General features: G+C 48.2%; 1 protein-coding gene and 1 long non-coding RNA gene across 3 annotated transcripts; one reads left to right on the forward strand and one right to left on the reverse strand.

The window, feature by feature from the left end:
• Window positions 1-25872: 25872 nt before the first annotated feature.
• On the forward strand, window positions 25873-114943 carry Runx1 (RUNX family transcription factor 1). Of its 2 annotated transcripts, XM_057765825.1 has the most exons (6): window positions 25873-26851; window positions 33068-33224; window positions 53038-53142; window positions 75262-75450; window positions 104765-104926; window positions 111232-114943. In XM_057765825.1, the coding sequence occupies exons 1-6, from the start codon at window positions 26582-26584 to the stop codon at window positions 111699-111701; spliced, it is 1353 nt and encodes a 450-aa protein (XP_057621808.1). In that variant the 5' UTR covers window positions 25873-26581; the 3' UTR covers window positions 111702-114943. The 2 variants fall into 2 exon arrangements, with proteins under 2 accessions (XP_057621808.1, XP_057621809.1); XM_057765826.1 differs by lacking the exon at window positions 75262-75450.
• On the reverse strand, window positions 99801-105307 carry LOC130872029 (uncharacterized). Its single transcript, XR_009056881.1, has 3 exons — window positions 105231-105307; window positions 104821-104958; window positions 99801-100208 (listed from the first exon to the last, which is right to left on the reverse strand). It is a non-coding gene; the product is annotated as an uncharacterized LOC130872029 (long non-coding RNA).
• Window positions 114944-143841: the final 28898 nt, after the last annotated feature.

The following is a 143841-nucleotide window of genomic DNA, read 5'->3' on the forward strand; positions in this document are numbered from 1 at the left end:
GTCACCCTCTCCCTAGTGCCCTGAGCAAGCCGTGTTTGGACGGGGAGCCTCCTATGGCCCTCAGCACAGCCTCGGTGATTTTTCCTCTAGATCTCAGAGCATCCGGAGTCACAGTAGGTTATCCCATGCCTCTTGAATGTTCCGAGCCTGAACAGCAGCAAAGACTTGCATGTATACGTCACCCCATTGACAGCCCCAGAAAGAATGTATGATTTAGATTTTTAGACAACACTCCATGTAAAAAGCTTTTCTTTTTATAGAGGCGTATTTTTAGTCTCTCCCAAGCTAAACTCTGAGCTGAATTTAATCCATACAGCACTCTGTTCCAATCAAGAGCTGAAACACAGCTTTGTGTCAGAGTGATACATTGTTAACCGATATGTCAGAAAATCAATTAATTACTTTTAAGAAGCAGTTAAGAGTAGCCCTTCAGTTCTGCCACTTGAATTATTAAAGAATGTGATGTAAAGGGTCCCCACGCCTGCCCCTAACTAAAACCCAGAGGTGGGGGGCTGTACAAAATGTCCATACCGTCATGGGTCCCCGTGGAAAATGTATAAATTTGAATGACAAAAGTAATAATAGTAGTAGTAATAACAAGGGAGAAGCGGCAAGGCTTGAGACGCGGGAGCAGGGGTCAGCAGGCTCTGCTCAGTGCTGCCCCCAGAGAGGCTGCTCTCATCTTCAGGTTGCAAGCGACATAGCTCATCCACAGGCAGTCAGCTTCTCTGTCAATGCTTTCCTTCATTTTCCGGTGGGTGGCCTGCCTCAGAGCCCCCAGGTCTGCTCCTTTCCAGAGAAAAGTTCTGGCCAGACCCGCTGCTGCAATATGAACATTACGAGTCAAGAATTCAGGGACAAGCCTACGCAGGTCTCAGTATGGGCCAGGAGAGTGAGGGCTGAGGATGGCGGCCACTCCACGTGCAGCATCCAGAACTTTCCAAGCATTGCAGCGTGCTCTCCGGGCGCCTTAGGGAAGTGAGCTTCACTCTGTCTGTTCGGGTCAGTGGTAGAGAGGACCCAGGATGAAGCCCCTCCAGGAGGAAGTCCCACCCCCTACACCCTGGTTTGTACTAACATGGACTGCTTACCTGAATCCCACCCCCTACACCCTGGTTTGTACTAACGTGGACTGCTTACCTGAGTTCCACCCTCTACACCCTGGTTTGTACTAACGTGGACTGCTTACCTGAGTTCCACTCACTATGTACATTCTAACTATCTGGGAAGAATTCTGACAGTGACCTGAAGTTTCAGGACTTGCCTTAGACAGGGCTTCCTCAGATACAGAGATGCCAGACCTATCCAGCTCCACCTCCGCGCTGAGGAAGCAGTGATGGGGGTAAGACAAAGTCATCCTTGCTCCTTTCCTTTGGTTTTGGTTTTGCCAGAAATGTTTACCAAAGAGAAAGCTCACATTTTCATAAACCAGGCATGACATGAGTGTGGAAAAGAGGTCACTGCTGGCCATGAGTGGTTACCACACACTGCCTGAAACACAGATGTGGCCTCAGGGTGTTCCTTACACTGCTGGCCTCCCTAACTCCAAGCCCTGCAGGCCCTAGGAGAGGCAGTACACGGGGAACTGGTGGATCCAGTGTCATTCAGCGACAGAAGAACTAGCGGCAGAGACAGGTGTTTGGTTTTCTCCTTTAAATGGCTAAATACCTAAAGACAGCCTTTCCTTCTGTCTGAGGTCTGGATAGACAACAAATCGTAATTTCGTAAGAGGAATGCGATGGAGGGAATGGGACCAGTGACTGGATACCAGGGATAACAAGTGAGATTATTTCAGCTCATACTTTACTAGGTAACAGTTGAGTAGTCATGACAAAAACTGGGAGGTTGGGGAAGTGGCCCTGGCACAAGGAAAGATGTTAAATGGTCCCAAGGCAGGACGAGATCAGTGTATCTGAGGGCAAAATATAGACCACGATGGAGTGAGCTGAGTAGACAGTGGTATCTATGTCAAGTGGAGGCTGGGCCAGCTTTCTAAAGGGTTGGGATGTCTCTGTGCCCAGAAAACCCTGGGAGTCTGGTTTGAAGAGAGACATATCAAGTTTCCTATACTCTGATCATGTGACTGCAATGAAGGTTGGGGCAGAACCTGTCAGGATCATCAAGCAGTCGTTCCACAATGAGGTTGAGAAGACAGCAGCCCTATGGGACTGGTGGGAAAAACAGCATCATCTTCCTCCCAACCATACCCTCCAGCAGGGGCCAATGGCAGGCTAATTCTCTCTCTACACACAGGTCCTTGGCAGGCCTCCCTCTCTGTCTCACGGATGCAGGATTCCTAGGCCTGTCAGGAGCGGGGAAGTCTGGTCCAGGTTCCTCCAGTGATGGACACTGTAGACAGATGCAGGATTCCTAGACCTGTCAGGGGCAGGGCAGTCTGGTCCAGGTTCCTCCAGTGATGGACACTGTAGACAGATGCAGGATTCCTAGACCTGTCAGGGGCAGGGCAGTCTGGTCCAGGTTCCTCCAGTGATGGACACTGTAGACAGATGCGGGATTCCTAGACCTGTCAGGGGCAGGGCAGTCTGGCTCTGTTTCCTCCAGTGATGGACACTGTAGCTATTCTCATTAATATCCCTGTTTCTTATAAGATCCCACAAATGCATTTGAATGCTTGTTGTAAACAGTATTAGTCAGCCAGCATCCGCAGATCCTGCTCTGTTGTGGGGAGCTGTGGACTGCGTTCCTGCCACCCAGCTCCCCGTGGCCTGGCTAGCTTATGCCCCAAAATAACAACACACAAACTATATTCTTTTAAACACTGCTTGGCCCATTATATCTAGCCTCTTCTCGGCTAACTCTCGCACCTGGACTAGCCCATTTCTAATAATGTGTGTAGCACCCCAAGATGCGCTTACCAGGAAGATTCTAGCCTACGTCCATCCTGGGTCGGAGCTTCATCGCATCTGCCCCAGAGAGGAGAGCTATCGACTCTGAGCTCACTTCCTCTTCCTCCCAGCATTCTGTTCTGTTTACTCCACCCACCTATGTTCTAACCTATGAGGGCCAAGCAGTTTCTTTATTTTTTAACCAATGACCTTCCTCCATCACTGCTCCACCATGAGGGCTCATAGACTGGATCAAGATGTGACAGCTCCAACTGTCCCCAAAGAGCCATGATAAAAGCTTTCCGTGCCCTTGTGATAGATCTTGTATTGAAAAATAAGCTGTCTTTATGTAAAACATCAATATGAGCGTTAGGATGAAGGAGGACCAACCCAGAATCAGGTGTAGATTAAAGAGTGAAGGCTGAGGGTGGTGGCCACTCAGCAGGCAGTGTCCAGACTCTGATGGCTACAGGGTGCCATAAGGAAAGGAAGGGATCTGTAATCCTCTCTCTCTCTCTCTCTCTTTCTCTCTCTCTCTCTCTCTCTCTCTCTCTCTCTCTCTCTCACACACACACACACACACACACACACACACACCTAGGGTTGGTCGGGGACCCAGAATAGCAACGCCTTCCACTTCTGCACTTATCCACTCACTGTGAGGTCTTGACTTCCGAAGGCCACTTCATTTGTTCCTGGTCCCCAGAAGCCTAAATGAATTCTCCAAGAGAAGAGTAATTATCATCAAGGTCTGAACTGATCTCCATTGATACAGATTTGATCTGGAAATTGTCATAATAAGAAAACTAAGGTCAGAGAATCCTGAGAGTCCCCAACAGTGTTGGGAAAGGTGGGGACAGCAATGTGCTCCAGGCCAGACAGGGAGCCACCATGTGACTAACACCAGGGTGTCCCTAAGACCGCAGGCCAAGGGCAGAGGAGGGAAGAGCTGAGCCATGGACATGGCTGACTGGGGAAAGAGAACCTCAGAGCAGCTTTTGAAATTCTTGATTTCATTAGGTGTAACTGCATTGGCTTGTTTTGATGGCCAGACTGACCTCCAGCTACCTCACCAAAGCTGCAGGGGCTCGCTTACAGTCGGGCAGGCCATGATGAAGAAAAGAAAAAGAGGAGCATCTGGGAGAGGAAAGGGAATAAATATTGAGGGGGAGGGGGATGGGAGAGAAGGGAGGAGAGGAGGGAAGTAGAGGAAAGATGCAATAGCTGAGACCATTTGATGAGAGGACTCTGAACTCTGAAGGTCACGTCTCTGTCTTGGTGTCAAGCCACCTTTTCCATGGTTGCCCTTAGGCCACCTCTGCTCAGTAGAACATCCTGCTGGAGCCAGATTGGAGGAACTTGGACTCTTGGGGTGGTGAATTCCTTCTGAAGCTCCCTCCAGTCTCAAAGTGGCGCTTTTCCTACTCCTCTCCTCCCCTCTCCCTCCTTACACCCCCCCATATTAGCAGCATCACAGGAGCTTTTGTGCCTCCCCACACACAGGGAAGGCCTCACCCTGAAAATCTGTCCCCACAACACTCTTTTCTAGTTTAATTTTTTTTTTTTTTTTTTGCAATTACAGAGTAGAATTTGATAGAAGAATGAGAAAGAAAGAGGGCGGGAGAAGGAAGGGGAAACTAGAAAAGAGAAGGAAGGGGTGAGGTTCTAAGATGTATGTAACCCTCCTAAAGCTTCCTTCAGTCTGCTCTCTCCTTAATAAAGTACTCGGCATACAAGTGAGATGACTTCTTTCTCAGTTTAGAGATGCCCCGAGCTAAAGCAGGGCAAAGTGGGCCTTATGCAGGGTTCCTTATTGTGTATAAGGTGTCTGGGGACGAGACCTGATCTGGGACCTTGGGAACAATCCAAGACAAGGAGCCCAGGATGCGGAAAACAAAATGCATACGATGTCTGCATAGGTCACTCTTTTGCCCCAAAGATAAGTAACAAAACTATCTGTCTTTCTCTGTCACCCTATGTCCATATACAACTACAAACATGCATGCGTGTGTTTGCACACACACACACACACTAGCCCCCCAAAGAGCTGTTCTAGCAGAGAGATCCAGGGCTCAGTTCCTCTTTCTTCAGAATTAAGACCAGCCTTTATATCTTCACAATCATTGGTCCCAGTTGATAAACGTGCAAAAGTTCAAAGGCTGACTCTAACAGAGGGCTTTTGGAGAGAGGTGATAAAATTGTGTCTGATAAAACACACAAAAGGCTCCATCAATGTAGATCTACGAGTTGGGAAAGTGGGACTTGGGCAGTGAAACTGTGTTATCTACAGAGCGAGCAGTAGAAAGGAGATAGCCAGGGAGCAGAAGGCATTATCTGCCTTCACAAGAAGAGCTGCACCTCCCCCAGCCCCTCTGCAAAGTCCAGGAAACACCTTGCAGGGGGTTGATGCGAAGCTGCCATCCAGGCCCTCCGTGGCAGTTAGGATGGTGTTGTAACCCAACATTGAGCAACACCCTCACTGCAGCGGCCCACTCTGTGCTAAGACACTTCTCCGGGGAAAGACAAAGATATTTTGGGTGTCTTTCTTTCCTCTAGATCAGCTTAGGTCGTTAAAGAAAAGAAAGAATGTCCTTTCCCCTTCCCCTCCAGTACTACTTAAAAAATGTCTAGGAAGATGAACATTTTTCCAAGAAGATGGTTTCTTTGTCCCTTGGTCCAATGTGGACTCATTAAGTAAGCCTCCTTTTTATGCTTTTAATTATTAAAATAAAGAAACGAGAGAAAAAATCCTGTTGAGATCCTAAGGAGAAGGTTAATGTCAATTCCTTTGCCATCTTATTGTACTGTATCTCAAGAATTTCTAGAAGTTCTTCACATGTGTTCTTCTGGAGATGAGACTCTTGGTTCTTGGGACTTCCTGGGACTAGAGTTAATGGGACTGTGGAGTTATGGGATTGCTATTAGGAAACTTCTTTGAAAGAGAAGATTCTCATTTGAACTTTTCAGGAGTGAATTCTAAAATTCTTCTAGATAAAATTTCACAAGCCCCTCCTGACTTTAGGGAAGTTGCAAAATGACTGATGGAAGAGGCCAAGGCTACAAAGGAGGGGTGAAACACCCTTCACGGGGAGAGGGCCCTGGTCTGCAAGGTGAGGGAGCTGGGAAAGGAGGGGTGAGACACCCTTCATGGGGAGAGGGCCCTGGTCTGCAAGGTGAGGGAGCTGGGAAAGGAGGGGTGAGACACCCTTCATGGGGAGAGGGCCCTGGTCTGCAAGGTGAGGGAGCTGGGAAAGGAGGGGTGAGACACCCTTCACGGGGAGAGGGCCCTGGTCTGCAAGGTGAGGGAGCTGGGAAAGATCAACTCATTCGTCGGAGCCCCCTTGCTCTCTTAAAAAAATGCACAAGTTATACCAGTGTCTGTCTCAAGGAAAACGTTGAGCAGTGTCTTCCGCAGGAAGGTGGTCATTGGAGCAGCCCTGTTCTGTTGTATTTCATAAGCGCCCTTTACTTTGGGTGACCAGTGTTGGCATTTGCAGGTGCTCCGGCAGTTACAGCTCAGTTTGGGTCTTCTTTATAATGTTTTGAGAATGGCGTGATTTTAGATTTGGCCATGGAGGAAAGTAAGGTACCAAGACATTAGGGGATCTGCCCAGAGTCACACGCCATGTGACCACACATAGCCATGGAACTCATGTGACAGAGTGGGTTCGCAGACAAACTTCCCTCTGGGTCAGAGGGTTTCAGACTTCTTTGTCTAGTGACCAGCAGCCAAAAGTCATTGGCCTTGATTCTCGATATCAGAGAGATCTTTAGGAAAGCAAAATCGGCCGTGACTCCCTGTGGAGCATGTGGTCATAGCACACAGCTTCTTCCTGCCCCACTTGTCTTCTTTACTAAAACCAACCCTAGGTTGATTTTACAAATCGAAGTCCCCTTCTTCTCCCTGCCTTGGAGCTTTGGAGGCTTGACCTATTCCGGCTTCTCACCCCATCAGGGGCCTCCAAAGGTCACACACTCAGAAGTCCCTGTCCTAAGAGTTGAGGTTTTCACTGAAGGGGCACCTGACCCTCCTGGCTAGTTTTGACTCCACCATCAAAACCTAATAAATAATGAATACTAATGACAGTACCGAGACACCTGTCTGCGCTGTCCTCCCAATAAAGTCAGAGGGAGAGTTGGGGCTACTCCCTAAAAATGGCATATGGCTCTCTAAATAAAGAGCTGTAATGCATTTTATATTTAAACCATAAGGCCATGGGCTCAAACCCAAGTGGAGATGGGCTCTGCTCCTTAAGTACCATTCTGGAAAAGTCATTGAAATATTTATCCAGCTTGCTGGGTTCTGTGCTGCTAAACAGCTCATTTCCTCAGCCACACCTTCAGAGTGGGCCTGTTTGCACAGCCTCAACACCTGGAGGGAGGCTGTCCCTAAGAAGCAAAGTAATCCTTCCAGAAGGTCATCTCTAAGAAGCTTCTGGAATAAGAAATCTGAAGAATGTGGTTTTTAAATTGCACACAATTCAAAGATCATCTGCTGTGTTCACTGAGAGCAAAAGACAAGGTCTGAGTTCAGTCCCCACACCATGTAAAGCAGATGTGTGCTGTGACTGGTTCTGGGGAGGCGGCATGCAGATCCATGGGCTCACTCTGAGTTCTAGGCCACTCGGAAAACCTGTTTCCTTTTGAAAACAATAAGGACATCAACTGAGGGTGGCTCCCTGAGTTATCTCTGGCTTCCACACACAGGCACACATGTACACAGGCACACACATGAGCATGCATGCACATACACACAGGAAAGACAAGCATCCTTCTCCCCTGGCCTTGGGCAAGCCACTTAACATCTTTTGGCCTAGGGGATAATGATTTCAAACTTACCAACTTCAGCAGGGAGATGTGACAAAGGCCCTTGTCACAGCTCTGGAGCTCAGAATAGCCCAGAAAATACTGAAAATCTCTGGTGTTTGATGGCTGAAATTTGCCTGGCTGCCAAAACCACATCAACACAAACAAGGCTTTGATTACTGAGATTCCAGGATTTTCTGTCTTCTTAGAACACTTGATGGATTCCCAAGGTTAAGGTCAAATGGTCCAAACTTTTCTTTATGAACCCCAACCAATCACAGGCCAACATCAGCCATCTAGGACAGGCAGAACCCACTGTCCTGTTAGCCAGGCTCTCTGTGGTGGGAAAGGTAAATTATTTCCTTGGCCTGCTAAGGCAATGGTATATGTACTTACGTATTAATCTTCAAAACACAGAAAATAACCATGGTTACTCTTGAGTATCTTAACATTTACATCAGAGGAGAATTTAGATTTTGAGGGGAGGCTGAATCCCCCTTACTTATTCATAATAACAAAGCACACCTTCCCATAAAGAGAGGGGCTTTGTTCTCTAGCTACCACTGTGGAGTCATTTAAGGTGCACGTACTTAGGACCTGAATGTTTCAAAATCTTAAAAAAAATCAATAAGGACAGGATGTTTTTGCTATAGAAGTTTTATTTTTAGCTTCTGCAGGAGGGGGGTGGATTTTTTTTTTCCCTTTGTGAGCTTCAGGTGACCCAGCACTTTCTAGACATCTCCCAACGCTCTGGGTTCCCCTTGATCCCCACTATTGCAAACTGAGTGAAAGCCGAGAAAAGAGCCCCTGGTTTTGCCCTGTGTTCTCTGTGCTATGGGGAGTCCGTGTACTTCTTGCTGCTGCTTTGATACAACCTCCTAGCTTGTATCTGAATTTCTTAGTGTTACTCATAAATATTCTAGCAGATTCTTTTGTTGCTGTTGTTTGGTTTGGTGAGATGGGGTCTCCCTTTGTAACCAGGGTTGGCCTCAAACTCTATGTCATCCTCTTGCCTCAGCCTCCCAAGCATTGGGATTCCCAGAGCTGGCCACCATGCCCAGCTGAGAACACATCTACATAGAATAAAGACGATAGCAGTGGGCGATGTCCTGACTCACAGGGGCTTCATCTGGTTCCCTCACCTTTGGATCTGTCTTCACTAGAGACAGACATTAAGAAGAGCGTGATCATCAGACCAGTGGGTCAGAAAAATTGGTCACACATAAGCAGATTTATTTCCTTCTTAGAAAGGAGTGGGTTTAACCTGGAGTCTTGGTCTCTTTCCACTCTGCTTGGGCAAGGTGGAAGGAAGGGGCATAGTATCTCAGTCACGGGATGAAAAGTGCCATCCCGTATATGCCTGAGGCCAAAAGAAAAGAGGTGAACTCCCCCGTGATCTCTGTTAGTACAGGGAGGGGATCTGCCCTGTCACTTCATGCCACTGTTCAGGTCTGTCCTTCAGCTAAGAAGGGACCATCCCTCAGTCACAGCTCAGGACCTAAAGTGGAGCACCCACACCCACAGGTGATCAAGAGTCCTCTTCTTTGCTTCTGATAGGACTTGGGTGATGTCCACTGAACGGGAGTGTTGGCTAAACAAGACTACTATGCCATTTTTGTTCTAAGAGAAAAGGCTTGGGAGGCAGAGGCAAGAGGACCAGGAATCCAAAGTCATCCCCAGCCGTGAGGTACCAGCCCAACATGAGCTTCATGGAAACCCTTTAGCAGCAAGCAAAAAGAACAGGGTGACTTTGTCTGTAATATTCCTGATATGTGAGATGCTCCTAAATCAAGAACTTGACAATTGCAGAGCTACTTAGAATTAAATGCTAAAAAAAAATTAAAGAAACTTAAAATCTGCATTTCTACAACTCTCTTGTTTCAACTCCCTCTGAAAACTTGAACAAAAGTGCCGCGCTAAGCAAAGGTGTGCGTGAACACCGCTCAAAGCGGCTGTCTTCATGTGCATTGAGACTGTTAGTAATCAGACAGATTTGGGGGGAAATGGTACCGTGAGACAGCAGCGGAACATCTGGGTTCTGCTTGGCCAATGGTCACACTAGACGTGAGCTTGAATTCAGTTTGGGGTCATTTGTGGTTATGTGTGGGCAAACATCTGTTCCCTGGCTACAGCTATTTTTATAAACCTACCTACTCTGGAAAAAAAAGTGCAAAATTCTTCAAGTGTTATTTTTGGACTTCACCATTTTTAATCGCTTTGAGCTCCTTTCTGTGGATTGTTTTCACTGCGCCTGTACTGTGCGCGAGCATCGGCTCACAGGGCTCCCAGATAATATCTGCTCTCGGAAATGCTTTCTTCGTCATCCCCCACCCCCCACGTCTTGTTTTCTCTGGAGAAGCTGAGCTCCCTAGCATCCGTGCCATGAGCTCATTCAGGGATGGGAGTATATTCACTTGTGTTCTACAAGATAGGTTTAGAGGGCAGCCTTGTTCTAGGCAAACCTGAAGCGATATTTATTTATTTATTTATTTTCTTTTTTTTATTCTTTTTTAATTAATATTTCCACCTGCTCCCCGTTTCCCATTTCCCTCCCCTCCTCCCAAATATTGCCCCCTCCCCCCACTCCCCTCCCCCTATCCCCACTCCTCTTCTCCACCCCCCACACCATTCCCCCTACTTTTAAGTTTAGTACTGACTTGGTCTCTGCTTTGCCAAGAGACAGACGGTTGTGTTCTATAAAAACTTCCTCAGAAACAGTTATTCGCATCAGGGATGGGTGATCAAGCCACAAGAGTGAGATTATCTCCTTAACTTTAAGAATTTGTTATCAGAAATGTGAAAATAGTATATGAAGTAGTTATTCTATGATTTTAAAATGAAAATATATGTATATGTTAGAAATGAGAATTGCCACTTCCACCACCGATGTCTTCCTCGGTCATTTTTTATCTCATAGCTATGAAATTAGAGTTTATACAGGGCATGACAACTCTGTGACCCCACAAGCAAACCGGTAGTGGTGGCTGTGGCTCCTGTTTCTGTGTTTAGGTGGGGTAGACAACTCGGTGGTTAACAGAAACGGCTGCTCCTGCAGAGGCCTCAAGTCCTCATCCCAGCACCTGTGCCTCCAGTTCTGGGGACCCCGTAACCCTCTAACCTCTGGAGGAACTGTACTCACATGTGCGTGCTCACACGCAGGCACCCCCGTATACACATAAAATAAGAATTAAAAATTAAAACCCAAATGTCTGTTTATCGACTGAAAAGCAGAAGCGTTAGCATGAGCACCTCCACCTCCTGTCTGAAGGCTTGGAGAATATTCTAAGGTCAACATGGTCGAAGCAGTGTTTAGCTGAGCAGTGTAGGAGCCCTAGGGCCACTCCACAGCCTCCTCCTCTCTCCTCTTAAGCAGACAGGAATCAGTGACACCTCTGTCTTAGCTGGCCAGTGCCCTTCCTAACAGCCTCTGCTGTCCGTGGGACGATTCCATCTCCGTGACATGAGGTCAGAACAACTTCAAGTCCGTCAAGTCCATGAAAAGGGCACCCATCAGGGGCACTGATGAAATGAATGGCAGCAGAGTTCTCAGTTGACCACCCTGGACTATGTTGCTAATACAGGGTCACTGTGTTTACATTGTCGTTTATGTGTTTGTTTGCTTGTCTGGAGGCATGCACATGCCAACATCACCTGTAGACGCCCAATGATAGCTTGGGGGAGTTGATTCTCTCCCTCCATCCTGTGGGTCCCAGGATCAAACTCAGGCTGTCAAACTTGCTAGCAGTTGCCTTTGCCCACCTCAGTGAGAACCGCTTTCTCTGCCTCAATATTATTACTATTACGTTATTATTTTGAATATGATGCATAGTGAAGCCTTACTATGTCAATTGACATAAGGGAAAAAATTAGTGGAAAAGCTAATTTTAATATGCTAAGTTATAATATATTTAATGTGTTTGTCACTGATAAATTATTATGGTAATTCTATGCGACTCAGTCCCCTGTAGCCCCAATCTATTTGTGACCTATAGAACAGAGCAATGTATTTGTTTCATCTTCCAGAAGACAAAGAACCTGAGTGACTTGCTTGTCACTTAATTGCAGTTATATGTGTATGTGTGTGTACGTGTGTATGTGGTATGAGCATATGTGTATGTGTTCATGTATATGAGAACATATCTGTGCACTGCATGTGTACATGTGTGTGGAAAGGGGTTGACATCAGTTGTCATTATACCTCTTTATTCACTGAGACAGGGTCCCTCAGTTGAGCCCAGTACTCACAGACTCATCAGCTAGATAGCTTGTCCTGTGGACCCCTTGTCTTTACCTCCACAAAGCTGGGATTGCAGTTAGCCTACCACACCCTCCAGGCATCTAAACTCATGCTGGAAATCCAAACTCTCGTCCTTATTCTTGTGGCAGGAAAACTGGGGGGAGAGGGAGAGGAAGGAGGAGGAGAAGAAAGAGAAGGAGAAGGAGGAAGAGGAGAAGGAAGAGGTGAGAAGAAACCAGTTTCCTGCTAGGTCTCATGGAATGAACAGAGCACTATAGAAAAGTCCAGATGCACAAATAAGGCAGGTGCAGGCACCATGGTGCTATGAAGTCTCCACCACACACTACCAAACTACCACACTGGCTTGAGGCATGGATAGATGTGGTGCTTCCTAACAGAGTGGCAGTTTGAAAAACTCTTCATGCTGTATTCCCAGAGCACACTTGTAGGAAATCCTACTTGAAAGAGGACACTGGCAATTTTAAAATCATAACATACGTAAAGCAGAACTTTCCAGTCTTAGCCAGTGTTTAAGAATACAGCCCACGTGCACTGGATACATGGCTCAGTGGTTAAGAGCCCTGGCTGCTCTTGCAGAGACCCCAGATTTGGTTCCCAGTACCCACATGACAGCTCTCAACCATCCATAACTCCAGTCCCAGGAGATCCAACATCCACCTCTGGATTCTTCATGTACTGCACACATGTGGTACACAGACATACATGCAGGCATCATACCTATTCACATAGCATATCTTTTGTTTTAAAAAATATTTCAACCCATCTATGTTACAGAGAGCTAGCTTGGTAATTCCTGTGATGCCAATTCAGTGTGCTAAGGAAGCCAAAGCTTTGTCTTACAGGCTCAGCCATCATAGCTGTGGGTGTTAGAGACAGTGAAGAATGCAGACGATTAACTCATGGCTCACCCGGTCTGCGAGACGCAGGTACATACGGACCCTAGGAACAGGTTTTGGGCGGCCATCGCTGTAGCCATGCGCACACGTTTTTCTGCCCTTGATTCAACCATGCGTTACTGGAGTGAAGATTTCCAGTTCAGCTCTCAGGAGGCTGGAGCAGAACTGCCAGGATGCTGAGGCTAGCTTGGGCTACAATGTAGGAGGATTTAAGAAAACCATTAATAAATAGAACAAAGAAACATAAACTGTGTTTTCAAAAGGAAAACCTAAGTCAGGGAAGCCCCTCAGTCTTCACTTACAGCAGAGGAGAAATGGGCTCCCTGGAGCTTCAACAGAAACTGCCAAAGCTGCTGCTCAGCACTGATTGTGTGTCAAGTGCCCACTACACCACTGCATCAACTAATATAGTTGTCACCAGTCACAAGCAGCCACTGGGCACTGACAGGCACATAAACCAAATCGGGGTGTCTGTAGGCACTAAACTCACATAGACTTTTAAAGATGTGATACAAAAAAGTACCTATTTTGTATTGATAACAAGTTTATTGGATGTTTTGAATAGACCAGGTTAAATAAACCATCGTGAATGTTAACATTGGGCTGGCAGGATGCTTCAGTAGGCAGCAGTGCTCGCTGCCAAGCCTAAAAGCCTGGGGACTTGAACTTGAGCTTCAGGCCTCATGTGGTGGAGGAGGAGAAGGGGAAACAACTCCCATAAGTCACTCTCTGACCTCCACCCAAGCTGGGCACACAGGTGCACACACAAGCTGGGCACACACGCGCACACACAAGCTGGGCACACATGCGCACACACAAGCTGGGCACACACGCGCACACACAAGCTGGGCACACACGCTCACACACAAGCTGGCCACACATGCGCACACCCAAGCTGGGCACACACGCGCACACACAAGCTGGGCACACACGCGCACACACAAGCTGGCAAGCTGGGCACACACGCGTGCACACAAGCTGGGCACACACGCGCACACACAAGCTGGGCACACACGCGCACACACAAGCTGGGCACACATGCGCACACACAAGCTGGACACACACGCTCACACACAAGCTGAGCACACATGCGCACACACATATACATATGCATTGACTGCTTAACCAGCAGGTGTTTCAGTGAATGCCACCTGTTCCTTTACAAAAGTAAAAAATGCCGGCTACCAGAAAATTCTACATGTCATGTGTGCATTATCCTTTGGCAGAATGAGAAGTCATTCCCACCTAGTTTATAGATGGCCACCAGGGGCACAATAGTGCATGTCTGCTAGGTTCCGTGACCCAGGTGGTCAGTTTATGGCTGCAGCTGTGTCCTGGAGGAGTCTTCTGAAGGGTCGAGCTGTGGTGATAAGATCAATTATGTGTACATTGCCGCTTCATCTTCTGGAGCGTGTATACAGTGAGCCGAGGCTGCATGAGACCCTGTCTAAAAGAATGAGAAGAGGAGGAGGACGAGAAGGGGGGAATGGAGTGGAAAGAAGAATAGAGGGGAGAGAGAGAGGCAGAGAGAGAGACAGAGACAGAGAGAGAGAGAGAGAGAGAGAGAGAGAGAGAGAGAGAGAGAGAGAGAGAGAGAGAAGAAAGAGCGAGCATACAACTTGTCAGGATTGTCTTAAGAAATGTGCTTGTCCATATTGCAATATGGGCCATTGTGCAGCTTGGTCTCTGGTTACAACAGCCTCCTCAAAACTGCATGGGTTCAAGACTAGCCTGTTACTGAATCTTACTTTCCTCATTTGAAGGGCGAAGGGGTTACTGTGACTAAGAACATACTCAGTGTGAGCCAGAGAGAGCGGTGTGACTTTGCGGCTTTACGAACAAGGGATGGATGCTAATGTGTGCTATCACAGCTACTGCGGGTAGTTCAGGCTGCTGCAATCAAATTCCATAGATCTGGGGTGAAGACGGGGAAGTTTCTGGAGGCTGGCAAATTAGGGTGTGATGCTAGCAGGATTAGGATTGGGGCTTTATGGCTCAGATGTCTTCATGTGACATAGAGAGGAAGGAAGGGAAGAAAGAAACGAAGAGAGAAAAGAGTGACAGTGTGTGTGTGTGTGTGTGTGTGTGAGAGAGAGAGAGAGAGAGAGAGAGAGAGAGAGAGAGAGAGAGAGAGAGAGAGAGAGAGAGAGAGAAACTTACTTTGGGGACAGAGTCTCACTTTGAACTCCTATCTAGCCTGGACCGTGTAGACCATACTGGCCTCAACTTCAGAGATATGCTTACTTCTGCCTCCCAAGGACAGCTAGGGCTGTTACACAGAGAAAACAAACAAGCAAACAAACAAAAACAAACCATTTCAGTAGTCTGTCAAAAGGGCTATGCCAGACACAGCTTTGGCTGGAGACCCAACAGCTTCCTTGTCAATTCTGGGTATGTGGGTCTTGGGCCACAGGCCACAGTGACGTCACTGGCAGCCTGCTGGAAGTGAAGCCTCAGGTCTCTCCCCGGAGGTGCTATGTCAGAATCTCTAGCTGATGAGAGCCCTTGGGCTTCCCAGAACATTTAGCTTGTGCAGTGGTGCCAAAAAATTCAAATGTGAGTTAGACAGTTTCTCTGGCAAGGTGTCCAGACATGCAGGGGTCAAGTGTACATGCAGAATGACCGAGGAGAGAATGCTATTGTGTGATGGCTTTGGAGGGTCTCAATAAAAGACTCCCACTCCCAGGGACTCAGAATCAACTGTGTGGTAGACAAAGCATGGAGAATCAAAACAGCCAGCTTACCACTGGCTTACTCTTTGGAAATGTAGTTTGGCGCGTGGCTCCCCACTGATGGCGCCCAGAAGTAGGTCCACTTACTCGCCCAGACACAGGTTATAGCTCCTCAGCCTGCCCAGAGAACTGCAGGTCAGTGTGCTCGCTGTCCATTGCTGTCAAAGCACAAGTTTAAAAGCCCAGGTTTAATGAACACCCGGTTATTAGCTCACAGTACGACAAGAACACTTATCTCCCTGGGTTCTCCAGCAAAAGGTTGGCCAAGCTAAGCCTTACTGTGAGGCTTTAGGGGGCAATGTCCCTCCGAGGTCATGCAGGTGATGCAGGTAATGGAGGTGGCTGGTAGAATGCAATTCCACAAGCTTAGAGAGTGACAGACCCTGCTTCCTTGCTGACTGAATGCCAGAGCGAGGCTCTCTCACCTTTACACATAGCCTTCTTCAACTCCGACAGTGACGGCTGGCTTCACTCCAGTAGCGGGCCAAGAAAAAACTCAGCCATTTTTAAGTCTCCGTTGTACCTACTAGGGTAATCTCTGCTGGCCGACTCAAAAGCAGCCAACTAACAGCCTTCACTCCACGTGAAAATCCCTCTCTTCCATGTTCCGTAGACAGCTCACACCCGCTTGTTACTGGAATAGATAATCTCGGGGGTCTGTTTTAGGACTCTCCCATATATCTCACATCTGCTTCCTGAGTTGCTGGCTAGGTAATTGAATCTTTCACGGTAAAGGATGGATGTGGGTGTGGAAAGGGGCCAGGGACTGCACCCTGAGGAATGTTGTTCCGTGTAGAAACCTGAAGCCAGGGGAAGGTGGCCTCTCAGCAGCCCCACCCTCCATCACAGCCAAGACACCAAGTATAGTTCAAAGGTCAGGTGGAAGGCAAGGAGACCATGATGAAGTGTGTGGGTGATCCATGAGAGAGACTCTAGCCTGAGCAAGAGACCTGATGGATCCCCCCATGACGAGGCCTGGGAGGGGCACTGTTAGTCCTGTGGGGGTTGAGCTAAAGAGCTCACAGTGGGTCTAGGGGGTGCAGACAGACAAGGTTAGCAGGAACCCGTGAGGAGGGCTCCTCTGGAGATGCTGTGGGAACCCCTCTTCAGGGGATGTCTGCAAGAAATTAGACAAGAGGTCAGAGGATGAACTCTGAAGCGGGAGCAGTTGAGATAGGGTGGGGAGAGAAATTGTAACAAGCACAGCAAAATGACGCAGAGGAGGACATGGCCACAAAAGGAACGAAACCAAAGGAAAGTCCACAGGTTCGAATCCAGGGACTGGGAGTAGCTACCGTGAAAGAGAGGACAGCAAAGGCTGGCTTGCTGTGCAGGAAACACAGGGCAAGTGTCGGTTTTCTCCTGTGTGCGCTCTCTCTCTCTCTCTCTCTCTCTCTCTCTCTCTCTCTCTCTCTCTCTCTCTCTCTCTCTCTCTCTCTCATACACACACACACACATTCTCTCCTGCCATCCCACCAACTTCCTTCTCTTCTTCCCAAGCCCCGCCTCCCTTCCCTGAGTGACATTCATCCCTATGCTCTCTGCTCTGCTTCTGTGGTCCCTCCCGGTCAAGGTCATGATCATGGGCTTCTCCCTGTAGAAGACACTCTACAGTGTCTTTTGATCCTCATCCGCATGGCCACTTTGGGACCTATGGGATTCAATGTTCTTGTGCAAACACCTGTCTTCCAGCGCGGTGTCTAAGACCTCCTTCACCTTCCTCTTGCTAGCTCCGCCCCTTGTCTTAGCCCCGCCCACTGCTTACTTGACCTGCTTATCCTTTGTGCATGTTCTCTGGGCCTTGGGAAGCTACCTCAGACATTGTATTACTGCTTGTGTGATCCTAACTCAAACACTAAATCCTGGGGTCCAGCCCAGAAACTGGGGTGAATCTGCTCCCCTCCTTTCCCTTCATCCCTTATTCCATTGCTTATATATTAACTACTATTGCCATGATTCCCTGTTCTACAGCTGAGTTAACTCCTGGCTCCATGTCTGTGCTCCCAGTCACTTATACATTTTCAGTGGGTTTACTTTTTCTGAAATACATATTTAGATTGCTCCCCCAGCGTCCATGGCTCTACTAGAACACCCGGCCTTCATGTTGATGTCCAGTCATTTCCAGTTGTGTGGGCTGCCCCACCCTCCAGTAGCTGACCTCAAACCTACACTCCGTCTCTTCTGGAATTGACGCGATGACGGATCCAAAAGTTCCTACCTTTGCTTTCTGCGATTGCCCCCCCCCCCCCCCGAACCTTCTCCCAACTGATCCCTACCTCCCTAGGTGCTTCCTCTATGGTTTGGAAAGTATAAGACGCCACTCATCTTCTAAGAGCCAATCACATATCACCTGAATAAGGAACAAAGTCCCTTGTGAGCCCCCTGGTGGTGCTGGCCCCTTCTCCCCAGGCCCCTTCCCTGACTCTGCTCTTGTGCTTGTCGATAGCCATGATACCCTCTTAGCTGTGTTCTCTGTCACCAGTGAGCCTTGGCTGACACATGGGGGCCCTTACAGGAAGCCTGGAAGGAATAACACCAAATACTCCATACTCTGGAGGAGTCTCAGAGTTGCCATTCGGAAAGACTAGAGGTCAGGAGAGGCTAAAAATCCATTAAGGATTTTAAAACCTCTCAACCAAATAGTCCTTGCCTGTTCAGACTCTCTGGATAGGAAGAGACTTCAAGACAGGATGTTTGAGATTTGGATAGTGAAGAATTTCTGAAATCTTTTCTAATGAAGATAGAAAAGAGGTGAAAGATGAGATGATACAAGTTAAATTTCCCCCCTCTACCGATGGTACCTATGAAGAAACACAGCTGTCCCATACCTGTGGGCACGTGCCTGTGTGTGCCTGTGTGTGCGTGTATGTGTACAAGTGTGTGTTTGTATGTGTGCATAAGTGTAGCTCGTTCACATGTGTTTATGCATGTGCATGAGTATGAGTGTTCATGTGTACGTGTGTGCCTCTGCATGTATGTGTGCACTAGATGTATGTTTGTGTATACATGTGTGTGTAAGCGAGTGTGTGTGTGTGTGCTGGAGTGTGAGTGTGTGTGCATGCAAGTATGAGTATGTATGTGTGTGGATGCATGTGTGTTCGTGTCCAAAGGCAAGTTTCAAAAGCTCCCAAAGGGGAAGCTTCTCGTCTGTAAAATGGGAGTGATGGTGGAATTCCAAGGGTTAACCTGGGCAGCTGTAGAATCACTCCCTGGCATAGGAAGGCATGCAGTGAGAAAGGAAGGAAGAGCATGGTAGACAAAGGCCTTATTCAGCTCTCATCTGTGGGCACACAGCCCCTGCTCTCTCTCCCTGCTCCAGGGTGGGCACACAGCCCCTGATCTCTTTCCCTGCTCCAGGGTGGGCACACAGCATTTACTCTCTCCCCGCTCCAGGGTGGGCACACAGCCCCTGCTCTCTCCCTGCTCCAGGGTAGGCACACAGCCCCTGATCTCTCCCTGCTCTGGGGTAGGCACACAGCCCCTGCTCTGGGGTAGGCACACAGCCCCTGCTCTCTCTCACCTCCAGAGTGGGCAAACAGCCCCTGCAATCTCCTGGGTCCAGAGTAACTCCTGCCTAGCTCCTAGGGTTGGAAGATCCCTCCACAGTTCTTCAGGTCTGCCTTTACTTGTGCACATCAGCTCACTTCTTCCCTGAGGTCAGTTGACTTCCCTCTGTTCTCAAGGCTGATATCACAGAGGCTAAGGAAGTTCTTAGCCATAACACACAGATCTCTCAAAACACAGTCACTTGTGCCTTGGTTGTTAGAATAAGAGAACTATGGCTTTTCTCTAAGAATGTTGAAGTATTGAGTGTATACACAAGCAGCTGCTTTCTAGCCTGCCTTCCCAGCTTCTCAGCCTGACATGGGAAAGTGTCTCCTTCCTCAGGAAAACATCCAGGAGTTGTTCCACTGGGTCTCTGGAATAAATCTACCAGGCCTGCTTGGTCTTGCTGTGTGGATCTCTTGAGCCCAATCCTTGCCTGTTAGAACAGAGCTTGCTTTAACTTCAAGTTTCATTTGTTATTTCTTACCTTATCAATAATAACTAGTGCAAATTATTCTGCCCCTGCTCTGTTTTAAAAAAAATTAAAGAGCTATTTTATGTACTTGTAAACTCTGATCTTTTAAAATCATTTTAAGGATGCTCCTTGGAGGCCATACACATTTAAGTCACTCAATCTTTCATTAGAGGACAGTCCTATGGAAGCCTTTGTTATTTTATTTGCTCTTTTTTGCTTTGGCAGAATTATATGACTAGGGAGGTGGGGATCTTGTCCTTCTGCTTATTTAAACAGCGTCTGGAAATCTGTAATAATTAGCTCTGTTCTTTGCAACATTGTTGCTAAACCATCTTATACTGTTGTGGAGTATGGCTTCTCAGATCCTAAGGCTTTGTAACATCTGCCCCTCTTGTCACTTGGTGCTGACCATTGTCGGTATGCAGGGCTGAGAGGTCATTTCCAGCTCACACTAAGTGTGAATAAGCAAGGGAAAGAGAGCAGGTGTGCAGGACTTTCTCAGTGGGCTTCCCTGTCCCTAGATGCAGCAGGATGCAGGAAATGCTTCATCCTGGGAAATTAGCATATGATAATGATTCACAACAATATTTAAGGCTGTGTCATTTCAAGAACAAATGGTTTCAATGTAAACAAACTTCTCTCCTAACAGCAAAGGGCAGGGAAGCCCGAGAGGGGAGAATGTTGCTGAAAGATCCTTTCACTGGAGGGAAGCAGTTGGAACAGGGAAGCACCAGCTTGCTTCTTTTTTTTTTTTTAATGTATTTCAAATTGTTTATTCGGATAAACACTTGCTTTGAAAAAATCAATTACTTTCAATGATTTTTACCGCTTATGCTTAGCCTCCACCGTGTTACTGATTTTAAAACATTTTTGTATTAAGCTGGGATTTGATTTTAATCTCACCTGGAGTTCTGAGTCATCCCCAAAGCTTTAGTAAATAATTCCCATGTGTTCATGCATACAGCTGAAAAAGGGAGGGTCTACAACACAGAGAGTCAGCATTTTTGAATCCAGCACAGGCAGAAAGCACATAAAACCACGTGCTAGACAGATCACAGTTCGCCTATTTGCTGATTTACTGCTATTTTATCTTTGTTCCAAATATGCTGGATTTATTTGGACCATGATATAAAGTCCCCAATGCTAAAAAACATGGTAAGCAATGAAATAGGAAAAACATTTCAGTAGTCATTCTGCTTTCTAAACTTGGCATGTATTGTAATTAGAATAAAAATTCAGTAACTTTCAATTTATTCGTGGGACCAATTTTATTTTCTTAATTTTTATTATTTCAGAGTGCATACATGCAATGATTCCTTCTAGAGAGGCTCATGGTATGTTAGGTTCCAAAATATACTTTTAAACGACATATATATATTCATATATGTATATATATGATTTTCTATTGATGTGTTTCTATATATAATTTATGATATCATTTTGCCAAATAATTAAAGCTTTTTTGCTGATTCAAATATACTTAAAAGGAGCTATCCATATTGTAGCTGTCATACCACATAAAATACCCCAATGAAATCTTAAATGATACCTTCAGCTCTATGGCGTTCACCATTTACACATTCTGCTGTTATTAAATGACTGTATGACTCTCTGAAAGAATATGGCTTGGCTTCTATCAGTTATGACAGAGTTTATTACATTTGCTAGAGCAGTGGTGATGCAAAACTTTTATGAGGGTAAAATGTTTACTAAGCACCCTGAATTTTGTGGGGGGAAAAGAGATTTTTTCAGTTTGCTCTTTGTAAGGTTCACAAAGGGTTTCCCAAGTTAGAGTTAAGGGGTACCACACTCTCCACAGCACCCCACAGAAACATCCTGAGAGTTTGCGGTGCAAGAATTCAAGGGTTTGTTTGGTCCTCTTAGCAAACCGAAGTAAAAAGTGAACCAACCCCACAGGTGCGTCAGGCTGGAGGAGAGGGTGATGAAGTTCCAGAGTGGAAGCCAGACTATGTGGACAACAGGTCGCGGGTTTATATCAATTGCCAGCCTCCAGAATTGCTCCAAGCCTGTGCAAGTATCAGTGCAGCAAGCAAGTCTGCACAGACACGGTGCTCTCTGATTTTAAAACAAACAAACAAACAAACAAACAAAAAACACGAGAAAGAAAGGGAAGGAGGGAGGCAGGGAAGAAAGGAGGGAGGGAAGGAGAAAGATCTGATTTGGACAATAAAGTATTTAAGAAAATTGTTGTTAAGTACATCTTATTTTGAAGATGATTTTTTTAGAACAAACACGCAAAATCTTAGGTTTTCTGCAACCACTTACAGTTAGCAAATCACGTAAAGATACAGAAAAAAAAAGTCAAAGAACCGCTCTGTTCTCCATTGAAATGGTTGCTTCCCACTAAACCAAATATTACTTTTGAGATTCGCTCTAGAACTTTAAATCCTGTTATGGACACCTTTAAAGTCGCCCGTGCAACAAACCTGTTAGACTGTCGCACAGTAGCAATTTAAACAAATCTGTCCCTTGCCTTTTTTTAGCATGTAAATTTTAGTGTCGCTCTAGGGGGAAGCCTGGAAGTGAAAGTTGTAAGCCTGTCCTTTAGCTCTCGGGGAGGCAAGCTGGGGAAGTGCTCATTGTCGCTGAAAAGGGCGCTCTGGGTGGGAAGGAATTCCTCCTTTCCGTCTCCTGCTGCGGGTCTGCAGAACTTCGTCCCAAGTATTCTAGGCGCCCGGGGGTTGCATCCCAGCTGCGCGCTGGCAGATCGCTGTTCCTCAGTAAGGAGAGGGTTCTGGTTTGGTTTGGTTCTGGTTTTCACGTGCGCGCCCAGTGGCGCAGTGACAGCCTGCACAGGTCCAGGGATGCCCGAGGCCGGGTTTGGAAGTTTTCATTGCTGTATCTGGGTCGTCGGGTTCGAACTTAATTAACTCAGCTGTCCTGACCTTGAAACCTAAACTCGGTGCGTGTGTTCTGTGTTACTCTAAATAAGTACGTAGCCTTGGCTTCTGCCAGGGAGACAACCCGAAACCCCAGACAGGGTTTGGGGATTTGAAGCCGGAGGCCTGACTCTGCCGCGTCTTCTTTAACCCTTTCGAAAGGCAGATTACCCAGAGTGAACTCTTTCCCTGGAGTCAAGGTCTTCTGTCGTTCCCGCCACAGCCACAATCCCTGTCTCTGTCTGTCCCTGGAGATGCGCCTGCCTGTGGTCCCAGGAGCACTAGATCTGAAGTAGCTTCTTAGAAAACGTATTTGGGGGGAGTCTAGCTTCCACTGGCCACAAACTCTCTAGTAGAGGCGGCACCTCCGAGTCTGAACCCTAGAAACCCATGGTCCAGGCAGGCAAGCATGGGCTGCTGAGCGGTGAGAGACTGCAACAGCAAGCATCACGCAGGCAAGGTGGGATGTCAGGGAACATTTAGGGAGTCGACTCCTGCAGTGGAACTTCTTTGAGAATAATTTTAAAAGAAAAGCACAGGGAATGTTTGTCTTCCCAAAGTTCGGGACCCCCGGAAAACCCATGGGAAATACTGAGCTTGCCCGTGCCGGCACGATCCTAGTGCTGAAGAGGAGCCACTTGGGGAAGTGTAGAAGGCTAGGGAATGCGATGCCACTTGCGCTTTTGCCGGTGCTCGCTGCACACCTGGAGAACTCACGGTCCTCTACCAGCGTCAGGCAGAACTCAGGCAAAGTTTCAAAGGGAAGAGACCCTGGGGAAGATTCCCACGCAGGCTGACCCGGCTACCACCTCTGAGCAATGGAGGCGCTCTGGTGTGTTCTGCTGGCCACTTGTTAACGTTTGTCCCCCAAAATCACGCCCCCCCCCCACCTCAGGGTCTCTAAGGTGGGACAGATCCTCGCGCCGCCTCCCGCCGGGGCGTGCCGAGTGCCCAGTTCTGCTTCCCAGGCCGCGGAACAAGGGCCGCTGCTGCCCCCTGGCGTCCACTCTGAGCCCCGCCGTGTCCCCGAAAGGCCTGCCCAGTGTTCCACGCCGCCAGCTTCCACCCGCCTGGGGCAAGAGAAGCGGCCCTAAAGCCCAGACTAGGCCTCTGAGCCACGGCCTCTTCCTCCTCCGCTGAGCCCAGGCCGCGTGGATGCGCGAGGAGGGAGAACACACAGGGACCAGCCAGAGACCTGAGCACAGAAAGGAAGTGAAGGGTTCGGTCAGACGTGGAGAGTAACGGGTTCCATGGACAGGGTGGTGAGAAGTCCCGGTGGAAGCCTGGCCCAGGAGAACTAAGGGACCCACGGAAGGCACAGGCCAGCTGCACCGGCTGGGGACAGCAGTGGGCCGCTCGCCCGGCAGGACCAAGACCCTTAAAGCTCCGCGAAAATACCCTCGGCGCCACGGGGACAGACATGGCGCGCGCGGGGGGGGGGGGATGTTCCCCCACAGTGCGCAGGAGCGCAAGAGGAGTGGGCTCAGCGTCTGGAGGAATGCTCCGACTTTCCCCGGGAGATGGAGGGTGGATGAGGGCTCGGGCGATCTAGGTGCCCCCCACACGCCCCGATGCTTTCAACTTTCTTTGCAGTCTAGGGTTCTTTGAGGCCTTGGTTAGAAAACTAACTCCTCTTTAGCCGCTGCGCACACTCAGAACTCGGCGCGCCGCGTAATCAAGCCGCAGCCCAGCCTCAGAGAAAAGACACTAAATAAAGCAACTCTACCGAGGAGAGGAAGCTTAAAACCCAAAACTCTTGCGGCGAAGCAGCGACTGATACTATTTAAATGACTCGGTGCCACTTCGTCTGAGCTGCTGCCAAGCCGGGGAGGCGCTCAGAGCCTCTCCCACCTGGCCACCAACTCTCCGGCCCTCTTGCGGGCGAATCCCACCCTGTCCTCCCGGGACTGGGAGGCTTGGCCCAAGGACTGCAGTGCCGGGCCGGCTGGGGACCGTTTCGGGACGCCCGCCCTGGTCCCCAGAGCCTCGCGATGGCAGCTAGGAGTCCAAGGCTCGCAGGCCATCTCCTTCCCGCTGGCCTCCAGGCCTCGGACTTCTCCGGGCACGGTTTATGGTTCCCAAGTCCGACCGGCCTTTCGATTACTGTTTCAGGTGTCTCCGGGACCTCGGCCGCCGGTTGCGCCACTGCGCCCTGCAAACCCACCCAGAGCGTGGCTGCCCCGTGCGTGGCTGCCGGGAGTGGGTCTGCACCCGGGCCGGGCTTCGGACAAGCGTGGCAGCGTGTGCTTGTGCGTGCGTGGGTCTGCGTGGGTGCTGAAGCAAGGGGCGGTAGGGGCTGCCACCGAGTCCCGGCCAGGGCTGCGTACAGTAGCGCGCGGGGGCGCGCGGGCCAATTCCAGGAGCGCGGCGGCGGGCCGCGCCCAGCCTGATACCGGAAAGGCCTGTGATTGGGCGCCTCTCGCCCCTATGCAAACGAGCTGAGGGAATGGAATTCCTCCGGCCGGCCTTACAGTAAAAGCACGTTCATTTCCAGGCACTCTCATTCATAGAGCCAGCGGGCGCGGGCGGGCAGGACGGGCGCCCCGCGGCCGGACCCAGCCAGGGCACCACGCTGCCCGGCCCTGTGGCTGCCACTTCCATCCTGAGCTCCCGGGGAAGAAAGGAAGTCCCCCTTTGCGGCTCCTCCTCGATCTGCGTTGGACCTCCTTATTTTCCTTTCCTTTTTCTTTTCTCTTTTTTTTTCTTTTAATTTTATTTTTTTCTTTTTCACTTTTGAATGAACTGGCTTCTGGGGTCGGATGTTTCAACTTCTCTCCTGGTTGTGAACTTTTCTCCGATTGTTTCTTTTGACAACCGCGGACGAAAGTGTTCTGGGGTTCCAGGAGAGCCGTGAAGTTGCGTGTGCGTGGCAGGGTGCGTGGGAGTGAGCGCTAGCGCATGTAACTCGAGCCTCCTGGTCTGCGGCGCTTCCTCCCCGGCCCGCTCCACCTGCTGCGGTTACACGGTGCTCGCTCGTTCGTGGGTATTTGCGCGCCCCAGCAGAAAAACCAGCCAGCCAGCGCCGGGCGACGTTGGAGGAAGATCATCTTGCTACTGCCAGAGTCTGAGCTGACTCACTCAACCAATGTAGACAGTGACTGGCTTCCGAAGAGTGCGCGTCTGCCTGTGTGACCCAACCAACTTCGGCTCAACTCCCACCAAACCACAGGATCAGCCACAAACTTAACCAACGTTCCCAAACCCGAGCCCTCAGATGTGGGAAGTTCCAGCTTGAGCGTCATCGAGTTTGTCTTTTTTTTCCCCTCCCGATTAGATAGATTTCTTTGTAAAACTAAATTTTCTGCACTGACCATTTGTCCAGAATTTATTGAGAGAATAACGACAAGTGATTCCACCCCAGCCTATCAACTACTGAAGCTGATTTTCAAGGCTACTTAAAAAAAAAAAAAGACTTCAGCGAACATTAATGGATTTCTGTTGTGTTTAAATTCTCTACAGATTGAATTGTAAATATTTTATGAAGTAGATCATATGTATATATTTATATATACGAGCACATACATTACTAGCACAATCTTTTAATGTTGCAGCTCCTGCTTTTGAGAACCGAAGTGAGTTTTTTACGATAAGAGGGGCTGCCTGTATGGAAGACACTCCTAAGTTTTGTATTTTGTTGGGACTTTAAACAAAACTGACCTGAAAGAAAGAAAAGCAAACTGAGAGGCAATTACCTGCTGGGACTTGCAAATCTAGTTTTTGCTGGTCATTTTGTTGTTATTGTTGTTGTTCTGCGCATAAATATTTTAGGACGTGTTCGGGAATTTTGCCTCTGGGACCGTTTGTAATAGCCAAAGACTGAACTTCAACTCTGAAAGCGAGGCTCTTTTGGGAGCATCCGTCTTTAGATTCTGGTTGCCCACTCTTTAATGCGCTAATCGGCCAGTTGTTAGCCCTGTTTGGGTGAGACCGATCCGACTAACTAGAACTCAGTCCGGGACTGTTGGTAATTTACACTCCCTCCTCCCCCACCACCCTCCGGTAGTAATAAAGGTTCCTGAACTTGTATGTTGATCTCCCGGGAGCTGCTTGAAGAAGATCCGATCCCGTGTTGCCGCCTAGTAGGAGCTGTTTTCAGGGTCCGTACTCAATCGGCTTGTTGTGATGCGTATCCCCGTAGATGCCAGCACGAGCCGCCGCTTCACGCCGCCTTCCACCGCGCTGAGCCCCGGCAAGATGAGCGAGGCGCTGCCGCTGGGCGCCCCGGACGGCGGCGCCGCCCTGGCCAGCAAACTGAGGAGCGGCGACCGCAGCATGGTAGAGGTACTAGCTGACCACCCGGGAGAGCTGGTGCGCACCGACAGCCCCAACTTCCTCTGTTCCGTGCTACCCACTCACTGGCGCTGCAACAAGACCCTGCCCATCGCTTTCAAGGTACTCCGGCCTGGAGAGGGTGGTGGGAAGCTGGGAGAAGGCAGGCCAATGCTCAGAGTGAGCCTAGAGGGCAGAGGCCAAGCAGCATCTACAGACCTGTGCTGCCTGTGGAAGCCTCTGGTCCTTCTCACTCAGTTTGGGATGTGGGGATGCTGCGTTGCCTTGGCGACCCTTGGGAGGGACCCACCTTAGCCAGCCTCAGAGGCATCCAGGAGGGTTTTGTTATTGGTGGTGGTGTTTGTTTTTTAAAGTCAAGATAATCCCAGAACATCTACCATCTACTTTTGCTATAAACTAAGAAAAGTTAAAACCTTGGAGGGGACAAATCCGTCTTCATTCGTAGGCTTCCCGGACCTCCGGGTGAACACTCAGACAGTTTTGTGTCTCTCAAATTCTCAAATGGAGAGAGAGAGAGAGACAGAGACAGAGACAGAGACAGAGAGACTGAGAGACTTTTTTACCTTCCGGTCAGTAAAAATAAAGCAACAAGGGAAAGCGCCAGGGGAACCCCCTCCCCAGCGCGCCTTTTTTTTTTTAACTGCCCTATAGGAATCAGAATGTCCAAAGTCCACTGCAGGTGTAGTTAAGTTTGCCAAAGTTCCAAGGAGTTTTTCGAGCCTGTAGCCTACTCCTGCCAGAAGCCTCAAGTAGCAAATCCTGTTGCTTTCTCTGAAACCCTCCAGAAAATTAAGCCCGGGGCAAGAAAGGTGCTGGGGTGTCTTCCCGACACCTGTAATGGTCCAATTCGGCGGCTTTTCTGTTAGAGGAGGGGGCAGCGTAGACCTGGCACCTTCAGATGGGCAGCTCACTTCGGTTCGGGTCACTTTTCACTCTGATCTTGCCCTAGCTTTGAGTTGCTTCTAAACCTTGGCCTTCAGAAGCGACGTATAAACAACCCCGGGCGTTTTTAAAACAACTACCCTACTACTCTGGCAGGGTGCTTGAGGAATTTAAATTCTCTTCTTTGGTCTTCTTCGGTGGTGGATTTTAAAGGGTAAAGCTGAAAATCACACCTGCTGTGTCAGGCCCTGTTCTTTTAAAAGGCTGATAAAGGAGGAATAGCCAAGCTGTAGAGCAAGCTGCCGGGTTTGGGGGGGGGGGCGGGTAGATGAAGAACTGACCTCTTTAGGAGGGAAATTAGTTTAATCTTTTCGTAGTTCCAGGCCTCAGCCGGACCTTGATTTAATTACAAGGAATAATGCTAACTTTTTTGAAAAATGCCGTCCAAATTCTTTTTTTTATGCTAAAATCACCATCCGTATTTTCAAAATCACAGAAGCAGATTTCGCAGTCTCCTCTGTCTGTAGAATTGCCGCTTTCACCAGATTTTGAAAGCGACTTTTTAAAGGGTGGGGGTAGGACTGAGGGTCAGAGGGCAGACAGGCACTTGGCTTTCCTGCCTTTCAGTTATTTGGAAATGTTTCAGAAAAACGTTGTTAAATGGTGGTGTCTTCTGCTCACCGTGAGAGGGAACCTGAGTGGGCTCAGCCCTGAGGTCACTGTCAGCAGACAGAGATCAAGCTTTTTGTAGTCCACAAAGGGACCATTTAAGGTAGGTTTCCCTGCGGAGCAGAGTTAAAGGGACTTCCTTGGGGGTGGACTCAGAGTTTTTCTCGAGGTGCTCTTTTTTTAATTTTACTATGAGGGACCCCAGTTTATCAAGACACTAAATGATTGATTTTTAAAAAATTGTCTTCAGAGTTGAAGCAATGAAAACTCCTAAGCTTGCTACCACATGGAAGTGTTTATTTTCTTTCAAAAGAATGAAAGACCATGTATACTGCTTTTAGAAACCGCGGAAAATTCCTTTTAGCAAAAATAATCACAGCCATAGAGGCTCCGTTTTATAAATGATTTTGGAAAACCCACTTCTAAAAGAATCTCGGTGTTTGTTCCTGAGTGACAGCCGGTAGCCATGACAAAGGTCAAGGTGGATACAGCACAGCTCGTGTGGAAGTCAAGTGGGTCTCTTGAGAGAGCATGGGGGGAAGGACAGGGCAGCAGAAAAATCAAACCACTCGGTTAATATCTGTCAGCCCTGGTCCCACAAAGAAGGCCCCTCTCCAGCTCAGCGCCTGCTGGACTGAGCCGGTACATAGGGGTTTCAGAGGCAGAGGAGATGTACAGGTTGGATTTAAGAGGAAGCTGGACTTCAAAACAGAGCAGCATCCTAGCTTCATTTTCTTGGCTTCCCTGGCCCCTGTCTGTACCAGCCCCTACCAAAAGCTCTGAAACAGTTCTCACCCAAAATATTTCTCTACGTTTGGGATTTCAATTACATTTCAGGAGTCTCTTTAGTGGTTAATCCTGTAGGAATTTTCTGATTCCCCATGATAAAACCAGATTATGTGAAGCTGTGATGGAGGCCATCCCCAGAGAATAACAACTTCGGGAAGCTTCTGGAATTTTGTTAAGCCCTCCGCTTTAATCTTCAAGAATTATCAAGAGATTTAAATTCATGAATTCTCTTGAAAATAGATTTAAATTGTCCTAACTGGTTTTCCCACCTATCCTCCGCCCCTCTTTGCTCCTACAGGAGAAACCCTTCACAGATGAGAAATTGTGAAGTCTGCCACATGCTATCCTGTATTGGCAGGAGCAGGAGCAACAAAGTTGTTTAGGTGACTTGCAGCCGCTTTTGCAATACTGTAGCAGAGAGGTGTGTTTAGACTCTGGTAAACAGGGGATAAGCATGCCTTCAACAGGGAGTTCCAAGACCCTGCCTGCCGCAGGATGAAATATGTTTTTTTTTTCTAATTTTTGAGAAAAAAAGGAACAAATAATTTTCTGGCAGGAAGATCATGGTCTCTAGCTACGCATTAAATGCCGTCTCAGGTGAGAATGTTCTACTCGGCAGCCCACTCTGAAACTCTGGAAGATTAGGGAATTTGCACTAAATGAATTGTAGCTGTAATTTCAACCTATGAAGTTGTTGGAAAATGCCATTTCTGATTATGAACAGACTAGCCAAGAACAGGGCTGGGAGGTCCTTAGAGCATAGAGGAGAGCTGATATTTTGCCCAACTTCCTGATACTTGGAGAACAGAGAAGTTCAACAAAGTATGAGCTGTCTTTGGCCAGCCAGTCCCTTCTTGTCTGTTTGGGCTGTGCTAAATGTAAATGTTTGTCTTCCCTTACCTATTGTCTATAACTTTTTATTGCAGACGCTGCTTTTTATTTCTGTTTGGAGTTAGATTTTTTTTTTCTCATTCTTTTTATATCACCTCTCATGGACAAAATCTGTATCAAATTGGAAGACATCTTAGTTTTAAATCTAAAAAGAAAAAAAAGTTAGCTAGTCTAAATCTGCTTGTCATTGGATGAAATAGAATGTTAAATGTTCCTGGATTTAATTTATCTCCTTCCCTTCCCCACCAAAACTCTTGGGAGATAAATCAAAAAGACAAAGTAGTAATAACTGAGTTCCCGGATGCCCCCTTCCCACTTCCTTTAAAAATGGGAGTGATGAAATTTAAACTCCTGATTTTTAGACTTTTGAATTCCAACATCAGCAGCCTTTTCTTAGCCAGGCACCATGGCCCTTTCGTGCCGTCTGCATCTCTCCGTGAGGGCCTCCTGGGTTGACCCACACACACACACTAATGTGGTAGCACTGGAGCAATGATGGTAAACTGAGGCACGCTGAGACACAGCAGGAGGAGGGCCATGACTCAGCATGCCTTTGGGCACTTATGGAACAGGATTATTTATTTTAATTTCTTAAGAGATATGGGCCCCAACAGTAAGGCATTCCGTTTTGAAGCCCAATTGTCTACCCAGTACCCTGATGCCCAGCGGGTGTAGAATTGAACTAAAAAAGCCTACATCTGCACAGTCAGATGAGGCCGAGGAAGTGAAGTGTCTTCATGGAGGACATTTCAACACTGTGAGCTAATTGTGCAGGGAGAAGTGAAAATAGAAAAAAAAAAATAAAGAGAATCAAAACAGCAGACTTGAAAGGAGTAGACTTTTGTAGGAGCAGAAAGGAAGGCTAATAACAATCAAGTAACTGATCAGGGAGATTTATTGCAATAATGTCCTGTGAAACAAAAGAGTTGTCATATTACCAATCTTAATTAAAGGTCATCAAACACTTGCGGTGGGCTATAAACATCTAATTACAGACGGCTTAGAGGATAGGTGTTGTAAAGTCTGCTTGGAGAAAGCATACCCAACAATTGGAATGTAAGGGTTAAAAACAGAGGCAAGCGGTTCCCTCCTGGTCTCACAAAGCAAGCTGGTTAAGACAGATAAAAGTAAAGAGCTAACAAGATACTTACCCAATACCCAGAGCAGAGTGTCTGGTGATGTCCTAGGTTCTGTCCGTCCAGTTCTCCAGCTTGGGTCATTTCCTGGCATGTTCTTTAGAGCCCAGGAGATAGGAGCAGCCATAATGAGTAAAAATCACCCGGATAGTCATCCGCAGGACCGCGGACAGCTAAGGGGGCATGACTAAGCACACAGTGAGGATAGCCAGCAAAGGGACTGGACATTGATCCCAGATTAGCGAATCTGTGGCATCCTTATTTACGTACAGACAGAAATATTCCTCTAATAAATTATGCAGCAACTAGTATGCAGAAAATAACTGGAAAAAAAAGTAACAGCATATTGAGAAATGCTCGCTGTTGCCAGCTTGAGGACCCCTACCTAAGGATGACCGTGTAACCAGGATAAATAACAACACTTTCAGGATGACCATGTAACCAGGATAAATAACGGTTCTACAGACTGACAGCACAGATCAGAAATGATTGGGGGGGAACTGAACTTGAGGTATTTTGATTTGAATTCCATGGACCACTTTGAAATTGGACCACACAAATATGAGCTGTAATCAAGTCAAAACTCAAAGTCACCGCTGAAGCCAAAGGAGGCCAGGCTTGGTGGTATACACCTGTAAGCCCTGGCCTCACAGGTGAAGACAAGAGGATTGTGAGTTCAAGGCCATTCTAGGCCTTCTAGTTGGACCCTCGCTCAAAACAAAATAAAAAGAATCAAATAACAGCCACATGATGGATGATATTTCGTGAAGTATTTTTAAGACAAATACTTCAGAATATTTTTATTTTTATTTAAAATTGGTGCCTTTTTTGGTTTTATGGATATGAAATGTGTTTAACTACCAGTTGTCTTCAAAATATGATAAACCCTTCCCTACTCGGCGACAGTAATGGGATCCCTCGGAATACAGATAGTACGTGTTTGAGGCTCACAGGTGTGAGACGCAGCCTGGTCTCACATTTGGTTCAGGAGGCTGATTAAATTGGGACCCGCTTTGTTCCGAAGTCGTCCCCTTTGTGATCAATAATAAATAAATGGCACATTCTGGATCGTCTCCTAGTCCATGGCTAGTGAGAATCCATTAGAAGCAGGAAGAGATGCCAGACATCAGCCACAAGCTGGCAGGTTAAATCCTTCTGGAGTCCCTGGAAGCTGCCCGTGTGGGGGGCACATCCTGTAACCCAGGCACTCGCAGGGCAGAGACAGGAAGATCAGGGTTCCTGGGCCATCCCTTAGACAAAGAGCTTGAGGTCACTCTGGGAAAAATAGAATAAAATCAGTAGCAAAAGTCAACTTTAAGTTTAACAGAACTAAGTGTGAATTGCTAAGTTCAGATCCTGTTAACACACCAGTGAAGGTCCAAGCAAGTAAATGATGGGGTTGGAGAGACGGCTCAGTAGGTAAGAAGACAGGAAACTGTTGCAGGGGATCGGCTCACCCAGCATCTCTGTCAGGTGACTCACGTCTGCCTACAGTTCCACTCCAGGGTGTGCTGACGCCTCTGCCCTCCAGTGGCACTACATGTATACACACACACAGACATACAATTAATTCAAAATAATAAAATTAATCTTTTTTAAATGAGGATTAGATTATAAACTACAAACATACAAACATGAGGTCTTAAGAGATGACTACATTGACAAGAAGCAGCATCTTCCCAGAGTCCCTGTCCCCTTTTGTCTTGTCCCCGCTATTTTGTGTCCCCTCGATGGCTTTACTCGTTTCAATTCATCGCTGTCTTCCTCATCTCCATCTACGCGTTGTGGAATTAACAGACAGCCTCTGTTATCGCGCAAGTTACAACTTTTCTGGAAACCAGAAAGTGTCATGAAGCATAGGTTTAATTTTCGACCAATTGTCACGCCAATGGCATGGACGTGTGCCTGCGGCAGCTCTGATGTCTGCATTTGTCCCTTGACTGATGTCTAGGTGGTAGCCCTGGGGGACGTTCCGGATGGCACTCTGGTCACCGTCATGGCAGGCAACGATGAAAACTACTCGGCGGAGCTGAGAAATGCTACAGCAGCCATGAAGAACCAAGTGGCGAGATTCAACGACCTCCGGTTTGTCGGTCGGAGTGGCAGAGGTACGTGTCACGAATGAACTGGAAACATATTTACCTGGGAGCGAACCCAGGCTTAACTGGTAGCAGTTTCTTGGTATTGATGCCGCCTCAAACTTTAATATATTTATTTGAAATTTAATACTTCTGCAAGTATCTAATTTTATATTATCATGTTTGATAACTAAATTGCCTTAAGACTGACTTGGAATACACAACACATGAATGAATTACTTTTTTGTTTTGTTTTGCTGGTATTTCAAGACAGCCTTTTTCTATGCAGCCTTGGCTCTCTTGAAACTAGCTCTATAGACCAGGCTGGCCTTGAACTCACAGAGATCCGCCTGCCCCTGCCTCCTGAGTGCTGGGATTAAAGGCGTGCGCCACCAGTCCCGGCATGAATTAGGAAAACACTTCAATTTTTCTAAAACGAGAAAAGTGAACCTCGCCGTAATGAAAACTAAGCCTGTGTGATGAGAGTTCACTGCCGGGCAATGTGAGCATCGTGAGCCTTCAGCATATGGTGCTTGTGGCTTCTACCACAAGCGACAGGGTTTCAACTGGTCACATCGGTGGTTTGGGGACTCCTTACACTAGATGATATGGTTTTAAGCAAGCTTACATTTCTAGGACAAACACGGAATCATATTAATACAACCGAGAACAACATGGCCTTCGTGATGTGTTTATTCCTTTTGTAGCCTATTACAGCTTGGTGGGAGAAAAGGGGCTCACTTAACTTTCAGATGTTAATTTTGTTAGAGACCTGATTATTCAAAGGAGCCTTTACCTTGGCTCAGGTGGACAGGCAGTTTTATTGGCCTTCACCCTTAACCATCTATCAAGCACTGGAGCGGAAAGAGGGAACTTGTTTCACTGTAGATGTCTCTACTTTCCAGTTACCTCTCAAGTATTACATTTTCTCGTTGTTTCTAAGACCTAAATCATATTTTACAAACATCAACAAGTAGTCACAATCTAAGAGCAATGGGACTTGGTTTAAAGTTTCACCTTTGTAATGTAGCGCTCAATAAGCCTGGCCATCAGAGGTATTTCGAGCTTAAAGGACAGGATACATGTCTCAGTAGCTGTAACAGTTCCTGCATTGGAAAGGAAGTAGGAAGGGGTTAGTGATGTCTGCAGGTCAGTGGAGAGCCCTTGCCCACATACACAAGGCCCTCTGTCCAGTCTCCAGTACCAAGCAAACAAAACAAAACAACCAGACTGGCGAATGTAGAGAAGCACAGGCAAAGGAGTCATCATCACTCCTGTCTACAAAGGCGTTCAGAAAACCTAGAAAATCTGTTCTTAGTGGAAGACGGGAGAGTAAGTGTATGCACATCTGGGCTGTTGTGCTGCTAGTCTAGATGTCCGGGCCATTTTCATAATGAAATCACAGCTGGGGAAAAAAACTATAATGTAATTGAAAATTAATGTTCACACTACTATGCTAATAATAGGGTGATTCGGAGAGACGTCTGTCCTCTTACTGAAAGCCGGAGATGCTATGTGCGTGTGTTGTTAAGTGGGTTCACTTGTTATAGCAAAAGTTTGTCTTTGAGCAAATGAAACTCACATTATGGTTCAGGGGCCCGTGCTTAGCAAACATCACAGAGAGGGTGGGAAGCCAAAAAGAAGCAATGACCCCAAAGCCAGGCCCCCACCTGCCTAGCAGTGATCTTCACCTGGCTTAGGAGGTGCCCCTTTTAGAAATGGCTAGCTGGGTATTGTTTGGTTGCCAGAGAAAGTGTGGTTCTACCCATAGGCGCCTAGGTGGGTCTTTGTCCTGCTTGGCTATGGGGGTTTTGAAGACTGTTTCCTGACCCGTCCCAGTGATGTTTCCATAGGGAGCTGCGCGGCGACTCTCCAACACCCATCAGAATAGGTTGATGATGGCGAAGAGTGGGTTTTGAAAGCAGCATGCTTCCTTTTGTGGTGCCGAGGGCTGGCCCCCATCTCTCTTTGGTCATTTCTGTTTTGAGTGGGTGACTAATAGGCGCTGGTGTTTACCTGAGGAACGGTGGACTGTTTCCCCAAGGTGTGGGCTGTTTACATTCTGCTACCTGATTCGTGCCAGTGTGCACTCGAGTTTGCATAACCCCCCAAAAGAAAGCAGCAGCACCTGAGGCCAGGCTGTCTTCTCATACCCTGGAATGAAAAAAAAATAATCAGATGCAAAATTTAAAAAAAAAAAAGAGAGAATTGTAATTGATTTGAACAGGCTCTCCTCGCCATGCCTGATAGTAAATCACTAAAACTCAGGAACACTAATTGACCACTTGACCCAGTTACCGTTACTGTATATAACACTGGTCTTGAGTTTTATGGTTTACATTTTTTTTTATGTCAATAATGTAAGACAAGTGAGCTCTTGGGAGGCTGAACATGGTGTTGCCTTGTAATTTCACTTTGTAGTCACAAAACTTAATTTATTTTCTTTTTTTGTGTCATCATCAAAGCCTGGTAGACAACCCCTGCCTCTTCTCTCTCTCTCTCTCTCTCTCTCTCTCTCTCTCTCTCTCTCTCTCTCCTTTCCAAGCTCTCTCTAATTCTAACATAGTCCTAATCCCCCTGGCTGAGCCTTGCCATAAAAGTTTCATTATGTTTTATTAAGGGATATTAAGACTCGTCTATTTCGTTTTCTGTTTTCTAAAATGTGTCTAAAAATATGCCTTGGCATTCACAGACTGACCCAGAGGTCTGGTTTTCCATCCGTGCACACATCTTAAGGGCAGTTTTGAGTTGTCAATGACGGGTTCTCCAAGGAGCCTGGATGCTCGGTGTGGAATGAAAGGTAGAGAATCTATGTAAGGGTGCTCCCTTTATTTCGCCAGATGCCAGATGTTGGGGGTTGGTGACCCTCACCAAGACTGGCAGAGCTACCCAAGGAAGGGTTTTCCTCTGTTCCAAGAAATGGATCTGTCTGGTGCTGGCTGGTGGCCAGCGCCACAACTCCTAACCTCAGGTTCAGCCGGTGACTGGGAGAACCTGCCTGGCTGGCTCCTAAGGCAAGGCTGATCACAGGCCCCTGTAAGCACTGTTGAAGGCCAAGGCAGCTCCAGATTCTTCCCTGGCCCCTGACTTCCCCCTGCTTCCCCTTGCTGTCCAGGTAGCTGAGATCTAGTATCTCACCCTAAGAATATTTCTCTCTTTGGTTTCCGATCTGCCTGTTGACTTGCAATGACTTTCACAAAGAGAGAGTTGCTCTCAGTCGGGGGTGGGCGTGAGAAAGGGGAGTCCTGGGAGACCCACTGAAGTCCAGAGATTAGGAAGGAACACAAGTGGTTGTCAGAATTATTGTTTTATTCACAGGGCCTGAGACTATCCGTCACCTCCAAGTTCAGGGTCAACAAGAACTCTCCTCCGTGAGGTTGAATACCTGAGCGCTTGTCCCTGTCGAGAACGCTCCCCACAGTGTGAGGTGGAAGACCTTTAAGGAACTTTAGCAGTAATGTCTGCAAATGTGTCTTCCCTCCTAGAGTATTCTATTAGCTGCCAATGAATTGATCCATCGGGGAATATAGCTTCAATGATTTCACTGGGAACCAAAGCACACAACTACCAAATGTATCAACGACTGTGTTGTGAGAAGGGAAACCATGGTCACTTAACATTTGTTCTAGGAATGTGATTTTTAATCTATGAGAGATGTCAGAAATAATTTTGAAAATCCTCCGAAAGACTTTTCCCAAGAGTGAAAGAAGTCCCTGCGTGCATAGATTTTTGTGTGTGGCGCTGAAATTTCCGGAGTTTGTTTGTAGATCTTCTGGGATGTGGAGATGCCGAAATATGCACATCGGGAATGTGGGACACCAGATTAGCACCAAGCTTTATGCTCAACAGATACCCAGAAAATAAATAGACAAGGCAGCCACAAGGTTGACACTTTCCTGTGCCCTTCTGTTATGTTGGTGACAGTGGTAGACCCAGGACCTGGTTGGTAGGGGTTAGGAACGTACAGAATTTAAAAGGCTAATCCAGGCCTTCGGTGAAGCCCTAGGCGTGTGGGTGAAAGTAATCACTTACGCAGGATTTCAGGCCCTCTGTCCTTGACAGTAAGGTCTCTTCCCCAGTGACCATCTGTAGTGGCACTCACCGTGAAACCGAGTGTTCTGTGCTCTGTCGGGAAAGGGTTTCACTTCTCGGTGGGATCTGCTGTTTACCTTGACCTCCCGGCAGCTCGGAACTTGCTCCGTTTTGAAAATAGTCCTTTGCTGAAGTGAAATTCCTTCCTCGACTCTTGCTGTGGACGTCTTCCCAGACATAATATTTATCCTGTCACAACCTAGGCTCTGTCGTATTTGTGTACTGTTGGTTTCTTAAGGCAGTCTCGTTCCCCTTCTGCAGGATTCTGGGTACGCTATGGGGATGTTGTCTCTCAGCTCAGTGGAAGGCTGTGGCGGGGACGCATTTGGGGAAGGATAAATCGTACTTATCCTCCAAACAGGGAGGGGCGTCTATGTGGTGGCTTTTACCGGAGAGCGGGTCTGAGTGACTCACAATGTTATCATAGATCCACATCGTTCTTTATTTGATCACCAATTCATTTACTAGAAGAAGGAAAAAACCAACTGCCAGCCCCAGAGACGTTTCGTGGAGAACATTCTAGGTAAGCAATAGAAACTGGCAGTTAGGTCTCCTAGAGAAAGTAAGTAAAAGGGAATATATGAGCTGCATTCAAATCAAATGTCCATTTTCTCCCTTTTTCTTCCTGGCTTTCCATTTAGAATTTGTAATAGCGCGTGTATTAAGGTCCGTTTCCCTCAGATTTTGCTGTGAACAAATGGGATAAAACAGACCAAAATAAAAATAAAAACAGACAAAACTAAACAAACCCAGGGCCTCTCAGAGAACAAGCCCCAGCTGGCCCCATCAAATACTTCCTTTCCACGGCAAGTCACAAGTTCCACCCGGAACTGAGGCAGACTCTGCCTGTCTGACCAGAATTTTATATTTGACGGTAAAAGAGTTAGCAACACTTTCCTCAAGCGAGCTTGAAAGCCCGGGTTGGTCAGAGCCTTAGCAAGAAGAAGGAGCAGCTCACCATGCGCGCTATCCCTGTGGGAACACAGTAGCGACCTGCTCTACTTCGTCAGACTTTCCTTGCTGGTTTTTAACGAAGTGCCAGGCATCCAGGATGGTGTGTCACGCAGCTTTTCATGGTTGAGGTCATTTGCATGAATAGAATTTTTCAGTTGTGGGGCAGATACTGCCCTTCTATGGAGCCGTCCTCCACCCTTCCTGGGCAGCAGGGCTTCTTAGTGAGCCAGGACTGAAGACTGCCCATCAGAAAGTGCCTCATAGAGAAATAATGGCACAGTGACTTTAGAGCTTCCTGTTATGACAGTGTCATAGACGTAAACAGGGATCCAGCTAGCTACCCAGCGTGGCTCGTTCTAATAAATCAGCTTTCTTCCGTGTGTGTGTGTGTGTGTGTGTGCGCATGTGGGGTGCGTGGGGGGTGTATGGGATGTGTGTGGTATGTGTGTGGGATGTGTGTGCAGTATGTGTGAGTGTATGTGGTGTGTGTGTGTGAGTGTGTGTTGGTGTATGTGTGTGCGTGTGCTAGTTGATGAGGTACAGGGAGGGTGGAGGAGGCTGGTTATGGAAGAATATATTCTGTCTTTCAGGATTTTTTTTTTTTTAAGAAAAATTGCTTTTTGAAGCAGAGATGGTGTAATGTCTGCCGAACCGTCCCTCCCTCCTGGTGACTATACAAACAAGTTGAGGACAGTAAGGGGTGTTTAAGAATGACTGTGTGCAGTCACCCCTGATGTCTATGGCAGGTTGGTCCAGAACCCCTCCCTTAAGTCCAGACATCTGCAGTTGCTCAAGCCATTCATAAGACTGGTGCAGCCTTTGGAAATGACCCTGCACCCTCTCTAATATAATTTACAGCATGCCTAGATTACTTATGGTAGCTAACAGAGTATCACTTACACATAAGTAGTTGCTGTGGCATTGTTTGGGGAATAATAACAAAAAAATAAAGCCCACACGTTTAGTACAAATGGGTTTCCCCCCAAGTGTTTGTCATCTGTGATTGGGGGGATCCACAGCCGTGGGACCTACTCTACTGTAAACTGTGCAGTGGTGTGCACTTTGCAGGTTCGGTTGTTGGCCCTTACCCAGGGGTCTGTATTCGTGTGTTTATACTTTCTTTGGGAGACTTCTTGGATCAGAATGTTCTGGAAGATTGCTTGAGTCTATGCTGATAGTATCTTCTCATATGAAGCCCCAACCAAGCAAATTAGCAAGAATGGATGAGCATGCTGTCTGTGAAAATGTCCCAGTATACAGCTGCCTGGCAGGGAGTGGGGGCCCATAGGCTGCTCACATTTATAAACATGCTGCCTGTGTTTATAAACATGCCTCAGTGAGTTTCAGGCAATGCCTGTCCTCCCCATGACTGGTTCTGCCGTGTATCTCCCAGTCAGGGCCTGTGGAGAATGGAGTTAACGGTTAGTTTCGCATTGAACCGACTCTTTGGGATCCCAGCTCACTGCCCAGACTTTATTAGCCTACTGGGCAGCCCGTCCCATTTAGGAACTCCATTTGCTGTGACATGAGCCTGCATGGGTGCATGGAGCGTAAAGAAATCCCAGCAGCCTCCTATGAGAGGTTCACAGTGTAATTCCGGACTCCCAGTGGGTTTCCTCTGACCTCCTAACAAGGGAGGAAGTAGTCTCTCAGAAGCCACTTAAACTCTGCTTTTCTCATAGACGTTGTGAGCAAATTTGAGCTTATTTTTCTGATGTGAAGTGCTCCCTGCTTTTAGAGTCGTAAGACCTTCCTCGGGAGCACCATGGCCCAGCAGTCCTGCCTCCCCAACACCTGATCCAGGAGGCCCAGGTCCAGTGTCCCCTAGGGAAGTGTGTGTCTCTAATCAAGTCACCTCATGCAAAGGAAGGAGCCATACAGTATTCTGCATCCTCATCGGATCTTCATGGACAAGGCGAGCAGGGAGGGGCCGTTTGGAGGGAGAAAGGCTCCCCTCATGGTAGACCTCATAGTCGTGAGCCCTTAGTATTCGCTCAGAGTTCTGGTCACAGATCTTCACAGACATCTTTCTTTCTATTTGGAATCTTTGTATGGAGTGTGTTCAGCACTGTATGGCGTGTGTTTGGCATTGTGTGGAGTGTGTTTGGCATTTATACAATGCCAGTTCATACGACTGTGTTTGGCATTGTGTGGACTATGCTCAACAATGTATGGGGCGTGTTTGGCGTTGTATGGTGTGTGTTCAGCGTTGTATGGCATGTGTTAGGCATTGCGTGGACTGTGTTTGGCATTGTATGGAATGTGTTTGGCATTTATACAATGCCAGTCCATATGACTGTGTTTGGCATTGTATGGTGTGTGTTCGGCATTGTGTGGAGCATGTTCGGCATTGTGTGGTGTGTGCTCAGCATTGTATGGTGTGTGTTTGGTATTGTATGGAGTGTGTTTGACACTTATACAATGCCAGTCCATATAACTGTGTTCAGCATTGTGTGGATTGTGCTAAGCATTGTATGGTGCGTGTTTGGCATTGTATGGTGTGTGCTCGGCATTGTATGGAGTGTGCTTGGCATTGTATGGACTCTGCTCTACAGTGTATGGACCGTATTCAACTCTCACTTTTCTGTCCACTTGCCTCTTATTAATGAGGAGTTATCTGAACCAGGATCGTTCCTAAGGCTGTTTGTCTTCTTAAATGGCACCTCTAAAACCTATGGTAAAGGCCTTTTGAATGCTGCCCCAGGGGCAGGTCCCTTCACCCTTTTTCCTAGTAGGTGATCAATGCTGATGAGTCTGTTAGTGCTTCACAGCTGGGATGAGCTGCCACCCCTTGGGGCATTTGATGAGGTCAGCGATATGATTGACTGTCACAGACTGAACTAGGGCTCATAGCACCCAAGGGTTGAGGCCAGAGATCTGCTAAACACCCTCCTTTGTGCAGAATCCCCTCCCCAACAGAAACCAACTCTAAAACTTAAGTCATGGCAGTACTGGTGCCACCCCAACCTGGCCCGCCACTCTCCACAGTTGTCAAGGGTCTCTCTTCCTCTCTTCCCTCACACTCTTTACCTTCCTTGAAAATCTATGAAACGTTAAATCTGTGATATCCACATTGAATAAAAAAGTGGAAGCAGGAGGACCAGAAGTTCAAGATCATCCTTGGTTATATATTGAGTTCCAGACCAGCCTGGTCTTGGGGTGGGGTTGGGGAGATAAATCAATCAATCAATCGATCAATCAATCAGTCAATAAGAATGTATTCAGAAGCCCTGAGTGAGCTTCAGTGACTTTCCCCCAAACCAAACATCCAGCTTTGCCCAGTGGTATCTTCAGTGGGCCAATTGCTGGCTGACCAGTAGCCACCCACTCCCTAGATCTCTGCCAGTGAGTCCCTCTTCCAGGGCTGTCTTCCCTCCAGGCAGTGGATTCCACCAACTTCTCACTGAGAGCAGATCATCTGTCCCCCACTGACACTTAGAGCCACCCTAGAGTGGCTGTGCTATGCATTGTTGGATGTTTGACAGCATACCAGTGACCATCCCCCTCACCCCCACCTTCTCAGTAGTGACAGTCAAACCTCCCCTGAGGGCAGGAAAGTTGCAAACAACTTACTTAGAGGTGCATGTCTGTCGGGCTCTATTCCCCTTTTGTCCCTGGAGAGGAGGAGGCACAGAGAGGGTTGATTACTTGAGATAAAATGCAGGTTAAAAACCTTGGTAAAGTTTCACACCTGGGTCAGTCTCTCCAGAGACAGGACCCCTGGGAGAGAGAGTAGTGACCACAGGCAGAGTGCTCAGAGGCTGGCATCAGGAAGGATTCCTGCATAGAGAGCTTCCAGATCCACCCATTCTCCTCAGCCTCCTGGAGCTCCGAGGGCCCTAAAGGGTTATGCCCAGCAGGCACTGAGATTTCAGATTAGCAATGGAAGAGCTGAAATTAAATCTGGACTGTAATTCGAAGCACCACTTTTCATGGGAAAAGACGTTCTTCCAACTTAGCCTGTCCAACTCTTTTGTCCAAACATTAATAGCATGCAAATATTTATGATTCATACAGGCCCCTTTTAATTCCCAAGAGTATTTTAACAATAAATACTGCATTTTGACAATGAAGCAGAATAATCCCTTTGTCCCGTAGCAGAGCTCCACAGGCTGGCACCCAGTAGCATGACATTCTTCCTGGGTGGGAACTGCAGGCTCCACCCAAGCTTTGGGGCATTCTATATCTGCGTGACCTGTGCGTGCTTTGGATGGTGCTCCAGGCCATCCATCCTGCTGTTCCCCAGAAGTCATTCTTATCTCATCGTTTTAATAAATTGCAAGTTAATAGTCACACATGGGTTTTTTTCTGGTGGCCACAGGGAACCCAGAGAGTTGATTCAGTCTGTTGTTTGCAGCCGCCTCTGACTCCACGATTGTCTTGCATTCTGGCCAAATTCCTGGGCTCTGGATTACACTAAAGCCACCCAGTCTCACTTATGGTTCCTCTAATTTATCACACTTCCACAGAAGGACGTATCTATGCAGAATGATTCTGTGGGTCTTGGGAAGACAGTGAGGGAGTCTGAGGAGTGGCCACAACTCCAAGATGTGCAGGCCTTGGTAATAGGCATGGCAATGCCTTGCATCTGGGCTAAGATGATAAAAGTGAGGTGGTGGCCTTTGAGGAGACTGAGAAGACAAGGTGTGGTGGCTCTTGCTCCTGGGGTGGGAATTGTGGGAAGATGGCAGGAGCAACCTGCTGAGTCCGGAAGTCAGGAAGGGTGGTAAACTCTCTCCTACTGCCCCCTCCTGCTATCCCTTCGTTCTGCTGAGGACCTGGTAAAATGAAAGTTCTGGGATACAATAAATCTCCATAAATATTCACTAATAAATGCATGCGTAACTGTAATAAAATAACTAATCCTTTTTGGGGACCTGTGTGTTGGACATATCCTATCCTTTTCTCTTTACTTACCTTGTCCCCTGAAGTCATTTAAGGAGAGCATTTCATTCATTCAGCCATTCATTTCTTTCTCTCTCTCTTTCTCTCTCTCTTTTTTCTGGCACACAATAGCACTGTTAGCCCAGGCTGGCCCTGACCTGAAATTCAGCCATTCTTCCGCATCAGCCTCTATTCATGGACTCATCACCTATGAACTGGGTATCCTATCAGGCACTGGGCTAGCACAGCAGATTCACGGGTCTGCTGAAGAGCAGTTATCCATGTCAGGGGTTCCTGAGGGGTGACAGTGAAGCCAGCCCTCCCTGTTCTGAGTGGACATCTCTGTAACAAAGGACAGGAGTCAAGTTGCGTGCAATCTAGTGAAGGGCAGATGGCTTTCCCCAGGGAATTCACCGTCTCTGTGGATACCTGTGGGAGGCAGCACAGTGTGCCTGTTGGTGGGGGCAGGGCACGTTGCCTGTTGAGGAAGCGACAGTGTGTTTGGGTCAGGGGCCAGTCATGCATTGCCTGTTGAAGAACCAAGAGATACTAGGGTGGCCTGCTCTGGAGGATTTTGAGAAGGGTGAGGTGAGGATGTTATGGGGGCCTTGACTGTGAAACGCCAAGCAGAGAACTGCGTCATCAGGCGTGCATGGCAGACAGACTTTGGGTACAGTGTGAAGAGGAGGGGGTGCTTAGAGGGTGCCGGGGTACCGAGAGACCAACCTGATCGTTTCTCCTCTCAGGCACCCTCAGATCTGTGCAGGGAGAGCTTGCGAGCACCCCCATTTAGGATGTGACACTCCCAGGGGGCCTCAGGTATCCAGCCCACCTGCCCTTCCTCAAAAAGCTGGTCAGCAGGGACTTGGGACCCCGATGCCACCTCTCCTCTGAATGTCAGCACCCAGCCCCCAGCCTTCCTGCTACTTCCACACTGTGCAGGCTGTGCGGGGCTGTGTGTGCGGCTCTAGGCCACAGGTATATGCAGGGTGATGAGTCAGGTAGCCTTGGGAAGCCACTTTGGGCTTCTTCCCTGTGTGGCCCCTGGCTGGACTGCAGCCTGTGCCTTAGCCTAAGGAGAATCTTGTACGCGACTGGGCTGGAAACAGGGTAGTTTTCTGAAGAACGTGTGGCTAGGATCCCAAATGAATAAATAAGACAGAAGGAAACATGCAACTTGGGGAAAGAAAACAGAGTCCCCAGGGACTGTCTTGATGCTTTGGGGTGGTAGGTGTCAAGAGTCAGGAGGTACAGACCCAGTTTTAAGGCCCCTCCTGTAAGACAGCAAAATCTGTAGACATTCGTCCCCATCCTTATTAAAAACGACGCAGACACAGCATTTGTGTGTGATCCACTTGAACTCCTTCCTCAACAATATTCACCTCACACCAGGTGCATTGCCCTGCATGTTTAAACTGCGGCAGGCTGGACCCTCAGACATAGAGGCAGGAGCCATTGTGCTCACAGTGAAGGGAGGCCTTGCCCGTTCGTTTCTTTCCTAAGGCCATACTCAACCCTGCACCCAAAGTACCGCCATGCTTCCCAAGCAGTGACAGCTGCCACACTAGAAGTCAGCAGAGCTCATTGGTCTACCTTTTCAAACGTGTGCGTGCGTGTGTGCGTGCGTGTGCGTGCGTGTGCGCGTGCGTACATGTGTATGCAGGTGTGTGCAGGTGTATCTGGAAGCCAGAGACCGGTACCCAAATTTCTCCACCACTTTTGTTTTTGGGTTAAGGTCTCTTACCGAACCCGAAGCTCGCCAGCCATTTCAGCTGGCAAGCTCCACCCCCAAACCAACTTCTATCAATCCCCAGGAACAAGGTTATAGGTGTCTGTCACCCACTGGCTTTTTTTTTTTCTTTGGTTTTTCGAGACAGGGTTTCTCTATGGCTTTGGAGCCTGTCCTGGAACTAGCTCTGTAGACCAGTCTGGTCTCGAACTCACAGAGATCCGCCTGCCTCTGCTTCCCGAGTGCTGGGATTAAAGGCGTGCGCCACCATCGCCTGGCCACCCACTGGCTTTTACACACATGCTGGAGATCTGAACCCAGGTCTTTATGCTGGTGTGACAAGTATTTTACCTACTAAGCCATCTCTCCTTCCCATTGCCCCCCCCCCTTTTTTTTTTATAACAAAAATACTTTGGAGCAGAAGACAGAAATCTGATTCAAGCACAGACCCTGAATGCACTGACTCACTTCTAGAGAATTTCAGAGTAACATAACATGTGGTGTTCCTGTTCTCCAAGTAGATGGCCTTTTCTCAAGTTTCTGGTTGCTCCATGTAACCAGGCAAAGGTTATTTCTATGGAAAACTAAGTTCTGTATTTCAAGTGTTCAGTTAGGCTCTGGAGGCTTGAACTCGTGCCAAGAATGGGGGAACTCTGGCCTGCATTATGCCTGTATGGACCCAGATGGGGCCGGATCTGGCCAGCTGGACACAGGGGCTCTCTGCACAAGATAAGATATACACACAAACATCTTCCAGTTCAGCTTAGAGGAGCCAGGAGGCTCCAGGCAGGTCGCGTGATTTGTGCCTTGCTCATAAGTCCCTAAATAAATGGATTCTGAAGCCCCATGGTCAACAGATCAAGGTGGAAATAGACAGAGGACAGGAGACAGGCATGAGCACTGACTCTCGGAAGTCTCTGGTGGGAAAGCAAGAGGGAAAATGTTTGGAGCACACTGGGAATGATGCTGCTAACACGGAAATCATCCCTGGAGTCCAAGGGAACCTTCGCTTCCTTAAAAATAAATACCTCGTGTGTGTGTGTGTGTGTGTAGGCATGTGCATCTGTGTACATATGTATGAGGTCAGAGGAGAACATGTGGGAGTCAGGGATTGAACTCAGGTGACTAGGCTTAGGAACAGGTCTTCATTCACTGAACGCTGGCACCGGCCTGGGTGCATCCATTTTAATGCTGTTGTCTGTGGCCAGAATTAGAGATGGCATAGTCTGTAGTCCAAGGGGAACTCTCCCTGCAGCCCTTGAGAATCTTTGGGGATTTCCTGAATTCGCGAAGAGCAGACCTCCCTGGCTGCCTTGGTTTTTCGAAGGCAGCATTTTCTGGGGAGCGTCAGGTAGAGAAGGCCTGCTCCCTGGCAAGAGACACAAGTGGACGGGGTGTTGTGGATGCTGCTTAAGGAAAATGGCTGCCCCCCCCCCCCCGGCAGAAGATCCTTTGCATGTGTAATCTTCTCTTTCGTGACAAAGGGCGAGTTTCACATCCCCAGAAACAGTCCCCAAAAGGAGAAGATGACTCACGCGTCCCACCTCCACCAAGGAGAACGAGAGTTACAGAACCACTGAGCAACAGTGGGTAGAGCAGCCCGCCCACAGCCCAGGAAAGGGCAGTGTGCTCCTAGCAAGAGACAGAGGGCCAGCCCTGGCTGCAGCTGGCCTGGGGTGGGGATGACGGTCTGACCGCAGTGTATGGTGTGTAGAACCAGCCACCTATAGCCTTGCTTGCTCTTCCTCTTCCCGCCTCAGCCCTCCTGAGGAAGGCCGTACACAACATTATAGTATCTTGATCCTGTGGTTTAGTCATCTGCTAGCTATGAGGAGAAGCATAGTGTGTCTCGGGCCTGACAGAGAGACAGCCCAGCCAAGGCTTTATTAGACCTCAGAACTGTCACTGGTCACCGCTGAACCCTTCCCTGAGGCCCTGGAACTTCCTGACCTTGGAAAGCAGGTCACACCACAGCAGCGGGTGTCCAGGAAGGCTCACCCCGTGACCTTCTTTCCGACTAAATAAAGCCGTTTGCATTTTGTTCTGCTCCGTGGATGGACAGACTGGCGTCGAGGGAGACACCACATGTTGCTGCCCTGGCTTGTTTATATAGCGGATCAGCCACTCACACAGCCATGCCTTACAGAACGTTGCCAGCCGGTAACGCAGCCGTGAGCTTCAAGTTGAAGTCAGTCTAAGTACAAGTCTGTCACCTGTTGAACGTTCCCCCTTTTTCAGAAGTCCTACCCACCATCAGGTGTCCGTGACTGTCTTCTCCCTAGCCCCCCTCACAGGATCTCTGGGGCTCTCTTTGTGGAAGGGTTGTCACATCTTTGACATTTTTACCAAGACTTTGCTGGGCAGCCAGCCCACGTAGCCCTTCTTTCCCTTAGCCCACAGGAAGAGACTCCGACAAGGAAGGGGTGTCACTGCCTTCTGTTTTGCAGAAGTGGTGTGGGAAGTCCTTCTGTATATGCGTTGCTTTGTTGGTTAATGAATAACGAAGTTGCTTGGGTCCTGAGAGGTGAAGAAACTCACCCATACTCGCAACAAGTATAATTCAAGCACAGGTCCGCTAAGCCGCTAGCTGGCTGAGTATCCACGCTTAGCCCTCTCCTTGTGCATTTCCTGCAGTGCTACAGCAGGCTTTGTCTTGTGATGCCTGTAGGGAGAGTCCACTGCAGCCCCTTCTCTTGGGCCTTTTTTCTTAGTCTTCCGTCCTCTCTCTCACTTAACCCTCTTGTCCCTCGTGATCACATAGCTGTCCTCCCTGATCACAACCGTCCCCTGGAACTGATGCTGCTGTTGCATCCAGTACCAGGAGCAAAGGGAGGAGTGTAGCTCCTCCTTCTCTCCCGAGCACCTCCCACTGGCTGGGTGACTCACAGTCAGGGCATCCGTGACTTACAGCTTGCCCCTCCAGTGCCAAAAATCTCTGCCTCCAAGCAGTGCCTAAGATCAACCCCAAGGTTATCTATGTCCCAGCCGGTGAGGGCTTCTGGGAAGGCAGCAGACAAAAACATGAGCCCAGTGCCTCCCCTCTGCCTTAGGTCCTGAAGAGACCAGGATGGCTAATGTTATTTTGCTGACCGGCACTGCTCCAGTCCCCTCTAAATCCTTCCTCTTCTGGCTGCAGTTTGCTGAGAAAAACACTTGAAAGTCTTTCACTCTCCACGCCCACACACTTAAAATACCAAGCCCATAGGTCATTTTAATAAGGGAATTTGGCTAATAACACATGTGCGCTCGAGGCTGCAGCTCCCACGTCTGCAGGTGCTGGCCAAGCAGGGCCTTGTCTGAGCAGCCATGGGCCTGGGTGGGTGGAGAGCAGAGCACATGGTTCCTGCAATCCGGCGCATCCTCAGATGTGCGCATGGTTCCTGCAATCCAGCGTATCCCCAGATGTGCCTCTAGCTCCCTGAAGGCCATCGTCGGTGATGGTGCCAAGCTCAGCTGGAAAAGTCAAAAGGAATGGAGGTCAGATTTTCACCGGGGGGGGGGGGGCATCACACTCACCTGTGAGGAAAAAGTTGCCACGGTCTATAGATAAGAAGCAGATGTCTCCGTTGGTGAGGTGCCTGCTTCACAGGCGTGATGCCCCGAGTCTTATTCCCAGAAGGATGTGGAGACACACACATTCCTGGGGCTCACTGATCAGTTAGCCTAGGTGAATCCACAAGTTCCAGGATTCTAAATAACAAGATGGAAGGACTTGAGGAACGACACCCACGATTGACCTGTGACCTTATGTACACAGGTGTGTGTGCGCGCACACATGTGCACACACGTCGGCTGTAACCAGAGAGCCCACTGTGAGGGCAGCCACTAGTTTATCTCCTTCCAGGTAAATCCCATTACTGGTGTGAACTCTCCCTGCTGTAAATCCTATTACTGGTGTGAACTCTCCCTGCTGCAATCGTGGCTAAGTGGAAACTCCTCGTCTCTACTTAAATGATGAGCAGGGACCTTGCCAGCCTCCGCTGCACCTGAATTCCTTTCCTAAGTCAGTCTCTGGTTAACTAGGAATTTCTCACAAGCTTTCACCTTCTAAAAGTCCCAGTCCACTTTAGGAGACTGCCACTGAGCCCTGACCTGGCTTCATAGGCCACTTCCTAGAAGGGTTTGCACATTAGGGTCACAGGGGCAGTTTTCACTTTGGGGGATGGCGGGGGGAGGGGGTGAAAGAAGGCTCCTGAGTTTGGATTTGGCACAGGTGGACCCCTCTGACACCAGCGAGAAGAACTCAGAGGGTGGTGGCTAAAACTTAGGATTCGTTCCTCTGTGTTTAACTTAGTTGATTAATTCATTGTTATATTTGTGTGTGTGTGTGTGTTATTGTTGTTGTTGTTGCATATTTATGGAGGTCAGAGGGTAACCTGTAAGAGTCGCCTCTCTCCTCCCGTTATATGGATCCAAGATGAAAGCCAGGCTGTCCAGGTTGGCAGCAAATACCTTTACCCACTGAGCCATCCCGCCAACCCAAGCTGAGTGATTCTGAGAACGTAACTTCACCTTTCTCCGTCTTAGCCTTGCACCCTGTTGAGGAATAGTGAAACCCGCCTTGCTTGGTTCACGAGTCGGCTGTGGCAGCCAAATGAAGTCAGATATGGGAGCGTACTGGGAACATGGTTAGCTCTACAAACACCTACAGGTGCTGGCATTTTGAATGCAAATTTCCTTGTTGCTCTTTAGGAAATGGCTGAGAGTGGTTTAGGGGGCAGTGAGGGTAGGGCTGTTTCACAGTTTAGAAACCCTTGCAATGACAAGCCTGGGGTGCAGAATGCACCCTGAAAGTCCGCGCCCACCCAGACTCTCAGAATACACTCTGATGTAGAGTAAATTCACCGGTTCAGTGAGGAGAAGGGCATGTGGTATTGAGCCCATGTGTGGTAACCTTCTAAGGATGGGGAGATTCTAGGGCTATCCTATAGGAGGGCACCATAGAGAGATGGAGTCAGAGCGTGGGACACTGAGCAGACAAGGTCCTGCAGAAGGTTGATGCTGCTGACATTCTCAGGGGGTCAGGAGGAGAAGGGAGGAGCCTAGGGGAGCCGTCCTACAGCACTGAATCTGTGTGCACGAAGCCAGAGTACTGTATTGCATCAGCCCCAAGTTTGCTGGAATTCTATGATTATTGAGGTTTTTGCAGTAGAGAAGCTGTAAGCGACAGAGGACATAGGCCACCATGAGTCTGTTCATGGTGATGCCATGCTGGGTAGACACAGGTCTGTAACACTTCCTCAGGGAGCTACAGCATACACTACAGGCGACCCATGGGCTGAAGTCAGGGCTCAGTCACAGGCTCAGACGACAGCATCAGGGAGCTACCACACACACTATAGGCAACCGTGGCTGAACCCACAGAAGACACTATCAGAGAACATTAGATGCTACAGGCGTCCTACAGCCTTGAGCTGAGAAAAAAGCTGTCAGAGAGCTAGCTACCAGCTCCAATGCTGGTATCCCACTGCCTCAGGCTCAGAAGACAGTGTCAGAGAGCTGCGCGCCATACCACAAGTATCCTTGAACTGGGACCAAGGGAAGCAAAACCGTGGAAGAATCCAGATCCTCCAGCTCTCCAGCTCGAGGCTCTGTATTTCATTGCCCCTCACTCTCACTCCCCACAGCACACACACACCCAAGGCCAGCTCAGGACTAAGCCACGCCACCATCAGTCACTGGTATCCCCCTCCCCACTTCATGACCTGCTCTCCTTTGACATCTCTGAAGGATGCTAGTCCTTGGAGAACATAGTCCCCACCCTCAGGCAGACTAAGCTTGGACAACTATAATTGCTGTCAAAGCAGACATCTTAATTAATTCAGGTAAAGAGTGATTTGTGGGGCTATCTGAAATAGTCACAAGCAAACCCTTCCTCAGGGAAGGTCACCTGAGAAGCAGGTCAGCGGCAATTGTCTGACCTCTGAAGATGGGAAAGCCCAAGCAAGGGAATATGGGTGGCTGAGGAAACCGCAGGGTCCCAAGGCCCTAGCTCCAGAGCTGAACTCATGGGGTGCAGGAGGGAGTAAATCCAGGGAGAAGATTCTGGAAACTGACTCTATGTCCCTGATACAAAGGGCAGCCCATCGTGGGTTCTGGCTGAGAAAGGTCGGCCCACTGTGAGCTCTGCCAGAGGCCTACCTTATAGCACAGGACCATGTGACTGTTTATACAGCCAAGGACAACGGAGAGTGATGGGTGACTCCCTCAGGCCTCCACATCAGCACACCGTTCTGGGCGTGTGCAGCTTCGGCTTCTGTTGGCCATCCTCTAGGTCGGCTAGACGCGATCATAGAAAACCACATGGAATATGCCCTGGTGGTATCTGCCGGTATCTGATGACAACAATCTTGGAGCATGGCAGCATCCTTTGTGGGCAGGGGGCTGACTGAGGAGATGGGGGAGTCAGGTACAAAGCCTCATGAGCCATAGAATCCTAGAAACCACTCCTGTCTGGTCCCTTGGGCCACTCAGGGCACAAAATCGACTCCATCACTGGCCTTATCTGCCACTGTTGTTCTTTCTGTCATAGGCTTTAGTGGGCAGATTGCAGACAGACACTCCAGGGTTATTTGGGAACAATTTTTATGATTAGGAGTGCAGCTTGTGGTCATAGATTGTATTCTCAAGAACGTGTATGATATATATATATATATATATATATATATATATATATATATTATATATAAAATATATATATAGATGTTCCATACACATATATTGTTATATATATACATATATATGTGTGTGTGTATATGCATATGTGTATGTGTGTGTGTGTGTGTGTGTGTGTGTGTGTGTGTGTGTGTGTGTATATATATATATATATATATATATATATATATATTGCATGGGTAATTTCTTAGTGGCCTTCATCCATATTAAAACACATACGCCAGCTGGAACAGTGTGTTTCTTCTAAGGAGGGTGGGCAGGTCAGCTGGATTTGAAAATCGCCAATGCCTGTTGAAGCCAATGGGCATGGTTTGTTCCCCTTTCATCTGAGTTTTCTTGCATACTGTGTGAGGAAGATGAGAAATTGTATTACCTGAAGAACTGACATGTAGATAGAAGACTTAAGACCACACTCAACCAAAACCTCAGATTCCGTACGGAGCTGTGAGAGGTGGAGAGGGACACGCAAACTTTGGAGCCTTTGCACGCTGAGGACAGGCACTGTTACAGTGCTTTGCCTCATTTATTCCGCCCTCAGCCCCCAAACTGTTTTGGAAAAATTGCCTGTACCTATTTTTCAGAGAAGAACATTGATCCACAGAGAAGATCTTATGGCTTGTCAGAGTAAAACAGTGAGAATTCAAACCCAGAACCCACTCTCTGAAGTGACGGAGAAGTAGTGTATTTGTTTTAACTCAGAGCTGACCTCTCCTGGAGACATGTGAGGTGTTCAGAAAGAACCAGGCACACTTTTGTGTGAACTACGCGTTTGAATCTCAGTCTGCCGGCTGCATGGCCTTGCTCTGCCCTACCCATTAATGTTTGTACAACATCTAGTCATCTAGTATTTATAAATAGTATTTATCGTCAGCCATCAACGTCTAATATGCACCGAGAATAATTTCTAATTTAGCATGTTTTCACACTTAGAAATTCAATCTTTGCTGATTTGGTTAGTTTGTTCATTTGTTTTGAGACAGGGTCTCCTGTAGTCCAGGCTAACTCGCTATGTATCTGAGGAAGACTTTGAACATCTGATCCTCCTGCCTTCATTTTCTGAGTGCAGGGACTGCAGATGGGCAGCATCATGCCCAGTTTATGCAATGCTGGCATAAAGCCCCGGGATTCATGCTTGCTAGACAATCGCTCTACCCTCTGAGCTACACTCCGCCCAGCCCAAAGAAAGTCTGTATGTGGATAGCTGCTGCTTCTTTTTCTGTGCTTTTTTTATTTTAATTAATTAATTAATTTATTTTTGAGGGGAAACCTGGGTTTTATAACTATCCAGGAATGGGAATGGGAGGACAAAAGGTGGAAGTGGATTGCTGTGTGTCCCAGCTGGCCATTCCCAAAGTCCCCAAAGTCAGAGCCATAGAACCACCAGGAACACAAACCCCCTGTGGTAGTTCTCTTACCTTTCTGGTTTGGGGGTGGCAAGCCTGGATTAACGCAGCAGGTAGATGCCCAGACCACCTCTCACCCTATCCTGTCCTGTTTGTGTCTTCACAGGCAAGAGCTTCACCCTGACCATCACTGTCTTCACAAACCCACCGCAAGTTGCCACCTACCATAGAGCCATCAAAATCACAGTGGACGGCCCGCGAGAACCCCGAAGTAAGTGGGCCCCCTTGGGGCTGGTAACTCTATGGGCTGATGTACTTAAAGACCCACTGGGTCTGACAAACCTATCTGTGCTTTGGCATTTCTCCTAGAGGAATGCCAGGCCCCTGCAGACAGGAGGAGTTTCCTTGCCAACCCTCTCGCTTCTCAAGGGTTGTTTCTGTGTCCTGGACTTTCTAAAGCTTTGTCTTAGATATTAAAGGGAAGTGAGACTGATTCAAATGAGTTAAGAACAGTTTGGGGCTCCATGGGGCTAAGGAAGTGGGCCCTCAAATGTATAGAATACATACATCAGAGTTCAGTGTAGTTAGAAACAGTGAAAAGAAGATCGGCCACATATAGGATAAGCAACAGAGACCTGGGCAGAATGGACCAGAAGAGGCAGCTTACCACCCATGCTAGTGTTAATTTGTTAAGGCCAGAGGTGAAAACTGTGAAAATATCTGTTTCTTCTTCCCTAGTGTAGAATTGTTTAAAATAGAGACTAGACCAGGAGCTGAGTGTTGGGGGGAAGCCTGCAAATATAGAAAGATGGTCGTGAAAAAGAGTTGCCGTGAGGAAGGTGTTTAAAGAGGGAGTGGGGTTGTTTAGTCTGAAGGAAAGACGTCTACTCCGTGACTTAATGACTATCTTTGAGTTAACACAGAAGTGACAGTCTTTCGGGACCACACCCTGGCCCAGGAGCTGAGGCTGGACTAGAGCTCCAAGTCTGTAGGCAGATGAGCCCTGAATAGACACCCTCCAAACCATGCCAGGTGTCCCTGGAAAAGGATACCCTTAGATTCTGGGATGTTGAAAAGTGGGGTCCCTCCTGTCCCCAGAAGCTATGGTGAAATAGGTCAAGAGGCCAGAATAAAACCATTAAGAATGTGGGCCCTAGAACAATGGATTCTTCAGCCTTCAGGAGGTTTCAGAACCTCCCAGAACCCCGGTTCATCTTTGACAAAATGTGTGTTACAATGACGGCATCTTCACAGGACTTAGCTAGATGACGCCATGTGCCTGGTGCAGGGCACGAGCTTAGGAACTTCAGGGGTCCGCAGTGGTGCCTCTTTGCCTCGTCCCCTCCAGGCAACCTTTCTCATATGGTAGTTTCATTGATCCTCTGAGGTCAGCTCTGGGGTGTGGTCCTCAACAGGCAACCTGTGAGCAGGGCAGATCCTCCACACTCTGGGGTAGTAGCCCTTGGCCATGTGACCGACTATGGCTACCCAGTGGTCACTGTGCCTGTGGATCCTTCCCCGCTGTCATGGGAATGGCAACTAGTGTCTGGACTAGCTGTAGAAAACTGGTCATCTCCCTGCTTCCGTTTCTCAGTTTCCCCCAATCAGGGACATGCAGAGACCACCCACACGCACCAGGAATACCCCAGGACACGGTTTTCACAACGACCGCCCTTTCCCCCATTTGCTGTGTTTGTTCGCCCCCTCCTCTCGCTCTTCTTGTTCCTGGTTTACCTCTCGCCAGTTTTCCAGCCATGATCAGACTCAGAGAACTCAGACACTTGATCTCACACCCTGATTCTTCTTTACGTGTGGACAGCAGACCTAGGTGACACACTGCTGTTGCACACTCAGGAATCCTCGCCATACTCCTTGGGTTTCCAGGGTAGAAATGGCTACTGAAGAGAGGACCTACGTTAAGCATGACAGAAACACCTGAGGGCCATGCTCAGTGCAGAGGGCTGGAGAGGAAGCAAACAGAGTGACGGACGGCTCAGTGTGGGGCCAAGGGCAGGAGCAAGGTTTAGCAAGACTGATGCTGAGGGTGACCGAGCTCATAGGATGGCTCCTTTGGGTGTCCGTGGCTCTCTAAAGCTAAAACAGCCACGCCTCTAGGAGAGTTAAGACATTGGCCCTGCATAAGGAAACAGCTTAAAATAGGGGCCCATGATAAGCCTTCTATGTCCCCTATTCTTCCACATGTAAGAAATGCAGGCTTTCACCATAAACATTTTTTTTTCTAGAACATTCAGAACCTAAAAAACAAACGGCAGGGAAAAGGGCAATGGCCCCCATATCAGTACCGCTGCCCGCCATGAGGACCAAGTGTTCACATAAAGTGTTTGCCACCCCTGCTACCCTATAAGCTAGGAGAGCAGCCCCTGGGAGAACCTGACATCAAGGAAGAGTGAGAACAGAGGAATAAGGCTAAGTGTGTCATAAAGAGCCATTGTAGCTCCAGGTAGACAGTCTTCCGTTTCACAACAAGCTAGAACAAGAGTCAAATGCGAATGTAGGTCAACTCTAGAAGCAAGGGAGGGCCATTAGTGGCCCATTTTACCATTTTCTTCCTATTTATCTTTATTTATTCAGTCTTTTGAGTTGAGACAGGCTCTAGCTACGTAGTTGTGGTCGGCCTAGAATCTGCTATGTAGACCAGGCTGGCTTTAAACTCCCGGCTGGTCCTCTGTCTCTGTCCCTTGAGGGCTGGGATTAAAAGGCCTGTGCCATCACAGGATATGATACCCTGTCTCCTTAGCGTCTTGATTCTTCCTGCTAGCGTTCTGCCCACTGTCACCGTTGATGCAATGGCAAGTGAGGGCCCTGTGCATGCATCAGGTAGCTGACGGCTGCAGCCACTCTAGCTAAGGAGCTCTGTCCAGCCCCTCATTAGTGATGGATCTAGAACTCTGGTGAGTCCAGCACAGGAACCCTGGCATTTGCCAAGCTGAGCAATGCTGCAAAGTTTATTCACTTGAGGAAATCAAAGACTCGGAAAAAAAGACCCTTCTGGTTCCTCTGAGAAAAGGAAAAGTATACCCAGAGAAAGGAAGCAACCTGTCCAGATTTAAGCAGGATGACAAAGTCCTAGGGAGAAGGAGGGTTGCTCACCGTTGTTGGATCTTTCACTGTTGCCCACCCACACATCTGTCTGTCCATTTGTCCATCAGTTCCATCCATGCCATGCTGTCTGCACTTCCCATCCCATGATCCCTCTCTCCTGGCTTTGCAAATGCTGTATGTGAAATGTGGGGCTGGCATTTATGACTTCTCCCGTGGGACCCAGCTCTGAGGTAGTAAAGTGAGAACACATGGTAACCATGGTGCTGACATGGTCAGGACTAGAACTGAAGAAGAGTATGTCCCCAGAGTGAGTCCCAGTCTTTCCGTAGTGCAGACGGTCATTCTCTAGTAATCTTCGGCCACTGCTTTTCACATGTTCCCCAGGATGTGTCTGCATCTCCAAGCCATCCATTTTAACGGTGGAGAGGAAGAGTGCCCTCAGGTGTTTGTTTTTGGTGGAAAAGCAGAGCCTCTGATGGCTTGTTAACATGCTGATAGATTAAGAAGAGAAGATACGCTAAAATGATGGTGGTGGCGATATGTGTTGTGGAGGTCAGAGGTCAGCCATCATCCTCTTCTGCTGTCTGCCTTGTTGTTTGAGGCAGGGTCTCTCCTTGAGCCTGCAGCTCATCCACTCAGCTATGCTAACTGGCCAGTAAGCATCGGGGACCTGCACGTCTGTGTCATCCAGCGCTGATGTCACTGCTCCGTGCATACCGCCTCACCAGGCTGTTTACATGGGCAGGAGGGACGGGAATGGAGTCCTTGTATTTGGGTGGCACGTATTTGACTGACTGAGCCATCTCCCCTGCTCATGTGCCCCAGACAAGGATTCTTCACAAAAGGAATTAAGAGTTGTTTCCTGTAGCTTCGATATTTCTAGAAACTTAATGGAAAGCCCCAGCTTTCAACCCCTGTCTATAATTTAGGAAACTATGGGAATGTTGAACTATGAGAATGCGTGTTTCAAGATACATTCTCTACATATACAGTCTGTGCTGCAGCTTAGATATGTGTCTTGGTTTGGTGTGACAGGAGACATCTTGCTGAGGCGGTTAGGAGAGTGGAGGTCAGACATCTGATGTACTGGCTCCATCCTGGAAATGAGCCTGGGACAGTCTGGATTATTGGGTCAGGTACTGGTGGCATGTGGAATAGAGTCCATTAGAATTCAGAAAGGTCAGGAAACTAATGCCGGCAGCGTCTGGAGCAGTTTTTGCCCCCCTGTAAAGCTGCCCTTAGCAGTCACCATTAGAGCGCTGAGATTCAGCTATGAGAGCAAGGTAGAGCCATTCTTGAAACCATCGTGAGGCCAGTCTCACAGACGAGTCTCCTCGATGAAATCACCCTGAGAAGAGGTCAACCGAAGGGCCTCTTGGTCAATCAACTGCTTTTTAAAGAACGCTGTGGAAGTCATCACGTGACTGTAAGTGTGTGTGCATGCTTGTATGTGTGTGCATGCATGTGTGCATGCGTGTGTGTGTGTGTGTATGCGTGAGGTGTGAGGTATGCGTGTTTAAGTAGGTGTTCTCACGTGTGCTCTCCCATAGTGGCCGGAGGTTGACGTCATGTGTCTTCTTCCTCCCCAGCCACCCTTCCCTTTGTCTGAGTCAGGGTCTGTCGCAGAACCCAGAGTCTACTGAGCTTTAAATTCTGGCTAGATTGGCTGATGGTGAGTCTCCAGAATTCCTCCTTCCCCATTCACCAGTGCTGCGGTCAGAGGCGTGCACTGCCAAGGCCAGCTTTTGTACATGGATGCCGGGGATCCACGTTCAGTTCCTGATCCTTGGGCAGCAAACACCTTACTCACTGAACTATATTCCCAACCTTGTGAGCCTATATAGTTTTCTTCTTTTATTTTTTAGGGGAAATGACAAAATATCTGACATACATATGTATGCATTCATATATGTTACATAGAGACTTTATATTTGCCCTGTATTTTCAGGTGAGAAGGGGAAATGCATGAAAGACATATGTAAGCTTATGGTGATAATGGACTTAAAGTCACGATCACCAGAACAGTGGGAGATGAGTGTTTGTAGCTTCTTCTTATGATGGAAAACAATGCAGATCTTTTTCAAGACATCCTTTTCTCTTGGTAAGAAGGGCCAGTGATTGATTATAAGGACAGACATTATGCAGGCACAATCATTTGCCCAGCAGCATTTAAAGTTCTGCAGGCACATTAATTTGTAAAATCTGGGAAGAAAGAGGTAAGGCGGTTGGTGCCAAAGCTAATTAAGAAATGGATCCAAGGTCACCCAGCTAGCCAGCCAGAAGGGAAGCTGAGTAATCCAGGTGTTGGACTCCTTGGACAAGAGGTCTGTTTCTGAGAACAGGGATAGGATTTGAGCTTCATTGTATTGTGATTCCTGTATCTTTGATAAGGAGAGCTTATCAAAGTGGGTGTGACTCGCACGTGGTTTCCTTGGAGATTGGAGCCCAGTAACTTTGCAGCTGTCATTGCCACTTTGACTGGAGGGAGTCGGCTTTCCTCTAAGTAGACATAGTGAGTTCCCCACCTACTTCCCAGGTCGTTCCCAACGCACATGTGCCAACAATTGGTTGTGTGGTCACTGAGGTCTGCTTGAGAACCTGGCATCAATAGAATGTGAACCAAAGATAATACAAAGCCTGTATTTCTCCCAGAGAAAAGATTAGTACAGTGACCAAAGCAACCTCTGGGGCAGGTGTCCTAATGGGGATCCCCCTTTAGCAAAGAATTTTACACAAAGCTTAGGCACTTAGTAGTATTGGTTCTTAGGACAGTCATTGCCAGTCATGGTACTCACGGGGACTTGGTCCAAGTGTGCCTCCTGGGTCACCAACACAATCTATTTCCTCTCAACCTTGGAGTGTTTAAATATCAGACAAGTCTATCAGGTCAAGATAGAATCTTGGTACACAAAGGAACGCGGTAATAGTTTTTCCTTCCTTCCAAACCAGATGGGAAGCGGAAGAAACACAGAGGGTCAAAGGGGTCACTCTGTATCTGCTTTCCCACTCTGAAGGTATTTCAGGCAAGAATCTGGGGTGGGGGTCACCCTCCAACTCTATTAATCTCTCTTACTACCTGGCATGTTAGAGAGGAAGTTCTCATAAGCATTAATAACAACCATGCCTAAGTGTTTCCAACGAATTTTAGAATCGCTTCCTGTTTATTATTTTAGTAATATGATACTAGACCTAGAAGAGTTTTGTGAGCAACAAGGTTTCCCTGACTTTCAAATTCAGACTCAAGGGTCCCCGGGGCACCTGGGATGTGAGAGGGCCCAGAAGGGAACACGCTTCACCTCTGTGGAGAGCAGTGATCCCCCTTGACACTCCCCAGGTGGACGACAGTCTGCCTTGACAGTACCCCAGTGAGCTCTTGGTCAATGTCCTGCTTCTGTGCAGAAGTCCTGAGGTTTAGGGGGCACTTGCCACCTGAAGCAGGTTCTTTTCAGGTATGAGTAGGAGTCCAAAGGCGTGATTGAGACACCTTCTCAGTCTTATGCAGGGAAAAGGGAACCAGTAGAAGCATGTACCGGACGAAAGCGAAGCCATTTGGTTGAATGTGTCTCTCCTCCCATTCAGGTCACTGAGAAAGCAGATCGATACTTAGACTATCACACCAGTGGAGCAGAGGTCTAAGCGAATGTGCAGTCCATGTTAGAATTGATTGTATGAATGCAAAAAAAAAAAAAAACAAAAAAAAAACAAAAAAAAAAACATATAATGCTGTCTACAGTGAGGCTTCCGTTCCTTAATCTTAAAATGTGTGGAAAGATTTTTGAGACCCTTAACTCTGGGACCTGAGCTTTCACCCTGGCGCCATCAGATCTGTGGGTGTGAACTTGGGCAATTATCTTAAGTACTTTAGGCCTTGGTTTCCTCTTGGGTCGGGCTAGGCAATGAGACGAGATAATCTCTAAATTAGTTCCCACTCAAGAGAGGTAACAAAATATTGTCAGCAAAACAGATATATGACTTCCTCACAAATGGGGCCCCTTATCGGCCACCACCACTGAGCCCCCAACATCACCATCCTCCTCAACTATGACTTCTGCATTAGCGCTCTCGCTCTCTCTCTCTCTCTCTCTCTCTCTCTCTCTCTCTCTCTCTCTGTTTTTGAAAGAACTATGTGGTTTCTCTCGAGAGTCTCTAGCTACAGTAACACACTGTCCTGCATCCCACATGTCTCTGCCATTCAGCTTGAGACAATGTGTGAGAACGGAGACTTCCATGTTTGCCCTGGCTAACTTTGGGGTGCTGATACCTGGCTATCTGTCCAACAGGGACAATGATGTATTAGTGTCATGGGGCCAAGAGGCTGAATGATAGACTACCTCCATGGACCCCCAAAAACCTTTCCTGGGCCCCAATGAGCACTTAGAAGATGTCTGATGTTATCTGTATTTAGTCGTTGACTCCTCTGGAAAATGAGGAAACTCTAGACAAAAACAGCAACAACAGAAAGGGGGATTTGTAAATCTTAAATTTAAAAATTCATGAATTTGCCTTAATGTTGCAATTTTTGAGATGTAATTAAACATTTATGCCCTTTGATTTTTTTTTTTATTTCAGCTTTTGTTTTGTATTTAGGCCCAGTAAATTTCTCTTCTAGCATATTATGACCCCTTAAAATACTCTGGGCACTGTTCCTAAGTCCCTTATGCTTCTATCAAACTTATCCCCAAATGTCATACTTTATGAAAAACTTGAGGACAAATTATGCTCCTATAGCATAGAATCTGAGATCTGCCTCACACCCAAGATCTAACACTTGGGTGCTCCTCAGTGTGTGCACAATACAACTGATGAAGAATCTCACATTGTTCTAGAAAATGGCAGAACCTCCACACTGTCTGCCCTTGGTGTTCCTGGGGAACTTGTTCCAGAAACCAACACAGTAGATTCCAGTTGTGCCAGAGGGTGCTCAGCCCCTACTATCAAATGGCAGATTATGTGAAGATAGTTTGTGCGCATCTTCCTGTAGTCTGTCAGTCATCCCTAGGTTACTGAGACACTCGATACAAGACAGCATGAGTAGTCGTTGGGCTGAGTCGTAAGAGAGGTCTATACACGTTCAGACAGGCACAGCTTTCCTTCCTTGAGGATTTGCAGCCTCAAGTTGGTTGAACCCAAGAGTGTGTCAGCCACAGATATGAAGGGCTGAGTGTATTGGGCTCGTCACACTAGGATGACTGTACCGTATAGCCACATCCACGGTCTGCACACACGGGAAGAAGCTAGCCACCCTTTTGACGGTCTGAAGTCAAAACAAGTCTCTGGAGAGCCCCCCACCATATGTGTGTGTGTATGGTGTGTGTGTAGTATGAGTGTGTGGTGTGTGTATGTGTGTGTGGTGTGTGTGTGTGTGTGTGTGTGCAGAGACAGAGAAAACTCTTCTGCTATCTGTGAATCTCCCATCCTATGGGAGACAAGTGGCCCCCAGCTTGTTGAAGGTCTGTGACTGGCAGCCCCTGTTGTCAGAACACATTATAACATGTCTACCTTCTCCATCTTCCAAAAGCAATTGCAGGTTTTTCATGGCCTTACCACTTTCCCTTCCATTTTGAACGAACTCTTGAGTTTTCCCGAGGGCTTAGGTTTTCCTGTAAGCTGTGTATCTGGGAAAGGGCCATTAGTAAAAGGCTGATTCCAGAGCCTCAGAGGACCCTGCCACTGCCACACACGCACATACACTCAAAAGGATTTTCCCCCAAAGCTTTGATTAAATAAGTAAAATCCTATCCATTTTAGATCTGCCTCTGGGTTCTTTGGCGCTAATTTGAATCCGCCTCTTCTTTTCATGTGTTTTGCCTCTGAAAACATTTTGTGAGGCTGCTGGCTTTGGAGCTACAACAGTATTAAATGGTGCCATTAGGAAAGAGGTAAATTAGGTATAATCTATCAGTGTGTGTTGCAAGCGCCATCAGGGCCATGAAAGCACTGACCTTTCCCCAAACGCCTTCCTTACAGCTCCCTTTTCCTCCAGTCCCGTGCGTGCGACTTTCCCCGGGAAAACTTGCTGTAAGGGTATCAGACGTCCTGCATCTATGTCCACAGTGAAAGCCAAGGTCAAAACATACCCAAGTACCCAGAGGGAAGTCTTTTTCCTGTGGGCTCCCCCACCCCCGGCCTCCCTTAAAGTAGCACACTGGAATTAATCTGCAACTCCCCAGACCCTTGTGAAGAAAGTTAATGGCGGTACATTAATTTTGGGCTCCTAGGAATTCCATATGCCCAGGTTCCATTAAAGCAAGTATTGACTAAAGCCTGCACTGTTATTAAGAAAGTTGAGCTGTGCTAGCCTGCCCTGAAATGTCGCACACTGGGTATTTCAATTGCTGGGTCTTGCTTTTAATTTCACTCGCTGTGGCTGGTGAGTCATATCCTGGCCATCTGAAGCACGTGCAGGATGACTTTATGGCCCTTGCTGGGGTTTTTCTCCCACCCAGGTATCTCATTCTCACTCACCTGTCAGTGGTTTCGTGATATTTCTGATCTACTCATTTTACAAAAGCTAGGAGAAACACACAGAGAACATTTTTCTCTTTACCTGACATTGCTCATGGGACATGGCCCAGCGTTTAGAACAGAATCAGAGGTCTCACCAGGGAGTGGCAAAGGGAACCCGAGCCAGATCAGACCGGCTTCAGGTCTTACCTCTGTTACCTCCTGGCTGTGTGCCCCAGCTTCTTCCCTGTAGAAGGAACTTCCAGATGTCCACCTTCCAAAGAGACAGTGAGGAGTAAAGGAGACAGACCAGAGAAGGGAAGGGAGGCTCCCAGCTGAGCTGCCTGACTCCACCTCCCCTGTGATGGCAAGGCTGTTATAACCCCCGCCCCATCATGGGGACCACAACACCACCATGGAGACATGCACGCGAGGGTGGTGCACAAAAGTACCCTTTAAGCAGTAAATGCACACACTCTGCATGCAGGTCGCTCTCCTTCACCCCCCACCCCCATGGTTTATTTAACAAGGAATTGGATGGAATTCTGCTCCAGTGGGTACCAAATATGTATTAAGGCCAAATTATCTTAAAATGGGGTCAGGGGAACCCTAACAAATTGGTTCCTTCGGGTGTAATACCGCAACAGCCCTTTCGCCTCTAAGTCTTCCTGGTGGTCATTTTAAGTACAGACCCACAAGAGCTTCTCAAACCCGAGCCTTATCGAGGGAGGCATCACCGCATGAAGCATGCACTGTCCCCTCTTCAGAGAATAGGAGGGTGTGTCCACACAGAGATTTTATCATAGGTAGCTCCGTTTCTAGCAGGACATTAAGCACTCGTGTTGCTGTGACCTGTCAAAGCTCCTAAGATGTAGAACATTCTACTGGATCCTCTACAAGATGAGTATCAAGTGAGCTCTCTCTACTGTGCAGGACTTTGCTTTATATGAGGCAGCACATATCAAAGTGTGGCTTAGTAATATGTCATCCAAGTAACAGAAATACAACAGATGTGAATGAGATAAAAACTAAACCTGAAAACCTACTGTTTCTGTTTTATAGGTGTTGCACAAGCCCCTTAGGGAGTGTAAGGAAAATATGATTGTTTTCTTAAGATTGGTCTGGTTTGGTTAGAATTACTTGTTTTATATTCTGTGTAGGGGCATTCCGCCTGGGTGTATATATGTGTGCCACATGCATGCCTGACTCCCCGGCGGCCAGAAGAGGCCTCTGGAGCTGGAATTACAGTTACAGATGGTTCTGAGCTGCCCTGTGGGTGCTGGGAACCAAACTCTGAGAGCAACAGGTTCTGGAAGCCACAGAGCCATCGCCAGCCTGAAAGATAGGTTCTGCCTCATCCTGTCTGTTCAGACTGCTGAGAACACAGAGGGAAAGAGGCATTTCATCAGCTGCCATGTAAACCTGTGCTTTTAGAAGCTCCACCCTCTGCCGTTTGCATCCATATGGAAACTCTGATCAACAGTTGAGACTTTTACTCTAATTCATTTTCTTTTCCAAAACCAAAGAGTTTTCTTCTACAGCTCTCATGGAGCAAATCACTGCTTCTGAGTTCATATTCGCGCAAGCGTGTGTGTGTGTGTGTCTGTATCAGTTTGTGTGTGTGTGTGGTGTATGTGTATGTATGTGTGTGTCTGTCTCAGTTTGTGTGAGTTGTGTCTGTGTGTCAGTGTGTGTGGTGCATGTGTATGTATGTGTGTGTCTGTATCAGTTTGTGTGTGTTGTGTCTGTGTGTGTGTCTCTGTGTGGTGCTTGTATATGTACGTGTGTATCCGTATCAGTTTGTGTGTGTGTGGTGCATGTGTGTGTCCTTATCAGTTTGTGTTTGTTGTGTCTGTATGTCTGTGTGTGTGTGTTTCTCTGTGTGTGACTGTGGCTGTGTATGTGGTGCATGTGTATGTATGTACGTGTCTATCAGGTTGTGTGTGTTGTGTCTGTGTATATGTGTGTGTGTGTGTCTGTGTGTGACTGTGGCTGTGGATATGGTGTCTTTCTTTAGATGGCATTTGTCTGAGATTCGGTTTCAGAGAGATGAAATGGTACACCCTACACTCGATGCCTGTTTCAAACCTGCAGCAACTTGATGCTGAGGCCCTGGGGACCACTGGCCCACACTCATCTGCTGACACACTGACTGGGGCAGGATCAGAGAATCTTTTCTATCCGGAGGGTGATTCAGCCATTCTCAAAATAAATAAGTAGCAGAGGGCAGGGAGAAAGAACTGGAAACCGTTGAAATCTGAGTCTGGGGGGCGGGACTGTTCTCTGCACTACTCCTGAGCCCTGGGCAGGGGACACTGCCCAGTAGAAAGCCTTCAGGCCCTGCCGCCTACCTCAGTTTCTGCAGGAACCTCAGTTTTGTCATCTACAGAGTTGGGAGGGAGTGGGGTGAGGGCTAAGACATTTAGGAGCCCCTGAAAGCTGGACTTGAGGTCCCAGGAGCATCTGGATTTGCCAAGCATCCTCTTCCATTTTCTAGCAGGAGACAGGTCAGGATCTGCTCTGTGACTGTGTCCATAAGAGGACATGGAGAAGAGGTGGTCACTGGGAGAGGGGCAAGTGGGGAGCAAGAATGGGTCGGGTCCGAGGGAGGATCTGTCCTCCCACCCCAAGCTGCTGCAAAGAGCCATGAAGAAAGAAAGGCCCATGCAGAGTGGAGGGGCTCGGGGCTTGAGTAGGGAAACCATCCAAACCCTATTTCCCATGACTTCGGCAGCATTAGAAAAAAGAAGAAAGGAGAAAAAAAAATTGTAAACCCACAAAGTGCTCAACTGTCCAAGCCTAATGGCCGACTTCCCAAAGCTGCCCGGTCAAAGGCCTTGGCGTTAATTCCTCAGCCAACTGAAAAAAATTAAAACTGGTGTGAGTTCTGGTGAGTTAATTGCCAGAGTGTTGTTGAACAGAGCTGCCTGCCTCCCGCCTCCTCACATATTCTGGGCTGTTCCTCATTACCTGGCCTACCTATCTTCACAATCTAGCCACAAACAGCTTTGGTTGACCACACCACTTCCCTATTGAAAGTTAATACTGTTTGACTCATTCTGCGCTGCTTAACCTGAAGCCAAAGAAAACAAGGTAGAGAATAGCTGGCTTGTATGGAGTCTGGAAAGGCCTGCGCGGCCCTGCTTTCAAAGTCCTATACAGTAGCCTTACTATATCTCAGCCGCAGCTGCAAAGAAAATGAAGGAAGCAGAAGTAGCTGTGGTGGAGGGGGTGCGGGTGTAGTGGGGGGAGGAGAACAGGAAGGGAGTGGGGCGGAGCCCCATCGGGCTGGGAAAAGACAACAATGTGCTCTGCCCAGTTCTGGGGCTCTCTTGCTAGGCTCCAAGTTTGTCCCCTCCCTGGAGTGCTCAGAAGAGAGGCAGTAAAGAGGAAGGTCCCAAATGCTCGTTTTAAAAGTGGTTTTGTTATTGAAGACAACAGAGAGAGGAGCTGGGTCTCACCAGACCAGCTTCCAACAGGACAGCCCCTAGATGGTCAGGGACAAGGCCCACCACTGTCAAATCTGGGAAAGGCTCAGAGGAAGAATGCTGCCCAGGGTTGCTAGGCAGACAGCCATACTTCCCCCTCGCCCCTTTCCTGCGGTGACCGTAGGACTGAACGGGTCCTTGGGGCTTCTGTTGACTAGAACTGTCCCTTCTCATGTCACCAGGCCAATACAGGACCGCCGTGTTCCTTACGGTGCTGTACAGGTTTGTGGCCTCTTGTTGATGGAGTCTTGTGGTGATTGGTAGGCAGGATTCTGATTACTCCTCCTTCCCTTTCCTCTGCCACAGACCACAGAGGTTGAAAGTTGGGGGCAGCTCCAGACAGCCTGAAGTATGACAGAAAGCTGGTGATTTGTTACACACACACACACACACACACACACACACACGGAGAACTGTTGGTTTTCTTACGAGAGAACTCTGCCTAGCATCTGGCTGTGTGCTGGCTCTTTGGCCCCACTTCCTTGAGGCCAGTCTAGAACCCCAGTTGGCATTTTTCTCTACAGGTCTAGGGACTGAGCAAACCCCGCGTCTTACACATGCTAGCCCAGCACTCACCACAGAGCTACATCCCCAACTTCCCACTGGTATTGATGATCTGAGACAGTCGGAAGTCTCAGCTGGCCATGGAGAGCCCTGGGGCTGGTGGGTAGACCTTGGGCGAACCAGGCGGAATTTCTCTATCCTTTGTCCTAAGCACAGAAGGACAGAAATCATCGTTGATGCTGCTGGCTTAGCATCCCAGAGAAAGGCTCCCACTTCCTCACCTAGCCAGGTTCTACAGACATCACTCAGTCATGAGGGGCCTCGGTTTATGTGGGTTCTGTGCAAACACGCTCAGCACCGGCGCCCATCGCGTGACGCATCCTCTGGGGTAGGAGAAGAAGGACAGCTAACTCAGAGAAGTGAGAGATGCAGAGTTGCTTGGGCCATGCACAAAGTGTCGCGGTAGAGCTTGGGGCCTCTAGGATGTCTCCTCTTTCCTCTCAGGCCTGTGCAGCCTGGGACTTGCCCTGCTGAAGGCCTGAAGTCCAAAGCCAGGTCAGACTCTCGAGGTACATTTTAGGTCCACATTCCTCTCCAGACGCCGCCTTTGCCTGGCCACCCAGACTTAGCCTTCCCTGAAATCTGTCGGGTCAGAACTACTCTGGTAGGCAGATATGGACAGTTATATCAGGTTAGTTTTTAATTATGCTTTATGGAAGGATCCAGGGACAATACATGAAGGAGAGTTGATGACACTTGAGATTATAGGCTGGCCGAGGAGACAGCCTTGCCGTGTGTAAGTTCCATGCACCCCGCCCACAAGGCTCCCCTGCCAGCCACCCCCACAGAAGGCCACTTCTGGTCAAGCGCACAAGATAACCAGACAGCTTCTGGTCACCGGACAGAGCAGGAGGTAATGGCTACAGAGGCAATTGTTCTCAGGAAGGTGCAGGACACCAGGAGCCCACGGGAGCCACCACACTGAAGTCTGTTCCACTGAGCCCAGAATGGAGAGTGGTAGCGTCTGCTTTTTGTCCCCTGAATTCTGGGGGTCCAGAGAGAGAAAGAGGAGACCTGGGGGCTCACGGAGGGAGAGAGGAATCCCGGGGCCTCAGAGAGGAAGAGTGGAATTATTCTGGGGGCTCAGGGAGGGAGAAAGGAGTCCTGGGGCTCAGAAAGGAAGAGAGGAATCCTGGAGGACCAGAAAGGAAGAGTAGAAGACTCTGTCAGCCCGTGGCCTGTGACTGTGTTAGTTGCTGCTCTTGATCTGGCCTCAGCTAGTTTTACTGCTCAATGTATAGGTCACGGGATATTTTGTGTCTGGGAGAAAGCATGTGTATATATACATATGTGTGTGATTTATATATGTATAATATTGCATGTAATATATATAATACATATATAGAACACATATATGTGTGCTGTGTTATGTGTATATGTATGAGTGATATAGACACATAGAATATACATGCATGTGTATATATAGCATTATATTACTATTGTATATATTGTGTGGTAGACAAGTACTACATACATGTGATATACATATATATAAACACATGTATGTTTGTATGTGGCAAATATGTATGGTGTGATAGTAGTATGTACTCTATACAGGCATAGTGAATATATGAGTTGAAAGAAATATGTAGGCTTGCATTGTGCAGATGTGTATATAGATGTATACAATGCACATAGTATAAGTATGTGGTCTGTGTATGTGTGGTGTAAGCATGTTTGTAGTACTCGCTACAGGGCGAAGGCAGCAGCCACGCGTACTGCTGGCTCACACCAGCATGCTGTGCTCCGCTCTGCACAAAGGACTTGTCTTATTCCTCAGGGTGGTGAAAGGAAAAGAGGATGGGTTTTGCTGAGTGATTTACCTCACAGGATGGTTCCTCAGGAAGCTCTACCGTTTGGCTTGACAGTTCGCCTCAACAGGTAGCTCCCTAGTAGTCACTCCGCCGTTACACAATTTAGTGCTTGGTTCCTTTGCCCAAATGGGCTCTGCTTTCCTCAAGTCCAGGGAACGAAGGGTGGGTGGCGCTGACTGCAGAAGCTCTGGGCTTCTTGGTGTTGAGTTAGTTGGTTGTTAGCCAGCATTCACCCTGAGCCGAGAGTGTGCCAGGCACCTTAGGTCCTAAGACGGGAAGCAAGATGGCGTCTCCATGGACTCGGGGATCAATGGACACAGACACGCCGCAGTGACTCAACGAGGGTGTGAGAAAAGCCAAGGCTGAGGGTGGAGCTCAGTGGATAGAGTCCTTGCTTAGCGTACATGGAGACGCTCAGTGTTCAAGTCCCAGCAGGGTGTAAACCTGGTGTGGTGCCATGCACACACCATCCCAGTGCTTGGGGTGATGAAGCAGAACGAACAGAGTTCAAGGTCATCCTCTGCCACGTAGTGAATTCGAGACAAGCCTGAGTCACACGACAATCTGGTGTGCACGTGTGCAAGCACACACATATACACACACGCACACACAGAGAGAGGGAGTCAGTGCTCTAAAGACCATCTTAATTGTCAGACTGGGGACAGGCTCTAAAGACCCGAAAGAAACTAAGAAACCCAAGTCATGGTGTCCCATGCAGTTGTCCTTGGAGTCACCAACACAACCCGGCTGAGTAGAGAGTGGTGGCAGATGTAATGGCCATGGGTGCTTTTAGAGCCTCCAGGAGTAATCCACCTTAGTCCTTTAATTCCAGGCTTGCAGATAAGGAGCCGGAGCAATGAAGAGACTCACTCTACCCGCAGCAGACTCTTCAGGAAGCGCAGACTTAGAGTGGGCAATGGGGCATGCCAGGCAGGCAGCGATGTCTCCTGGTGCCAGGCTGCCTCTCAGGGGGAGAAGGATTATTGTGCTACATTTACACCCTGGTCTTCAGGGGGCATTTGGAAGTCTTACTTGCTGCCCTTCCAGAATAGAATGAGCTCCCCATAGCCATTCCTGTTCTTCCCACATTCTCTCTTATGGCAAGGCTGCTGCTTCCTCAAGAATTCTGAGAAGCGGCTATCCCAGGAGTTCTCAACCTGTGGGTCCTGACTCCCTGGCAACCCTCTATCTCCAAACAATTAATTACATTGCTATTCATAACAGTAGCAAAAATGCAGTTATAAAGGAGAAATAAAAATAATTTTATGTTTGGGGTCACCACAACATGAGGAACCATATTAAGGGGTCTTGGCGTCAGGAAGGCTGAGAGCCACTGCTCTAAGCAAAGCTGTCTAGCCATAGCTGCACGACATTCCCATCATCAGGGAAGAGTTTCTCTGCAAGTACCAAAGAACTTTTAAAGTAAACCGGAGGGCCACCAATTTTCACACCAAACAAGGCCATCACAAAGTGCCCATGACCTTAGACTACCGCAAGCCTTGGTGTCTACACACACTATGTCATGCTACATGGGCTAGTTTATGCTACACATAATAATTCGTGCAAAGGCGGACGAAAAATGTTCTTTAAAAATGCAGCTGTCTTAAGCATGAAGATTTTTCTTCTTGTCATTACCCAAAAGCTACAACATTACAAAGTCTGCCCATCATTTGTGTTTGTTTAGGTATTGGAAATCACCTAGAGAAGATTACAAGAGTAAAGGAAGAATGCATGGGCCATAGATATAGAACGTGAGGCCATTTACATCAGGAGTTTGAATAGCATGAACTTGCAAATCGACTGGAGCCAGGCAGTCAACACCCCACAGACAGAGAGGGCAGATTGTAATTGGTCTTTTATTCGCCAGCCCTCAGCAGATCAGAAGCCTGTCAGAGAAGAGAATGGTCCTGCTCCTGGAAAGTTTACAGGCCAGTCAGGGGAGCCCCTCCTCCCTTCCCTCACGCCCAATACCAGCAACAGCAGCAACACACAGATCTTTCTAGAAACTGGAGCTCTAAGGAACCTTATTTTCCACCCACCTAGCGAGAACCTCAGGGTGGTTCCAAAACCTGCTACAGAAGTGGAGAGCCAGCAGCTGGCGGCAGATGGCCGTGCTGCCCTGGCCCTCCTTATCCTTTGGGCAAACTGGGGAAAAGACAGAGTGTACGAACCCAGCCTTCTCATGGCCAGTCAGCTAGAAGCTGTTGGATTGTGAGCCTCTTTTCTTGATTTACTTGGGCAGGGATGGGATCACCAAAACCAAAATTTTGAACTCTAGGCATTCTGGGTGTGAGCTGGGAGTACTGGGAACCTGGGGATGTTTATGCACCCTCGTTCTTCCTCCATCTGACTGTGTGACATGAGCTAAATGGCATCACCTCTGTGAACTTGGCTTGTCACCTGTCGTTTAAAAATATGACAGATTTCTCTGGCCCATCTCTGGTTCTCCAGTGTGACATCTGTGTCCTGTTATCTTAGCGATATGGCATGAGAGGAAATTAAGGGGGGGAATGAAACTATCTCTGTTCATATGCCATTAGACAATCTATAAAGACACACATACATAAAACGCATTAGGATCTATATTAGCATACATACTACATATTTTATGTATAGTATGTGAATTGATTTCAATGTAAACTAATTTAAATGTTTACTAAACTGGAACATTTTCTTCCTTCTTTTCAATTTTTGCAATGCTAGAGGTAAATTCAGGGTCTTGTGAACGCTAGTAAGTGGTCTCTCACTGAGCTAGACCCCCATGCTCCTATAATATCTGAAGGGTATGGAATATTAGACGATGTTTCTCAACAGCTAAATTAACTGGAAGTTGGCTGGTTTGTTGGACTGAAGGCCTGTTTGCTACCTGCAGGACAGTTCAAGGAAGGGTCACCGCTGCATTCAGTGCCACTGCTTTAAAACCCTAATGACCCTGGAAATCAGCCACCGGCTGCGACACAAAGAAGGGGGAACTGTTGGCTGTGCTTGCTTATCCCCGGTCCTAACACTGCCGCCAATCAAAGGCAGAATAAGCCTTTTATACCCAGATCACGTAGCTAATGTTGGACTGACTGAAAGATATTTTCTAAAATACAGATGTCATCTCAGTGAATGTACAATATTCACCTTTTCTTTTAGGAGAACCACAATTTACAAACACACACACACACACGGAGAGAGAGAGAATCTTCAGTGTGGTCATTTTGCACACACTTTTCCCATCTGATCATCATGACAAGGCTTTTATATACCATGTAATCCATCAAGAACACCACTAAGCTCCTATCAGAACCACGAGCTACCATATGGACTGGCTAATCAAACATTTCCAGGAAAAGGTAGCATTTTCACCTTGTTGCCTTTGACTAAGGATCAGATGCTGTATTACAGTTACAGCCACAGACCAAAGTGGCAGCCTGGAAAAGGCAGCCGAGATTTGTAGAGTTATACATGCTTTTTCCACTCAGTTTTAACAGGAGAAAGTGACAATTGGCTTCACTGTCTGTCATAAAATATGATAACATTAGGCATGCCCTGATTGAGGCAGCCACCTCAGGGAAACACAGAGATCTGTTTAAGATGAAACGGATGCACCAAAGGGTGCTTGTTTATTTTATTATGTGTTTTTTTCCATTTTTCTTGTTTTCTGATGACTCTGCATATATAATATTTTGAGAAGTATTTCTCTCCCAAAATACGTAAAAAAATAATAATAGAAAATTTGTGGGTCCCTTTCAACTCTGTGTGTGAACATCAGTAAAATGCACTCATACTTAATCTTGAGGTAGCCACAGCTTGAAGCCACACTCTGGAACCTGACTCCCAGTGAACTTGAAATACAGGCTACCAGCGTGTGTGGGTTCAGATCTGCACAGTCCACAGTGGTTTGTGCCTTGCTTTCCTCCAGGGCCCAGGAATCAGTAAGAATGGAGAGCAGATTTCATAGTGGGCATTTCCCATGCTCCTGTGTTTAGAACTCAGGGGCAAATTGATATTTTAATGGCACATGGATTCCAGAAACTGGAGAAATAAAGCATTCATTTTCCCCCTGCCTGAAGGTTTCTATCGGAAGCTCCTATATTCCACGAGAATATTGCTGCTTGGCCCACGAAGCCTGATGATTTCAGGAGGGAATAGGTGTTCTTGGCCTCTCTGCTGTAAATGCACCAGGACCACACCTTGAACGCGACAGTTTCTTCCACTTCACAAGTGTCCTGGTGCTATCACTCTCTAATTCCCTGGGAACATGGGGGTCAGCTTTCCTCCCAGGCAACACCTTTCTTACAGACTCCCAGAAAGCACATGAAGAGAATGTGGAATGAGCTATTCCCTAACCCTAAGCATTAAAGCCAGCGTGAGACTCTCGGGGCTTAGGCAGAGCTCGGCGAGCTATGCCCCGGCATTCCTGTCAGAGCAGACAGTCATCAGTTAATCTCTGTAAATGACTACAATTTTGGCAGGTGTCAGCTCGTACCAAAACAGCTCGCGCATTAGAACTTTTTTTAAACCATCGAGTAATGGAGGGAGAGAAATAAAAATAAATAATGTCACATGTGTTGGCCACACAGTGGCTTGCCCCAAATGGCTTATTCCTGTTTGGGTTCTCAGTGAGCAGGTCCCCAAGTTTTTTTGTTTGTTTGTTTGGTTGGATGGTTGGTTTTTGTTGTTGTTGTTGTTGTTGTTGTTTGGTTTTTGTAGGTTTTTTATTTTTTTTGTGACAAGGTTTCTCTGAAGCTTTAGAGCCTGTCCTGGAACTAGCTCTTGTAGACCAAGCTGGCCTCAAACTCACAGAGATCCACCTGCCTCTGCCTCTCAAGTGCTAAGATTAAAGGTGTGTGCCACCACTGCCCAGCCTGGTCCCCAAATTTATAGAGGCAGGTCCTCCAATAGCCACCCATCAAAGGCTGGCCAGAGACACCAGCACATCAAGTGCTCTGAATTCACAATCATCACACACACACACACACACACACACACACACACACTGACCTTCACAGGTTCTTCAAAGAAAGCCACTGGGTGCTTTCAGAATGTGAAGCTGAGACACAGACAAACCCTGCTGGAAGCCCTGTTGGTCCACATTCTTTCTTAGGCGGTACAGCTCTCCCGAATCATGTTTCCCCCGTGCTCAGTCCTTGACTGGCATGAGACCGACCTTAGTAGGCACACCAAGGGGCCACGCCATGCTTTAATGGCTTTAGAGCCGGGATTGTTTCCCTGCGAGAGAGCCTGAGGCATTTCAGTGTGGTGAGGAGTGGGACTCTGTCACAACCAAAGAGGGGGGAAGAGCCAGAGAAGGCTGCACACCAAATGGCATTTGCTATGGCTGACTGAAGTAGAAGGTTCTAGAAAAAGAAGTTTTTGTACTTCTGGTAAAAAGATGAAGGAAGCAGTCAGGGACTTGGCCTCTTTTGTCCACAGAGCTTAAAATACTCGGCCTCTGAGAGGCCTCTCACATGTACGCCGTCTGAGCCTGCGTGACTCAGGGTGTTTGTGTCTGAGGCAAGTGTTGAGAGCTGCCTCTCTGAGTGACAGTCCAGATTTGCCTCGGTGATACGTGGAAGGAGGGAACGTTGCATGTGAACTACACAAATATTATGTTTGAGCATTTTCCTCCGTTCGGAGCCAAACAGGTCTTGTTAGTGATAAAAATCACTGCAATATAGTAGGCCCTTTTTCTGGCCTGGAATTTGAGACTGTGTCGGTGGTGCCAAGGGGGCCCGCAGCAGGAAGAGACGGCAAGCCACGGGGATTTGAAACCATAACACAACTTCTACAACTTAATTTTATAATTGTAGCAATTGGGAACGTGGGGGGGGGGGGTCAGGGAGGGTACCGATCATAGCCCTGCTCCTACCCTGTGCTGGGGGAATGCTGTCCAGGTCCTCTGTCGAGCTTCCGGTTGAAATGGGTACCAGAAGCAGCCTTTTCTATGGGCAGAAGTCGGTGGCTTCTCCTGTCTTGCACTGAGGCTGTGTGACCACTGGCGGGGAGAGCCGCGGCACAGTCAAATAAACCTTCAGGGTGAGCTGGCCTCTTTAAAGAGGAATGGCTCTCCCAAGGCGTCTGTGGCTGTGTTCGTTCCTGTGTGGGAGGCCGGACTCTGCTATAATCTCTAGTTTAATGACAGTTTAGAAAGGATGAGGGAAACCTGGAGGCCCAGCCCTCCCTGCTGGACCATGTAGATGCCCCTGCTTGCTCTTCCGTGGTGATAGGGACACCTACTGCCCATGCAGCCAGTCTTCCCACTCCACTTTTACTCTCTGGTCCCTGGAAAGCTCTGCAGGCCAACTGGCCACACCCTCTGGGCTCCTGAGGGCCGGGCCTACCAGGAATATCAGAACAGGCCTAGGCTGCACCTTTCTGCCTCTTCCCTCTTAGGGATGTGTCCAGGGAGTGGGCTTCAGAGAAGAAAGGATGCTTCAGGGAGCCTGTATGAAGGAGGAAGGGCCTGGGACAGGGCTGCCCTGTGCCTACCTGCCTGTAACAGGAAATCTCCCCCCTAGGCTGTGGGTTTGCAGCTGCACCCAATTTCCTGTTGAAGGGGCATGCTGCTGAGCTCCAGGGCCCACTCTGGTACCGCTCAGACCTGCTTCTGGTCGGGTTTGCAAGACGTCAGGGCATTATGACCCCAGGGGAGGCCACCTTTCTTGGCTGCCATGGCTCAGCCCTCAGCCTGTGGCCAACAGCCAACAAGCAACCGGCTTCTTTCCCAGGCTGCTCTAATCAGTTCCACTCCCTAGTATCTCTCTTTCTGCCCACCTGGGACGCGTGCAGAGAGCTGGGTGTATGCCTAGTCCCAGATTAAGGGAACGCCCAGGGGCCAGTGTGATGAAGGATGGCCCTGGGCCCCCAGCCCAAGTGGCAATTCCAACAAGCTCACCTTGGGGGCGAAGGGAGGGGGGGGAAGATAAGAAAAGACCCCCTCCACAATGCATTTTCTGATCTCTTCCCTCCCTCCCTCCTTCCCTACCTCCCTCCCCTCCTCCTACCTTCCCCTCCCGGTCCCTACACTAGGACATCGGCAGAAACTAGATGAGACCAAGCCTGGGAGTTTGTCCTTTTCCGAGAGGCTCAGTGAACTGGAGCAGCTGCGGCGCACGGCCATGAGGGTCAGCCCGCACCACCCAGCCCCCACGCCCAACCCTCGGGCCTCCTTGAACCACTCCACTGCCTTTAACCCGCAGCCTCAGAGTCAGATGCAGGGTAAGTACCCCGTGGAGCCCACTGCCCTCGGTCCTTGCTGAAGTCCCGGGCACAGAGCCCACCCAGGCTGCCAGGGCTTCCCCTGGGCGCTCTAAGGGCGTTCCTGAAAGCCACGGCCTCCAGTGGGAGCTTATTAGAAAAGCAGAGTCTTGGTGTTTCGCCTGTTGAGTTTCTCTCGACTGAGAAGTTTCTCTTTTGACTGAGCATGGCTATCGACATCCATCATGTATGTTAGTGGATGTACACTTGGCTATGGACATCCATCATGTATGTTAGTGGATATATACATCGCTCTGGATATCATGTATGTTAGTGGATGTACACATGGCTCTGGACATCATGTATGTTGGTGGATGTACACATGGCTATGGACATCCATCATGTATGTTAGTGGATATACACATGGTTATGGACATCACGTATGTTAGTGGATGTACACATGGCTATGGACATCCATGTATGTTAGTGGGTGTACACATAGCTATGGACATCCATCATGTATGTTAGTGGATATACACATGGCTATGGACATCCATCATGTGCGTTAGTGGATATACACATGGCTATGAACATCCATCATGTATGTTAGTGGATATACACATCGCTATGGACATCATGTATGTTAGTGGATGTACACATGGCTATGGACATCCATCATGTGTGTTAGTGGATATACACATGGCTATGGACATCCATCATGTATGTTAGTGGATGTACACATGCATCCCTTGGTACCTGTGGAGTATCAGTTCCAGGGACCCAAATCCACAGTGCCCCAGCACTTACGTCATAGGTCCTAGCACAGTGTGCATCCCTCATTGCTGCTGGCATCCGGTACGCTATCGATACAATACTACAGAAGCAACAGTTAACAACCGCTAAATTCTAGCATTTAGGGTTTCTTAACAAAAGTTTATTTTCGGCGTGTGTACATTTTAGAAAACTATTGTCAGCCCACCATTGGTTCAGTCTTTAGCTATAGAGGCTGCAGATACAAAGAGTTGCCTTTGTATATGTATATAAGCAGATGAGGGTTTTAAGTTATGTTGTTTTCTTACCTACCCATTAGTATTGAAGCCATACACTTTTGTGTGTATGTGTGTATGTATGTGTGTATGTATAAATGCACACATATACACATCTAGAAAGGTGAAAGTGAGGAGTGCTCCAGTTCTTGTTGTCTTCTGATCATATGTGGAGTTTTCATCTAATATTTGTTCTTTGCACACTATAAAGAATGGGAGGCATGCATGCATGTGACTGTATCCAGCGCAGTATTTTCAGATCAGGGCTGTGAGTTCCTTTTACTCCATGGGGCAGTCACCAACTGCAAAAGCACTGTAAACAGCAAAAACTGCACAGACCTGTAAGATGCAATAGCTGCATAGGCCCTCTGTGCCAGGTTAGATAGCACTCACGGTGCATTTACGTGGTAGGGCCACTGACGCCGGCGGCTGTTTACTCAAAGATACCATTATAATATCTGAGCGGCGCTCTTTCTGTGCCAGGTGGGACACAGCTGGATATGATGTGCTTGTAGTAACACTCCTTCTGCCGAGATGCAGGCTCATTTGCCCCAAAGGAAAAGATGCGGCCAATCTGCAGAAAGGGACCAAGGGCTGGCAGCAGGCGTGGGGCACCACTTCTCACAGAAAGCAAAGATTAGCTTCCCCTGTGCTCTTCATGGGGCACACAGGCAATCTATGTGAGAGGGCTTCGGAGCAAATTGCTCTCTTCGAGAAGAAACACATGCAGGGCTCACAAGAGCTCACACTTTCCAGAGTGTAAAATAGAGTCTATGCTCTAGGTATGGTGGCACAGGCCAACTCTCACAGAACTTGGGAGGTGTAGGCAGCAGGGTCAAGAGTTCAAGGCTGGCCTTGGCTACCTAGCTAGCTTGAGGCCGACCTGAGCTGCATGCGATGTGGCCAGCATCACCACATAGTGTGCCTCTCCTCTGTGTGAGTGGAACAAAGAGTTCGGCTGTCTTTAGGGTGTGTAGGCCCCACAAAATCCTTCATTTCTTTTGCTTAATGACTAATCACTCAAAACATTGACACTAACTTCCCAGAGAGCCCAAAGTGTGGTTCTATGGTGACACTTTAGGGAGATAGACGGTCTTGGGGACGAGGAGAATGAAATTTTCCAGGAGATTCTTCTGCCTTGTGTTTACAATCACTTGGCTCCACGTGTCTTTTCTGGGAGTCCATGTGTGAAAACCGAGGTGAGGGCTCTGTCTTTGTGGCCTCTGGTGGCTGTACTCACCACTTGTGGATGGGAATGAGATTGGCCTTTTGCATGCAGAAAGTCAAACCCAAACAAGAAAGGGTTTTTAAAGCCAATGCAAAACCGAGTCACGTGGGAACAAATTCAAAGTGTCGCCTCGGCCGGCTCGGTGAACCTCACCCGCTTTCACTGTCTTATATGCCATTCCCTAGCAAAAGCCGAGGGTGGTTGGTGCTCAGGAGTGTCCTGAGCCTTTGGAGCGGCCCATTCAGGCACGGGAGACATCGCCATGGGCAGGTGGTGGGTGTCTGTGGCTCTCTACATTGTAACTTGATCTCAGAGTGTTCTAGGGGCCTGACTGCTACTTTCAGAAGATGTGTGGACTGTATTTGGGGTTTTTTTCTTTTCCCCTGAAGTATATGAATTTGATATGCAGGGATTTACTTGCCCCATGGTAGACACAGTTTCAGACCTGTGTCCACAATATAGCATGTAAAACCCTTCCCTGTGTTCTCTCCACCACCACGCCCACCATCTGTTTCTCTCCCCTCTCCTTCCTTTTTCCCCTTCCTCTCCTCTCTCTTTTTCCCTACAAGAAAATACTATTTTCTACAAGTCTAGTTTTGAGTAGACCCATAAATGGTCCCCCCATCCCCTGAAATCCAAACATTAACAGGGATAACGAACGGAACAGCCCAGTCCTTCACTTTGCTCCTGACATTAAAGACAGTTAATGCCCAGGTTTAGCCCCAGGGCACCCATGTCTACCTAAGCCACACAGCACGGTTCATGGCGCTCTGAGACGGCCATCACAATTTTAAGGGAATGGTCCCAGAAGTGCTCAGGGCTGAGGAGCACCGTACAGACACAGGGATGATTTCCAGCTTCACAGAGATGCCGGTGACTGCCAGAGGTCTATGGAGAGGTGGGGGACTGCCAGGCCGGAGCCACCCCACCCCTCTGCTCTGCCAGCAGAGGATCGTGGGTATGGAATATCACCCTTCCTTACCTTACCCAGTAGACATCTCCAGTGACCTGCCATGGGATGCGGATGGACGGGGAAGGTTGCCATGCCACCCAACCACTGTTTGTTTGTTGTGGTTTTAATTTTAAAAGAGCTGAGGTTAATCTCGGCTTCCTATCTGGGCAGGCCTAAAAGTGGAACAGAAAGCCATTTTGTCACGGCTTACATTTTGTCATGGTTTACACAAGTCAGGACACCATCGCTAATGCCTCCCGCCAGCTTTCAGGCCTTTGCTACGTTCCTTTTACAGTCGGGGAGGGGACAGATTAGAGTTCTGGGGTAATGATGCCTGCGCCCTCAGACCTCCCACCCAGAGATGACTCTGGGCAACCCGGTGAGTCATGTGGAGTCTCGGATTCTGGTTTAGAAGGTGGCATGACTTCCGCCTTTCCCAGGAGATGAGGATGACATGTAAAGATACTGACACAGAAACCCCCAAAGCAGAGACATTATTAGACCAGCAAGCTAAGCCTCTTGCTATAAAGTCTAACTTTCCTTGGCTTCACTGAGATGTCTGGGCACAGCTCAGATTTCCCCATCTGCATGTCCTTTTCCCTCAGCCATCCTGTGGGGTGGTATAGGAACAGAAACGCAGAACTCTCAGTTCAGAGGTTAAACCTTTCCTACCACGTCCGGCATTGTAAGTGATGGACTCAAATCCAGACCTTTTGGAAGGCGCATGCGGTAAGGTGGTGGGGAAAGATGAGCCCGTGCGCCTGGCTCGGAGACTGGTGTGCCACAGGGTGGGCAGGCATGGTGAGGTGCTGGGCTCGCCACCACGTAGGACACCCGGACTGAAGGCATTGCACTGTCATCGGGCCCTATTTTGGGTGCCTTACTGTGTCATCTTCTGGAAGTACTTTATCTTTAAAAAATGGGGATAAAAGAAAGCCAATTGGAATACTGGGCTTCTGAGCATATCCGAAATGGAATGTATGGGCAGGAGCTGGGCTTGCCATCCTCTCCTCCTGGTCTCTCGTCTCTTGAGCATGAGATGGCTAAAACAGGCTGTCTCCTCAAGGATAGGCACAGGTGCAGCACCAAGGTCCCTAAAACAATGCAGTGTGTATGACCTTGACCTTGATGTGTTATGTATTGACCTTGCCCCAAATACTTAATCAGCCCTTCAGAGAATCACTTACCACTTAAACTGACACCACCTTTGTAATCCAAAACCACGGTTTAATAGGACCTGGTTTCCAAATCGGTTCACGAGCGATACTCAGAGAGGTCCACCCATATTCTCAAGATTCTCCTAGTCCCTTAAGGACACCTTTTCTGATTACAAGGGAAAATAATTTACTGTGGGTCTCGGTCTCGGTGATCAAATATTCCTTCCCGGGTCTGCCGAGGTTTAAAAGTTCTTCATGACGCTAATGAATCTGGAGGCTGTGCACAGGTGCACTAAATGGTGTCCTTGGGACTTTACAAAGTGGTCATCTGTGCACTTACTGAATAGGGATGTTAAAATGCAGAGGGTTTGAAAGGCGCACGTTCTCAACTGCTACGAAGGAGGCGCACCACCACAAACCAGCACAGCCTGGCAACTGCAGACACCCTAGAACCGTGAGCAAGAAGTTTAACCTCTTAAAGTCTCCATCTTCCTCCTTGCAAAACGAGAGAGTGGGAGATGTTCTTGTCGGTCTTGAGGACACAGAAACACCAGGCACAGAATGCCATCCCTGACTGATCACTATTGCAGTCTGTGTCAACAGTAGCAACTCTGCTGGTCTTCTGTGGCTGACACAGACCTGGGCCACAGATTTAGTGACTTTAAACAATGAGAATTTATTCTCTCAAGACTGGAGGCTACGCGTTCTAACATTAAGACAGCATGTGACGGCCCTTCCTCTGAAGGTCCAAGAGAAGGTTCTTTCTGTCTCCTGTAGTTCTTGCCAGTTCCAGGTACTCCCTGGCTCATGGCTGCATCTCTCCCCTCTGTTTTTCTCTTTACCTGAGCTTCTCTCTTCTGTCTTTCCCTCTGCTTCTTCCTTCTTTTTTAAATAATTTATTTATTTTTTATTTTATGTGCATTGGTGTTTTGTCTGCACGTAGGTCTGTGTGAGCATGTCGGATCCCCTGGAACAGGAGGTGCAAACAGTTGTCAGTTGCCATATGGGGGCTGGGAACTGAACCCTGGTCCTCTGGAAGAACAGCCCGTGCTCTTAACCCCTCAGCCCCTCTCCCTCTGCTTCTTAAAAGGTCAAACATCATTGGATTTATACCCAAGTCGTTCACGAAAGTATCAAGGTCCTTCACTTAGTTACATATGTAACTAAGTGAAAAGTTAGAAAGTGAAAAGTGGAAAGACCACTCACTCCTTTCCATATAAGATTCTAGTCACGATCTAGAGGTTAGAATATGTCCCTGTCTTTTCTGATGCCACCATTAGATCAACACTAAAATATAGATATTATCAGAACATTAATCAGTAGATTTTGATCAGTTTGATAAGAGTTTCCCTATCCATTCCCCAGAGCAGACCTGGTATCCAGGTAAATATGAGCTCACGCCTGTGTCCCAGTCACATCATCTGGACACAGGCATCTCAGCCCTTCATTTGCTGGAGCCCAGTGCCATGATTCTTTTGGCTCCCAGGCAGGAGAGTATAGTTTCTTATTTCTAGATAAGATCAGCTATTTCCCAGTGTTTTCTAGAGCACCTATACAGACGGAGCCAAAGGCTCAACTGTGGTGGAGAAGGGGGGGCTTTTCCAATATGTGGGGTTCGAAGCCAGATCAAAATATAGGAGACAGGGGTCCTCCTACTCTAGCCTCCAAAATGCAGTGATCACAGAGACAGCAGTGAGCAGAGAAATGAAAATGCCAGGAAGACCAATGCCAGCCAGTTGGGATGGACTCAAGAATTTGACCTCTAGACAAAGCCATGCCGCAGTCAGGCATGTCCCTGTTGTTTTGAAGCAACCAGTGGCTTTAGCACAGGGTATTGTCAACTAGACACCCATACCCAAGGGACGCTGATTTCCTTTGGATCTCTCATCAAGCCAAGTCACAAATCACTTACAGGTAGCCTTTCACGTTTGGGAGTTTAAGAAAGAGTTTTTGAACATAGCTGTGAAGTCTTACGAAGTTTATCGGAAGTTTAGCTTAAGAGAACCGTGTAAAGCTAAGATGAACCACAGCCTGGCCACCGAGGAGTTCTCCCAGTGGTGGCTTTGTAAGCACAGGTCTGCTCCGGTTTGGCTATTGTAGGTTTCTTCTTGACTCCGCAAGGCTTCATCAGTCTGCCTTGGCCTCTTTCCCTCTCAGGACAGCCATCCGAACTCCAGGGACGATGGACCAAGGCACAGAGTGCCGCTTGCCTTCTAGCCAACAACTGCCTAGTGTCTATCCTGCTTCCACACTCTCTGGTCCCACACAGACTTTTGATATTATTATTAAGCAGATGCCTGCTGTGCCACAGAATGGCTGATTGTTATGGAGATTAAAGGTAGGGATCACAGAAAGCCTGCAAATGCGGTCATCACTGACAAACCTTGCATTTCCCATGATCTCTTCCTGGCAGGACATTTTGTGTGTCAATGCTAGTGATTCAGTTAGGAGCCACAGTCAATAGGACAAACTAATAATGAGAAAAATAGAATAGGACTCACCCTAAAAACAAACACTGATCAGTCAGGTTTATGTTCTGCCTCTCTGTGCTCGCCTGGGAACAGAGCAAGAAAGAAGGGGGGTCGGGACCATGCTCCTTCCTTGTTCTATTGATTTCTGTTTCCAAGTGATGGAGGGTCTTTAGGCTGCCTTCCAGCCGATGCAGGCTCCTTTGGGCAGTGCTTACCATTTTAAAAAGTAGAGGCATTTCAGGAGAAAACAGAACCATGGTTCAGGTGCTAGTTCGAGCCACTAAGCCATTGGTGGGACAGGCTGGCCAGAGGGGACTTGTTTCTCTGACTCAGGTTGAAATGCCGCCCTGGTCATCCTTATTACTTCATATCACCCTCTGGGCACACACAAGGCTTAGAACCTTCCAGATGTATTTGCACGACTTGAACTATCACTGTCCAATTCTGATCTCCGTGGATCATGACCTCACAGTTTTGGAAGGGTAGGCCTTGATTTTAAACACAACTCGGGCTTTTCCTCTAAGGAAATCATGCGGGTGGAAGGGGCGTGCCCATTCCGCGTCATCCAACAGCTATGGGATGGCATGAGACCCGGTCATCCCTTGTTCCTTCCTGCCGTCTTATCTCTCTTACGCAGTCTGACGTGTGTAGCACGAATTCTAGTTGATATTAATAATAAAAACCTGGAGTCAGTTACGGGGGGAAAGCTGGAAGATCAAAGAAGCAGGGCAGCCAGGCTACTAGAAAGTTCTTACCTCCCTCTATGATATCTTCAGACTAAAAAGAGCATGAGCTCCCGTCTCCTCCCACCTATATTCCTCTCTAGTGCTGGGATTAAAGGTGTGCGCCACTCCTGCCCAGCCTCTATGGATAACTAGTGTGGCTGCTGGGATTAAAGATACCTGCCCCCACTGCCTGGCCTGTATGGATAACTAGTGTGGCTGCTGGGATTAAAGATGTCACCTGGCCTGTATGGCTGACTTGTGTGGCTAACTTTGCCCTCTGATCTTCAGGCAAGCTTTATTTATTAAAACAAATAAAATATCACTATAGACTTGGGCCACTGAATTTGGGGTTCCAGAATTTAACACAGTTACGCTTATCAAGACTTGGGCAGCTGGTGACCAGCCAGTCCTGGGAGTGTGGTAGAGGATATGTTAGAATCGTTCTGCTCCTGGGATGAGGAGAGACCCCACTGGTGGAATAAAAGTCAAACTTCCCCAGGGAGGGAAGATCTATGAGGCACTGTTCTCGTGGGTGCAGTGGCTCACCCATTAGGGCAGTCTTCGGCTTCATAAATTCTCAGCACCTACTTTGGCAGGAGTCTCCCCCAGGGCTCCGCACATTCCCTGAGTCATTCCAAGGCCAGAGCCCAGGCTCAAAGCTAAACCGTGGCTGTTTCCTCCTTCGCATGCTTTGAAGGGCTTCTTTAGTGGCTTTAAGAGAACATCTTGAGATAAAAAGGGAACAGGAGCTAAGGAGACGGGAGAGCTGCACTTCTCGGAGTTGCCGCTCCTCCAAGGGGAGTGAACACGGTTGCTTTATGAAGTCTCACGGGACACCCGCAGTGCTGCGGCCACTCCCTCTCCATTAGCACGTCTCTCTGCACATATCAGATGGCAAATTATAGAATGATAAAGTTATTAAAATATCTGTAAAAGTCAGCCCACACTCAAGGGCTTGACTCGGCTTTTCTGCCCACTAAGTGGTTTATTTAGACGTCTTGTCTCAAGGTCAGTTCCGCCTACTCCACACACCAACCCCAGCTGCCCCAGTCTGAGGATGTGCTGTTGTGGGGTTTCAACTGCAGCATAGGTTGGTGATTGCACCTGCAGCTTGATCACTGCCGGAGCCGTCGAGCCAACGAAGACGATCACAAGGAAGGCGGCAGGAGAGCCATCACAGTTTATGTTGGTAGAGGAGACTAGAAGGGGTGATCTGGTTACTGCCCACCAACAACACTCTGGCACAGGTCGCAGACAGAGGAAACCTCATCCAGAGGTTCTTAACCTTCCTAATGCAAGCGACCCTTTAATACAGTTCCTCGCGTTGTAGGGACCTGCCAACCATAACATCATTTTCATTGCTACTTCATAACTGTAATTTTGCGACTGTCGCAAATCTGATGTGCAGATGGTTTTAGGAGATGCCTGTGAAAGGGTCGCTCAACTCTCCAAAGGGGTCGAGACCCACACGTTAGAACCACAGACCTAGAAGGTTCCATTTGGTTAGCTCCTTGTCTTGTTACCTGACACAGTTCTCTCTCTGTCTCCCCTCCCCTCCTCTCTCCGTGTGTACTTTTCTGGTAGGATGCATATGGGCAGGTATATGCACACGTGTGTGTGTGTGTGTGTGTGTGTGTGTGTGTGTGTGTGTGTAAGTCAGAGGACAGCCTCAGGTGTCTGGAGGTCAGGGGATGGCCTCAGCGATCATTCCTCAAATAACCGCCAGATTTGCTTGAGACAGGGTCTCTTATTAGCCTTGAGCTTTGCCAAGTAGGTCAGGCCAAAGGACCAGCAAACTTCAGGGATCTCCTCTCTCTACCTCCCATGTCACCCACGATGTCCCATGAAAGCACCATTGACATGACATTACAGTCCTGTGCCGCCACACCCTGCTTTTTATATGGGTTCTGAGGATCAACCTGGGACCTCACACTAGTGAGGCAAACCCTTGGCTGACTGACTGTCTTCCCGCCCCTGGCACTGTTTTTCATAAGTGTCCTAGGCCTCTTTGTCATGCAAGTGAGTCACTGGTTGGTCCTAAACATTCTGTAATCCTGAATACAGTATCTTGAAGGAATTACAGTCACCCCTAACGCTTTCAGGGAAACTGATTGAGATGTCCCAGGGCCCCCACCCTCCTGCCTCTAATTGACAGACAGTTTTTTTGCGGGGAGGGGGGAGATGATACCTTTTGCTGTGTGACCAGGCTCCCAGAAGCTCTGAGGCACCATATGTTGTTAAATGAGAGAAGTCATTGCCCAGACATAGATCTGTCTAATTTAATATGATTTTCCATAAATTACAAAGCATGACTTTGAAATTGGATTTGTATAAAATTATGGGTAGCCAGTTCAGGTGGAAGCGGAAGGGAGCCTTGTTATTCCTGGGCCAGCATCTTTTCCGGACTTCCTATTTGATTCTTTCCTACCCTGGAGTGGGAGGACACCGTAGGGCAGCGGTTCTCAGCCTTCCTGATGCAGTTCCTTTAATACAGTTCCTCATGTTGTGGTGACCCCAGCCATAAAATTATTTCATTGCTGCTTCATAATGTATTTTTGCTGCTGTTATGAATAGTGTTGTAAATATCCCCATTTTCTGGTGGTCTTAGGTGACCCCATAGGTTGAGAACCACTTCTGTGGAGGACCTTTGTAGTGTGGTTCTTACTCTTAGACTTTCTCCCTGTCTATCCATGGCTTCCTCTGGAGAAGTTACCAGCCTAGAGATGGCAAGGCAAAACACCAAATCCTCTGTCCATCCATCGCATGGGCCAGCACAGAACCAGTCTTCATATCTAGCTGTCAGAGGGAACCCAGAACAAACAAGGGGCCTTGGGGAGCCTGTAATGTTAGGAAAGCCTAATTAATGCAGATCCATAATGCTTTGGGGTTCAGACCCCCCTGTGCCCTTCCTAGTCATGTGACCCTGCAGGAAGCCCTTGAGTCCCTGTGCCACCAGCTCTATTTGTAAAATGGCCTGCGCCTAGCCACTGACTTTGGATGCTCTTGAAGACTAAGTCACCACGCTCAGAGCGTTGGATGCCCAGCACACGGCCCCACTGAGCCTTTCCTCACATTCTTGCACAAGCCCTCCCTGAGGTGTGATGCGTTCTGGGATGTGCTGACCTGGCGCCCAGGAGATGCCCCGTCTTCCCTGGGACTCTCATCACTACTCCAGCTCTCGCCGCTGGCTCTGGTGGCTCGTCTGGGGGTTCCACGTCAGCCCCGTCCTATGAGGTTCATGGCCACTCCGTGACAATGACCTCTTCCCCGTAGTCCTCAGAAGCAGTGGCAGCTTTGGCGAGAGTAGAGGGGAATGTGATTTGAGCTTTGGTTCCTTGGATAAACTCAGATGGGACAATCCATAGTTATACGAGAATATAAAATATCAAGGTTGAAAGGACTTTTCGATTTCTTTGCTTGGGGCCTCTTTCCCCCTACGCCCACCCCCATCACCCCTCTAAAGGCCCAGAGACTGTCTACTGTGGGCCATGTACAGCTGAGGTCTCCCAGCACGAGTCTGTCCTTTTGTATTTAAGCCTGTCCTATGGGAACAGCTAAGCCTTACTCAGCCTTTTCCTGAAATGTGTTTTTGGCCTAGGGAGAGGATAGGATTTAGTTTCTTAGGATCCTTTTTCTTCTTTTCTTAATGTTGAATTTTATTCTTAAAGAAGGGACTTGACTACATTTCTCTTATCTGAATAAGGGTACAGCCTTTCTCACCCTCCTCAGTGCAAACACATAGTACCAGCCCTACCGAGACAGCTGCAACAAGCTGACAGGCCACTTCCGGAACCCAGGGACCACGTGGGCAGTGGGCAGAGGCTGCCCCTCCCCCTTCCCTTTGCTTCCCTGTGTGTGAATGGACCGGCTCTCCCGTGCTTTTAATGAACCATCTACGGAACGATTCCTTTGAACTCGGTTTCATCTCCCTGTGCGATTTTAAGTAACTACCTCCCTCTGCCGATTCCCCTCCCCCAAAAGCCCTGCCCTAAATTTAAGCCTGCTTGCCACTGTGGCCCAGGCTTTCAGGCCAAGAGGAGGACAGCAAACAGGTGTGTGGGGTAGCTGGGCCACAGCTGTGGGAGCGCCAGCCACTCTGGCGGGCCCTAGGCTGGGAGGGGTAGGAGGTGCCTGCCGAGTGACAGTCTTCTCAACCCAGTTCAGAATGTGGCTGCCAATCTCTTGTCATTTACTCCCAGAAGACTTGAGTAGCCACGAGAGGGAGTGACCTGAGACCTGGGTGTAAAGGCGTTCCTATGAAAGCCAGATCTTTGCCCATGAATTCAGAGTCAGGTCTTGAATGTCTGGATCAAAAGCTGCCCTGGAGTTTGTAAAGATCGGCCACCATCCTCCCTGAGATGCCAGAGAGCCCGGGTCCCGCATTGACGGGCGGCTTCTGGCCCCCTTCCTTAACTGAGAAAGATGAGGACTTTAGCATTCTGGATCTCAAATGGTATTTACTTAATAGTTAACTGGCTTTTAAAAGGAATGGGGACCCGACTCCCTTCCCTAATTAGCCCAGCAGGCCTGTCATCTCCACCTTCACCACCCACGGAGTGTGCTCTTGACAAGTCATGACCGAACTCCCAGGGGACCTGCACTCTGAGCTTGCCTCTCCACGGTCTGAGAAACACAAGTCTCTGAAGAAGATAAGATTAGCTTAGTGAAGGGTGTGCTGGGAAATGCCAAGGATCCGCTCCGGCCCCTAGCATCCCGTGAACTTATCTCCCACCCATAGTGACTGCACCTGATCGGAACAGGCTTGTGGCGACTTTGAACTTGACAGTGATGATGAGTGTCACAGAATGGGATGGCCAGCCTGTTCCTGAAATAGATGAGCAATGGGAGCCTGAGGCGGGGCGGGAGTAAAGTGACCTGCTCGGGTGCACACACTCTTATCCAAGTGTTGGGCTTCCCTCCGCCATCTCTCCCGGCTCGATGGTTGGAACACATTCCTAGTATTTGGGAGTAACACAGGGAACCGTCCCGAGAAGTCCCTCCAAAACACCATTCAGGCAAACGAGGGGCTGTTGGGACAAGATAGGACAAACCCCAGTGTGCCGGTACGCACAGCTCCACCCAGTTTCTCATCTTTATATTATATTTTAAAAAAAAAAGAAGAAGAAGAAGAAGAAGTCTCAAATAACCCAAACAGGCAGGGTCTGATCTGCAGACAGTCTGCAGGCACCTGCCCAAGAAGCTGCCGGTCGGCTGGTCCATCCTCCTCTGATTTATGTTGTGCGTGTTAAGCCTTAAATTGTTGAGTCTCTGGCTGGCTGCAGAGGCATTACTGGAGGGCTGGGGCACGCTTGCAGCTTCCATGGCTGGCTCTGGTGCTGGAGGTGTTGGCCACGGATCAAGTCCAATCTCACACCTGTCTAGGACAATGAGGGCCTTGTTAGACGCATCCCCGGCCCAGGCTGCTTATTTTTCATGTTCAGAACTTGGAGGAGGGGTTGGAAGGGGAGGGGAAGACTGGAGAAGCCAAGGCAAGACTTGGGAAATATTGAGGTCAGCTGACATTTGGATTCTTTCCCACCCTGGGACCCTCCTCCCTGCCCACTCCTATCCCCTCCCCCACTTTATAAATTTATCTTTATATTTAGAAACTAAAAAAATCATAATACCAACTGCAGCCCCCATAGAAAAAACGTTCTCTTGCATAAGGAGAGGCTTCTTAGACAAACGATTTCTAGCCATGGTGAGGACAGCAGGCAGTAGAGAAGCAGAATGAAGAGGGGGTGTAACCTTTATCCCACTCACCCAGTGCGGGAACCTGAGCCCATCCCCCTCCTGGTGGCTGTGCCCCTGTGTCCCCTCCCTTTCCTCCTTTTCTCTGCTGGCACTAGTGAGGGAACAGAAACAGCAGGGGCTCCTCCCCCCATGTCTCATTTAGTGACAAAGCATGGCCCCCCCCACATTCCAGTTCATCTTGCCTGTCCCACGAGGTCAACAGAACCGGCCATGGCAGCAGTGGGTCCAGGCCAGGGCTGGCACCCTCAAGGCCGATGGCTCTGAAGGCGCGTTAGTTAGTCGGTGACAGACACATCCTCGCAGGATTCTGCAGGGCACAGGCGCAAAACGAGGGTTCTGCAACTGTCCCCGGCATCCTATGATGCCAGAGCATGGAAGCCATACAGGAATGCTGGGTGGTTCTCCCGCGGGTAGCCACCATGCCTTGGGGACCCAGAGAGCTCACCAGTCTCCCAGCGACCTGCCCAGACGTAGGTACCTGTGTCCATCCTTGTGAGAGCTACAAAGAACTCATTTACAACCAAAGCCCATCTCTGAACTTCCTCCTTGGAGGCACCACGGGGGATACAAACACTGTTTGTTCCCTGGCGACTGAGGACTCACAGGACTTGAAGCTTGGGCCGTCCTTTCTGTAGCCTGTCACTGTTGATTCAGCCATCCTTGTGTCTCTAGACGGCCATCAGCGCACATCCCCAGAGGGACAGCTTTTCAGCAGCAGCTGAACGGCCATAGTATACAGGAACAATGAGGCCTCTGACCTCGGTGTGCATGCCACCTGCGTGACTCTGAGAGTCAACACAAGTGAAGAGCCTTGTGGCTTCCTGTTGCCACCCTTGCATTTGGGGAGTCTTATTATAAACCCCTCTCGGTCCTGGGCTACTGACTGGGCGCACTTAGTCTGACCATGTAACCTTCAGAAGGTCATGGCTGAAGAAGCCATGATTGCCTTTTCGAGCCAATTGAAGGCCAAGGACTTGGCATCCAGAGTCTGTTTTCATTGCCCATTTTAAATCCCCCTCTCAAGCAATGCCTCCCTGGGGTAGTCCAGGCCGTCAGGGTCTCTCCATGGCTCCCTCGCCCATCCGAGCTCCAGAATGACTCACATTAAGCAGGGGAGCAGGGAGGAGACCAAGGCACTAACTGATTATGAGTTACTGGCTCCTTACCTGCCTCCCTCTCTGACAAGTGAATACCTGTGGCAGTCCTGTTCTCCTCCCAACCACTTCCAGTACCCTCCCATTCTTTAGCATATTTCATGTGCCCCCTCTTCAGGACATCCTCTCCCCGAGGACCAAGCTGAATCCTCTCCCTAACTTCTAAACCTAAGGGCCCTCCTTAGTGTGGCCTCCCTTACCCCTCCCCTCCATCTGCTCTCTCTTTATATCAGAGAGGTTGTGGGGCCCATTGCCCTTTCCCTCGCTGGCCAGATGTCCTTCAGCACTGCAGGGTGGTCAACAATGGCGACCAGCTAGCAGGAGGACGGGCTCCATGTGATCCAGCACCTCCTCCTACACACATCTGGGCTCTGAGACCCGCACAAGGGTTGGTAGAGTTCTCGGTGGCCTTGAGTCCTCTCTCCCACTTTTCTGGGTCTCAGGAAGTCCACGTCTTTAGGTAAAGGAGCCAGTGGCAGTCCCTAGAAAAGTTTGTTGTTGTTGTTGTTGTTGTTTTTGTTTTGTTTATCCTGATCTTAGATCCACAGAGGCAAAGTAGGCCATTTTTGGGTCTGAATCCCATTTCAGAGTTCCAGGCAGGAAGTAGTGCAAGGAGGAATATGGCAAATCCCTTTGTCTCTTACTGTTCTGGTCCATAACTTTTCCATGACTATGCTCACAAAAGCAGAGACTCTCTTGGATACCTGCCCCCCCCCCATGCAGCCTCGGGCCCCACAGCACCCCCCCCCCACATACACTCCTTTCACCCTGCCCTGTCTTCCTTCCTCTGCAGACAGCAAAGGCTCACCCAAGACAGCCTTCCACATACTGGGACCTGCCTCATATGCTTAATTAGAGACCTGGGCCCTGAAATAAGATGTCTTATTTACCCACAACTTCCTAGAGATCCCAGCCCCTACCACACCGCTACTTCTTTCGTCTTTCGTACAAGCCTGGCTCATGCTTCCTGCCTTTCAGTCGTGCCTGCCTGTTGCTTCCTCCCAGACCACATTCCGAGATTCTTCTTCAAATCCATCCTTTGAAACATTTGATTCAGCTCTCTACCCCTCCTGCCTTCCTCACCTAAAAAAGTCCTTTTCCAGGTCTTAGGGCTGTAGCTCCGTTGGAAGGGTGTTTGTCTCGCATGGGTAAACCCACATTCGATCCCAAGCCCTTCTTGTAATGGGCGGGGCAGTACACATCTGTAATCCCAGCATTCAGGAGGTAGGGGCAGGAGAATCTGGAGTTCATGGCCATTCTCAGCTACATAACAAGTTCAAGGGCAGTCTGAACTACAAGAAATCTTTTCTTTAAAAATAATTGACCCATTTCTAGGTCCCGGCCTTCAGGGTCCTGTCCCTGCCTTCTGGTGACTTTACTGGAGTCTCCCACCAACCTGGGAAGCCAGGGACACCCCCCTGGCCTCCCCTCGTATCCTCCTTTCTCTGATCAGAGGAGAGTACTCTGCCAGCTGGACAGAAATGCACTCTCTCATCTCTGTCTTCCAGCCGTCATGGGAAACAGTGTCAGCTTGTGACCCCACAGAGAGGCCCTCTGGCCCCCTGGCCCACTCATCCCCTTTGGGATGCACCTTCCCTGGGTGCTCTTGGAAACTCTTTTGTTCAAATCAAGGAAGAAAGTGCTGTGGATGAGCTGTTGTGTTTCTTATTTAAAAAAAAAAAAAAAGACAGGAAGTTCCTGTTTTTTAAAAAGGCTGTTAACTTCCAAAGAACCTAGTTACAGAGCCAGTCAGTCATAGAATGGATTCTAGACTTTTTTTCCTTCAAGATGGTACACAATACATATGAGAAAGAATGAAAGAAAAAACCCTACTAAGCCAGTGAGAGAGAGTCAGCGAACACAAAGGGAGATATTATAATGGGCTTTTGTTGGTGCTTGCATCTTCTTGTTGAAAACAGAAAGACCCTGAGGTGCTGAGGTGCGGACAGACGCTGATGTTATCAGCCTCCAGAAATCCTGCCTGCAGTCCGGTGGCAGGCAGGATCCAAACGACCACAGCAACTGGTCCCGCTCAGCACAACGGGCGCTTTCAGGCGCTGGTAAACAGCCTGCGCCCCAGGGCTCGAATCCTTCAAAAGTTTGCCTAGGTAATTGCGTTTCATTGCTGTCTGGCCTGTGCTCACCAGTCTAATCTGGAGGTTCAGACAGCCAGGCCAAAGCTTGCGAGACTGGAGGGGAACGAGCCTGTGAATCTAATCCACTTGAAAGACAGACTAATACAAGTGCAGCTAACTCATTATTCTAAGTGATGTGAACAGAAAGAGAACGGCACTTTCTATAAAAGGGTTTCAAGTCGGCGCAGTGCAGTGCTTGCCGGCTTAAGGCCATTAGAAGAAAAGGCGAAGGGTGACATTGTGACTCCCCCAGTGGCTGTCCCCCTGGCTTAGGAAGCCTGGCTCCCTGTGACGACCCCAGAATGGTCTCTTCCTTTCCTGCCCTTGATTCTGGATTATTTTGTGAAGGGTGATAGCAACAGATACCAACTTCTATTTGAGATCCGGGTTCAGTTCCAGGGATAAATGTAAGAGAGAATTCTGAGGGAACCCCACCCACCAGCTCCCAGTTTCTACAGACCTGTTATCAGGAAGAGCCTCCTCCCCAGGGCCCATCCCACCAAGATACTTGGCAATTATTTGCATAGCTTTTGAAGTTTAAGCCTTTCCATTTTGCCAGTATACCATCCGTAGATAGGAGGAGGGGTGCTTTCCAGTGGTCTTATGGAGGTAACAGGTCTCCAGTTAGGCAGGAGTTCAGCTTTGACCCCACACCAACCTTCTGTGGGGAACAGAGAGAGTCTCTTCACCCTGGGCCTCAGTGTTCTCGGAGTTGGAGCTGGCACAGGGAGTCTCTAGAGCTCCTTTCTGCCCCATCATTCCATGAGACTTTGGAATGAGACCTTAGAGCTGCTGACAGTGATCCACATCGCTATCCAGTTACGTGTGACTCGTGCCCATGAAACCCAGGAGGGGCAAGTGCTGGCCTGTCCCTTCCAAGGTGGCAAAGCCAGCGGTCACCTCAGGAGCAGTCTGGTTGGTCGTTTACACCTGTGGCTTCCCCAGGGCTGGACTCAGCCATCAGTCGATGCCAAGTCTGGGTTTGTCAGCCCTGAGACTGAGAAAACAGTTGCCCCAGACTCCAGTATGAAGACAGGATTCTCCTCGGGTGCAGGCTACCCACAGCTGCCCCACCTCTCACCCCTCAGTTCATGTGCAGCCCCCCCCAGGCCACAGTGCTAACTTACATCGCCCACAGTCAGAGCGGCCTCTCCAGGCCCCCTTTTCTGCTTTGTTGTTGAAGTTGGCCCAACTACCGAGTCAGAACATCCTTTTCTGGGTCAGGTTTCCCTTGATGTTTTAGTTACCCTTGACCTTAGGAGCTGAACCATTCTGTTAGGGACCCTCTTGTGCTCCATCAGATAGTAAACAGCACCCCTAGTTTCTACCCACTAAATGTCTCTTTCTTGCTTTCCTGACTCTAATCAAGCCTGTTTTCTGATATGGATAAAAATCTTGCAGAGGAGGGTTTGCTGCTGGTTCACACCAGCGTGGGGAAGTCCTGAGTGTCTAGTCTGTGCACACATGAGGTCAGCATGTGAGACAATGTGTGTGAGCCTGCAGAGGCCGGGCACCTCCGTCCTCCGCTGGCAATCCCCTTTGCTCAGGCAGCTGTTTCAGGACCACCTGCTATCTCAACCTATACATTTCTTCCCTTCCATCTGAGTCCAAGCCACTAAAAACCCCTCGCATCTGTGTGAAGGGTGGCCTTGACCTTGTACATCAAAGGCACTCTCTGGAGGGAGGTTTCCCACCGCTGGGTTCCGCCTGGCATCATCCTTTCTCAGGGTGACCTCAGCTATTCAAGTATGAAGGTTGTATTTGAAATGCCATTTGCTTTCCCTACGTCAATAAATGAAGCTGTGAATCTTTAGATCATCAGAGTTGTGCTGATTACCAAGAGTTTTCCTCTGAATGGTAAATGTGTCTTTTTTTTTTTTTCCTTTATCGAGATCTGTGTGAGAGTTTAAAAGAATTCTGGCAGATTTCCGCTTGCCTCTCTGAATCGGAGCACGAGTGGAGATGATTGCCCCCAGACGCGTCTGCCTTTATTAGTTTATGTCCTTTGTTGGGAGCGTCAGGGATTAGCTTATGAAAGTACGCTCGGCTCTTATCTTCAAAGGTATCCTCTGCATGGTGGACTCCACCCCACCAACCCGTGCTATCAATCTATTGCAATCCCAATTAGTTCACATCAAGGTCAATTACTTGGGTGTGCAAGAGGGCCACAAACACAAGTGAGCCAGTCCCCCTCGTGTGGCTCTCCCATGAAAATGAGAGAGGGATTACAGCCAGGCAGCAGAGAAGCTAGAATTGTCTGGTGCCTCCCTCAGTGGTTGATAGTGACGATGTTCCTAATTCTAACCAACCCAAAGCTCGAGCAGAGATGTGCAAACAGGGAGGGGAGGGCCTCAGCCTCCTCGCCCCAACCCTGTTCTTGATGGTGAGTATCTGAGTCATTTAGCAGTCTCTGAGGCACAGAGAGGTTTCTGAGAACATTCGCTGGCTGTGGAGGAGCAGCCTTGTGTTTATGATATGTGATAAGCACCGCTCCTTCTAAAGACATCTCTGTAAAAGACGGGATGGAGTTGGTGGGTGCACAGGACGGGTCATTGTAGTTCAGGAATGGAAGTCAGCTCTGGGATCGCAGCCACGCATCTGACGGTCTCTTTGAGGCCACCAGCAGGAAGGATGGTCGGATGGTAAGGTATGTGAGGGGTACGTGTCTCCAGTCAGAGGACAAGACCCTCCCTTATGTAATGCAAACATACTTCTCAGATCTAGCATTATTACACAGCAGGGAGGAGAGGCCATGGAAGACCAAATGGAAGTGCAGTGCTCAGCTTCCATTGCATGTTCAGTCAGACAGGACAGTTCTCGTGAAAGATGGATGTATTGGGACAACCCAGACGAGAATGGCCAGGAATCATGGGAATCATGCAGGGTTCGTCTTTCCCTTCCGACAGACCCTGGGCTTTAGAGATCCCTCTAATACAGGGAGAGAGAGACATGTGCATAGCCGGACTAGAAGATGAAAGAGAGAGAGAGAGAGAGAGAGAGAGAGAGAGAGAGAGAGAGAGAGAGAGAGGTACCCCACCCACCCACAATGCACAGTTCTCCATAGTTCTGGTCTCCTGACTCCACTTCAAGAAATTGATTCTAAGAACCCAAGCCTGGTATGTAGGTAAGGGAAATTTGACAGTGGCCAGGGTTCAGGCAGGAAGAGAACAGTCTTGTAAGACCAGACCTGAACTCCCCCACTATGGCCCTGCCCCAACACACAAAGCATGAAGAAAACATTGGGCAGACACCGACTGGATTTCTCTTGGAAGCATTTATCAAAGGGGACTTAGGCACTTCACCTTTGGGAGAATTCTCGATTTCCCTGTGTCAGAATGTTCTTCCGTGAGTGGGGAGTGTGGAAGGAAGGCTCTTAAAGAAAGAACACCCCTTTGACATGACTCACACCTCTCAAGATAAAGAACAATGAATCTTTGACTTGCTATTCAGCTTTCAGATCCTGTGCCCTGGCAGGGACCGTGCACCCTGCCCTGAGCCAGGCTGTGCAGAGTGTGGAGCGGTGGTGCTGGAGGAGGGGCTTGTACCCTGTCTCGGCGCTGGCACTGAGCCACCGGAACCACACACACGTCATTGTGGAAACCACGGTTTGCACCCTGGAACTCTGGCTGGCTGAGGCAAGTCTCAGTGTTGTGGCCCTATGGGGCCTGACCGCCATCTGCTATGTGGAGCACCGGCAGTGTGAATGAGGGACCTCTACTGTGCACCCGCCAAGCGATTCTCACTCTGGACACCCTTACCTTGTCTCTCAGTGCAAGTAACTGAATTGACAGTGATCGGGCCAGGGTCCCATTTCACCCTTCCAGAAATCTCGGCGGCTAATGTCATCATTCCTCCTCACAGGTGGGGGAAACATCCTAGGGAGTAGCACAGTGCCTCAACACGGCGAGACACCGGACAGCGAGTGTCTCCATCCCAATAGCTCAGACCTGAAAGTCACACCTGTGCTCTCTTGTGGCCTAAGGGCTGCTGGTTTGGGGGAGGAGACAGCACAGAGGTGAGATGCCCAAATCCTAGAGATGTGTGGGGCCTGCACAGATCGTTACACAGTTGAGCACCTCCTGTTTGTTTTGGGGGACATTCTAGAGGATGTGGCCTTGACTCTTCTGGCCACGTGAATATAAATTTCTTTTTGGACTCTGCTATAGAAAACCGTCATCTGTACTTAGGACCCAATAAGAATGAATCAGGACCCCATCATAGGATGACCAAGCCTAAATTCTGGCCTTCGAGCTACCTTAGCGATTTCCAAGCAATTCTAACATTTGACAACATCACTACCACACTAGAACAAAACTTAAGGCTGCAGCTTAGAATGCACGCAGAGAGAACACGGAGGGTCCCGTTGCCGCGGTGGAGGGTTCCTCCACTCTCACCAGAGGTCCTGAGTGTCGGCTAGATGACAGCCCTCAGTACAGAGATCTGGGGGCTGTACAGGGAACAGGGACCATCCCCAGAGGAAACGAGGCTGCCAGATGGCATGGCAGAGTCTGCAGGGGGCCATGCTTCACTCTTGGCTGAGCCCTGGAGCCCCAAGTTATCCTGTAATGACATGTGGGCAGTGGCTCCCAAGAAAATGGCTTCTCCTTTCCTGGTTCCTACAGTCGCCCAAAGGCAGCTTCCTAATGCTGTGACCCTTTAATGCAGTTCCCTGTGTTGTGGTGACCCCTCCCCCAACCATAAACTATTTCATTGCTACTTCACAAACTGTAATTTTGCTACTATTACAGATCATAATGTAAATATCTGATATGCAGGGTATCTACTATGGGGGTTATGACCCCTGTGGGGGTTGTGACCTGAAGGCTGAGAGCCACTGCCCTAAGGCATTCATTATAACGACTCTCATAAACTCTCAGTTCTGTTACTTAAAGTGACCTCGGCAAGGGACAGCTGCTACCGCATCTAGTTTTCAGTAGAAGACACAGTGGGCACTTGTCCGGGATGGCCCGGAGCCCCACCAGCAGCAGGGAGCAGAACGAGCAGTCTTCCACAGCCAGCTCGAAGCAGCCTCTAACATCTGACCCGAGCTACGCGAGTAAAATCTGCAGTGTGCATTACTGTCAGTGGACACCACCCAGAACATTCTACCCCGCGAGCAGTCCCAGGAGGTCCGAGGCTCTCTGGCCTACAGTGTCCCACAGAGGTGGCAACAACTTCTATTCTGGGTGAGAGCCCTCTCCCTCAATACCAAGGGCTGAGCGCCGAGCTGCAAAAGGACTTCTGACCCAACACAGAAGTTCTCCCTCACCCCGGGACTCAAGGAAGGGGTAAAGAGGACTAGGATACTGAAGGAGGACCCTTGGGGGCCGGGGGGGGGGGCGAAAGACGTCTTTGCCTCAGCTTTTCCAGACTGCATTGGAGGAGACAGGAAGGAAGGAGAGTTCGGCAGGGCGCCCATAGAAGGATTGGTGCACAATGGACTTTATCCAGCCTGACTATAGGCTCCTCTAGGCCTAGGAAACAGAAGAGGTCAGGGGTGTAGACAGTGGAGGTACAGACAGTCCTTACAGATGAGGCATTTATGGGGGGTGCTTCTTCAGGAGCATTCAATGAAGTAAGTTAACTGCAGGAAAGGGCACGACAGAAACCCGATGGGGGCCTTCAGTGCCCTCAGAACCACAGTCCCTCTGCCGTCTGGACACGAAAGGCCACTCTGTCCACAGCGGAGAGACGGTGCCAAAAGAGATGAGACATGCTATGAAAGCCCCGCCTTTTCTAGGAGCTAGTGACTTATCCCTGAACCCTTGCACAGGGAGGATTCTGCCTAAGTACAGAGCCCTTTCCAGACGTGTCTCAGACTGATCTGGCTGAGGGGAGCGGCCTCGTGGTGAGGGCTGAACTGTTTCCCCTGGGAACTGTCTGGCAGCCCTAATGGGGAAGAGCACTTTGCGTTTATAGGGCGTCTTTCATCTGTGGATCTCAAAGCTGGACCACAAACATTAATTAGCACTCACACCTGTGAGACAGGTGAGTCTAGTCACCCCCCCCAGCCCCCCAGGTTAAAAGATGAGGAAACAGAGGTTTGAGAGGAAAAGGACTCTGGGGTGAGCCACCAGGGTTAGGAGCAGCATTTCAGATTCATAGCATCCTGACCGCAAAGTCACAAAACCTCCCCGAGAGGGGAGGGCGGAGTGAGGAATTCCGGACTGGAAGCAGGAGTGGTGAGGATGGAGCCACACACAACTCTTCCCGTTTTCAAGCAGCCTGTCACCTCCGGGGTAGACAGGGTGGACGGATGTCAGGGAGAATGGGGGCCTCCAGCCCCCGAAGGCCTTTGGAACAGCATCCCCAGGCAGGTCTCTGTCCTGGCTCTGTGGATGCCTCACTTCAAAGCAGGAGCGGCGAAGGCAGCTGAGCTGCTCATGACTAACCAAAGTGTCCGCAGCCAGTGGGAGACAAATGCTTGGCAAATCCCAGGGCTCTTTCACAACCCCCTTCCTTTCTTCCAGAATCCAGGGCTGGTGGGAACTGAGTCATGTTATCACGGGGTTCCACTGATAATACTGAGGTTATGCTAATCCAATGCTCGCTACCTGGGGGGCGGGGAGATGCTCCGCTCCCCACTGACATCGGGTGCTGTTGTGGATTTAGTGTCCACCACAGAAGCCAGAAGCATTGCTTCTCAAAAACACTAGACACTTCAGGGAAACAGGCTTTCCGAGGGAGTCATCAGGGCTATAAAAGCTGACATTGCACAATTCGGGGTGAGAGGGGCAGTTGTTCAAGCATCTGTGGGCACCACCTTTTCCATACACAAGGTAGCCTGGACCTTTCTTTCTTCACAAGGGTCCCAGAGGAGAAGATGAAAATGACACCTCCCCTGGGGCTCGCCCTGACACATCACCCTGGAAACTGACTCACATCTGAGTCCTGACTCACATCCTGTTGTGTGCTCGGAGGCATCCAAGGGGGCATTACACCAGCTACCCGTGACCGAGGCACACTGGGAGGGCACCCTGCAAAGGACTCACTCTGCCTTCCTTGCACAGAGCCGGGACCTCCTCTAAGGAAAAGGCCAGAACAAGCCCCTTAGGTTTAGATGTTCACAGAGCAGCTTTTGCTCTTTACAAAGCAGTCAGGCCTCCGGTGGATGGCCTGCTGTTTGTGTTCAACGGATCAAAGGTGAACAGGAGGTTTGTTGTTGTAGAGACGCCTCCAAGTGATCAAGGAAAGGGGTTCTGGCTACACCGGAGACAGGGAGCCCTGCCAACCTGACCCAGGTGTCTAGAAGCCACCCCAGCTCCTCTAAGTGCCCTGGGAAACCCAGGCTGTGAGGCCAGGTGCTAGGGCCACCACCAAAGGTTCATCTGTATAAGGCTGGATGTCCCAGAGAGGGCGCGGGGATGAATTGATAAGCTTTGGATTTTCAAAGCAGGCCTGTTCGTTCGAGTTGTCTGTAGTCAGGGCCTTTGGCCTCTGCTTTAGAGCGTGTTCGCTTCTCTTTGCCGTGGGTATGGAGTGTGTTAGAGCGTGTTCGCTTCTCTTTGCCGTGGGTATGGAGTGTGTTAGAACGTGTTCGCTCCTCATTGACGTGGGTATGGAGTGTGTCCTTCCCCTTTTCAGTTCATAAGCTTTCGTTACTGATTCTGGCCCTTTCCTTTCAAATGTCTCTAGCACTAGACATTCCTCCTCCAATGTTGCTCCCACTCTGATGCCTAAATGTTCTTGCTTTCATTTTCATTAAGTGACAAGTATAAATATTTTTGAGATCTTTTATTTGGTTCCCTATGGCATTTACCGATAATCTCCAGTTTTTGAAGATTTCCTAATAATCTTTCTGTTACTGGTTTTTGTTTTTTGTTTGCAGGGAAGGGGTCGTTTGATTTTAGTTTAAGTCCTTGTGACCTAAGATAACATTTTGTATGATTATGCCCTTAAGATCAAGCAGCATTTTATGACCCCCAATGTAGTCCGTCTCGGGGAGTGTACGTGTGGGCTTCCGAAGAATAGCCTACAGATGTTAGTTAGATCAAGGTGATACTGTCCAGGTCGGCGGAGTTCGGACTTCTGTTTGCATGGTGTGTCGGTATAGAGCAGGGATGCTGAGGTCTCCAGCCAGAATGATGGATTTGTCTGCTTTTCCTTGCATTTCAATTAGTTTTTGCCTGAGGACTCGACACTGTGTTCACTGGGCACCTGTTAAGGAATACGTATTATTAGTTGGCCATAGTATCATCATGTTACTCACCTCTTATCCTTGAAAATCTCCATCTTCAATTAGCTTTGTAGAAAACTAATACAGCAAGTCGGGCACTCTTTGAATTGATGTTAGCATAATTTCTCCCCACCCCTTTCACCCAGCCTGAGTCTGTATTTAAATGAGCCATTTGTATGCGTCAGGTAGTTAAGTTTTATTTGTAGCTTGCTCCCACAGCTTCTGCGGTGGATGCAGGCAATTCACACATCTCAACTGTTTATAGATAGAGCTGGATTATTATCTGTCATAGTTTCATTTGTACGTCTGCTGCACGTGGTTCTTCGCCCCGCCCCCTGCTTTTGTCTCCTCTAGCCGTGACTGAACATTTTATGATTTCACTGTAGCTCACCTATTCACATATCAAGTATACTTTGAAAAAAATTGCTTTAGGGGGGCTCGAGAGGTGGGTCAGAGACTGAAAGCACTGGCTACTCTTCCAGTGGACCCCGGTTTGATTCCTAGCACCCACTAGTGGCTAATGACTGTCTGTTAACTCCAGTCCCAGGGGAATCTGACACCCTCCTCTAGCCTCCTTAGGCATTGCATGTACGAGGAACACAGATATGCCTGTAGTTGAACACCCATACACATAAAGTCAATCAGTCAATCAGTGAAATCTTTTAAAACTTGCTTTAGTGGTTGATCCAGTGTTTAAAAACTAAGTCCACAATCAAGTAATGTTATTTGATACTTGTTATATGTTACTACTTTTCACAAAATTTACATTTATTTTTATATAGTTTCTCTCTTGATCTCTAATTCTCTCTCTCATCTGTGTGTGTGTATGTGTGTGTACACATGCTATAGTGTATGTACAGAGGTCAGAGGAGAACTTGTAGGATGTGTGTGTGTATGTGTGTGTACATGCTATAGTGTATGTGCGTGCACATACATGCTCTCTCTCTTTACCTTTTAGTTCGACAAGTTGGTATTGACACATTTTCAAGTTCACTGACTTCCCTCGACCATGGCTTGCCTACTAATAACCTCATAAAAGATATTTCCTGTTTCTCTTTTGCATTTCCTTAATTTCTTTTGAGATTTTCTTACAATTTCCATTTTAAATTCCCTTTGTGTCACATCTGAGTTTTCTCGCTCACTTTGTCTTTCTGAGCCATACATTTCCTCCCTATCTTGTAATGTGTTCAGAGTTGAGCATGGTGCATCCATAGCATGAGCTAACACAGCCAGACCTCTGGTGTGAGTTTTCTGTTCTCATCCAGGCAGGAGTTGGGTTAGGGTGAATTAGTGTAACTATAGGAGTCCTGCCCCTCTCGAGTCCTTGTGGTCTTTAGCTTCCCGTGAACTCTCTATCTATTCTGCCCCTTCCAGCCCTTCCATCAACAGTCTACAGTGAGATGGGATTCTGTGAGCACCCAGTGGAGTCCCTGGACCACAGCACATCCCTTCTGGGCAGGACTGTAGCTCTCCAGACTTCTTCTCCTATCCGTCTCTATTCAGCTTTCAGCATTGTGATGTCCCCACTACGCGCTCCCATAGGCTTCTGTCTCCTTGGTGTGGTCTTTTGTGTTTGCTTCCTCCCCAGACTTTGGGGTGGGGGCCTGCTTTACTGCCAGAATTCCCTGGGAGATCCAGAAAGGTCAGAGATTTTCTGTTCACCATTTTCCTTGTTCTAAGACAAGAATGGTAACTCTTCAGCTCTTTACACTTTGGTGCTGAAAGTGGGAGAAGGTGGCCACTCTGATATGAATTATTTTACAGCTCATGACAGACGCTAAAGACATTCTGATGTTGCTGCCTTAAATACATTCTTTTTCTGAGTGAAATACACCATGCTCCTTTGCTCTGTCTCCCTACTTCTCCGTGTCTTTCACCTCCGTTTCAGATGGAAGGGGGTGAGGTTCAGGAATGAGAGAGGGAGCCCCTCTTATCCATATTTGCAATGGCATTGGTCATGTATTCTCATCGAAAACATGAGCATACAGAAACTACCAACATATAGAAGGTCCAAGTTTAAATTTTCTGATTGGGAACTTTTAAAAACAGAAGCATGAATTGATTGAGACACTGAATTCCTGCATTCTCTTTCTCACAGAATTCTAGCTTCCTCACTCACTCACCATTTCATACCCAGAGCCTAGCTCTTCTCAAGACGCTCAACCCCAAGCAGAGCAGTATTGCCTGGGCCCCATCCCAGTGCAAGTGGGCGTTGCTTTCCCACCAAGGACCATCTAACCTCGGTACTGCATTTCCTTTAGCAATACAATCATGGAAGTCAATCATGTTGACTGAGCATTTACAATGGCCACACAGCGTGACATGTCCCTTTTCCTGTACCTTGCTTCTTCCTTGATACTACCCTTGACAGACAGGAGAAGATGAGATCTGCTGGAGCTAGCTAGTTTCCGGTAAAGGCAGAATTCAACCCCAAATCTGTTTGACGCATGCGCAATGCCTTCCCATTCTGCTCCTCTCCAGTGCAGAACATAAGCGCGGCGCAAACACCACTGTCATTCTCCCTCTGCCTTGGAAGCAGCCATTTGCAAGTCCAAATTAGGCATGTAAGTTAGCACTTGGTCTCTATGGCCTCTCCATCTTCCAGTGGCTGGACCTCTTAGAAGGTAGAGACCGTAAAACCATTTACTAGTGAGTCCCTACCCGAGGGGCCCCAAAGACAAAACTGTGTGTGGAGACATAAATGACAGAACCAGTGAGTAATTCCACCAGCCGATGAATATGCAAATGTTGAACGAATGGATGGGTGGATGGATGGATGGATGGATGGATGGATGGATGGATGGATGGAAAAATTCTCAGTGTGCTGACAAGTGCATGAGGAAGGAGACTTTCCAAGCATATCATTTGGAATCTTTGCCCTGAAAGTCCCAGTGCAGCGGGGGCCGCATTGTGCCTCTTCACCGCCATGACTGGCCACATTATCACATGGCTGGCACACAATCCGTGCTGAGTCAGCTTGTGTTTACTTTGATGGATGGACTTACCCGAAGCAACTCCTTCAAGAATGAGCATCTCACCTGGGCTTTGTGACGCTCTCTCAGGCTGAGGCCTTTTTTGGATAACTCCCACTGAATCCCTGCTAGCACTTCCCAGCATCCACCCCATTAGGATCATAAGTACCACACCTCAACTCACATCCCTCGCCTGATTCTTCCCTGACTCTCATAACACATAAGCTAAACAGAGAAATTTGACCCAGGACCCTGACCTGTCGCCACCGGATGGTTTTTAGAGATCATCTTACTCCAGAGAGGAGTATGAAGGTTTGATCCGGCAGATGGGCCTAGCGCTCTTTTTTTTTCCGGTGAGGCAACTAACAACATGGCTATTTCAATTCTGTCTATCCTGTGTTCATGGTGGCCCCACTTCCACTCCCATCAGAGCAAAGGAAAGAGATCTCTCACACAAACACAGAAGAAAACTGTATTGTCACGTCTTTTTTGTTGTTGTTGTTTGCTTTTGTTTTGCTGGGGTTTTTTTTTATTTTTTGGCTCAAACAAAAGACTGAAAACAATCCAAAATTGCTCAGAGAGGCTCATGGCCACTAGCTGCTGGCCCACCATTGGCAAAGGACCCATGGAGTTTCCTTGTGGTGGAGGAAATGAGGGCTGATGGGCTGCCGGCTTCGGCGTGTGGAATGCAGTGCCGTCCCCACTGAACCACAGTGGGAAGTAAGATGATGCCGAATCTGCAGCCTGTGTGTAAAACAGCAACAGCAACAAAGAAAACACAGAACCTGGGCTCGAATCGTGAAGGTCATTTTATCAGAGCATATTTTTTAAAGGCTATGAAATATTATGCAATGTTGCACAGCTTAGTTACGAGGTTAGAAAGGCCTGGCCCGACTCTTCTCACCGCAGTAAAGCATGACGGAGCATGAATCACGGCATAGCACTTTGTGCTTAGTGTCGTTTCAGACGTGGGGGTAGGGGATGCTAGGCTGTCTGCACAGCGGGTTACTACACCACAGCTCGCACCCCGGAGGGCTTTGTGATGGTTCTAGAACCTCTTTTGTTTGCTTTTTAAGTGTTTAAAATATCTGAATAGTATGTGTTCATTTGGTAAGTGTATATAGCGAGAATATAAGCATGCCTTGCAGAAAATATTTGAGTGTATGGACTTTGGATGTCCCACACACACACTTGGAGCAAGACACTTAGGGTAACATGAGGTGCAGGACAGCCTGTCGGTTCTGCTCCCCTCCGGCCCTGCTGCGCTGTTAGGTCATGTTTGGGCCCTAAAGTCACTGAGTACTCCTAGAGTCCAGTATAACCTGCAATGTTACACGTCTAGAAGGAAGCACTATGAAATAAAAATCTAAAATCCTACATGAACTGTTCCTCTTTAAGGGGAGCCACCATATCACAGGGGCATCAAATACTTGGATTCTATGAACAAGCTATGTGCATACATGTGTAATCATTTAAATAATGGTGACTATTTATCATTACAAGACCTTTTCATTTTAAGATGCCACCCCACTCCATCTGTCACCAACACCCCTGTCTCTCCGCAGATGCGAGGCAGATCCAGCCATCCCCACCGTGGTCCTACGATCAGTCTTACCAGTACCTGGGATCCATCACCTCCTCTTCCGTGCACCCGGCAACGCCCATCTCACCTGGCCGTGCCAGCGGCATGACAAGCCTCTCTGCGGAACTCTCCAGTCGACTTTCAAGTAAGCTGCTTGAGAATGTATCTGCAAGGGGTCTGGAGGGGAAGGTTTGGAAGAGGATAGGAGACAAAGGGAAGGAGCGGGGTGGATACAGAGCAGAACAGGGTTCAAAGACAAAGTCACCCGCCTCTGCACGATTGCCATCCGAGCACGGACTGTTCCTGACATGAGAAGAGGCAGCGGGTGAGAAGACAGAGGTGTCTCCGTCCATCTCTTCCGTATTTAGGGTTTGCTCATGTCTGCTGGGGAAGGGTGGTGGCCGAGGGCTACTATTCTGGAAAGGCAAAGTAGCCTAAGGATTGTGTACCTTTGGCAAAGGAATCCACCTCCCAGCTGAATTCTAGCCCATGGCTGCGCTCCCCAGCCGTGGTGAACTGTCACAGGTTCCTGCGAACAGCACAATGGTACACTTCGGAATAAGGAACAAATATGCCCCAAGATAAACATTGCCAGCTCAGGGCTGTTCAGACTGAGGGTTAGGAACAAGGTGGAGAGCTCAGGTGTCATGGTTAGCATAATTGTTGTTAATACGAGCTCATTAAATATTAGTCATTTAACCTATGAGCCCTTGGGGCTTGGCACTCACCCTTGCTCCTGGGCAGGGAAATCAGAGTTACAGGAAAAAAAAAAACTCCTTTGTTGAAGGCTAAAGAAGAAACTTACTGTTCGGGGCTTTGAAATTGGAGCCGAACCAAACTGTGAAATACTTGAGAGCCCTTCACCCTTAAGAGGCCTGCAATGCACTTTATGTGTGGTGGAGGAGGGGCGGGGTTTGCTTTGGGGCCCTCAAAGGCAGATTAGAACAGATGAGGGGGCAGGCAGAAAGGCAGAGGAGTCAGGACAGCCGCCTTCAATGTCGTGAAAGACTGTTTGCAGACAACCACCACAGTTGCTTGAGGTTCTACCAGGGGGTCAGAGTCTCCATCACAAATCACCCCCGACTCACCCTGCTACTGTAGCCTGTCTCCCCCCAGCAATGGTACTGGGGGTACTGGCATTTGGGCTGCATCACGTTTTATTGGGGGCCGAACTGTCCTATGCACCAGACATTAGTTAGACGTGTCCTTGACCTCGAGATGCCAGTAGAAAATGCCCAGCATGTCCATCAGAAGTCTCCAGGACTCTCTGGGTAAAGCCCGTGCCTTGCAAACATGGGGACCAAGTATGACTCTCCAGAAAACAGGTATAAAAGCAAAGTGTGGTGTCACAGGCTTCTAATCCCAGCACTAGGGACATGGAGGCAAGGAAGCATCCAGAACAGTTTAATCACAGGGCTCCAGGTCAAGGAGAGACCCTGCCTCAAAAGATGACTTGGACCCCTGCTGAAGAACAAAACCCAAGGCCGCCTCTGGTCTCTGCACACACATGTACACACACATGCACAAGTGCCTGTACACAGGGATGCCCATAAATGAACATACACACACACACATGCACAAAATGTCTCCACTTGTGCCAGCTGGGGGCAGTGAGCACCTTGAACTTCACCCGCCCCTGGCTCTTGATTGAGCTACGAAAGCCAGCTTCCTCTCTCCGCTCTCACCTGACTTCAGGTCATCTGTGCCAACACTTCCATGGGTGCTGATGGTCTAAGGAATTAAGAGGGTAACATAGGAATTGTGGCATTTGTTCAGCTGGCTGTGTCCAAAAGCCTGTCCCCTCAGGGACACTTGGATTCCAGGAGCATCTGTCGGCTCTCCCAGATTCCTGTCAGTGACGCTGCTCTGTCCGCTGGCCACAGCCCGCATCTAAATACACTTAGTGTTTTCCTTGGAAATGTCCCCAGTGTAGGTCTGTTCCTTGAAATGTGTTGCATAAGTCTTTCAGCTTGGCCACCACCCCAAGTGTGCACCTAGGTCCAGCTCCACCGGCTGACCAGCGATCACATGATCACATGCCAGACTGGCTCTTAACGCTTTCCATTTACTCTTGGAGAACTGCACACATGTATGGGACACGTTTGATCATGTCGGCTTGCCCGTGCCTCCCCTTGGCTCCCGCATAGCATCTCCCTCAAAACTTCACGTCTTTTAAATATTTTTAACTTGTTTTTTATTGATCAAGTCCAGACAGCACTGCCCATATCACATGGGTGTGTGGGGTCATTCATTACGGCCTGGGCAATCTATCAGCCAGAGCCACCATCAGCTAAAATAAGAGAGGGCCACGTCACAACTATGTTCCTAATGATAGGAACTTCAACAACACCAGCTAGAAAGAAGGGTGCTTATGGCACGGGAATGTGAGAGAGAGAAAAGCCATTTCAGGACCCAAAAGTAACCTCTGCTGCCCCGTAGGGAAGACCAGAGATGACAAACAGGCTCTCATGAGTGGCAGGGAACAGGCACAGGAGAGTGAGCTTCAGCTTGGCAAGGCTCCCTCTGGAAATGAAGCCCTGAGCACAGGCCTTGCAGGCTTAGGAAGTACTGTGGTAAACATGGGGCAGGAGAAGGCTGGGTCCATGAGAGGAAGTGGCTCCGGGCCCACAGCTCTGGGAACCTGACCCCTCTGTGGGCTTCGGCTACACCGGCCCCACCAGGCCTCCCTCTCCAGTACACTCTGTCTGTCCCTGTCCCTTGCATGCAGACTGCACACCTTGTCTGGCAGGAGCTGTCACGTGAAGGTTTACCTTTCTTTTCCTTCTTTTTCCTCCCCTTCTTTTTCTTTTTGTTAATTAATGTTTAGCTGCCAACCTGGGCGACAGACAGCATTAATCTGAGTCATGCAGAAGATCCTTTTAAGGCAGCCATTATCTGCTCAGGTTGTTTAATCCTTTGGGGGCAGTGGGAGGGGCCTGGAGTGGGCTGCTTTGTCCCTGTCAGGCTGGAGAGCCCAGACTAGCTCCACCATGGTGGATAGTTAGCGCCATCCTGTGAAAACTTTCACTTCCAGTGAAAATACCTGAACCTTCTAATGCTCAGACCTTCCTCCTGGGGAGGGGACACAGTCACCTTTGGGGGACACAGTCACCTTAGCTCCTCAAGTGGCGAAGGCCAGCCAAAAGGATAGAAGAGCCATAGTGTGATGATGGGTAAATACTGTGACTGCTGGTTTGTAAGAAGAGAGGAGAAACCAGATTGGAAAAGGAGAACAAGGAGAACCAGAGAGCTGGCTCAGTGGTTAGGAGCCTCCGCTTCTCCTCCAGGAGACCTGAGTTCAGTTCCCGAGCCCCACATGAGCTGGCTCACAGCTACCCATAATTCCAGCTCCAGGGTATCTGACTTCTTCCTCCAGCATCCAGAAGCATAGCGCTCTTGTGTGCGTGTACACGCACGCACGTACACACATACCAACATACACCCATCACATAAATGTAAATAACATTTGTAAATGAAAACAAGCATTTGAATTTGAGCATATCTAAAGGCCTAAGTCTTTTTTTCCCAATGATTACAAACTGAAAAATGAGACAGGGAGGGATTCAGGGAGGACGGGGTGGAGGGGGGAGAACTTGACCTTGTGTAGAAAGATAGCACCAGTAATCTCAGATCTGCAGCTACTCTGCTCCCAGCAGCTGAGGCGGTAACATCACCCCTCTGCTGGGCCCATGACGAATCACAGGCTCACGCAGGATTCCAGTAACTTAGTACCATCCCCACATTTCCCTGTGGTAACTGGAAGGGACCGGCAGAGCGTGTTCAGGCATGGCTGTGAAACGGGGTGACCTTTCATTCATTTTTTCCAGTGGATTCACCTTTTTGTCTCAGGGCAAATGAAGCAAGAGGAATAATGGGCAGAGTCATTTGTTTGTGTCCAGAGTATTGCATCAGGATGACAACAAATTGATTGTGTTTGTCTAACGCCCTCCCTCCAGCCTCGGCTTCTCCCTAGGCTGTATAAATCTAACTGGAGGAAAACATGGAGGGAAGCTTCCTGTTAACTCTCAAACATGTCACGGCTCTCTGTGTAAGCAAAACAAGTGACATCGAGCCTGCTCCCACATGGCCGCAGCGAGGGGGGCAGGGATGAACCCTGTGGAATGAGGTGTGGCCTGGCTGTAGAAGACCTAAAGGGCAGCCAGCTGAGCCCCGGCAGCCTCAGAACCACTGTCAGCTTACAGCCTTTTCCCTGCCCGCATGTCTGACTCGCTCTGAAAACATTAACAGGAGTGTTTGTTTGAAAATCAGACTCCTGGTTTCCTCATTAGCAGCGGAGTTTGCTGCAGACTCTGGCTGTTTCCATAAACTCTAATTACCTCTCTGATGAGGAGTCTATTTTCCTCACATTCACCCCAAATGTACACAAGAGTTCCTTTTGTAAAACTGTGTTAGAGCAATAAAGATTACTGAGAGAGGAAGGGAGAGGGAGAAACAAGAACGGCAGCTCTCGCGCTGGAATAATAGGCTTGGAATAGAAGGAAGTTGATCACAGCCAGCGTCTTCCACAAACGGATTAATCCTTTCAGAGGCTTTCCTTTCAGAGGAAGCTCTCTAGCTCCCCTCAAGTTTCTCCCTAGCAGGCTCAGCTCAAAAGGGCCCAGACCACATACCCCCAGAGCTTAAAGTTGTTCTGGAAGTTCATTTGAGAAGTTAACATTCTGAGTGTTTAGTTCTTGCCTTTGCTGTTTTGTTGGTGTCTTCGGGAGGGGCAGGTATGAGAACTCTCGTTCCAGGGAACACAAGCTACCCACAACACCCTCCTATTCACAGCGGGGGCTCTTAGCAGGAGGGGGCGAATGTGCACCCCTACACCGATTCCCAGGTTATCGACAATGTCTGGAGATATTTTTGGATGTCACAGTGGGGGATACCACTGGCATCCAGTGGGTAAAGGACCTAGAAGCTGCCAAACAACTCACAAGGAATAAATCAGAAGCCAAGCACCGACTAGGAATGATATGGGCAAAAATGCCAGCAGCGCCACTAATGTAAACTGATCTTCAAGGGAAGCCATGCTGGCCGGCACACCCCATGGTGTGCCTCAAAGGCAGCCAGCGTGCACATGAGCAAAGGGCAGAGGGATGCGGCAAACACAGGAGGACAGCCAGTGGCAGTCTGCAGAGGTGTAGATTCATTCCCCACAAAATGAATCTTGTACAGAAGGTTTGTCATTTCTGACAAGATCTCAGCGTGCACAAAAGGCTGGTACAACAAGCTCTTCTCTCCATTTGCGTGAAACAGACAAACTAGCTAGCGAAGCTGCAGCTGGAGAGATGGCTAGGTGCATAAGAGCACACTCTGCTCTTTCGGAGGAACTGAGTTTGATTCCCAGCTCCCAGGCAGGGTGGCTCAGAACCCTGGGTAATGCCAGCTCCCCGGGACTTGGCACTTTCTTCCGGCTTCTGTGGACACTACGTTCACACGTGCACATGCCCAGACACGCATAAGTATAATCAAAAAGAAAACGGTGAGGCAAAGTCTTAAAGACATGACATCGTGTGTGCATTGTACATAGATGTGGAACCAGTCAGAAGCTAGACGTAGAGACAAGTGACATGCCAATCACCAACACCATCACCACCATAGCATGCGTTAAGTCAAATAACAGGAAGTTAGACAACTTCCAAGGGGTCAGAGCCTATGAAAATGACAGTTTTCTATTATCCAGCCTTAATACTGTGTATAACGACATAATACTGCTGTTATATTTATATTCTATTAGTAACATAGACCTGCATCCATTACCTCAATTACCGTAATGTTATCTCATTATATATTGCTATAATAATGTCGTTATGCCAATGTACTGATTATATTACCAATATATTAATCAATATTAATATTTTAAGATAAATAGAAGATAGGCTTGTTTTTTCAGTGAAGGGCCAGAAAGACATGGGCAAGCTTTGAGAGCTCTGTTGTCATGGTTACATAAGGGCAGTGGGAGATATTTGGCACCATGAAAGGATTCACAGGGCCACTCTGTGCTACAGGCTGAGGTTCTGTCTCAAAAAGCAAAAAAAAAAAAAAAAAAAAAAAAAAGGTCCCTCCAGTCAATTTGACTGATGGGCTACAGTTTGTCAGCCTGGGAGTCTAACATGTATGCATACTGTAAGCGTTACATTGCTCTACCAGGTGTGCGGCATTTCGGTACTTACGAAATGCACATGCTACGTCATGTCACGATCCATATCATAGGCCACAGCACGACTCCCTACAAAAGTCTGCCGTCACTCACTATGACAGCATGCTGGGCCAAATCCACTTCTTGCCAGGTAGCAACAGCCCTCTGGGTAAATATCCATCTCAGTGTTGTCGTCCCCCCTCCATGGGCAGGAGCTTTCTGGGCAATCCTGTGTTCTCCGGCAGAGAGGGAGGCCTTCGCCTCTCAGACTACAGACTCACGCCATCTCTTCCACCCACCCACAGCGGCCCCGGACCTGACAGCCTTCGGCGACCCGCGCCAGTTCCCCACGCTGCCGTCCATCTCCGACCCGCGCATGCACTACCCTGGCGCCTTCACCTACTCGCCGCCAGTCACGTCGGGCATCGGCATCGGCATGTCAGCCATGAGCTCTGCCTCTCGCTACCACACCTACCTGCCGCCGCCCTACCCAGGCTCGTCGCAGGCCCAGGCCGGGCCCTTCCAGACCAGCTCGCCCTCCTACCACCTGTACTACGGCACCTCCGCCGGCTCCTACCAGTTCTCCATGGTGGGCGGCGAGCGCTCGCCCCCGCGCATCCTGCCGCCCTGCACCAACGCGTCCACGGGCGCCGCGCTGCTCAACCCCAGCCTCCCCAGCCAGAGCGACGTGGTGGAGACCGAGGGCAGCCACAGCAACTCGCCCACCAACATGCCCCCCGCGCGCCTGGAGGAGGCGGTGTGGCGGCCCTACTGAGCGCCTTCGAGGGACTGAACCCGGCTGCACCTGCCGTCCACGCACAGACCCCCCGCCAGGAGGGCCCTTGGAGGCCAACAGGAAGATTCCCGGAGGGAAACTGTGAATGCTTCTGATTTAGCAATGCTGTGAATAAAAAGAAAGATTTTATACCCTTGACTTCACTTTTTAACCACGTTGTTTATTCCAAAGAGTGTGGAATTTTTTTTGGTTCTGGGTGGGGAAGACATAGCTCATCCAGTTTGGCATTTATTTCTTATTTCGGAGTTACTTTTCCGCACCTTATCAACTGCAAAAAAATGTGTGTTTGCATCTGGGTGGTCGATATTTTTAAATATGTATAGATCTGAGCTTGCTACTTTCTTCCTTTGACCAACTGAAAGAAATACGGTTCCCTTCTCTACGTTTTATTTAACTTTTGGACTTTCTTGTAGCTGGGATTTTGGTTTTTCTTGTTTTTTTTGTTTGTTTTGTCTTTTTTTTTTTAAGATACAGCTACAACTTTGGGTCATTTTTTAACTACTGTATTTCCACAAAGAAATCCCTAGATATTTATGTATCGATGTTTGAACATTTGCATATGTGTTGATACTTTTTTAATTATTTAAATGTACTTATATTAAGAAAAATATCAAGTACTACATTTTCCTTTATAATAGCCAAAGTTAAATGTTATTGCGTTGATGATGGCTGGAGAAAAAAACAAAGGGTGGGTTGTGGCGGCTTGGTTACCTAGAGATACTGTTTACATTAAATCCCTTTTATGTTTTTCAAACAAGTTGGTAGCTAATGCAGCAATGTTTTCAATCCGATTTTAGACACTGGGGGTCACTCCAAGGATCAGAAGTACAAAATTTTATGCCAGGCTCAACAAAGGGCCTCATACCCGGCTCCTCCCCTTCAAAAAGAAAGGCAAAACTCCCAAAGGGTTCAGAGAGGTGCCAGTGATTATAGCTCCGATGAGAATTTTATTTCCGCCTGGAGGTATGCTTGCCCCAAGGCCTTCTGATTCAGGCATGCTTTATAAGGGAGCTCATTCAGGTAAACTGGCGGACCCCAAATCAGCAAATATGATCCTCTAATTGCCTTCCACTACCAGTTCCTGCTCATTGACGAAAACCAAAACTTGTGGCTGCACCCCAAAGACCAAAATAGAAGGGGTAATAGTGCCTTTGAGGCCCAGTGGCTGAGTTTTAAGAGAGTGTACCCCAAAAGCCTGAATGAGCCAGTTGTGGGAGACACCCTGTCAACCCATGCAGGGTGCTTAGGGGAAGCTGCTCGCTCACCAGCGTCTCCGAGTTGCTTCCAGCAGGCTGATCCCCTAATCTTTGGGGTCTGTGCACTTTATCTGTGCATCAGCATGATAAGGAAGATTCGTGTCTCTGCAGTCCATGCTACGGTTCAAACGGATACCACAGTCACTGTAGATGTGATGGCACTCTCGTTATAGTGGAGGACTTGGTCAAAATTCAGTCGTTCTACAACGTATAAACCCTAACTGCTGATTTTGACATTTGTGTGTTCAAACTGATCTGGTTGTTTTTAATGTACCTCTTAAATTAGTTGAAATGATGTCAGGTCAATTCCGAGGGGCGTTTGAAAGCAGGACTTCAGAACAGTGTAGGATTTTTTATTATTATTTTATAAATTTAAGCATTCAGATTAGATCTTTGGCTGCAGGCAGCGAAAACAGCTGGACTTATTTAAAAATACAACTTGTTTTTGAATTATCTATATCTATAAATATATATATATATATTGATTCTTTGTTTTCCACGGAGCACAGCACTTTGGTAAGAGGCTAGCCTGTGCTAGCAGGCTGTCCCTGTCTGGAGAGGAGCTGCAGGAGAAAGGCGATTAGATTTCCACAGCGGGCACAGCTCCCCCACCATGCAGCTGCACCGCTGGCCCACAGCACGATCTACAGCTATGCTGTTGTAAAAATAAAATCTCAATTTCTGGAAAGGACCATTGGTTTATTTCTCCAAAGGTAGATGTTCCTCTTAGCATAGGCCATATCTGGCCTAAGAAAATCCTAGGGAAAGACAAAGGAAGAAGATTTCTATTTTCTCATGTTAATTCTGATACCTGAAGGTACTCTAGCCCTCTGAGAGGGACCAGATAACCTCACACTTGGAATCTTTGTCCCCAAAACCGTGCATCAGCTTCTCATTTTTTTGTTGTAGATGGCCTGGTTAGCCGTTCAGTGCTTCCTCAACCCTTACCAGCATACACAGAATTTAGTCATTTCAGAAAAGAAAGAAAGAAAGAAAAAAGCAGTCCGGAACTCATTGTCTTGGAGATAAGATTCCACATGGCGCATGAGAAATTGTGTTCATTGCCTTCAGGTACATCATGGTGGCTTCCTTCACTGTCTTCAGTAAGACCCTAAGCCAGTTCTGAGATAAGTGGGGCCGTTGGGGTACTGGTCCAGGAAAAGAAAGCTGGAATAAGTCATTTCTACTGCTTCCTCCGGCCCCTACTTAGGATTTTAACACACACTTCAGTTTCTTCTGTTTTTCTCACCCTCTGTGTTCTCCAATATTTCTTCTCTCTTTTCTCCTCCGTCCTCCAAACCCTACCTCCTCCCTCCTGCATGCTTTCTAAGGAGACATCACACACACACACACACACACCCCACACACACACTACCCCATACCAAGTGTTCCAGAACACAGGTGATCCAGTACTCCGTTTGCATAAAGAACAGGGTGAGTCTGCCGTTCCCTTGCTCACACACACACACACACACACACCACACACACACACACACCACTACCCCATACCAAGTTTTCCAGAACACAGGTGATCCAGTACTCCGTTTGCATAAAGAACAGGGTGAGTCCGCCGTTCCCTTGCTCACACACACACACACACCACACACTACCCCATACCAAGTGCTCCAGAACACAGGTGATCCAGTACTCCTTTTGCATAAAGAACAGGGTGAGTCCGCCATTCCCTTTGCTCACACGTTTCTTCCAACAGAACAGAGGAATTGCCAGCCGCCCTGGATCTGCTTGCTGTCCAGATCCGGCAGCGGAAAGCTCCGAAACTCACAGCCCATGGCTGAGTGGCTGCCCTTCTGCCCAAGCACCAGTGCAACAAGCATGCTCAGACGGGCAAGAGAGAAGCGGTTTCCCTCCAAAGGCCTGCAATTGATGATTGCAGATTTTTTTTTTCTTGAAATACCTTTTTCCTGGGACATTCAGTCCTAGGGTATTTTTTGGTTTTGATAGTTTTGTTGGTTTGGTTTTTTTTTGGTTGTTGTTGTTCTTTTAATTTTGTTGGGGGGCATGAGATATTTAGGGTCTTTTATACATGAAAATAAATGAGTTGACAACAATCTCAGAATATATTTTTTCCACACCTGAACAAAATGCCTTTGTTTACTCTATAGTATACATTTATTGGGGGAGTTTAGTCAGTTGGTAATTTGTTGGGGTGCCTTCCCTCTTTCCGCCGGGTCAGTATTGGCAAAGCTGATCATTTGTCTTTTATTTTCTCCTTCAGAAGAAGCTGTATCAATAAACTCAATTGTATTTATGTATGTAAATAGATTTCAAGCTTCCTTATAAAATATTGATAATGTCTGTAATATCTTTTTTTTCATTTTTTGTGTGCATTTCTAAGGACCTTTTCTTATGTTCGCTGAATATTGTAGAAGAAAAACGCTTCTCTCTGCTTGTTTATTTTAGACTTTCAGAAAAAAACAAGCTACTTCTTGCTCACTTTTATAAGCGGCTAATAAACAGCATGGTTCCAACTTCTTAAGTTCACTTTATGTTCTAGGAGGAATGAGTGTGCAAAAAAAAGAAAGAAAGAAAAAAGAAAAATCTCCAAATGAACTGTTGGGTTTTTATGTTGCCCTGAATCTACAAAGATCAATGGGAATAAATAAATAAATAAATAAATACTTCCTAGTTGAAATGACGGCAAAGCACACGTGTGAGGACAGCTCAGAAAATGCAGCTCTCCAGCCAACTAAGGCTCGCTCCCGTGGCAACCGTTAGATGTGGTCACAGGCGTCCTAAAACCACAGCTTTAGCCTCTTTCTCCCTGGCACTCACATACAGAACACCTCCTAAGGGGCTCTGTCAGGCTCACGTCTTAAGGCACACGAGAAGAGAGAATGTTCCAGAACCCTTCTCGGTAGCCCAGGAAAGCAGGCACTGCATTGCCACTGGCCACTGCACTCACATGGTGAGCCAGCTCCTCTCCTGGGGGCTCACACACAGCAGGGCAGCCCAAAGCCATTGGATCTTCCTTTCTTTGTACTGCAGTTTTCTTCCGTAACTCCAATACTAAAACCAGTGTGAACAGCAAATAAACCATCTCACAAGAGCCTCTGTCCATCACATCGATTCCGTCTGTTCCTGCGGCGTAGCGCCAGGCACCCAGGGTGGGTTCTGTAGGTATGAGGGAGTTTGGAGGCATGTTATAATTCCTCTTTAAAACACGAGATGAGCGTAGAAAGAGATGGCACTTGGGACACAAACATGAGGACCTGACTTCAACTCCGAGAACCCTAGAACTTGGTTTAAAAAAGAAACAAAACAAAAACAAAAACCGAGTGTGCTGCTGTGCATTTACATCTCAGCTCTGGAGAGATGAAAACAGGATAGTCCCAGAGGCTTTCTGGCTGGCCAGTCCGGGACGCTTGGCGAGTTCCAGGGTGGTGAGAGACAGAAGGAGGAGGAGGAGGAGAAGGAGGAGGAGGAGGAAGAAGAAGAAGAAGAAGAAGAAGAAGAAGAAGAAGAAGAAGAAGAAGAAGAAGAAGAAGAAGAAGAAGAAGAAGAAGAAGAAGAAGAAGAAGAAGAAGAAAGAAGAAGAAGCCCAAAAAGCAATAACCAAGGTTGTCCTTTAGTCTCCACACTTACACATACACACTTGGACACACACGACAGTGGAGAAAGGGAAGGATATTGAATTTGCAAGCATGACATGGGAAAATACATGCCCAACCCACAGCCATCGTCAGCCTGCATTTGTGCAAATGGGAGGTGGGCTTCGGTGGTGACTGAGAAATCTCTAAGACTAGCTCTTTCCTCCCCTCTCCCCATGCAAGCCGTCATTAGCATTTCACTCTTGATTCTCCATCCTGGCACGAACCACCCTGGAAAGCCTCTTGCCCATCAGCCACCAGTGGGACACATGACTGGCCTTGACTAGTCTGTGGGACATCTACAGAAAACACCAGGAGCCGAAGTGTATAGGGGTGGTAGGAAGGGTGCCCTGAGACCTGCCTGTCTGTGGGCACCGGCAGGACATGGTGAGGAGCCCAGGTTACAGGGCTAGTGGCTTCTAATGAGAAGAAGAGGACTTGGCCAGGGGTCGCTGTTTTCACACTGTGGGTTGGGTTTTCAAGCTAAACTGGTGACAGATATATATATCCCCTCGTGCCCCCGCCCCCGTCGACCTCTGTCGCCTGGTTGCGGAAGAGTCTGCCAAGCTCCTTCTCTAGGGAGTTACTCATTTGGTTCCTCCCCTTCCAGTAATGTCCTCTGTGAAGGGGCACCCCTATGCACAGTCCTCTTCTATGCTCTGGGGAGCTGAATGCCCCTCCCCTCAGACTAGAAAAGTCTAAACCAGCAGCCCCTCTGTCCAGTGGGGACAGGATGAGCAGAGCATCCTGGTTGGGACTCCTCTCTGCTCCTGGGGGACAGGAATGCTCTCTCCTGCTTCCGAGCTCTAGGAACAGAGCTGCCCTCCTGTGCTACAGCCCTCTTGTCCCTGTCCAAACTCCCTTCACCACCGTGATGGAGAAAGAGTCCTCCTTCCTGGTATTCAAATACAGCTCCGGTTCCAAGAGATCCCACCTTACTTCTGAGCATCTTTTACAAATTCTGGTACAGCAGAGATGGCTGAGCTTAAGCTTGGACTTTTCAGAATTGGTCTTATTTCTGTTAAAAATGAACCCATCCTGTTCTCGTGACCACCTTTACTGGACTTAAAATCTGGGGATCTTAAATCGTGAGTAAATACAACCCTCCTTCAGATGCTTTGGCATGCACACGCACACACCACACACCATACACACACAACACATGTACACACCACACACACAAACCACAGACACACACACCACAGACATACACCGATACACCATATACATACCATACACACACCCCACATATCTTCAGATTTCTCCAAAGACAACATTCCTTCCTTCTTCACCGATACAGTAGAAATAAGGACCCATACCCCCCCCCCCTTTTTGGACCGTGAGCAGCGTGGAACGCGTTGGCTCTCCTGCTCCAGGGAGTGTTAGCAGGGTGCCAGATCTTAATATTGGTAATTAAAGTCTGCATGCCTCACATTCTCCTTCGGTTTCGGTTTCACCGGTGCTTTTGTCAGGATTAGTTCATGTTTTGAAGACGCAAGGTCTTACATGCACACGGGTGTGACTGTTTGTTAGTACAAATGACTGCACACCGCCACTTTCTCACCGCGGTGACTGAGGAGGGGCTTCAGTTAACCTGTGCTGTCTCTCACAACATGCCTGACTTTCATCAAGTTTACTCTTGTGTTGATTCATTTCTTCAGTTAGTGCCTGCAGCGCGGTAGGCATCACGGACCTGAGGGAGCCCACCTCCATTACCAGCCGGAGACAAGGCCAACTGCAAGGGCCAGGCTGCTAGGAGAGCCGCACCTGGTTGGTCTTCTGTTGCTGTCTTAAATTGTTAATAACTTTTTAATAAGAGGCCCCATGTTTCTATTCTGCACGAGACCCACAAATTAGATCGCTGGCAGGTTCGCAGACGGGTAAACAAGCCATCAAAGGGTAGCAGGTGGGGCAAGAACTCGGTCTGAAACGTTTTTCTGCGCCTCGGAGAGCTCAACCTGAGGACACCGGGAGGGATTTTTCACAAGTGCCATTTGCTTCTAATGGACAGACAGACCGGTCAGTGTGCTGACCAGGGAGTGTGCGATCTGACAGACCGGTCAGTGTGCTGACCAGGGAGTGTGCGATCTGACAGACAGACAGGGGTCAGTGTGTTGACCAGGGAGTGTGCGATCTGACAGACCGGTCAGTGTGCTGACCAGGGAGTGTGCGATCTGACAGACCGGTCAGTGTGCTGACCAGGGAGTGTGCGATCTGACAGACCGGTCAGTGTGCTGACCAGGGAGTGTGCGATCTGACAGACCGGTCAGTGTGCTGACCAGGGAGTGTGCGATCTGACAGACCGGTCAGTGTGCTGACCAGGGAGTGTGCGATCTGACAGACCGGTCAGTGTGCTGACCAGGGAGTGTGCGATCTGACAGACAGACCGGTCAGTGTGCTGACCAGGGAGTGTGCGATCTGACAGACAGACCGGTCAGTGTGCTGACCAGGGAGTGTGCGATCTGACAGACAGACCGGTCAGTGTGCTGACCAGGGAGTGTGCGATCTGACAGACCGGTCAGTGTGCTGACCAGGGAGTGTGCGATCTGACAGACCGGTCAGTGTGCTGACCAGGGAGTGTGCGATCTGACAGACAGACCGGTCAGTGTGCTGACCAGGGAGTGTGCGATCTGACAGACAGATAGGGGTCAGTGTGCTGACCAGGGAGTGTGAGATCTGAACTTGAGCATGAGCTAACGAAGCCTTGTTTCCTAGAAACCGGGAATTGGGGAGATGGTAAGGTTGGCCTTGAGCATGAAGCTCTCCGCATGCACAGTTGTGGGGATGCATCTGAAAGCATGAGGAGAGGAGAGGAGAGGAGAGGAGAGAGAGGAGAGGAGAGGAGAGGAGAGGAGAGGAGAGGAGAGGAGAGGAGAGGAGAGGAGAGGAGAGGAGAGGAGAGGAGAGGAGAGGAGAGGAGAGGAGAGGAGAAAATACCAGAACCAGGGAATAATTGTATCAGTACCCCAGCACACGGAGGGCAGGAGCAAGAGGAGCTCTGTAAGTCTGAGGCCAGCCCGGTCTACAGAGAGAGTTCCAGACAAGTGAGACCCCTGTCAAAATGGAGGGAGAAGGAATCTCACAGGAGTTGGGGGAAGGGAGGCCATAACCAGAATGTATTGTTTGAAAAAATTTATAGAAGAAATCAAAGGAGAATTGTATCTGAAAGGCAATGAAGAGACAGTTATCAACACTAAGTGCACACATTTATATGTGCACACAACACACACTTGTGTGCACACATGCACACACACGCCCATGGGCTAGCTGCTCAGAGCCCCAGACTAGGACAACCAAGGTCATCTGAGCCATTGGATGTGCTAGGTTAAAATTACAAATTCAGGATTTAAATTCCTGTCGAAGCCCAGGCTTTGCTCTAGTCCATACCAGGGCCTCACATTGCATTCTGGCTTCAGGCCACTGTCTCAGCCATAGTCCAAGGCAGTGTGGTCAACAGCAGACACACAGAGATGTTCCTGCTTGTGCTCCTTTAGGGAACAAGCAGCCAAGTCCTATGATGGGCTGAATGGTGTTCTCTCTTAAACCATAATGTTGACGCTCTAACACTCTGCACCTCAGGGTGTGACCTAGCTGGGAAAGGGGGTTGCTCTGGATCTGGTGAAGATGAACCTCTGACATAGGACAGAGGTTGTCTCATCCAGTCCTATTGTGGGAAAAGGAAAGAAAGAAGGAGAGTAAGAGAGAGAGATGATGGGAGGGAGGGAGGGAGGGAGGGAGGGAGGGAGGGAGGGAGGGAGGAAGGAAGGAAGGAAGGAAGGGAGAGAGGAAGGGAAAAAGAGAAAGAAAGAAAGAAAGAAAGAAAGAAAGAAAGAAAGAAAGAAAGAAAGAAAGAAAGAAAGAAAGAAAGAAAGAAAAAATGGAGGGAGGAAGGGAAATAGAAAGAAGGAAAGAAGGAAGGGAGAGAGGAAGGGAAAAAGAAAGAGAGAGAGAGAGAGAGAGAGAGAGAGAGAGAGAGAGAGAGAGAGAGAGAGAGAAAGAAAGAAAGAAGAGGGAGGGAGAGAGAGAAAAAGAAAGAAGGAAAGAAGGAAGGAAGGATGGAAGGAAGAGAAAATGGGCCTAAAGTGCATGCATACTGGCAAGGAAAAGCATGTGAAGAAGAATGAAATAATGGGATTGTCCTTCTGTTGACTAACAAAGGCCCCAGCAGGGCCCCAGAGACTCTAGCTGGGCATGCCTCCTGTGAGAGTGAGCATCACCCTCTGTTATTCCCTGTATGCATAGAGCACAGAGTGTGCCTTGTGGTTGACGCCAGATCCTAAATATTCTGTTTGTCACCTGTTTTATTTCTCAAAGAGGAGTCCCATGGGAAGGAGTGTGACCTCAGCTCTCTCAATTCCAGGGTTCAGGGTAGATTATCCACCCACTGAATCAGAGGTGCTTAACCTGTCTGGTTCGCTTTTGTCACCCAGCACCTCTCTCCATCAGTCAGGGGTACCCTGAAAGTGCAAATAAAAGACCAGGTTCACTAAGCTCACTGCAGCTCACAGGATAAATCTGTAGAAAGGAAGCGAGAATCGTACGTGTTGGAAAGAGCAGGGAGAACCGTTCCAACACTCTGCCTGATTTCTTGCTTCCTAAAGATGTATCTGACCACACCCAGCGGATTCCTTCTGAGTTGCCCTTTAAGCATGGCTATCTGTGCCGATGGGAAAGCAAGAGAGACTGAACCCTATCAAACTGTGAGTCGACCATAGCCTCCCTGGGGTCCTTTGGGTAAATTACAAGATGTCTTTGTGCCTTCTTTTACAAAGCTGCAAAAGTGGGAATTGGGATGACTTTGTTGTGAGGCTCTTTGTACATTGCCCGCTGTGTAGGAACGCTCTCTCACTGTGCACACCAACGGTCTACTCAGCTACTATCTGTCGGATGCTGTGTGTCTGTGAAGGGGCATTCCAATCCCACCGCATCCTAGACAGTGCCTTAGAGTAACTCTCACCGTAAGTCCTAGTCCCAGAGCCAGGAAACACGCCTCTGAAGTGAAGAGCCTAGCAAGATGCCCTGGGGAGGCTCTGAGCTGTCAGCAGCCTGGGACAATGTCAGACTCTGAGTGCAGCTCCTCTGCCACAGGTGGGACCGTGACTCGCTGTGGACGGGAGAGATGGAGGATGCAGCAGAAAATGTCTACATTAGTGAGAGGGTGAGCCTTCTGTGCCAGGCCCAGCAGAATAAACTCTTATGCTTTGCCAGGAAGTACTTGTAGTGTCTACTCTCTGCCCATCACCACAGTAGTCACAGAAGGCATGGTCATGGCCATTCCTCCCCTCCTAACGATAAGACAGATAAACTGATGAGCAGTGCATCTCATGCCCGGTGATATATGTATCTCTATGTGACTTCAAATGACAGGAAATTATTTTGGAAATGAGAAGTCTAACTCAAGGTGTCCACCAAGTTGGCCCTTTCTGCAGACCCTAGGGAAAAATGTGTTCTGAGTCTTGTTCATTCTCAAACTCCCATCCTTGTGATCCGAAGCTGCTGTAGTCCAAAGCTGCCATTAGAGGAGGTAAGAAGTAGACAGATTCTGAACTCACTTTGAAAGTAGAGAGGGTTGGCTAGTGGATTAAATGGGTTTTCTTTAGGATGAGCAACCAGAGTGATGAAGTGGTCATTGCTTAAGATGGAAGTCTGAAGAGAGATGAGTTTATCTCATAACCCCAAGCTAGCGGTCCAGGAAAGAGGGAGACTGAACTAAACACTCTTTGCTAGTTTGTCCAGACCCAATGCTGCAGACTCCATCTAGGCAGAAGCGCAGTGACCGACAAGCTGCTAAGACTCACGGGTAGGAACACTGATGGAGGACCGTGCCTTGGGTCCATCTCCCCACAAGGCCTCTAGTGACTGCGGGCTGACACTTTGTGAAGCCAGTTCTGAGAGTGCAGCCCTAACTGCTCCTCCTTGTGTTTCTCGTACTTTCCATACAACAGCTGAGACATTTTCTCTTCCTTTGTCCTTATTTCCCAGGCATGCCAACCCTCAGCAGTGGCCTGAGGATTGGCACCACCCCTCCCACTACTAGCTGGCATTTAAGAATGGAGGATGGATTTCACCAAGACAGTGGTGCGGCTATTGTTGGGCAGAATGGCCTGCATGTTAAAGCCTGCACAGCAGCAGGGTTTGTGTAGTTAAAGCATCTGCACCTTTCTTCCGTTAGAGAACTTCAGGGACCTTACAACTGCCAGCCGTCTGGTATCTGTTTACCTCAGTAAGCAGCCTCCCCTTGGGCACATGGCTGCTTAGAAGCAAGACCAAACGTCCTGGCCTCCGTCTGGCTTATTGCTCCCCATGACAAGTTTCTGGCCAATGTTATCTAAGCATCAGGGTGTGGCCGCCCCCAGGAATTCTCTTAAATGTGTGCGGCTGTGCACGCTCTAATCTTTATCTTTTAGCCCTTTCCTGGTCCTCCTCTCTAAAATGAAGAAGTGAGGGTTAGGTCAGGGACACAGCGTCCCAAGGGATGAAGATGGCGTGGCATTAGAGAGAGCCCAGCACAGTGTCTGTGCGGTGTTCTCTAACCCGTGGATGGTCAATGTCTGTGTTCATCTAACTCTCTGTCCTATAGATGAGGCTCACCATCACTATAGAGATCCATACTGACTCACACATGAGTCACGGCCATAAGCTATGTTCATGAAGTCTGACCAGAGGAAGAAATGGTCTCTCTAGGATTTTAACTCCTTCCAGCTTCCGACAAGCTTCTACCATGGACCGCAGAAGGCAGGGTGGTTGGGGGAGCCAAAGGGCTATCAGCAGAACCTCCCATGCGGTGCCTCCACTGCTCCCCAACCCCCACCTTCTCCCTGATGTTGGTAACGACCTGAGTTGCTCGGGGAACTTGCTCCACGTTTTTTTTTCTTTCATTCTTTCTCTCCGATGCCCCATTCTTATTTGTCAGTTGTCTTCTTGCCCTTTAATTATTCAGTATCTCTGGAAGTCCTGACTTAAAGACAATAAACAATAACAGCAATAAACAATCGTTAAATTTTCAGGTTTGTGTATCTATCTGCCACAAATAATAAATATTGGAATGCAATTGAGGAGGACGCGGAGTGGTTACAGCCCCGACCACACTTGGGAATATAAATTCATGGAACCACCTTGGGACAAAGTCCAAATATTCCCACCCACAGTCTCTCTTCACCGTACCAGGACATACGCCCCAGGCTCCTGGAACACCTGGAAACCCGCTTGTCTGTAGCTGACAAGCTACAGGGTAAACACGTTGTTCCGTTCTCAGGTGAAAGAGTACACAGGGATGGAAATGACCAGTGCGTGTAACAATCGGAACACCTAGAGTATAATTGTCGTCCGTATGGAACACACACAACCAGGTGGTGATTAAGGCTGCTCAGTGTTATGGTCTGAAAGGAGTTTGAGTGTCCTCCAAAAGGTTATGTGTTTGAAGCACCTCCCCGGGTGTGGGTGAGGAGAGGCCCTGGGGTGCGGCCTTCAGACATTCCGTTCTTCTCGTAGGACCTTCATGAGTTCTCCTGAGAAAGTTGATAAAAACACAGGCCTGGCTCTTTGCTGGGCTTGTTCTAGCTTTCTGTCTCAGGCTGAGATCTTTTCTCTTCACATGGGATCTTGCCATGATGCTGTCTGCAGTGTCCCGGCACACCCAAAGCCCCTCAGGAGAGACCAACCAATGAGAACACCCCATCTTAGACCAACCAATGAGAGCACTCCATCTTAGACTTTCAGCATTCAGCTTTCTTTTTTTCTTTTTTCCATAAAGTACCTAGTCTCTGGTGTTTAATAACAAGAAATTAACTAATATGTTTGGTTGTATTTGTGGGATAGGGATGCATTGAGGATTCTGGAGTATATTTTTTATTAGCTTAGGTGATAAAAATTCACACATTTATTTTACCATAATTCATAGAATATAGTTTAAGTGAAGGGCTAATGGGATAAAAGTTGTATTTTTTCATTCATTGAGTTTGCTCTGACCCACAATTCCTTTGGAATCTCAGAAGCCTGTCAGTCATGTGACCAATACACACCTGTGGGGTCGCCATGGCAATCAGGTAAAAGGTAACGCGGCTACTGGCAACACTGCCGTGTTTCTGTTTTAGTATCTGTGACTCTTACACTCAAAGTAGATTGTATTTCTTCTTACAGATTAGATCATTTTGAATTACAAGAAGATAAAACAGCAGCATGGAACTATTTACAGGTGTGAGTGACCTAGGTATCTGAGTCCTTTAACTGCCTCTTATCAGCCGCTACCCCCAAAGCCCTCACCATGCCCCTGCTCCGGATGCTACATGAGAAGGAAGTCATAGGCAAGTTGTCCATAAATCAATGGTCGAGATGTGGATCATGAGCTCATGAAAAAGTAGGGGGATATGTGTGGGGGCGGCACTGGAGCGAAGAGGCAGCCAGAGGCCCCTCTTCGAAGCAAACAAGGACACCAACCACAGATGCGACTCGGAAGCGAAAGCATTCTTTCCTTTGGCTTCAGTTGTCGGTTTGTTTTTCCCCCGCAAGCATCCTGCATCTTTGCAATGGTTGGCTGAAGTGTCACATAAACAGTAAACGCCTTCCACGCTCCTAGTTCATGGGTTGCCAGGGAGAAAGCCTGCTTTGTGTGTAACAAGGCCAAGCAAGCGTCCTGCTTTTTGTCTAAACCGCCAGCTCCCACAGCCCCGAGACTCCGCTTGGATTTCCTCCCGATACTTGAATACATAAATGCAGGCTGGAGAGCACGGCCCTGTTTACGAGCCTTTTAAAGATGAAAGACTCATTTCAGCCACGATTTGTCACGAGTTTAAAACCTACTGTATTTACCACTTAACGGGTGGTTCTCCTAGCGTGGTCTGTTAGTATCCTCAAATCTGTCACCACATTGCAGCCTGCAGTTGGCTAAATAAGTACTTTTAATGGAGAATAGTCAGCTCCATTTCCAATGTATCAAAAGGCTATCTCTTTAATGCAACCAAATTTTAAAAGAACAGGTGTGACTCAGAATATGTGTAATTTGTAAGGCGCCCCAGTTTTTATTCAAAAGTGTTTGGTCACACGGACAACAGAAAACACCCAAAGTCAGGACACAAGCAAGATCCCATAGAACATGGTTCTTCCTGTCGGCGCTGCCTGGACTAGAAGCATGTGTAACGACTTCAGAGGTATGCGTAGCCTGGGGTCCAAGCTGCCTGGCTTCACTGTGTAATGGTCACAGCCCATACATGTTTACTCCGTAGTTTATTTGGTTTGCTTTTGGACAACATCCTTTAATTCGCCATTTGGTCAGGTGTGGTGAAGCTACACACCTATAATCCCAGCAGCATGGAGGCACACACATAGATGCAAACACATGCATAAACCCACCTTTGGAAGGTTTTAGAAATTGTTCCTAGTAGGTGTGTTGATCTTTACCATCAACTCTGGAAGGAGAAAACTTATAAAACATGATAGGCACAGATCAAATGTATAACTAGCTAATTTCAGAGTAGGCTGCCTGGCATGCGTCTTAGGATAAGGTCTTTGGAAACCTGAATCATACGTAAGGATCTCGGTGAGTGCATCAGTTAAGCCCAGAGCTTTCTGGACCTGACTTCCTTATCCTCCACACTGTCTTCTTGTCTGCTCCATGGTGATCTTGGTCCGTGTAGGGAAAAACTCAAGCTAGCCCAAAGTTCATATTTAAATGCAATGGTGAATTTGAAATAGATTGTTACCATTAATTCATTCATTTATTGCTTATTTGTGGCAGGCTCTCACGATGTAACTCAGGTTGGCTTTGAACTCACAGTCCTTCTGTTTCTGCCTCCCCAGTGCTGGGGATTTGCCGGGGATGAGTATTGGTCACAGTTATACACATGAACTCACAGTGGCTGGAACTATAGACAAAGAGCTGTACAAGATCAACCCAGCAGAAACCGCAGCGTGGATGGGAAAGAGCTTCAAAAAGTCTCACCAACATCTGAGGAACTATCATTAGTAGCTGACTTTGGGGAGACAGAACGTTGGTGTTGTTCAGGGGTTCGCAGCCATGCTCAGGTAAAGGGTCTCACATGCACATACATACAGGCAGCACTAAAGAGGGTTAAAACACAAACACCTGACATTGGAAAGGAAGGTAGAATGGGGAGGAAGGAAGGGAGGGATGGAGGGAGGAAGGGAGGGAGAGAAGGAGGGAGGGAGGGAGAGAGGGAGGGAGGGAGGAAAGAAGAAGATAGTTGGTAGATTTGATCAAAACACTTTTCATGCATGTTTGAAATTCCCGAAGAAGATATTTAAAAATGTTAAAAGAAAACAAAAAAGAAGAGTCTCACAGGATTTATTAACATGAATTCTGAATTGGATATGATTAAAAAGTCTAAGGAATTAGTTAACTATTTCAAGACTTGGCTGAGTACCTGGACATACCTACAAAAGCCTATGTTTTACAACTGAGAATGTAGAAACCGAAATTAAGAACTTAATAAATAGATCGAATGGAAAGCAAGAAGCACCAACAGAATTAGGCTGGAGAAACATCTCAGTGGTTAAGAGCCCTTGCTGCTCCCAGCACCCAGCTGGGCAATTCACAACCACCTGCAACTTTAGCCCTGGAGGAGCTGATACCTTCTTCTGACCTCCTCAGACACCCACACAATTGGCATACACTCACACATAAAAATAAATTAAAATAAAATGCCAGGCAGTGGTGGCACACTCCTTAAATCTCAGCACTCAGGAAGCAGAGACAAGGCAGATCTCTGTGAGTTCGAGGCCAGACTGGTCTCCAGGACACCTAGGACTGTTACACAGAGAAACCCTGTCTCAAAAAAACAAACAAACAAAAAAGAAAGATTGAGAAGATAATTCATGACTGGAATACTGGAATACAAGTCAGGAAAAAATAGAACAAAATATAATTTTGAATGTTACATATAGACACTGAATATATGTAGAGAGAAGAGCATAATGGATTATTAAATGGAATTAAAATTCCAGGAGAAAGGAGGAAGTAAAAGGTAATGCTCTAAGAGCTAACTGCTAAGGAATTAATGGAAAGCAGTTAAGATATAGTTTTATTAATTGCTAAAAGCACCACACAGGGTAAATACTAAGGAAGCCACACCTATGAATATTATAGTAAAACTGAAATGAAACGAACAAAACAGGAAAAAACTCTTAAAAGGAGCCAGAGAGAGAAAAACAACACACCACCTCCAAGGACACAACACGGGCAGAGGCTTCTAAACGGGAAGGAGGAACCAGACAGCAGCAGAACGGAGTCTTCCAGGTTAGGACAGAAAATGACTGAACTCAACTCCACTCAGTGGAACGAATCTTCAGATGAAGACATAAGAAAAGTGGCTTCAGGCAAGTCGCAGGATTTGACACCAAAAGATCTTTGAGAAAGAACATCTACACAAATAGATGTTGCTGAGGAGAAACATGATTCCGTGTAGAAACATGGAGTGGAGGAAGCAAGGGAAAGCAACAGGAATGGCAAGCGCTATGATGTCAAGAGCTAAGTGTCTTGTGAGGCTTAATAAACAGGAAAAAATGAAACTGTGACAAAATTGCTTTAATGGCAACGAAAAGTCAACAGGGTAGAGTGTGCCCATGCTGTGCACTCCGCCCAGCAGTGACTGGGTCTGAATGCCTGGGATGCACGGTGCCGTCTTTTATTTTTAGTTGTGTGTGTGTGTGTGTGTGTGTGTGTGTATACATGTGACTGCAGGGGCCCACAGAGACCAGAGGCATTGGATCCTCGGGAGTTACAGGCAGTTGTGAGTCACCTGACATGGATGCTGGGAACTGAACCCAAGTCCTCTGCAAGAACAGAATCCACTCTTAACTACCAAGCCATCCCTCTAGGCCCAAGAATGTTCATTTTTAACACAGCAACAGAATAAGAAGATATGTAAATAAGGTAATGAATGTGGTTTAGAACTTTTTAAAATTTATTTTATAATAATTTACTTTAAAACATATCAGCTTAAAACAAGAATTTCTGTGTGCCACAGTATCTAGGATAAAGAGCTCAGGAGCTCCCTTGGGTAGCAATAGTTTAGACTCCCTTGTGGCATTGCTGAGGTAGCAGGGCGGCCAGAGCTGACGTCTGAGGCCAGTCCCTCAAAGGCTGGCAGAAGGCTCAGGTCCTCGGTGCACGTTACTCCTCAGACTATGTGTCACAACCAGTGACTTCACCAACTCACACTCCTGTGCCAAACCACTCCTATCAGGGATGGAGTGCCATGGCGCCTGTGTCTGTAGCCAGCAGTAGAGCTCACAAACTGGGTAAGTATAAAAAAGGGCTTGATTACACTGGCTTACCTGGCCAGAGGCTGAGGGTTAGGCTGAACTACTAGTGTGACATACATTTTTCTATGCTCATATGTACTTCAATGCAAAAGCAAAAACATGGGTTTTTTTATTTTGTATTATTTGAATAGTGGAGCTATGTTCAAAGGTGGTAATACTTTGATACCCCAGACTTGGTCATCCAGCTCAGACCAAATCAAATTCCCTAGCATTTTACAGACAAAGAGCATGCCTGTGCTCTGCTTTGCCCTTCAGGGTGCACATGTACATAACATCATGCCCCTCCTTATACCTGGGAGGGAAATGATATCCTGAAAATGCCAGTGCCTCATTCTAGGAGATACAGCTGTCCTCTCAAAGCCAGGTTAGCTGACAGCTAAACAAGCCAGCATTGTTGAACCATGGCCACCTGCTTGCCTTGGACTCCAGTTTAATAGGTCTCCTTCAAGGCACCTCAGTGAGCTTGCAGACGTGACCACACTGCCCCTGGTGAGCTCGCAGATGTGACCACGCTGCCCCTGGTGAGCTCGCAGGCATGACCACGCTGCCCCTGGTGAGCTCGCAGGCGTAACCACACTGTCCCTATATTTCCTTCACATCCTAACATCAGATGATTCGGTTGGGACTTGGCAAGCAGAACATAGAAGATTGCAGTTGATCAAATCTGGGGACAGAGGGAGGCCACGCCTTGCATAAATTATCTGTGTGAAGTTGGGTACAGTTCATTACTAAATGTCACTTTCTTCACCTAGGAATGGGACAAATGAGACTAACTCAGCAGGTTATCAAAAGAATTGATCCTGGGCAATGCCTGGCCTGGTGCCTCAAATAACTGGCACTCAGTCATGTGGCATGTGTACTTCCTTCCCAGTTACCCCAGCCATTACCCTGCTTATGCTCCACCATAGCTGTGGAGTAGGCACGGAGGGACACTTGGGCTGATCAGATACAGCAGCGGTGACGGAAGATGAACCAGCGTCTTGGTGGTCGTTAATCAGACAGGCATATGCTGCATGCCTTCCCATCTCCACCAAGATTCCCCCCCCCATGACTTCCCATCCCCTCCATGGGCCATCACAGTAATACACAGCAGACATATCGAGAGCTAACTCTGTCCCTACTCCTTTATGAAACACCCTACATGGGCTCTCTATGTCATTTAACTTTGAAAACAGTTAGATTGTAGGTTTGATTATTATTTTCACGTTAACCTGTGAGACATTAAGCAACATGTGCAGCTCGGGTCACCCAGCTGATAAAGAGCAGGACAGGGTTCCCACCAAGGGCCTGTCTTCCCAGGCCCATGCTCAGGCTCTGCATTCTTTTTTTTTTTTTGGGGGGGAGTTTTATTTTTTTTAATTAATTAATTTATTTAATTATTAAAGATTTCTGCCTCTTCCCCGCCACCACCTCCCATTCCCTCCCCCTCCCCCAATCAAGTCTTCCTTCCTCCTCAGCCCAAAGAGCAAGCAGGTTTCTCTGCCCTGTGGGAGGTCCAAGGACCACCCACCTCCATCCAGGTCTATTAAGGTGAGCATCCAAACTACCTGGGCTCCCACAAAGCCATTACGTGCAATAGGATCAAGAACCCATTGCCATTGTTCTTCAGTTCTCAGTAGTCCTCATTGTCCATTATGTTCAGCGAGACCGGTTTTGTCCCAGGCTTTTTCAGTCCCCGGCCAGCTGGCCTTGGTGAGTTCCCGATAGAACATCCCCATTGCCTCAGTGTGTGGGTGCACCCCTCGCGGTCCTGAGTTCCTTGCTCGTGCTCACTCTCCTTCTGCTCCTCCTTTGGATCGTGAGACTTCAGTCCAGTGCTTCAATGTTGGTCTCTGTCTCTGTCTTCTTTCATCGCCTGATAAAGGTTAATATTCAGGGGGATGCTTATATGTTTTTCTTTGGGTTCACCTTCTTATTTAGCTTCTCTAGAATCATGAATTATAGTCTCAATGTCCTTTATTTATGGCTAGAAACCAAATATGAGTGAGTACATCCCATGTTCCTCGTTTTGGGTCTGGCTCACCTCACTCAGGATAGTGTTTTCAATTTCCGTCCATTTGTATGCAAAATTCAAGAAGTCATTGTTTTTTACTGCTGAGTAGTACTCTAATATGTATATATTCCATACTTTCTTCATCCATTCTTCCATTGAAGGACATCTAGGTTGTTTCCAGGTTCTGGCTATTACAAACAATGCTGCTATGAACATAGTTGAGCATATACTTTTGTTGTATGTTTGGGCATCTCTTGGGTATATTCCCAATAGTGGTATTGCTGGGTCGAGAGGTAGGTTGAACCCGACTTTCCTGAGAAACCGCCACACTGCTTTCCAAAGTGGTTGCACAAGTTTGCATTCCCACCAGCAATGGATGAGTGTGCCCCTTTCTCCACAACCTCTCCAGCAGAGGCTATCATTGGTGTTTTTGATTTTAGTCATTCTGACCGGTGTAAGATGGTATCTTAATGTTGTCTTGATTTGCATTTCCCTGATTGCTAAGGAAGTTGAGCACGATCTTAAGTGTCTTTTGGCCATTTGAACTTCTTCTGTTGAAAAGTCTCTGTTCAGCTCAGTGCCCCATTTTATAATTGGATTGATTAACCTTTTACGGTCTAATTTCTTGAGCTCTTTGTATATTTTGGATATCAGACCTTTGTCAGTTGCGGGGTTGGTGAAGATCTTCTCCCAGTCAGTGGGTTGCCTTTCTGTCTTAGTGACAGTGTCCTTTGCTTTACAGAAGCTTCTCAGTCTCAGGAGGTCCCATTTATTCAATGATGTCCTTAGTGTTTGTGCTGCTGGGGTTATACGTAGGAAGTGTTCTCCTGTGCCTATGTGTTGTAGAGTACTTCCCACTTTCTCTTCTATCAGGTTCAGTGTGTTTGGACTGATATTGAGGTCTTTAATCCATTTGGACTTGAGTTTTATGCATAGTGATAGATATGGATCTATTTTCATTCTTCTACAGATTGACTTCCAGTTTTGCCAGCACAATTTGTTGAAGATGCTCTCTTTTTTCCATTGTATACTTTTAGCTCCTTTATCGAAAATCAGGTGTTCATAGGTTTGTGGGCTAAAGTCAGGGTCTTCTATTCTATTCCATTGGTCTACTTCTCTGTTTTTATGCCAGTACCAAGCCGTTTTCAGTACTGTAGCTCTGTAATAGAGTTTGAAGTCAGGGATGGTAATGCCTCCAGACGATCCTTTATTGTATAAGATTGTTTTGGCTATCCTGGGTTTTTTGTTTTTCCATATAAAGTTGATTATTGTTTTCTCCAGATCTGTGAAGAATTTTGATGGGATTTTGATGGGGATTGCGTTGAATCTATAGATTGCTTTTGGTAGAATTGCCATTTTTACTATGTTGATCCTCCCAATCCAAGAGCAAGGGAGGTCCTTCCATTTTCTGGTGTCCTCTTTAATTTCTTTCTTCAAAGACTTAAAGTTCTTGCCAAATAGATCTTTCACTTCCTTGGTCAGAGTTACCTCAAGGTATTTTATGCTATTTGTGGCTATCGTGAAAGGTGATGCTTCTCTGATTTCCCTCTCTGCTTCCTTATCCTTAGTGTATAGGAAGGCAACTGATTTTTTGGAGTTGATTTTGTATCCTGCCACATTACCAAAGGTGTTTATCAGCTGTAGGAGTTCTTTGGTAGAGTTTTTGGGGTCGCTTATGTATACTATCATATCATCTGCAAATAATGAAAGCTTAACTTCTTCCTTTCCAATATGGATCCCCTTGATCCCCTTATGTTGTCTTATTGCTATTGCTAGAACTTCAAGCACTATATTGAAGAGGTATGGAGAGAGTGGACATCCTTGTCGTGTTCCTGACTTTAGTGGGATGGCTTTGAGTTTTTCTCCATTTAATTTAATGTTAGCTGTCGGCTTGCTGTAAATAGCTTTTATTATATTTAGGTATGACCCTTGTATCCCTAATCTCTCCAAGACCAGGCTCTGCATTCTGTTCTGCCTCCCTGAGAAGCAAGCTCCCATGTCTTGAATGAGTCGGAGCATGAAAAACCCAAGTGAGTAAGAACAAATAGCGGTTGGATGTTATGTCGCATGCAGCAAGATTCCCAGTTCGCAGAGTTCAGTAGGTTAAAGCTTCTTAAACGGTGGATCACGAGTCCACGTGGAGAGGCAAACAACGAATGGCAATAGTTAAAGATTTCCAAAGATGCAAGAATCAAAACTCAATTCAAAATCAAACAACACGTAATGACTGTGCTTCGTCTCTGGCGGCGCTCGCTAGCCTGAACTGCATTGTGGGACTTCACTTCAGCCTTAGTTCTAGAAACACTCAATTCTGTGTGCGCCTTCACTCCATACAATGCCGCCTCCCCGAAAAAAAAAGCCTACATCTTGGCTCTGATTCAAGACAGTCATGCCTTATGAGTTGTAATGCTTTTATTGTACGTATAAAGTTTTCTACTCCTAGGGAAACCACAGAGATTTAATTATGGGAAACAAAAATATTTATTCTTTCACTATGATTGTTCCTCAGCATGTAATTATCAAATTAATACATTTGGATTGGATTGGGGTAGACAAGCATATATACCTATATTAGTATGCAAATTTGGTTTTATTATTAATAAATGGTAAAATTATATGTAAACCAAAGAATTATTTTGAAGTAAACTTCTTTATGATTTATTATCAGTAGTTATTTTATTCATATGCCCATATACCTGGAGGCATGTGTTTCCCAGGTTAGAGCTGAGGATACAACCCAGTGCTCCGCTGGAACTGTGGAAGCCCTGGGTTCAATCCCCAGCATTCTGTGAATCAAGAACAATCACACATGCCTGGAATCCCAACACTCAGGATGTCAAAGCAAGGGAATGAGAAGAAGTTCAAGGTAATCTTGGTCTGAGGGAGATGGAGGATGGAATCTTGTCCGTGTGGAACTGGGGTGCTGTGAGATGGGTGCCCTTGGGAGACTTAGCTCACCAATCCCTTCATGTTCTTCCTCCTGTGTCTCTGGTCCACAGCACAGTCGGCACCAGGCAGCTGCACTGTCCTGATCTTCTTCATGTATCTGTTGGCTGAGCATGTCAGGCTCCCCCTAATCACACCTGTAGCTCTTAGTCAGCAGTACTGTCTGCAGACGTCTTGTGGGCACTGTCTGTCTCTCCTCCTGCTCCCCAGTGTGAGCTGCAGACCGCTTGGGAGAGCTGGTGCCTTGGGAACTCATCCATCAAGCCTGCTTCCAGGTGGCAGCACGCAGACGCCTCTGCACACAGCAGGAAGAAGTCCTCTGGCTCTGTGAGCCTGTGATGTGCTGTCAATGCTGAGTGGTGTGCTTCCTGTTAGCTGTTGTTGGGGCTATTCCAGAGGAAGCACCCGCGAAGCTGGCTTCCAATCCCACCTTCTCCAAGAACACTCTCTGGGCATCCTCTCTGTCCCCGAGAAGCACTCAAACTCATATCTGGACCACAACTTGGCGTTTGCCTGGTGTCTCTTTGTTCTCTCTGCATTACAACAAACGTCAGCTCCATCAGGGCAGAGACTATGCCCTATGTTCATCTGAACAGCAAGATAAAATTGTAGCTATGTGTCACATCTACACATTTTGATTGAACTGCATTGACATAGTACTGTGATGATTGTTTTGTTGTTGTTGTTGTTGTTTGTTTGTTTGTTTTTGTCAACTTGACACAAGCCAGGGTCATACAGGAAAAGAGAACTTCAATTAAGAAAATGCCTTCATCAGATTAGTCTGTAGGCAAGTCTGTGGGGACATTTCTTTGATTTCTGCTTGATGTGGGAGGGCCCAGCCCTCTGTGGGCGGTGCCACCTCAAAAAAGGTTGTATAGGAAAAGTTGCTGATCAATGTGTGGGAAGCAGGCTTAGTAATAACGTTCCCTGCTTCAGCCCCTGCCTTGGCTTCCCTGATGAAACAAACCCTTGATGACAGGGAGAAGGCAAACTAAGACCGCTGCCAAGAAACACACAAAGTCAAAGCGAATCAGACTCCCGGGGTGGAGGCACTCTCCCTCTAAGCCTCCCACAACCCTCTTCACAGCGCAGGCAGTCGTGGGAAGGGAAACACAGAATACAGAATACAGAGGCTGAGTCAAGTTCCTAGCTCCTGGGTCCCCAGACAGACCTCTGGATCTCAGACAGAGGCCCACGCAGGCTGTAAGGGTTAAGATGTGCTCTGTCCCCACAGGGTTCATGTGGTAGAAGTTTTGTCCCAAGTGTGTGATGGCGAGGTCATAAAGCCTTTCAAAGGTAGGGCCTAGAGGAAGGATGTTTTATCTAGGGGCTTCTTCCCACAGAAAACATGAATGCACTTCTTACAAGGCCATGCTGGGCCTCCTGAGAGTTAATCACTGTGAAGTAAGGCCGTCCTGTATGCTTGGCCCCTTCTACACGCGACCGTGTCCCCTCCTGCTTCTCCTACACCGTGTCGCAGTACAGCCAGGAGGATCCTCAGCAAACACTGACACCATGCTCAATTGACATTGCAGCCACCAGCATCAAGGACCATGGTAAACCTCTTTTCTTTTCTTTAGATTTTGATCTATTGTTCTAACAGTACACAATAGACTAAGGAGGGGGGCGGGAATCAAATGTTTTTTATTGTTGTTTTCTTGGAGTTTTGCCAGTTAACTTATTTTCTTTGTATGTTTTGGGGTTTTAGGTGAATTTTGGTTTGTTCTTGTGAGTCAAGATCTCTCTATGTATCTATGCATCTCAGACTAAATTTGAATTAGTGACTTTCTCTCCTCTTCCTCCCAAGTCCTGGAATTACAGGTGTGGGCCACCAGTGGCCAGAGAGCCAGGATTTGAATTTGCAAGAGGTGAACTATACTTTTGAAGGTCAAATCTGTCCCAGGTCAAGGTCATTCAGAGGGAAGGAACAACCCCAGCACCTGCCGACCTTTGCCGTGGGGCCTAGGTGACATCTGCATGTCTGGGGACCCAATCCCAGAGGCAAGCTTGCTGGAGTCAGTCCACACTGTGACATCTGCAGGGATTTGGTGACATGCTGGATGTCAACTGCGCGCATTTGCCATGGTGTGTTCATGTTGGTGAGATCGGCTGCTGCCTCAGCTCAGGCCTCTCGGCTACTTCTCTCACCAACGCAGCCTGTTGTAGGCAGTGTCCTCACACCAATGCCGGCACCCACCCCAGCTGAGTCCAGAACGCCTCACTGATCGGTTCCTCTGAAATGTGCCACCGTGGGAAGCTGACGAGAAAACTCAAAGGGCCTGAAACGGGACAGCCCACGGCAGCCCTGGCAAAGCTCTGGGAGTAAGGACAACAGGGGAAGGACAACTAAGAACATGAAGGAAATAGCACAGCTGATGAAGGAAGGACTCAGAGGGTTCCTGACACCAAGTCCTTCTCCCTACGACAGCTGTGGCCAGGCTCCTCAGAGGCCTCTTCCCCACTAGCTCCCAGCTTTGGCAGATAAAGTCAAAACAAATACTAACATACAGCTCATAGCCACATCCCTAAGGGGATCCTGCCCCTCAGAATGCCTTCCTGGGGAAGCTCAAGGTTGACAATAAATTTACTCCTGGTGGCAGGCAACCCTTGAAGGCGGAGCCCAGATTCCAGCCCTTGTGGGGAAGAGTCCAGCGCCAGCAGTGGCCGGCTAGCGGGTACAACTGATCTAATGCCGCGTGCACTGACCCAGATCCCACTGAGACCCACTTGGTCTTCTCCCACCCCTTATTCTCCCTTGATGCTCAGCCACCTCTGTGGGGCTCCAAGTAGGTGCTGCTGGCCCTGGACTCTGCCCTCTTGCAAGGGTCACTACTGATGAAACACCATCCTGGCCGCTTTAAAGTCTGGCTTTGTTCATAAAGTAACTGTTCTGATCACTGTTCTAAAGCACTAAATAAAAGGGGGCCAAGGGGAGACGATGCCATGATACCAAGACTATGGTCACTACACGCTTGTCTACTTGAGATTGAAAAGAAAGATGAAGAAGGGAATCATCTTGATCACCTGATGGTGGGTTCCGTGGCTGTGGGTCCGTGACTCCACCGGGCTTTATCTGGAAGGAGTTTCATCGTCTACCACATGAGTTAGGGATGTGCTTGCTCCCTGACACTCACAGCCCCAGATCCACCCTCCAACATCCTTGCTTCACTCAGCCCCCTTTACTCAGTCTGTGCAGTTCCTAGGAAAGGGTTGCAGTCTAGGGATCCCCTTTGATTTCCCCGTGGCCCAGGGTCGGCACTGCCTCTGGATCCCAGCAGCTTTGGAGCAGGACCTGGATTCCTGTAACATCACCACCTGGGTCTGACTTGATTTCCTCAGTAATCCTGAGATGCAGAATTAGTCCATCTGCTTTGCCTGTGACAATGTGGCATGGAAACTCTTTATCAACCCAAGGTACTAGCTAGCAGCAAAGTTAGGATTTGACTCGGGGTCCTTCCTTTATAATCTAAGAGAACTTTCTCTGCTTGGGAGGAAGAGTCAGGTACTTGGCCAACAGGTTGGCCATTCCTAATGTTGTCCCAAACCTCAGGGCCACACCACTAACCCACAGGCCCCAGCTTGTTACATCTATATCCCCAACCCAGGGCCAGCCCTGTCCCCTCCCCCTGCTCGGCTGGATCAGATTAGCAAAAGCGAGGCACTCATAAGATTGCTCCACTTGGCTCCAGCAATTAATTAAGAGCCGTCTGAGAGCCTCCAAAGCAGGCTGCAAGCTCCAGCAAGACAGGGCACACGTGGCTCAGGCCAAAATATTTGTTGTGTTTTTCCCCTAGCCGGGGAACCAGTTCTTACCTGTTCCCCAAACTTGGTGAGATTTTAAAGCTATTCACTCCCGATGCCTGTTGTGAGCCAGCCTCCCAGTCATGAAGGAAGTAGCAGGGTGCCAGCCACCTTACTCCTGGTGCCAGCCATGAGCCACTCTGTCGGGCATAAGGAAGGCGCGGGGGGGGGGGGGGGCGCTGCCTAACTGAACAATGAAGACTGTGTTGTTTGGGAATTGTAGAACGTAGTACTGTGTGTGAGGGTCATCAGGCTGCTGCCACACAGAGGTCACTGGGCCCGGACGGCCTACAAGGAGGGCTGTCTGCCACAATGGCAGCTCTGTGGCCCTAGAAACCCTTGGACCGTTGGTCCCTCACAGTTTGAGGTCTTTGGTCTTAGGAATCAGGTGGTCTCAAGTCCCATCAAGTCTGAGTCATAGTCTGTGTTCTGCCAACCCTTAACATTACAATCCAGTCCAGTTGGTCAAATGCACAGCCAAGAGTAGTGAGTAAATTGCTCTGTAGAAGCGAGGGAGGGGAGACGGCTCAGCTGAGGAACACTCACTCGCTGTGCAAGCATGCGTATCTGAATGAAAATCTCCAGAACCCGTATAAAAGCCAGGTGTAGTAGCGGCACACTTCTAGCGCTGGGGAGGTGGGGGCCGAGACAGGAGGAGCCCACGAGTCTCGGATATGAGGTCAGTGAGCTCCAGGCGCAGTGAGAGACCCTCTCTCAAAAATAAAGTGGTCTGGAGAGATGGCTCAGCAGTTACACTGGCTGCTCTCTCAGAAGACCCAGGTTCGATTTCCAGCACCCACATGGTGGCCCCAAACAGCCCATAACTCCAGTTCCAGGAGAGACCCTCTTCCGTGCCCTGTGGGCATTGCATACCTGTGGTATGCAGACACACATGCAGGGTAAACACCCGTACACATGAACTAAACACACAATAAATAAGTAGAGAGTGATACAGGAGGACACTCTCTTACCTCCACACATGCACACATCCAAACACAGATAAACACACACACTCACATATCCCGCACACACGTGTGCATGCATACACACAGTCAGGAGTTGTAGGCCAGAAAGCAAAATAAAGGATATTAGATGATTCTTTCTAAAACAAAAAAAGAAAATGTATATCCGTACATTTTTATTGGTGAAACTTAAAGCAGAAGAGGAATTGAAAGCAGGTGCTTTTCTCGTGACAGGTTAACTAGGAAGACAGGACCTTCGTGGGATAACACTGCGTAGTTGGCACTTAGCTGGTGTTCTGCATACTCAGGGCCGTTTGAGCATGTCTGTTCTTCTGGCAGGGGCTGTTGGAACACCAGCAGCAGGTCAGACAGACAGACCCTTGCCTTTGGCCTCAAATGCAGAAGTGAGATATTTCTGGAACCAGACCTCTCAGCCTTCATGTGGTCTCCTTTGCCTAGCTTCCTCCACTGGTCACCAAACCAGCCTCAGGAAAAGGTAGGTTCACTTGTCAGACTCCCTTCCTTTGCAGATCATGGCTGGACCTGAAGGAGATGGGGCACAGGTATCCAAGACTGCACATATCCAGGAGGGCATCAAGCCCACCCTAAGAGAACCCTGGGCGGGGAAGTGCTGCAGGCAGGCAGGACTTTGGGCCCCCTAGCAGGATGCAGGGCCCTCTGCAGCAGCCGTAGCTCTCCCTGTGGAGCCACAGGACACACTGGCCAAGGGAAGCAGGCTGGCCAGCTAGTGCCTGCAAGACAGTCTAGCAGCCAGCTGCGAGAGCGCAGGATGATCCATGGATGGCTTATCACAATGCCCCCTGAGCTGGGGTCAGGGCAGCTGGGCTCAGCTGCCCCTCTAGCCAGCTGTGTGACCTTCACCCAAGCACCAGCTCCCTATGCTTGTGTTTCTTTATGAAGGAAAAGCAAGGACTTGTCAGCCCCCGAAGTGTGATAATAGGGAACACGTGTGGAGCCTTCACATTCACAGTTTCCTAAGTGTTGCCTTGAACTCACTCAGTCAGGAAGTAGTACACACACACACACACCACATACACCACATACACACACTACACATATATCACACACATATGCATACCATACCACACACACATATACCCACAAATCATACATACCCCACAGACCACACACAAGCATACATATACCACACACTTTTGTATTCATACAAATATTATTTGTTTGATATTAACCTTTATTTCTATATGTATATGCACTCACAGATACAATGTATGTTCATGTATAACATTAATATTTATTGTATATGTTATATTTTCATGCATATGCATATAAATATGCATATACTGTTTATGTGTGTATATGTATATGTGTGTATGCACATATAGGCTCCTAAATGCTTTCATGCCCATATACAGGGTAAATATTTGTTGACTATATTCACGTTATGAGTGTATATGCACACATTTCACATATACATAACATCCCTGTATATGTCCCCATGGTTCTGATGACTGAACTCAGGTGACCTTGCCAGCTCTATGTCCCAGGGATAGAGGTGATACCCACCAATGCCACATATCACTGTGTCCAGTGAAAAATATTCTCATAAACAATTGCTGAGCTCACAAGCTAAAGCCCATGAAGCTCATCTGAGGTGTCTTATTTTTAGGAAGATCACAATTTGATTTAAGCTCTAAGGAAGATGCTAAATGCATTATCCACAATCTGCAGTGCCCTCTTATCGGCCGGGAGCTCCCAGCAAACTGAAGATTCTTTATCTGCATTTGCATAAGAGATCCACAGAGTCTGTGACTTTCCTAACCCTGTGTAGCTAAAAGATTTTGACCCCAGACTTTCAAATTATGGAAAAGTAAATTTTCCAGCTCAGAATCATTTCCAATAGTTTTTCAAGAAAAACTAGCTGAATTAGCAGTTTTCTAAAAAAGTGCTCCACATTCTTGGTCATCAAAGAAATTAAAATGAAAACTGTTTAAAAGCTAAGAAGGCAGCTCAATAAAAAAGCTTGCAGCAACAGCATGAGGACTAGAGTTAAAATCCCCAGAACCCACACCAAATCCAGATGTAATGGGGTGCATCTGTAATCCCAGTGCTCCTACTACAGGATGGGGGTGGAGGCAGGAGAACCCCCAGCTCACAGGCCAGCTGCTCTGGAACACAAGACTGTGAAAGGTAAGGACCCACACCAGTTTGACCTTTGACCCACACATGCATGCCATGACCCCTGTGCACCTTTCTTAGGCCCACCCCACAAACTGCTTTGCGATTTCACCTCAGTCCAGTCAGAATGGCTGTCGTCAAGAACAAACACAAGGGCCCTGAAAAGGATGACGGGAAAGGAGCCCTGACGATGATGGGAGGCAAACTTGTGCAGCCACTATGGAGTTCAGCATGGCGGCTCTTTAAAAGCCTGCAAATAGAACCACCCTGTGACCCAGCTCAACCACTCCCGGCTGTGTACCCAGCGGACTGGAAGTCAACACACCACAGAGATACCTGAACAGCTGTGTTTATTGCCGTGCTATTCTCAGGAGCGGGGACATGGAACCAGTCCACGTGTGCACCAACAGATGGACAGACGGGAAATGTGGCACGCGTACCAGGCAGAATGTTTGCTGAGGTAAAGAAAAATGAAATCACAACACTTGCAGAAAGATGGCTGGGCCTGGAATCGACTGTGTCAAAAGAAATCAGCCTGACACAGGAAGACGAATGACCACATGTTCTCTCCTCGGCAGAGCCTGGATGTAAGGTTACATGTGTGAGTACCTGTGCCATGTGTGGGGACCGTGAGCTAGGAAGCAGAGCATCGCAGGAGAATGGGCTTCAGGGTAAGCATGTGATGAGCAAGTAGATGGGAACACTCTAGGATGAAAAGGGGACAAGATGGAAGGGGTCAGAGGGGGCCGTCATGGGAAGAGGAAAGGGAGTAGGGTTGACACATGGGAAACTCCACAATGAGACTTTGTATGCTAACCAAGAACTTGAGTTTAAAAAAAGAATGAGCTAAACAAATAAAAATGTCCTGGCTAATCTTGTGTCGGTTGACACAAGCCCTAGCCATCAGAGAGGAGGGAGCTTCAGTGGAGGAGGTCAGTCTGCAGGCAAGCCTGCAGGGCATTTTCTTCCTGTCTTTATTTCCCCCAAGATGGGTTTCTCTATGTAGCCCCAGTTGTCCTGGAACTCACTCTCTAGAGCAGACTGACCCCAAACTCAGCGATCTGCTTGCCCCTGCCTCCCCAGTGCTGGGATTGAAGGTGTGCACCACCACTGCCCAGCTGGGCATTTTCCTAACTAGTGACTGATGTGGGAGGACCCAGCCCATTGTGGGTGGTGCCATCCTTGGGCTGGTGGTCCTCGGTTCTATAAGAAAGCAGACTGAACAAGTCCTAGCAATCAGTAAGCAGCTCCCCTCCATGGCCTCTGCATGGCTCCTGCCTCCAGGTTCCTGCCCTGCCTTCCTTTCCTGGTGAACAATGATATGGAAGACTTAGCCAAATGAACCCTTTCCTCCCCAAGTTGCTTTTGGTTGTGACATTTCATCGCAGCAATAGTGTGCTGGCTAGTTTATGCCAACTTGACAAGGTACCTGAAAGGAGGGGCCCTCAATTAAGAAAATGCCTCTGCAAGATCCATGTGTAGGGCATTTTCTTGATTAGAGATTGATGGGGGAGGTCCCGCCCACTGTAGGCGGTCCCAACCCTGGGGCTCTCCAAACCACCAGTTTCTTTTTTTTTTTTTTATTCTTTTTTAATTAATATTTCCACCTGCTCCCCGTTTCCCATTTCCCTCCCCTCCTCCCAAATATTACCCCCTCCCCCCACTCCCCTCCCCCATCCCCACTCCTCTTCTCCACCCCCCACACCATTCCCCCTCCCTCTCGATACTGGAGAGCAGTCCAAATTCTCTGCCCTGCGGGAAGACGAAGGTCTTCTATCTACGTCCAGGAAGGTGAGCGTCTAAACAGGCTAAGCTCCCACAAAGCCAGTTCATGTATTAGGATCGAAACCTAGTGCCATTGTCCTTGGCTTCTCATCAGCCTTCATTGTCCGCCATGTTCAGAGAGTCCAGTTTCAATGAGCTGGCCTTGGTGGGCTCCCAATAAATCAGTTCCACTGTCACAGTGGGTGGGTGCATCCCTCGTGGTCCTGATTTCCTTGCTCATGTTCTCCCTCCTTCTGCTCCTCATTTGGACCTTAAGAGCTCAGACGGTTGCTCCAAATTGAGTCTCTGTCTCTACCTCGATCCATCGCCAGATGAAGGTTCTAAGGTGATATGTAAGATATTCATCAGTATAGGATAGGGTCATTTCAGGTTCCCTCTCCTCAGTTGCCCAAGGTACCAGCTGGGGAAATCTCCCTGGACACCTGCGAACCCTGAAGGTCTTCTCAACTTGGGTCTGTCCACAGCATTCACCCCAGCACAGCGCCATCTGCTGAGGACAGTGTGTCCTTGCTGTAGCTGCCCACCGTGGGACAAGCTGGCCAAGTCATCCCTTGGTCAGGCTAACGCCCAAACTCAAACTCGTTTCCTTCTGCCCTGCTTTCTGCTCTTTTGGGCTAAGAAATGGCTTCCGTGAGACTAGTAAAAATCATTCCCGTTTACTTTTACTTTCCTTCTGTCTCTCTTGTCTGGTATTTTGTTGTGTTCCCAGCCACCATGTTTCTTCTGTTCTCCATCTTTTTCTTGATCCTATCTCTCTTCCTTTTTTTCTCTCCCTCATTCTTCTTTTGTCGCTGTCTCCTTTCTCTGTGTCTTAACAAGCAGTCCTTAAGGCTCTCCACGCAATAGATAGGGACTCACTTGGGACAAGTCAAGGTATCGACAGAGCTGAGGACGCCAGGCTGAAGAGGAGGTGAGAGGGTGGGATGTCACTGGAGGGTCATGAGCGTTCACCTGACACAGTATCGTGCCCAGGCCTACAGCAACTAGAAACACAATCAAGTTGGGGGTGGGGTTGATAAGCCATGCTCACAGGGAAAGCTGGAGAGATGCCCCAGGACAGGAAATGACTGGCATTATAGGCAGAAAGGGAACCAAGAATTGCCTGTATGTCAACAGTTTAGAATTTTTACACAACAAATTGCATTTTCCCATGCAAATAATATTTTTAGCTGGGGGAGAGTGTGTATGTGGCTCATAAAAGGCAGATTTGGCATGTGTGTTCAAAGCACAGAACGGATAGAACCTTTTCAGTACAATGTTGTTTACTACTGCAGAAGCAATGACTTCTAGCTCCAACACCCTAGGGAAACAGTCTCAGTTCCCCACCGCTGG

This window comes from Chionomys nivalis, chromosome 3 (genome assembly GCF_950005125.1).
Source record: "Chionomys nivalis chromosome 3, mChiNiv1.1, whole genome shotgun sequence".
Taxonomy (NCBI): Eukaryota; Metazoa; Chordata; class Mammalia; order Rodentia; family Cricetidae; genus Chionomys; species Chionomys nivalis.

Bases quoted from the DNA above. Each gene is read 5' to 3' on its own strand.
- Runx1 (XM_057765825.1), top strand. From the start codon at position 26,582: ATGCGTATCCCCGTAGATGCCAGCACGAGCCGCCGCTTCACGCCGCCT. The intron at 53,143-75,261 runs GTAAGTGGGCCC...TCCCTACACTAG, and splicing joins CGGCCCGCGAGAACCCCGAA to GACATCGGCAGAAACTAGAT. The intron at 75,451-104,764 runs GTAAGTACCCCG...GTCTCTCCGCAG, and splicing joins GCCTCAGAGTCAGATGCAGG to ATGCGAGGCAGATCCAGCCA.